General features: G+C 43.8%; 3 protein-coding genes across 9 annotated transcripts in view; 1 reads left to right on the plus strand and 2 right to left on the minus strand.

The window, feature by feature from the left end:
• Positions 1-13,785: 13,785 nt before the first annotated feature.
• On the minus strand, positions 13,786-51,672 carry LOC124014040 (neuroepithelial cell-transforming gene 1 protein-like). Of its 3 annotated transcripts, XM_046328703.1 has the most exons (11): positions 51,386-51,443; positions 34,092-34,146; positions 33,629-33,695; positions 29,267-29,329; positions 17,362-17,646; positions 16,526-16,588; positions 16,131-16,304; positions 15,677-15,934; positions 15,395-15,565; positions 14,833-15,019; positions 13,786-14,741 (listed from the first exon to the last, which is right to left on the minus strand). In XM_046328703.1, the coding sequence occupies exons 1-11, from the start codon at positions 51,426-51,428 to the stop codon at positions 14,302-14,304; spliced, it is 1,806 nt and encodes a 601-aa protein (XP_046184659.1). In that variant the 5' UTR covers positions 51,429-51,443; the 3' UTR covers positions 13,786-14,301. The 3 variants fall into 3 exon arrangements, with proteins under 3 accessions (XP_046184659.1, XP_046184661.1, XP_046184662.1); XM_046328705.1 differs by lacking the exon at positions 34,092-34,146 and having other exon boundaries at positions 51,386-51,672; XM_046328706.1 differs by lacking the exons at positions 29,267-29,329; positions 33,629-33,695; positions 34,092-34,146; positions 51,386-51,443 and adding an exon at positions 20,853-21,104.
• Positions 51,673-51,820: 148 nt separating this feature from the next.
• On the minus strand, positions 51,821-69,384 carry LOC124014041. Its single transcript, XM_046328707.1, has 7 exons — positions 68,372-69,384; positions 57,978-58,025; positions 55,198-55,286; positions 54,429-54,653; positions 54,193-54,296; positions 53,978-54,063; positions 51,821-52,429 (listed from the first exon to the last, which is right to left on the minus strand). Exons 3-7 carry the CDS (start codon positions 55,243-55,245, stop codon positions 52,245-52,247), a joined length of 648 nt encoding a protein of 215 aa, XP_046184663.1. The 5' UTR covers positions 55,246-55,286; positions 57,978-58,025; positions 68,372-69,384; the 3' UTR covers positions 51,821-52,244.
• A 46,854-nt stretch (positions 69,385-116,238) lies between these two features.
• LOC124013792 (muskelin) overlaps positions 116,239-144,179 on the plus strand; it is a 37,152-nt gene continuing 9,211 nt past the window's right edge. The window contains exons 1-12 of one of the 5 annotated variants that reach the window (XM_046328316.1): positions 116,239-116,349; positions 127,292-127,361; positions 128,996-129,138; positions 129,231-129,319; positions 129,492-129,601; positions 130,207-130,399; positions 130,796-130,930; positions 131,123-131,188; positions 134,463-134,575; positions 134,943-135,155; positions 135,532-135,753; positions 136,171-136,300. In XM_046328316.1, the coding sequence (XP_046184272.1) occupies positions 116,270-116,349; positions 127,292-127,361; positions 128,996-129,138; positions 129,231-129,319; positions 129,492-129,601; positions 130,207-130,399; positions 130,796-130,930; positions 131,123-131,188; positions 134,463-134,575; positions 134,943-135,155; positions 135,532-135,753; positions 136,171-136,300 (1,564 nt within the window). In that variant the 5' untranslated portion in view covers positions 116,239-116,269. The other 4 variants (XM_046328317.1, XM_046328318.1, XM_046328322.1 and 1 more) reach the window with 4 other exon arrangements.

Raw genomic sequence — 144,179 nt, forward strand, 5'->3', positions numbered from 1 at the left:
AATTACGAATGAAACGCCGATAGAAATTAGCGAAACCTAAATAGCGCTGCAACTCGACACGTGACCTTGGAACGGGCCAATCACTGACAGCTTGGACCTTAGCGGAATCCATCTGAATGCCTTCAGCGGAAATAACGGAACCGAGAAAAGTAACGGAGGAGACATGAAAAGAGCACTTCTCAGCCTTTACGTAGAGACAATTCTCTAAAAGGCGCTGTAGAACACGTCGAACGTGCTGAACATGAATCTCGAGTGACGGAGAAAAAAATCAGGATATCGTCAAGATAGACAAAAACAAAAATGTTCAGCATGTCTCTCAGAACATCATTAACTAATGCCTGAAAAACAGCTGGCGCATTGGCGAGACCGAACGGCAGAACCCGGTACTCAAAATGCCCTAACGGAGTGTTAAACGCCGTTTTCCACTCGTCCCCCTCTCTGATGCGCACGAGATGGTAAGCGTTACGAAGGTCCAACTTAGTAAAGCACCTGGCTCCCTGCAGAATCTCGAAGGCTGATGACATAAGGGGAAGCGGATAACGATTCTTAACCGTTATGTCATTCAGCCCTCGATAATCCACGCAGGGGCGCAGAGTACCGTCCTTCTTCTTAACAAAAAGAACCCCGCCCCGGCCGGAGAGGAAGAAGGCACTATGGTACCGGCGTCATGAGACACAGACAAATAATCCTCGAGAGCCTTACGTTCGGGAGCCGACAGAGAGTATAGTCTACCCCGAGGAGGAGTGGTCCCCGGAAGGAGATCAATACTACAATCATACGACCGGTGAGGAGGAAGGGAGTTGGCTCGGGACCGACTGAAGACCGTGCGCAGATCATGATATTCCTCCGGCACTCCTGTCAAATCGCCAGGTTCCTCCTGAGAAGTAGGGACAGAAGAAACGGGAGGGATGGCAGACATTAAACACTTCACATGACAAGAAACGTTCCAGGATAGGATAGAATTACTAGACCAATTAATAGAAGGATTATGACATACTAGCCAGGGATGACCCAAAACAACAGGTGTAAACGGTGAACGAAAAATCAAAAAAGAAATAGTCTCACTGTGGTTACCAGATACTGTGAGGGTTAAAGGTAGTGTCTCAAATCTGATACTGGGAAGATGACTACCATCTAAGGCGAACATGGGCGTAGGCTTCTCTAACTCTCTGAAAGGAATGTCATGTTTCCGAACCCATGCTTCGTCCATGAAACAACCCTCAGCCCCAGAGTCTATCAAGGCACTACATGTAGCACCCGAACCGGTCCAGCGTAGATGGACCGACAAAGTAGTGCAGGATTTTGATGGAGAGACTTGAGTAGTTGCGCTCACCTGTAGCCCTCCGCTTACAGATGAGCTCTGGCTTTTACTGGACATGAATTAACAAAATGTCCAGCAACTCCGCAATAGAGGCACAGGCGGTTGGTGATCCTCCGTTCCCTCTCCTTAGTCGAGATGCGAATCCCTCCCAGCTGCATGGGCTCAGTCTCTGAGCCAGAGGAGGGAGATGGTTGCGATGCGGAGCAGGGAAACACCGTTGATGCGAGCTCTCTTCCACGAGCCCGGTGACGAAGATCTACCCGTCGTTCTATGCGGATGGCGAGAGCAATCAAAGAGTCCACATCTGAAGGAACCTCCCGGGAGAGAATCTCATCCTTAACCACTGCGTGGAGTCCCTCCAGAAAACGAGCGAGCAGCGCCGGCTCGTTCCACTCACTAGAGGCAGCAAGAGTGCGAAACTCAATAGAATAATCCGTTATGGACCGTTCACCTTGGCATAAGGAAGCCAGGGCCCTAGAAGCCTCCCTACCAAAAACTGAACGGTCAAAAACCCGAATCATCTCCTCTTTAAAGTTCTGGAACTTGTTAGAGCAATCAGCCCTTGCCTCCCAGATAGCTGTGCCCCATTCTCGAGCCCGGCCAGTAAGGAGTGAAATGACGTAAGCAACCCGAGCTCTCTCACTAGAGTATGTGTTGGGTTGGAGAGAGAACACAATCTCACACTGCGTGAGAAAGGAGCGGCACTCAGTGGGCTGCCCGGAGTAGCAAGGTGGGTTATTAACCCTAGGTTCTGGAGGCTCGGCAGGCCAGGAAGTAACAGGTGGCACGAGACGTAGACTCTGGAACTGTCCAGAGAGGTCGGAAACCTGAGCGGCCAGGTTCTCCACGGCATGGCGAGCAGCAGACAATTCCTGCTCGTGTCTGCCGAGCATGGCTCCTTGGATCTCGACGGCAGTGTAACGAGCGTCTGAAGTCGCTGGGTCCATTCCTTGGTCGGTTCCTTCTGTCATGCAGGTGAAAGAGGACCCAAAAGCGACTTGGCGAAACAGAGTCTTTAATCCAGTAAAGTGAATACAATCAACAAAACACAACTTTCACTCGAAATGACGAGGACAAACTGGAGACTCGATCTTGAACAGCAGGTGAACAGCAGGTTGCCTCGGGAAGGCACTTGAACCAGACAGACTCAGACACCTGCTCACCACGCAGCATCTGAGGAAAACACGACACGACAGGGCGATACACAAACACAGCACGGTGAAATCTAGACAAGGAACCGACAGGGCAGAAACGAATAACAAGGAGAGAAATAGGGACTCTAATCAGGGAAAAGGATCGGGAACAGGTGTGGGAAGACTAAATGATTGATTAGGGGAATAGGAACAGCTGGGAGCAGGAACGGAACGATAGAGAGAAGAGAGAGCGGGAGAGTGAGAGAGGGAGGGGGAGAGAGAGGGATAGAAAGAGGGAAAGAACCTAATAAGACCAGCAGAGGGAAACGAATAGAATGAAGCACAGGGACAAGACAAGATAATAAATGACAAAACATGACATTATGCATCTTCCATTTAAACATTTTCTATTTATATATTTGAGAAATGAGTGAGAGTGATTACACAGAAGTATCATGCTTCAAAAACTAGGTTGGAAAGATAATGCTGAGCATCAGATTGATATGAACCAGAAAACGTTATAGCTGTCAAGGTGACAATTGGTTACATATTAAGTGTCGTGTCTTTGGCTATGCCCGGATTAAGTGAGATGACATGCTATTCTATAAAATCATTTCTCCATAATTAATATTACCTGATTGAGCTCATCATGTAAATGTAATTAACTAGAGAGTCGGAAAGAATGTTTATAGAGCTGTTATCTTCCGAATAAACTCTTAAAGACCTAGTAATATTTTACATCAATAGCAGTCAATATTAATCGTCATCCTAATTCAGTCTCATCTGAAAGTTGTAAATTCTTAGTTATCTGCACGAACCCTGGCTAACAAGTTGAATCAGCAATACAAAATTGGGTTTAATTATTTATTTACTAAATACCTAACTAATCACACAGAATTACACATACACATAATTAAATCATAACTTGATTACAAATTACGTCATAAAGGAAAACGTCCCTAGCGGGCGGAACAGATACGTATGGTAGCTTGTTACACAAAAGAAAAGAGGTTGGGTTTGAGTGAAAGAGCGGGAAGACTGAGGAACAAAGGGCGAAGCTGTGCTATCGTAAATACAGTATCTTATGCATTCTAAATTACCGCCCATTTGGAAAAGGAAAGTGCAATAAATATTTACTCCTAGCTGCGCTTCGGTAGGTTGGTGGTAGATGGGAGGCCGTGTTGCCCAACCGAGTCCTTGAAGAAGAATGAATTGAAGAATGTCTCTGGTTGTCAATTGCATATGTTGTAGTAATGTAATTTGTTGATAGATGGGATACTCTGTCTGTTCCTTCCTAACCCTCGTTTGCATCTGCTGTTGCTAACTCAACGGCTAGGAGGTATCACTTCTGTAGTGAATAAGAGTTCGAAGTTCATACCATTCGCAACCAAAGCTCACGCTGATGTTGGCTTCGTTCTGTAATTATTATATGAACATTATTATTATTATTAATATTATTATTATTATATGAACATTCTGACATAGGACCGTCGTCCTCACGTCCTCGGAACAGGAGGTTATATTGTTGTCAAGAGCTTATATAGGAAGGGAGAGGAGGGCATGTTGAACATTTTTATAGCCCATGTCCCTTCACAGGGGCTGGCCACTGATTGAGCATAGCCCTAACTTATGAATACCCAAATCTCACATTTTAGAAGCTAGAATTACATTTCATCCCATCACGAATAATTTAATATTCAAACATTTAAATTGAACAACAATTCCATGTGAATCCGATAACTCTGATGTGTATACTTTCCACTGTAGAGTTTATGTCATCTTATCATTGATGAGAATGTCTCAGATGACAACCGAACTGACATCATATTCATTAAGTACCACTGCATATGTTCCATTGGTCGGATTACCAGAAAATAGTTCATTTCCCCCCACATACTGATGTTCCCAGAATATCTATGTTCACCAAGGGTTTTGCAAATGTAACATCAGTAGGGTAGAGAGAGGAAAAAGGGGGAAAGAGGTATTTATGACTGTCATAAACCTACCCCCAGGCCAACGTCATGACATAAGTTAGCTGAATAGGACACATGACTCAGTCACAATTAAGGTTATCCCATTGTCAATAGAGATTTATCCACCCATTCTGCTAAACTAGTGACCTTCTGCACTTGAAAGCATGATTAAGGACTTCTAAATGTCAGTGGTGTTGAATTGTATTAATTAATTTTTTATTTAACCTTCATTTAACTAGGCAAGTCAGTTAAGAACAAATGGTTATTTACAATGACGGCCTACTTGGTATTTGGTGGTATTCTGCACTGTATCTTTTGGAGCTTAGGACATTAAGGATTTATAACTGCCATTAGAGCAAGACAAAGTTGAAGTTAAATTTCAAACTGAAACAGGTTCATCTTATTTTGAGTCAATTTTGAGCTGTATTTCATGGTGAATTCACTCACCTGAGGCGACTGTCTATGGCGGAAATCACTGAGGCTGTTTGTCTTAGAGGAAAATGCATTTAGCTGACAGGTCCTTTTGACACGGTGTTACGGTGTCTGAACGTGCCTGTTAATTCTACACTCTGATGCCCTGGTATGTCAGGGTGTGGACGGAGGACTGTCTTTGTGACAGAAACATGAAGGCTGGCTTTCAAATGGGGCGTCTGTGTACCCATGTGACCCGGAGTCCATAGAAGTTGCCTTAAGCACTGGTCTCAAGTCATATGTTATATTTAGCTCCAAATGAGTTCAGTTTGAGATGTAATTTGGGAAAACTGATCCTAGGTCTGTGCAAAGTGGGTAATTTCTACCTTGAGAGTCTGACCCACTGACATAACAAAGAGTTTAGCAGTTTCCCTCTGTTCTGACTCGCGGGCACTATAAGGGAGGCAATGCTGTTGAGGGCTTTTCATCAAACATAACATCTATCACATGATAATCCTTGTTCTGTAATACGTATGTACTTGTGTGTAGGGGAGGCTGACCTTTTGGGTGTTCATGGGCCTCACTTACTACAATTCAGAACCAATTTGATTTCAAAGGACTCTTTGATGGTGTGTGCATATGTTTTACATTTTTCACTGGGGGTGGTGAGAATTGACTTGGGGAGCTTGTCCAAAGCATTGGAGTGTGTGGTTGCACTCGGAAAATACAAAAGAGTTGGGTCAAAGTGCTAGCCCGGGGGTAGTGCACTGATATGGGAGTGGGAGTGTGTATAGAGGAGAGTGTGTTATCGCCTTTCCCCATTGTGGTCTTTGTCAAGTTGGTTTGGTTCCGAAATTGAGTAACAGTGTCACTTCCATGGCACTGTTAAGGTAATATGTAACTTAGTCACTTAGTCACACAAACGTTGCTGCTTCCCTACTTGGTCTGAATCATATCCCTGTGTCTCTTTGTCACCCCAGGGGTAATAGAGAAGTAGGCTGTCTATCCGGAAGAGTTGGGATGAGTGCTGCATGGTGGGGGGTTTAGGATGAGTGTTACCGGATGGAGGGGTGATCAGTTACTGCAACGAGCCACAGCTGTCTGTCTCAATCAACTCCTCCAAGCTCTTTCAACTACATGTCCCCATGAGCTGCTGAGAGGAATATTTTTTTAGGCTGGACAAGCGTTTTCATATGTGTTTGTTTGTGCATTATTCAGGGTTCACATATCAACATTTAGTAGAGATTATATGGTATCATGCAATAGGGGATTTTTGCCATGGTTTGCGGAGGCGTACTTTGATAGATTGTTAGGGCACTGGGTAGCTTCAACTACGTGGCCTAAAGAGACAACTTCCTGCCATGCTGGATACAAGCCAGCTCTGTTGAATGCCCCCTGACCCAATGACATTAACAACTGATGCCACTATGTTATCACAATCACTGTCTGATATGGTCTCTGCATATCTCTCCATATCAATATCTTTCTCCGTATGAATATCTACAGGTCGAACAGTATCCAGAGCAATGCTTTGACACTGTAGCCTCATGTAGAATAATATGGTGTAACTGTCTGCTTCAAAGACCCTGCATTGAATTGCATACATCCACACCTCAAAAGTACACACTTGAGACAAAGCCCTGTTAGACAACCGCAGTTGTTACTGTTCATGGGGAGCTTGGCAGTTTTATCGACCACTTTAAGCCAAACGTTCCCTTGTTTGTTTAGAAACACCTTAAGCACAAAAGACAACAGCGAACGCCTGGGGGTTTTCTCCCGAGTGACTCCCCTCCTCCCTTCCGCTCCAAAGACGAAGTAAGACTGTGTATAATAGTGTTGCACAACGATGGATGTTACCCAGTTCTCCTTATTGGGGGTCAAAGGGAAACACAAGAAAGGAAACATGAGTTGAACACAGTGATGAGGGAGTTGTAATACTTTCAGAGGGCTTGGAGCCTAACAACCCCTCAAGCAGTGAGCTGACACTGGTTCATGTTAAGTCTCAGTCAGAGTTGAACACAGTGATGAGGGAGTTGTAATACTTTCAGAGGGCTTGGAGCCTAACAACCCCACAAGCAGTGAGCTGACACTGGTTCATGTTAAGTCTCAGTCAGAGTTGAACACAGTGATGAGGGAGTTGTAATACTTTCAGAGGGCTTGGAGCCTAACAACCCCACAAGCAGTGAGCTGACACTGGTTCATGTTAAGTCTCAGTCAGAGTTGAACACAGTGATGAGGGAGTTGTAATACTTTCAGAGGGCTTGGAGCCTAACAACCCCTCAAGCAGTGAGCTGACACTGGTTCATGTTTAGTCTCAGTCAGAGTTGAACACAGTGATGAGGGAGTTGTAATACTTTCAGAGGGCTTGGAGCCTAACAACCCCTCAAGCAGTGAGCTGACACTGGTTCATGTTTAGTCTCAGTCAGAGTTGAACACAGTGATGAGGGAGTTGTAATACTTTCAGAGGGCTTGGAGCCTAACAACCCCTCAAACAGTGAGCTGACACTGGTTCATGTTTAGTCTCAGTCAGAGTTGTTAAATGACAATCACTGACAATCATTACTCATTTTGACTTTCTTTGTTGGAATCCAACCAAAAAAGCACAAAATATCCCTTTCCTCTAGCAGATAAAAACAATATAAGTAAATGTTTTAGTTTCTACTGACTACAAACGCTTGATAAGACCCTTCTTACATTACCTCACTGGCAAATAAAGTTAAGTGTCCATTCGTTGAATTGTGACAATTATGTTCTTGTGTATATAGGGCCTGGGTTAAAGTAAATATGCAACAGCAGGTTTGCTTTGTGGAGAGAATGAGCGAATGCTCTGAGAATTCTCCTATTACTGAAAAGTAGACATGAGGCCATTTCTCCATAAAAGCTGAACCCGAGCTCAGCCCTGCCAAGCAGCACAGAGACCATTTAAAATGCCTGTAAGTTAAACCAGTCTAACAAATGACTTTATGCTGCTGGACATGAATGTGTTTACAGTGATGTCGGCAATGAACTCTCTCTCTGTCTCTGTCTCTGTCTCTGTCTCTGTCTCTCTCTAGCTCTCTCTCTCTCTCTCTCTCTCTCTCTCTCTCTCTCTCTCTCTCTCTCTCTCTCTCTCTCTCTCTCTCTCTCTCTCTCTCTCTCTCTCTCTCTCTCTCTCTCTCTCTCTCTCTCTCTCTCTCTCTCTCTCTCTCTCTCTCTCTCTCTCTCTCTCTCTCTCTCTCTCTCTCCCATAGCCCATAGCCCATAGCCCATAGCCCATAGCCCATAGCCCATAGCCCACAGCCCATAGCCCACAACTTAACTCCATACTTATGTTGGCACTATATTACCAATCACATTATTGGACACACACATTATACACTGACTATACCAAACATTAGGAACACCTTCCTAACATTGAGTTGTACCTCCCCCTTTTGCTCTCAGAACAGCCTCAATTCGTTGGGTCATGGATTCTACAAGGTGTCGAAAGCGTTCCACAGTGTTGCTGGCCCATTCTGACTCCAATGCTTCCCACAGTTGTGTCAAGTTGGCTGGATGTCCTTTGGGTGGTGGACCATTCTTGATACACACGGGAAACTGTTGAGTGTGAAAAACCCAGCAGCTTTGCAGTTCTTGACACATTGTCTCAAGGCTTAAAAATCCTTCTTTAACCTGTCTCCTCCCGTTCGTCGTCACTAATTGAAGTGGATTTAAAAAGTAACATGAAGAAGGGATCATAGCTATCACCTGTTCAGTCTATGTCATTGAAAGCAGGTGTTCCTAAAATGTAGTATACTCAGTGTATATCTCCTCTTTCATAAAAAGCACTTGATTGATATCTAAATGTGTGAACAAAGGATTCCTATTTGACTTTGCCATGTCTTATTGCCCATCTAACATTCCCTCATCTCTCACCCCTTCTAATGCGACTAGCCCCGATGCCGATCCCTCTTTTTCCCCTGCCCCGCTACAAAGTTTCTCCCTGCAGACAGTCACTGAGTCTGAGGTGCTAGAGGAGCTCCTGAAACTTGACCACAAAAAACCATCTTGGTCAGATGGTTTAGATTATTTTTTCTAAGGTTGCAGCCCCCATCATCGCCAAGCCTATCTCCGACCTTTTTAACCTGTCTCTCCTTTCTGGGGAGGTTCCCATGGCTTGGAAGGCAGCCATGGTTCGTCCTTTATTTAAAGGGGGATATCAAGCTGATCCTAACTGTTATAGGCCTATTTCTATTTTGCCCTGTTTATCAAAAGTGTTGGAAAAACTTGTCAATAATCAACTGACTGGCTTGATGTCTATAGTATTCTCTCTGGTATGCAATCTCCGCTCAGACTATGGATATGTCACTGCAACCTTAAAAGTCCTAAATGATGTCTCCATTGCCCTTGATTCTAAGCAATGTTGTGCTGCTATTTTTATTGACTTGGCCTACGTGTTTGATACGGTAGACCATTCCGTTCTTGTGGGTCGGCTAAGGAGTATTTGTCTCTGAGGGTCTTTGGCATGGTTTGCTAACTACCTCTCTCAAAGTGTGCAGTGTATAAAGTCAGAACATCTGCTGACTCAGCCACTACCTGTCACCAAGGGAGTACCCCATGGCGCAATACTAGGCCCAGTGCACTTCTCAATTTACATCAACAACACTGTTCTTCTCTCAGCACATATCAAAGCTGCAGGCTAAAGTTAAATCTAGACTTGGTTTCCTCTATCTTAATCACTCCTCTTTCACCACTGCTGCCAAACTAACCCTGATTCAGATGGCCATCCTACCCATGCTAGATTATGGAGACGTAATTTATAGATCAGCAGGTGAGGGTGCTCTCGAGTGGCCAGATGTTCTTTACCATTCGGCCATCAGACTTGCCACCAATGGTCCTTATAGGACACATCACTGCACTCTAGATTCCTCTGTAAACTGGTATTCTCTGTATACCCGTCACAAGACCCACTGGTTGTTGCTTGTTTATAAAACCCCTGTAGGCCTATCTGAGATACCTACTGCAGCCCTCATCCTCCACATACAACACCCGTTCTGCCAGTCACATTCTGTTGAAGGTTCCCAAAGCACACACATCCCCGGGTCGCTCCTCTTTTCAGTTCGCTGCAGCTAGCGACTGGAACGAGCTGCAACAAACACTCAGACTGTACAGTTGTATCTCCATCTCTTCATTCAAAGACTCAATCATGGACACTCTTACTGAAAGTTGTGGCTGCTTCACATGATGTATTGTTGTCTCTACCTTCTTGCCTTTGTGCTGTGGTCTGTACCCAATAATGTTTGTACCATGTTTTGTTATGCTACCATGTTGTGCTGCTGCCATGTTTTGTTGCTACCATGTTGTTGTCATATGTTGCTGCCATGCTATGTTGTTGTTTTAGGTCTCTCTTTATGTAGTGTTATGGTGTCTCTCGTCGTGCTGTTTTTTTTTTTTTGCCTTTCATATACAGTGCCTTGCTAAAGTATTCGGCCCCCTTGAAATTTGCAACCTTTTGCCACATTTCAGGCTTCAAACATAAAGATATAAAACTGTATTTTTTTGTGAAGAATCAACAACAAGTGGGACACAATCATGAAGTGGAACGACATTTATTGGATATTTCAAACTTTTTAAAATAATAAAAAAATGAAAATTGGGCGTGCAAAATTATTCAGCCCCTTTACTTTCAGTGCAGCAAACTCTCTCCAGAGGCCTGGTTCCTCTCTAGGTTTCTTCCTAGGTTTTGGCCTTTCTAGGGAGTTTTTCCTAGCCACCGTGCTTCTACACCTGCATTGCTTGCTGTTTGGGGTTTTAGGCTGGGTTTCTGTACAGCACTTTGAGATATCAGCTGATGTACGAAGGGCGATATAAATTTGATTTGATTCCTAGAGCTGGCCGCCCAGCAAAACTGAGCAATTGGGGGAGAAGGGCATTAGTCAGGGAGGTGACCAAGAACCCGATGGTCACTTGACAGAGCTCCAGTGTTCCTCTTTGGAGATGGGAGAACCTTCCAGAAGGACAACCATCTCTGCAGCACTCCACCAATCAGGCCTTTATGGTAGAATGGCCAGACGGAAGACACACCTCAGTAAAAGGTACATGACAGCCCGCTTCGAGTTTTCCAAAAGGCACCTAAAAGACTCTCAGGTCATGAGAAACAAGATTATATGGTCTGATGACACCAATATTGAACTCTTTGTTCTGAATGCCAAGCTTCATGTCTGGAGGAAACCTGGCACTATCCATTTACATTTACATTTACATTTAAGTCATTTAGCAGACGCTCTTATCCAGAGCGACTTACAAATTGGTGCATTCACCTTATGACATCCAGTGGAACAGTCACTTTACAATAGTGCATCTAAATCTTAAAGGGGGGGGTGAGAGGGATTACTTATCCTATCCTAGGTATTCCTTAAAGAGGTGGGGTTTCAGGTGTCTCCGGAAGGTGGTGATTGACTCCGCTGTCCTGGCGTCGTGAGGGAGTTTGTTCCACCATTGGGGGGCCAGCGCAGCGAACAGTTTTGACTGGGCTGAGCGGGAGCTGTACTTCCTCAGTGGTAGGGAGGCGAGCAGGCCAGAGGTGGATGAACGCAGTGCCCTTGTTTGGGTGTAGGGCCTGATCAGAGCCTGGAGGTACTGAGGTGCCGTTCCCCTCACAGCTCCGTAGCCTGGAGGTACTACGGTGAAGCATGGTGGTGGCAGCATCATGCTGTTGGGATGTTCTTCAGCGGCAGGGACTGGGAGTAGTCAGGATTGAGGGAAAGATTAAGAGAGCAAAGTAGAGAGAGATCCCAGATGGAAACCTGCTCCAAAGCGCTCAGGACAACAACAATAAGCTCACAGCCAAGACAACGCAGGAGGACAAGATTTTGAATGTCCTCGAGTTTCCCAACAAGAGCCCGGACTTTAACCCGATCAAACATCTCTGGAGAGACCTGAAAATAGCTATGCAGCGACACTCCCCATCCAACCTGAAGAGCTTCGGAGAATCTGCAGAGAATGGGAGAAACTCCCCAAATACAGGTTGTGCCAAGCTTGTAGCATTATACCCAAGAAGACTCAAGACTGTAATCGCTACCAAAGGTGCTTCAACAAAGTACTGAGTAATGGGTCTGAAGACTTATGTAAATGTGCTAAGTTTTTTGATTTTTTAAAATAAATTTGTAAACATTTCTAAAAACCTGTTTTTGCTTTATGATTATGGGGTATTGTGCGTAGATTGATGAGGGGAAAAAACAATTCAACCCATTTTAGAATAAGGCTGTAACGTAACAAACGCATTGTATTGTTCTAAGATAAAGAGAGACGAGGGTTGGTTTGTTTGGGAAGAGGAATTCATCGTAACTCTTAAAGTGAAACATTTTTGCTTGTAGTTGCCCATGTGAGGGAATGTGGGTGAATGTTGAAAAAATATTTCCAAATTATAAGCTCTGCATTGTTTAGTGGGGTCATCACAGCTCCATGGAAAGTTAAGTCATTTGTCTGTTAAAACCAAGACTAAGAGATGCCATAATGGTGTAATCATTGTCGTCACGCCATTCACTATCTAAACAATTCAGAGAACTCGAAAACAGTTGCCAAAACAGCAACCGAAAGCCGATGACGATTGTGTTTATGTTTGACACGTACAGTTATTCAGTCCATTTTTTTGGAAGAAAACAGAAAGATAGTAACTCAGGAAGTCAGAACTCTTACACAGATCTTTATTATAGATTTTTGTGATGCTTTTACACCACATACATACAGGCCATGGCAGTCATATCACAGCCATTTACTAGCTCTTCACTTTTCAGTACAGTTCTTTACCATCCCCTTTTCAAACAGTCAAACCCTCTACTCATTTTCCTTCTACAAAACACTTTCACAACACCTTCATCCGTTTTCGCCCTCAAACATACATAGTCTTTCTTTACATTTTTCTCACTGGCTTTTTGACCAGTGCCTCTAACCTCCATTTTGGACAAGGCACCACATCCCAACTCACTCGGAGCTCCATCATTGCGTGGCTAGTGGCTACACACACCTTGAAAACAAAATCCCCAACTTCTCAGTTCAAACACGTTCAACATTTCCATCTTTTTTTCCCCACATCTCTTACATCTTCTTCTAACATACTCTTTTGCTCTTCTCAACCCATCTTTGTGGTTTCTTTCAGCTACACGGCATCTCCTCAGTAGGTCCCAACCCATCAGACAAGTATGTACATGCTCCTGCCACTACCGTGGCTGTGTAGTGGCCGTGTCAAAAACTAAAGCTCCATGCAAGATTGCTACATTGAGTGATAGATTTTCATTCAGAAGAGTCAGCTTTTTAAACCAACATGGCTCAGTTTAAATTGTTTTTACATTGTAGTAAAACAAAATCTCATTTGATATGGTTTTTTTCCCCCATTAAACTGCAATTTGATTCAAATGAATGCCATCAACTGCAGTAGATGCAAAAAGGTGTCCAGAACATTAAAATAATTATGTTATTAGGAATGTACAAAAATAAGACCCGTCCTCCAGTACACCAACGAATCAGACTTATCAAAAAGTATAGTTTTCAGTTTCGTATCTCATCTATTGTGGGAACTCTTCCCTTCTATCCACCTCACATCCCCAAAGTGTTCAATAACTTCAGCTAAAAGCTAGAAACAGTGCTGTTTAAAAACGTGTTTGTTTTGAATTTTACCCCCTTTTCTCCCCAATTTCGTGGTATCCTATTGTTTTTAGTAGCTACCATCTTGTTTCATTGCTACAACTCCCGTACGGGCTCGGGAGAGACGAAGGTTGAAAGTCATGCGTCCTCCGATACACAACCCAATCAAGCCGCACTGCTTCTTAACACAGCGCGCATCCAACCTGGAAGCCAGCCGCACCAATGTGTCGGAGGAAACACCGTGCACCTGGCAACCTTGGTTAGCGCGCACTGCGCCCGGCCTGCCACAGGAGTCGCTGGTGCGCGATGAAACAAGGACATCCCTACCGGCCAAGCCCTCCCTAACCTGGACGACACTAGGCCAATTGTGCGTCGCCCCACGGACCTCCCGGTCGAGGGCCTGTTACAACAGAGCCTGGGCGCGAACCCAGAGTCTCTGATGGCACAGCTGGCGCTGCAGTACAGCGCCCTTAAGCACTGCGCCATAAACAGTGCTGTTTTAAACAGAGCTACAAGTAAGTTCAGATTGAAAAAAAGGGAGTAAAACTTAAAAATAAAAAAAATCTAACAGTAAACAGGACAATCTGCACAACTTCTCTCTAATTACTGAAAGCCAAGCAGGCCTCTCCAGAATACTGAATGGTATGCACTTAGCCCCTTTGTGGACAAAACCAAACAGTGGAGGGATGGAAGAGTAAACTAAATAGCTGCCAATGGGGACAGTAACACAAAATACTGTTGTAATAATAAAACACACAGACACATAAATAAAAAGTCCCACAGGGAGGGAACACCCCCCCCCCCCCTCCTTATGTACAAACATATTGTCCGCTCGCCAAGGAGTCCATTTTCTCCCCTCTAACTACACCATGGTCTCCTTCCTCTTCCCTAAGGCACTGAGGGAGCGCTTGTCCTTTTTGGTTTTGTGTTTGGGCGACGGGGAGGATAGTGGTGATGAAGAGGAGGATGAGGAGCGGGAGGAGGGAGACGATGAGGTGGGACTGGGGGTCTCGTCCCCGCATAGCGAACTGGAGGCGGACGTTGCACCTGCGGGCGTCAAAGGGCAGTTCTCGTCGGCCTCCTCCGTGTGGATGATGGAGGAGATTTTGGAGGAGCGCCGCTTAGACTGGGCGTCGGCTGCCGGGGAGGAAGCGGGCGTGGTGACGTCGGCAGGGTGGTGGACGGAGATGGCGCTGCGCAGGCAGTTGAGCCACTGCTGCTTGTGGAAGATGTCGTTGACCTGCAGCGTGTGGGACTGGCCCCGAGACGGGTCATGGAAACGCACACGGAAGATGTTCTTGGCTGAGGAGATGAACAGAGAACAAGACGTTAAATTAACCATCACTTTCAGTTACAGGCTTTAACCTCCAGATAGACATGGAAGGGGTCTCACCTTTGTCTGAGTTACTGAATGCTCCTCTGAAGGAGCCACCCATTTTGACGTCTCCATCCTGCAGGTCCTCCAGCACCAGGTCCTGCACCGGGATTGGCTGCCGGTACACCTGGAAACAGTGGTGCTCGTTCCGCGTCACAGGCCGGGTCATCACCAACAGCTCTGTGAACAGGAACACATGCAGCTTCTGGAGGACAAAGGAAAGAAGATAAAAAGAAGAAGATTCAAATCAGATCATTTGCCAACGTTTTGTTTCATTTCAGGAATAGTTTCTCACATTCTCATGCCAACAGATTATTATTATTTTCCTGAGGATTTATCATTGGTAGAGATTCTCATGTGATTATGTAATTCATGTGTTATTCAGGTTCATTTTTAATGGAAAAAGGTCCAAGTTTTGGCCCCAACTGCCTTATCTGGGGGTGCAGAGCTCAAGTTTGTGCACGTGAGGGTTAGAAGGAGCCAGGGAAGAGTCATTGCTATAGGTGGATTGCAGTGCGAGTGTGCATATTTTAGCATTATAATGTGTGTGTGTGTGTATGCGTGTGTGTTCTAAACTCACTGTTCCGCTCTTGTTGCGTAGCTCGCCGTGACACAACAGACTCTTGCACTGGTCGATGCGCGGGTCTCTTTGCCTGTCGTCCAGATACTCCAGCTTGTCTATGTAGTACTGGCTCTCTGACTCACCCTTCTTCATGTTGATGTCAGACAACACATCCTGGATGATGGTGATCTGGAGAGACACACACGCACACTGTTATAGTCACAAACGGATAGGATACAATGACATATTTGATGTTTCAGAACGCTGTATTCATAAGTGTTTGTGGGCGTCTCCACTCACCGCTAGCTCCAGGTGGGGTGTGTCAGGGTGCTCGGGCGCCGTGTGTTTGAGGATCTCCTTGAGCAGGAGGGGATATTTGAACAGGCGGGAGCGGGGGATGTCAAGGAAGCTCCACAGGTCCAGCTTCCTGCTGAAGGGAGACTCCAGGCAGCGCTGCAGGAAGTCCTGCACCCTCCGGTCCTGTTTCTTCTGGTCCAACAGGGCCTTGGCCGCCACCTGGTTACTGCAGTAGTCTCGGTATGCATTCAGCCCTGGCAACTGGAGGGGAGAGAGATGTACCGTACCGTTAGCACTTTGGCCATTCTCTGCTAGATAAACATACAGATACGCCATGTCATAAAGGGGCATCTTTATGACATCTTCAACACGTTGGTTCCTGCTAGATAAATACTTATACAGGTAGAGGAAGATAGAGAGAGGGCAAAGTTGAGTGGGCACAGGCCCTGGTACGTACCCAGCTGACGACGATTTGTCCTATCTGTCCCACGGTGCCGTCGGGGCCGGTGGCTGTGGCCAGCTGGGCCAGCAGGTCCTCGTGGAGGGGGATGTAGGCATCCAGGTCCCCGAAGATATGGCTCAGCTCCTCCTCCGACATGATACTCAGCTTCAGCATGGGGTCGTGGTACGCCTGGAGGAGAGAGAAAATAGAGCCAAGCGGTCATTCAACGGCTAACGGTTTGTTTAGAAAGAGAGGGAGAGGCTAAGTATAGCTCTGGAGGAAAGGTTTCAGTGAGATAGAAATGGAATCCTTGCTTTTTATAGCTAAATGGGTAGAGGAGAGCTGCCAACTAGTCATATTTAATCTTTTTGCCTGGTATGTACTCTGAGGGTTTGAAATAAAGTACGAACCTTGCGTGCGAGCTGGAGGTCCTCAATCAAGTCCTGTTCTCCGCGAGTCAACTCAAATATGGCCTGAGGGGGAAGGAGATGAAAGACATATTTAAAACACCATGGAAAAGGATGTCACGCCAAATTAAAACACAGTACATATTAAACTGTATCAAACTAAAGAGGACACCACATTACTGAGTACATATTAAACTGTATCGAACTAAAGAGGACACCAAATTACTGAGTACATATTAAAGTAAGAGGACAAATCAATGCCAAATGAGTTGCCAAATTCTTGGGTCCCTTCTCTCTCAATTACTCTCTGTCTCTCTGTGTTGTTTATGGTTTGAGATTATTCTGACAGTTGGTTGAGAGGTCTGCCAGGCCAGGGGTACATTAGTGACGTCAGACACCAGCTCTGGAACAGACTGGTGACAGACTGGGCCCTGACCGCTTCTAACCCCACTTAGCTCACGCAGCACAAATACCGAGGGGTCTTTCAAAACAAACAAGAGTCTGAACTCTTGTATGAGAATCAAAAGAGAAAAACGGAGTGAAAGAGGGTGGGGGGGGGGGCAGGAAAGGCACCCAGCCCTCTGGCTTTAATAACTCTGTCCCAGGCTAGGTTGAATACCGTGGCGTCTGGCTATGTGACCTGGAGCGCACTCAGTCATCTGGAGCGCTTTAGCAGGGCCAGCAGAACTAGACATCAGGTATGTGGTTCAGTCTCTAACCTCACACTGTTCTAAGCTAATCAAACCATCTATTGTTGCAGCCGAGTTCCCATTCTTTCTCTATTGGGATTTGTGTGAAAAGAGATTTGAGAAGTCTATGGTGACGGTGTTGACTCTCACCTCCTGTCTCTTGATCTCCTTGGTGGAGAAGGTGCCCTTCTGGTGGACGTCTAAGGTCTCTGACCACAGCGTGCTGTTGCGTCTCTTGGGTGGCGTGGGCGCCGCCGCCTTACTGCATGGCTTCTGGGGCACGCCCGGCGTCTTGCCACCACTGCCATCGCCCCGGAAGGACATGGACTGGATGGTCTGGCCGAAGCGCCGGACGGCCCCATTCCTCACGGGGGAGATGAGGTTAGCCAGCGAGCTCACCCTGCCAAGAGGACGGACACGCTTGTTGCTGGGTTCCTGGAGAGAAGACAGAGAGGGGGGGAACACAGATTAGGCTTAAAATCCTAAACTTCCTTTATCATTTACCATAAACCCAACCATCTGAATTCCAACTCTTTTAGCAGAAGCATCACCAGGAAACAGCTAGAAGCTTCCCCATGACTGTTATCACATGGCCCTCATGCCAGCCATGAATCCCTATTGATGACACTACCTCCCACAAAGGACTTGGTCAGGAAACTGTTACTATGGAGGAGGGGTTTGGCGCTGGGGTCAGGCCATAGAGACAGCGGGCAGGAAGAAGCAGCAGCCCCAGCAGCTGTTGCCTCCATCATGTGAGGACTGAGGAGCCCAGGGCAGGCTGGGGGAGCACAAAGACCCTCTTTCAGACTGCAGCCCAGAGGCGCCGACCAGAGAAGGGGCCTGGAGGCATGCCAGGAATGCACCCCTGCTCTCAGCTGTCCAACACACTCACACTACACACACTTACTCTGTCACACACAACACAACTACTCAGCATTATGGCCTGACTACAGCAAACGGGCCGTGAGACTGGGACTGTTCAGTCACTCAAACATGGGAAGACAAAAGGCCTCATCGTTTAACTCCAGTCTCCCAGAGTTCAGGGAGGTATGGGACAGGACGGTACTGTGTTTGGACAGCTACAGTAAAACTGATGTGTGACTCTGGACGGAAGACCACCAGCGAGAGAGGAACTAACAGGCCTCGTCTTAAACAGGCACCAGAATACTGGAAGTCTAAGTCTTTTTTAGGAGTCTCAGGGGGGAGGTTGTGGGTGCGAGTCGGAACAGGCCCTGGAGCCCTCGTCGCGTGAGAGAAGCACCACACCTGTGCCAGGTAATCCAGCTTCAACCCCCTGTACTGAGCCCTGAGGCAGGGAGAGCGCAACACTCCCCTGCTAATGCACTGGCCTCCTGCCAACAGCAACACACATCACACTAGCAGATCTGAGGTAATGAATTCAGACAGAGAGACCTCTTCAAAAACAACCATAAATATCATGCAATTAGTCATGTTTTGTGAATGAAACAATCAGTCTTATGAAATCTAATGCTGCATGTCTATTGGTACCCCCAAGCTCTTAAACTCTCTGAGCCTTCTCCTGACTCAGGATGAATGGGGTTTTGCCTTGGCTCAGCGAAACAGAGAGCCATTCAGGCTCCTCCTGGCCCCAGAAGCAGACCACAGCTGCAGAACAGATCCACCCCAGAGTCTGGCGTGAAAGCCACAGTGGCTGCGGCCAGCTAGGGTCATGGTCCAAATGTGGTCGGGGTCTTTGACCAGGACCGCCAGACAGTCCAGGAACCTATCAAAACCACAGAGCCAATAAACCGAGAGGACCAACGCTGACCACATCCGAACCGCTCTGACGGTGGTCCAGAAATGGTGTGGTCAGAAAGGAATCCCAACCCTAAAACGCAGGCCTGCTTTAAACCTCTTTAGACTTTATTTTAATTGGCCTCATTACTAAGTGGAGAGAGGACCATAACGGCCACACTGTGTCCAACTAGTTCTGCTGTAAACCCCATTGGACAATGGAAACAGAGGGGGAATTTGCTTTGGAAATCATGGGGTCTTCCAATGTAAACTTTGGAAACGTGTGTTGCCCATTGTGCCTTTCCTGTCATTTGGGGAGCAGCCCTGGAATAACAAAGGCCACTAGTGCTGTTCTTTGTACGCCCACCCAGTGTTACTATCAGCTGGAGAGACAACCTGCAGACTGATAGAAACTAGTTCTGGTCCAGGCAGTTTGACTACAGGGAACTCCCTGGAATACTGTTCAGTCTCGCTCCCTTCAGGAAGCCAGATATATATGGGGTTTGTGCTGCTGGACTGTATCGTTCTGTACAGTCTTTGGAACACCCCCCCCCCCCCACAACACAGATTGAAGGACCATGGGTACTCACTCAAATCTTCCCTAATGCCCTAAATTGGCCTCCGGTGATATTTTAATAACCCCCCACACAATTCTCCTTCTACCTCATTATCTCCAACCAGAGAGCCAAGGGCTCATCAACTAAATGTATCCACTTTTTCAGCCCCCCCCCACCAAAAGCACCTTCCTGTGCCCCTGGCCTCCCTTTGATGTAACCCCACATGTTAATCCCTGCTGGCTTGGCTGTCCCTCCCTGCTCCTGCAGCTCGCTCACTGATTACAGCATAGCTGATAGCAGGGCTCTGAGGGAGTGGAACACCACTGTTTACCCTGGATTCCAACCAAAGAGCTCATCAAAGAGTAACTGTGGAGTGACTTAGGTTTAAAAATGGGTGTCACAATCATGAACATCTGTTGAGAAATGAGACTACTCACTTCATTGAAGAACTCAACTTCTCCTTTCTGATTTACCGACAATGTAGCCGCTGGCTTCCCCCTGAACCCCCTTCTGAAATCTAACCGCAAAAACCTTGAATGGGGGAAGGAAGGAGACTAGAGAAGTGAGTAAGAAAGGCTGCTGCTGACCAGTGGCTCTGTGTGAGTCAGAGAAGAAGAGGCACACCTGGGTTCTACCCCCCCTCTCTTTAATTGTGTGAGGAATGCTCCCAGCCTGCTGAGCCACTGCACTCACTGCCCCAGGGCTCTGAGAAAAGGAAGGGGAAATACCAACTGGCAAACTCAAAATGTGCAATAATGTTGGCATTAAGTTCCAACTTCAAACCACACACACATTCCAAGTTAGAATGTTATTGGTATGAAGAATTTGGTGAGAAGTCACAAACATGGTGCTGATCTCTGTATGGCTATTTGTCCCCTGCTGTTACAGTGCTGATGAGGTACTACTCAACCCCCAGGGATAGGATACATTACCTGTCTGGGCAGATAGATTCACACAAAAGCAAGCAAAGCTAAAGGGATGGATAGTTCTATGACCTCTGACAGTATCATGGAACAAATATCTCTAAAAGTTTGAATTGACCAGAGACTAAAACACACCACACACCTTACTAAGGTGCAGTGTTCAGGTGAGATACAAAGTATGTGACAAATATGCTTGTGACGAAGCTGTTGTTTACGAAGCATGGGACAAATTGTTTGATTTGATAGCAGAAAGAACAGGAACAAGGTGCCGATTCACTCAGATCTGATAAGAGATCAGTGGCTATCGCAGCAGAGAACAAGTTCCTATCCAACTGATATGATACCAAATGACAAAGCCAGCAGAAAGAACATTCTGGGAGAAGCAGTGATTGATCTAGTATCTCACCTCTGAGTCTTTGTTGGCTCGGTTCTGACAGTCTATAGCTTGTAGAGTCCGTTTGATAGGCACCAAGCTACCCAGTTCATCGTAAGCCACCATAGCGTTGAGTAAAAAAATCCAACAAGGTTTCTGCTATATCCAGTTAGTCTTCATTATTCCATATGAAAATAGTTAATTCTTCAAAATATCTCTGGAAGAGTAGAACAAATTCACTCTACTGCTCTCTCATTCTAAACTTTGGTCTGAGGTGGAGTTAGGGAGGGGGCAGTTTAAATACTCCTTGGTAAAGGGAGGAGCAAGCTATCCGAACCCCTCCCACCATTTAGAGGGGTTAGGGAGGGGGCAGTTTAAATACTCCTTGGTAAAGGGAGGAGCAAGCTATCCGAACCCCTCCCACCATTTAGAGGGGTTAGGGAGGGGGCAGTTTAAATACTCCTTGGTAAAGGGAGGAGCAAGCTATCCAAACCCCTCCCACCATTTAGAGGGGTTACTGTTGGAGGAATCAGACTCTTCTTGAAGGGCTATACAGGCGAAGAAGCCCGTTTGTGTGTGAATCACCAACAAAAACACACAAACACACACACACACACACACACACACACACACACACACACACACACACACACACACACACACACACACACACACACACACACACACACACACACACACACACACACACACACACACACACACACACACACACACACACAGAGAGAATTCCATATAGTGAGGTTTGTTGTTAAAGTGAATGGAAAAGTTATGCATCATGTGCATACAGTATAACAGAACAATGATCTCTAAAAGTTCAGGTTTGAACAAGGCAGTCATCTGCCAGAGACTAAACACACACACACCCTGCTAAGGTACAGTGTCCAGTGGAGATAGCAGAGAGAATCGGGACAGCTGCTGATTCACTCACAGAGCTGATGAGAGAGATCTGTGGCTATCGCATCAGAGAACAAGTTACAGCCCAAAAATATGGGCAAATAATCTAATTGCAATTTTTGAACCCAATATTACAATTGCGATTTTACTTCCGATTTAAATCCAAACAGTAAGAATCATAGAAATAAAATGAGTATTCCAATTCTATGGTTGGTGTTGTTTGGCACGACAACGAATGAAAAAGCCAGGTACAGTAGACGTTGTTGTGAAAGGGAAGGAACCCAAAGTGTTGGTCAGAGTTTCCCTGGAGACTCTAATTACATTTGAATGTTAAATTCATGGCATAAAATAAATAAAAATGCAGCATCTTACAATGTCTACAATTTCGATTTCAAATTAGATTAATTGAGCAGCCCTAACTAAGAGGAAACTTGCTTCATGTGTTTAAATGAGTTTTAAAACCAAAACAAGAGAAATGCCTTCTGCATTTCTACTTCAGATAATTAAGTCACTTTCTTGAAAACAGCAGTTGTACATTTCCACCTATAGAATCTAGTTCAAACAGAACCTATAACTACAGTGAACCATCAGGTCATAAATATCACATCTCATTGAGTGAGGAAATATGGAGCACTTCTTTGTCCCCCTGGCTTTCTGGTGTGACAGGTGTAAAGTGCAGCAGTGTTTGTCGTCTGCTTTAGCTAACGGCAGAGAGCTGTTACCAGGCCCTGATCAGCAGGGGATGTGGAAGATCAATTAGAATATCAATAAGAGGGACGCACTCATTCACCTCATTATATCACAGACACACACAGTCTGCACTAGACACTGTGTATTGAGGGGAGAAGTGTAGTGAGTGGGGGTGGATTTAAATGAAGGGTGTTTAGTTCGTTTAGTTCGTTATTACCCAGAATGCTAGTAGATACTACAGACTTCCAGTCATTGCGCTAATCAACTTCCAAACAAATGGTATCCACAAGTTCATCAGACTCCGGGGAAGTAGATAAAGGGCTTCATTGACAAAATCCTAAAGTATCCCTTTAACAGGGGGCAATTACATCTGCACCCAGTTTAACAGTAGAAAGAAGTGAGAAAGTAAACTCAGGTCATTCTGAAACAGAGTTTTAAAGTAAAAGACAAGCGTGCTTCCCTTTTCCTGCCAGACACATTCATGATCCATTTGAATAAAAGTGAACTGAGACGTGATTAGAGACGTGAAAACACCTGTGGCAAGCCATTAAACCTGACATGTTGCTACATAGCCATATAACTGCTGTGCAAATGGACTGCAGAATCCAAGGTGTTGACTGTGTGATGGACTGGATAATGTGCTGAGGTGCTATGTGGTAGAAGGGATGTAAAACCTTGCTAGTTATTTAGCCAGTCTGTGTGTGTGTGTGTGTGTGTGTGTGTGTGTGTGTGTGTGTGTGTGTGTGTGTGTGTGTGTGTGTGTGTGTGTGTGTGTGTGTGTGTGTGTGTGTGTGTGTGTGTGTGTGTGTGTGTGTGTGTGTGTGTGTGTGTGTGTGTGTGGCAAACAAATTAAACCAATGTGAAGGCTCGAATTCAGCCTCCTGTATCAATACTGAGGTGTGAAACAGGACATATGCAACTAAGCATGTGTGAGAGTGAGAAAGTGTGAGTGTGTGTGAGCGTGTTTGGTAACAGAAGTGAGAGAGCCCAGATGGGTTATTGTTGCTAAACTACATGAGGACTGGCACCATGGTTGGGAATGTGTTCATCAGGACTGTTCACTCTCAGGTAAAACCGATCGTGTTATACCGACCAAGTGGTCTCTGACAGTCTGGCATACATGACTCCACAAGCAGAGTCCACTCCACAAACTAACCCAACTAGCGGCTAGGATTCACACCTCCGGGCAAGGAATCAAATGGTAAATAACAGACCACGGGGGAAAATCTCACTACATGTTGATTTGGCTGATGACTGGATTACTTGTGAAAAAGGGAGAGCAGTTTGCCAGAAGGGAGGATGGTGTGAATGATTATTCAGATAAGACTGAATAATAACATTTACTAAATGTCTGTTTGCTGGAAAATGAACCAGGATACAGACAACCTGGAGGAGATGGACTATAAAACACACCACTGCCCCAGTGTACATTTTCAGTGCAGAAAGTCATGATTGATTGTATGCGAATGTCTGTGTATACAGGAAAAAAAAAAAATTCATGCAATCATCCAGACACAGGGAAGACAACGCGGTGCATTTCAGTGTTTGTCACTCCGTGTGGGGATACGGGAGGCTGAGCCACCCCTCTGTCTGGGCCATCACCCGTGGGTGGGCCGTGAACGCAACAAACAACTAAAACCAAACGCCCAGTCAGCTCTAATAAAAGGTCTGACAAACAAATGTGTATTCACACACACTTACTTAATACTACCCTCTCACACACACTTTACTATCACCCCCCCCACACACACACACACACTCCCCCTCTCCCCACTTTACTATCATCCCCCCCCACACACACACACACACACTTACTTAATACTACCCTCTCACACACACTTTACTATCATCCCCCCCCACACACACACACTTACTTAATACTACCCTCTCACACACACTTTACTATCATCCCCCCCCCACACACACACTTACTTAATACTACCCTCTCACACACACTTTACTATCATCCCCACACACACACAAACACTTACTTAATACTACCCTCTCACACACACTTTACTATCATCCCCACACACACACACACACCGAGGCAGGCAGGAGTGAGTCACCCCAGCTATAGCGTTAGCCTCTATTCTTCTGCGGTACCTCCCTGCCAGGAACAGAGCCCTGGGGCTTACAGTTCGGACTGAACTGAACATGCCCTCCACATCAGCAGTACAGGAAAAGGCTAGTGTTTATTAGAGTTCTGGGGAAAGCATACCAGCCAACACTTTCCAAGGGGACTAATTCACTCAACAAGTGGTGGAACCATTGCCCCCTGGTGGTGGGAGTTTAGTGCAGGAGTTTAGGTACAATAGATGGAATGAATCTGATATTAGTGGATTATTCTTCCCTATATACATGTGAGAGTCCTTATTTGAGCAGGCAGGCAGAGAATAGGCCTACGGGTGTTCATATACTATCGTGAATCACGGCGTTAGTGTGATCATATCAAGCCCAGGCACTACCAGATTGTTTTACTTTCACTTGGCCCACTCAAACTAAAACAGTTTCGTTTCTGATACACCAACTCCTGTATTGCCCCATTTCTTACAATTTTGAATTTGCCTCCTTTGTTCTCTCCATTCTTCCCCACCTCTACCCGTTTCCCAATTTCCTGTGGTCTTCATTCCTCTCTCTGTCCCTCATTCCTCTGCCTTACCGCCAACCAACCAATAACAACTAAAGTAGTCCGTCTCTTCAGCAGCTATTGGAGGGGCGATGAGGACAGGGCTTCTTATCCAGCAGTGCCCCACTAAAACCATCACAGAGCAGCCATTAAACACAATACAAGCGATAGACTTCACACCAGACAAACATCCCCTGCTACTCAATAGTTTACTTAAGTGAGTTTTACTCAGTGCACACAACGCAGGCATCTCTGGTTGCTACCAAACAGTGTGGTGGTAACCGAGAACCACAGGTTTGTCATGACACTGATCAATGGCACATTCATAGAGAGCACGCACACACGCACACACACGAAATAAAAGGGGCGGTCAAAGAAGCTTGGAAAGTTACAACTTGTGGCTTCAGGTTTTCCAAGGAACCCTGATTCCAGCCTGGACCGGCAATACACAATACAAGTGTGCAGCATTTACAGCAAACACCTTCTAGTCAGGTACTCAACCCCCCCGAACGGTTTTTATTGTGGCAACATTTCGGTTCTCTGGGCGAGCGTTCAGTTGGCAGGTCAAACCTGGAGGGGTGAGGAGGGGGGGCAGAGAACTATAGAACAATAGAAGGGGGGTGAAGCTGGATTTGGGGACATGTGCAGGGGATGGGAGCAGATCTGGTGCAACAGGTTTGAGAATAGGCCGACTGCAAATCTAAAGGTAACCGCCCCGTCCGTGCATAGATCCTTTTCCCCAGAGCTGAACAGCTGAAACATGTTCGTGAGGGGGGGGGGGGGGGCAACTATTGGATCTCAATCAGTTTCATGAGGAGAAACATTTAGCTCTTCTGGAGTTATAAAGAGTTGTCCTGAAGTAGCCTACTGTGTGGTTTAGAATTATGGACAGCGGGCAGATTTTCCAGCAGATGGGTTAGCAAACTGTAGCATGCCTGTGTTTAGTTTCAGTCAAAGCACATATTTAGCCCATTGGAGCACGTTGTTAAGGTCTGGCCACATGAGAGAAAAAGGCAACAAGTCGCACAATCATCCTGAAATCTCAAGAAATGAGGTGGTGTTTTTTTGTCTTACAGTAAATCTATAATACACTATTATACTAAGTTATTTTAGAATCATGATGTGATCTTGTATGCAGTAGACTGTTCACCTAGCAGCCGAATGAGTGCATTTGACAGTTTTGTAATTTAGCAGACTCTCTTATCCAGAGTGATTTACTGCAGCAGTTAGGGTTAAGTGCCTTGCTCAAGGACACAACGGCAGATTTTTCTAATCAGATTAATAGTAGTACCCTGTTCAATTTGTCCCAAACCTCTATGACTGGCCACGTTTCTAGTAAATACATACTTTTGATGATAGAGGAGTGGTTCAGTGAGTCATTACTCTCTTCATCCTTGCCAAACTAGGACTTCTATGAAATATCACTTGGCAAGTTCATTGTAATTAGTCCGTTCTTCCCCAGTGTAGCATAATCTTGTTTTGATCGTGTTTAGTGTGAGTCAGTGAGTGGTTTGACCTCAGTCATACACTACAAGAGCCTTCAACCTTTGCTTAAAAAAAAAAAATACAAAAAAATCACTGCACTGCAAATGTTTCTCCAAATGTGTTTTGGACACCCTGGGTTTCTCCTACTGGAGCAGCTGCATCTGGGGTTGCACTGCTGTGGTCTCTCATTCTGAACGGTTAAGAGTTAGCGATAGGGTTAAAACAACTCAACAGTTCAGTGTAGAGAATCATTGTACCATTTAAACCGCTGTGAAATAGATTTTTAATAACCCGAAAATATGGTATTTTCAGCTGTTTGACGCTGGTGTACAAAGCCGAAAGTAAAAGACACACACATTAAACTCTAGAATGGGAAGCATAGAAATAGAGCACATAAAAACACTACGTCTTAAACCTGATTTCAATGAGAATGACAGATCTAGAACTAACAAGGTTAAGGTTTGGGATAAGGTTAAAACAAACAAATGTAAAATGACTGTCTAGCACTGGGATTCAACACACGGCTTGTGGCTTACGCCCATCCACCATCTCCATCCAAAATGCCCTAGCAAGGTTCTGAAGGCATCTCCCGACGTCCTCGGGACATGGATGGAGGTCCAATTTCCAAGTGAATCTGGCTGCTAGATCTCAGTACACAGCATGGCTGTCCTGTACTGAAGCATGGATGTACCTTGTGTTATAATAACTCTGATCGTGAAGTGGCCATTCTGACAGTCTTAACAACTCACCAATAACACAGTGGAAAAATAATACTTTTATACCATTGAATGACAGACATGATATCGTCTGTATCCACACTTCCATTCCACGATAGTCCATCCCGTCATAATACCACGAGGAGACTGAAATCAGCACAACCGAAATCAGTTCAACCACAAAAGTGTTGGAACCTCAGGCAAGGATCATAGAATGAATGAAGCAACAGAGACAAGGCATGGCATAATCTGCACCATGGGGGCACTCTGTTCACAACGTTGACATCAGCAAACCACTCGCCCACACACAACGCCAAATATGTGGTCTGCGGTTGTGAGGCCGGTTGGACTTACTGCCAAATTCTCTAAAATGACATTGGGAGTCGGCGTATGGTACATTCAATTCTCTGGCAACAGCTCTGGTGGACATTCCTGCGGTCAGCATGCCAATTACATGCTCCCTCAAAACTTGAGCCATCTTTGGCATTGTGTCGTGACACAACACTGCACATTTGTCCCCAGCACAAGGTGCACCTGTGTAACATCATGCTGTTTAATCAGCTTCTTGATGTGGCTGGAATGTTCACTAACAGGGATGTAAACATATTTGAGTGTAAAATTTGAAAGAAATGCGCTTTGTGCATATGGAACATTTCTGGGATCTTTTATTTCAGCTCATGAAACATGGGACATGTTCAGTTCAGATAGCTGACAGCTAATCTAATTTAGCAGTCTCAAAAAATATTAGCGGACATGAGCTAATTGACTGACTATCAGTGACTGACATAAGAGCAACTGCTGATGCACAACCACATTTTGAAACCGCACCTTGTTTATTCTATTATCTTAACTCTAGAAAGTAAGTCGAGACCCTGACAGGGTTCCCTGGTATAGACCAATACATAGACCAGCCTATAAACCACCTCAAAATGTCAAACATACGATGCTACAGGACAATAACAAGTATCTGTATAGAGTCTACCAGTGAGATGGCTCAAATCTGATTGAGCATAATGATGTGGGGTTGTTTAGAAACTGTGATGGTGCAAATCTTTTTAATGCACTACTATCAACAGTCTCATCAGGCCACCCTCAGCTTTCAAGTCATCTCTGACCCAAACATTTTACTGAAGTAATTAGAAGCGATAAAAAAAACACAAGATTAGGCTCTGCTGGGTAGGAACGGACTAATGTCCTCCATTTTGTCATCAAAAGCAAAAAAGTGTTCACTGGAAATGTGGCCTGTCATATTGGTTTGTGAGAAATTGAACAGGGTACGATTAATCGTCTGATTACTTTGTCTGTCCAAACATTGGTTATTCAATAATTGCGGCTCTCCTTTTCTTTACCAAGTGTTCTACTCTGCTAGTCAGCACCTCGCCTAAACAAGTGTGTTTTTCCTTCGCCTCCAGATCGAGTGTGATAATGAAACCATTACTAAGAAAATCATCCTACGTTGGAATACTGGTGACAGGCCTAGGGTGTGTCAGAAACACCAATAGACAATAGACCCACATTACAAGGATGTTTACCAACCAACGAGTTCTGATCGTCAATTGACTAAAAACAAGAATCATAGTAACTACAGTAGATTGGGTGATAAAAGTCCCCGAGCATGAGTTGATGAGTGTTGTGGTGGTTGCTGTAAACAAACACGGTCCTTATCTGGATGGTTTTCAGTGATATGCTCAAGTATCACAAACAGGATGGGGCTAGACTTTGGATAGCCTATAGACCTAGCTTCTTCAGACCTCAGCCAAAGATATACAGAGGTCAGGAAACTGTCCTCCATGTTGCCACCAAATGATCCATTGCAATGACATTTTACATCTAGATTGCAATTTCCCGTACATTCATGAATGTCAACAACTCTCGGAGACAACAACAGTTTACAGAACTGTCTGCGTCACCTTGACAAACTGATCTAGGATCAGTAATGCGGGTTCAGGGTATCTATATTGTGAACTCAATATAGGGTTCAGTGTTATGGGACGGTTCATTGTGTGTTTTACCTTGAAGTCAAAGCTGCACAGGCTGACTGCATCAGAGTCATCCTTCTCTCTGATCTTCCGCTTCTGGGGACAGATGGAAATGAGATATTAGATTATTATTATTATTATTATCAAATTTAGACAGATACATTTACCACAGACACTCTTAGGCAGATACCCAAATAGCTACACACAGACACTCATGAGTGGAACTCCCAATCACAGCCGGATGTGATACAGCCTGGATTCGAACCAGGGACTGTAGTGATGCCTCTTGCACTGAGATGCAGTGCCTTAGACCGCTGCGCAACTCGAGAGCCCAAGTCTCTCCAATTCACACAAAACGACTACATCTCGTCTGGACTCCAGCTGCTCTCTGATGTCAGAAATAGTTCAACAAGAATAGACAACCACCCCATTTCCCCATTACCCTGTCCCATCCTGGTCTCATTGGTTTGAGAATAGCCCCAGTGAAGAGAAGAACTGCCCCATTGCTAAGCCCTATTGCCCCAGGGACAATGTTCACCCCTGGAGGTTCCATTGGGAACAGGAAAGGGTTAATGAAGCACAAGAGCACTTGAACACCTGGGGAAAAGACCAGCTGGCAGGTGAGATGAGGTCTGGCCCGGAGTTTGTGTGTATGTGACTAGGGTTGTAAAGGCTGGAGGAGCGCTGGCGTCGCCTGACTGCCGGAGCTCTTAGGGTGCTGTCATTAGGGCACATTAACCACGGAGGGAGTAGAGGGCCATCACAGGGCATTTAGGAAGCCAAGAAGTGACCACCAGTGTGTGCAGGGTGACAGACCGGACAGGGTAGGACTGTATGTTGAGGTGGTTGTTATGAATAGTTGGTTTTGAAGGGGGTAAATGGCCATTTCTTCCTCAAACCTGTTAGCTTTCCTACAGAAAAGAGAATACATTGTGTAATATAAACAGAACACCTTGTGCAATATCTGATCACACAAGGTGAGAAAATGTGAATTTGCATGGTTCGCAAATTACAAGGGGACACAAGGGGCCTACATATGCAATGCTCCAGATGAGAGAACGAGGCTAGATGATTAGCTAGCCCACTAAGGGGAGTGAACAGTGCTTTGGCGAAGACAGAGTTGTGCAACACTACAGCTCCTAATCAAGGGATTCTCATTGAGTGCTACAGCTGTTGAATACAGTAGTTTCCACACAGTCGTTTAAAAAAAAAGGTAGTCTAATTGAGGCAGTTAGGACCTTTCCTGAAGCTATTGAGGGAAGTGGGATAATGGATCAATCAATTCAACTCTTGTTTATAGTAGAGCTGACGGTAAAAAGGAGAGGCTGAAACTGGAAATCTGATCAAAAGGCTACAGTGTAGCCATTCATCAACTAGCTATAAAAAAAGGCTCATTAGCCAATTAGACTAGTGTCTTTAATCAGCTGGTGACTGAATGACTAATCATTAAGCTGATCCCCATTCGAAAGGAATTCAAGTGATTGATCAGAGAAAACTCCTTTTAATGTTTCATCGGAGGGCTTAACTGCATAGTGCTAGGCTAGCTTTTAAAATAACGATGGGTTTTGGGTCAGTTTTTTGATTAAATCATCAAAAGGGTGTGCCAGGTTAGATGGAAAGTTTACACTGGACTAGAGGCATAATGTAGAAGTTCCTCAGCTCATTTTTTAAAAACTAGGCAAGTCAGTTAAGAACAAATTCTTATTTTCAATGACAGCCTAGGAACAGTGGGTTAACTGCCTTGTTCAGGGGCAGAAAGACAGATATTTACCTTGTCACCTCGGGGATTCGATCTTGCAACCTTTCGGTTACTAGTCAAACACTAACCATTAGGCTGCCTGCCGCCCCAACCTAGAACCTAATGCCGATGCAATGGAAGTCTGTGCTAGAGGGGTCTTCTCTTCAGAGCCTCCCCCAGGCAACGGGGCTTGTTTGAGGGCAGTTAGTTGAGTCTATGTTGACTGCGGTTGCCCATGCAAATGATACAGTTTTACATTACCATGACGTCACGGGCTAGGCTAAACTGAACTTTTAAACAAACCCAGTGTAGGCCTGAGGAAAAGAATGGGCATTAACGTCACGTGGGATTAGCTGTAAAGAACTAGGTGATATTTGTTAAGCATGTTCTGCTTGACACAGTGAGAGAAGGAGAGAGTGGTAGAGGGAAGATGGAGAGAGGTGTAGAAAGGGCAGAGTGGGGGTTGGGACGGAGGCAACAGTGGAGTTCTTTATTCACACACACACACACACACACACACACACACACACACACACACACACACACACACACACACACACACACACACACACACACACACACACACACACACACACACACACACACACACACACACACACACACACACACACACACACACACACACACACACTTATTGTGCTGGCCTGTTTGTGTGCGTCATGTGATAATGGCACCATAAAACCATGACCTGGTCAGCTGCCAGAATATACAACCTGGCAGGCTCTATGTAATTACCAGCGCAAAGCTATGAGGTAGGTAGGCCTAGAAAAAGGTGGGGCAGTGGAGTCGACACTGTTAAGGAATGCCACGGACTCTCAAGAGATACTAGAATAGAGACTATGATAATCCATGATCATACTTAGTGCCCCACCTCAGTCTTTTGGTATGTGCTGGGTAGGTGAATGTTGATGTCATTGAATTAGGGTGCTTGCACTTACACACAGGGACACACATATAGGCACCTCAAAATACAAATCTCAATTCCTAGGCACACACACCTGTTTGAAGTGGGAACATTTGCATGGAAAGCGATGCGGACTGACATTCTGGCTGTCTGAACACGTCGCTGGGAGAGACAAAAAAGCTGCCATCCTTCCTATTAATTACCTGCCTACATTCATACAACAGCAGTTGGGTTTGATCTGCAGGTTTTTTTGTTGCAGAGATGGAAACCTAAATCACATTCTCAACATTACAGAGCTGCCCTGAGGCCTTGCTAATGTAGTCTGAGATAATATGAAAAACACTACAGTCCCCCACCCCCCCACCTAAACTGTACTATGCCCACCCCAGTCTCCAGAAAGTCCCCTACCTACCCCCATCAAAGCACAGGATCCTCCTGACCTTATTCAAGCTTCAAAGTAGAGATAAGAGGGGATGGGAGACAAAGGAGAAGAAAGGAGACCACAGTTTGTCTGTCTATACTCTCTCTTTGGGTAGATTTATAAAGGGGAGATAATAGTGGAGTCATTGGGGGGGGGGGGGGGCTAGGTAACAAGCGCCGTATGCTTGTAGTGGTTGAGCTAAGCGTGCCAGTTAAAGAACATTTGTGGAATCAAAGGCAACGTTTGGCACGAGATGAAGAGCGTCTGTCCTCCTCTCCTCTATCCCTCCTGCTTTTCATCTCCTCTCCCCCGACTCAGTTGAACGATGGATAGGGTTTCAGCTGGGGTTCACTCATAAACCCTGGAATAGTCCAGGCCTCGTCGTTCAGTTCCTGTCTCTAATCTCAACTCTGTTTCCAATCAGCGATCGTATTTAGGTCTAGGTTTTACTGTAAACAGCAGGCCGGCCAATCTAAGAGGAACAATAGCTATGTTGATTCCATTATGTTGAAGGGGAAATAGAAACAGGAAGATTTTTCTGGTTTGTTCACTGTTGGATCACTGGGTAGTGTGGGGAGTCTGTCCTGTGCCTGGCATCAGCTGTGAGGGTGTCATGCAATTAAAACGCTCCTGAATGGAGGATCAGATGGACCTGCAGAGGGCTTACGTCACCTCTCACACAGAGGTGATTGCGAGTTGCCTAAACAAACTGTACTGGCATACATGCATAGTTATCATCAGTTTAGAGGGTTTCTGATGCTGCATAAGCGATTCAAGGTTTAGTTCGAATGCCTTTATTTTTGCCGATCAAGGTTATCATGAACTATGCAGATTCCAGATGAGTAATAGTGCCACCATCCTCCACTATGGAGTAATGGACTATGTTCTGAATAACGATACACAGGTGATGCCGGATGCATCCAAGATGCAGTCCAAACCTCCCCTCAAAAACTTAAGACCAAAGTGGATCAGTCATCTGTCATTATAGTTTACTAATAAATGACTTTTTCCTAAACTTAAGTGCAGAGTCAGTATCTGTGGTCCAAGTCAGAGGAACTTTACAGCTTTGAGAATGAACAGGTCCATTTGCTTCCGTGCCTGTTTAAAAACACCAAGGCCAGATTGAAGCCAAAACAGACAGAGTTATAACAGGGACAGGCACTCTCTGTCCGCACAAACAGGCCGGATAGCCATAATCGTCCCAAACAATGCCAGGACAAAATGGGGAGGATAGTGGAATGAGCAGAGGTACCGGTCCTGTGAGGGAACAGGGAGACACAAAAACAAGAGCTGGATGGAGGCTGTACTCACCAGACTGAAGTCCCATTGAGGTCCAGGGGTGAGGAAGGTGAAGGAGCTCCCTCTTCTCAGTCCAGGCCTAAAAGACGAAGATGGAGAAAAAAAAGGGCAGGAAATTATTGCTTGTTCAACAAGTACAACATGAATAACACCATACCCTACACGCAAATTCAAAAAGGTGACACTACTAAGACAGTTACATCTCAGGGCACGAGATGACGTAGCACACCACCACAACGCCAGCAGGTAACAACCACACAATACCACAATGTCCAATGCTGCATGCAAGAACGCAAGCTCACCCCTGCCTTGTGAACGCTCAATCATGGTAGTGCAGGAAGTGCCTCAGAAACACAATTACTCAGTCATTCAGTGCCTTCCACAAAGACCCATTCAGACAGAGAGAGCCATGCTCAGGTGCCACCGTATACGTCTGTGGCACACGGTGTATGGGAGTATCGGCTCTGGTACATACCACAGCCTGCTGTAGCCATAGCGATGTCCCCTTCGCTGCATCCTCAGACGGCCAGCTAGGATAGACACGCAGCAGAGTAGACCCAGTCAGAGAACTGTCCTTCACCCCTCACTTTCTGTGCAGCACCCACAGGGTTACCAGGTCTCCAAGATGTCCTCACAATACTCTTCTCTCTCGCTATCTATAGGACAAACAGCCTACCCCTCTCACATGTGTAGGAGGACCCTACCCACCCCTTTCCTAATTGGGGGAAGGAAGCAACTGTTGCCTCCTGTTGGAAGTTTGTTTGCTGAGAGTCTAAGCGGGGGGTGCTTTTTTAGGAAACACAGATGAGGCCGGCCCACTACTCCATACTGGTCACCACCAACCTCATGTAACACCTCAAATACAATACTCGCCCTTATCAGGTTCTCAATGATTAAACATCAGGTTATATTTGATCATTGACGATAACCTGACGAGGGCGAGAACTGACCGTTCAGTCTTCAGGAAACAGCAAAAGGGGAGCAGCCCACTAGCCACATCAACAGGACAGCAGTGGAGAAGGTGGAACGTTAAGTTCCTCGGTGTACATATCACCGACAAACTGAAAATGGTCCACGCACAAAGACAGACAGTGTGAAGAATGCGCAACAGCGCCTCTTCAACTTCAGGAGGTTGAAATAAAAGGTGTCTCACTAACTTTCACAGGTGCACAATTGAGAGCATCCTGTCGGGCTGTATCACCGCCTGCTACGACAACTGCACCGCCCACAACCGCAGGGCTCTCCGGAGGGTGGTGCGGTCTGTACAACGCATCACCGGGGGCAAACTACCTGCCCCCCAGGACACCTACAGCACCCGATGTCACAGGAAGACAAAAACAAAAGATTGTCAAGGACAATAACCACCCGAGCCACTGCCTACCATCCAGAAGGAGAGGTCGCTACAGGTGCATCAAAGCTGGGACAGAGAGATAGAAGCTGTTTTTCAATCTAAAGGCCATCAGATTGCTAAACAGCCACCACTAGCACAGAGGAGGTGGCTGCCTACCTACAGACTTGAAATCATTGGCCACTTTAATAAATGGAACACAAGTCACTTTAAGAATGTTTACATATTATCTCATATGTATATACTGTATCCTTCACTATCTATTCTTTACCATCTAATGCATCTTAGACTCCTGTCACTGCTCATCCATTATATTATACTTATATATTCTCCTCCCATTCCAGTACTAGATTGCGTGTATTAGGCTTTGTTGTGGAATTGTTAGATATGACCTGTTCAATACCGCTGTACTGTTGGATCTAGAAGCACAAGCGTTACGCTACACTCGCAATAACATCTGCTAACCATTTCTACTATGGCCCTGTCACACGCTGATACCGACCCACATGAGCGATGGAGCCAAATGTGACGGCTTTCAAAAAGACCCGTTTCCACATGGTTTGGGTTTGAGTGCATGTCAAGGTGTCACCTCGTTATCTTCTGAAACCGTCAACAATATGTTCCAATATAAACCAGATCATGTCTGAAAACAGATTAGCGATAATGGTGTTCATATATTGAGAGACCTCAAAAAGGAAATCAACCTCTACAATCCTGACATTCTTTCCTCGATTCCTCTGAACCACTTGTCTCTAGCATGTGTTCCTGTTGTACTGCTGTTACTGGGCCAAGTCGTTCCAGTGATTCCGTTGGCCTTCCTGCCTCGTTGCTACAGGTGGCATTGTGCAGTGACACAGCACTTGTCTATAGTGAAGGGCAGACTGCACTGACCACAGCTGTAGTGTCACTCCACCGCTTCCTATGTGGTCTGCACTCAGAATCAGTACGGCTAGTAGTGGAGGCCTAGAGGACAGTGGAGGAATTCCCTAAGTGTGAGTGAGTGAGAAAAAGAGAGAGCGAGAGAAAGAGAGTGAGAGAAAGAGTGCGAAGAACATAGGGAGTTCAGACAAGTCAAACAGGAAGAAAAACATAGGACTAAAAAAGGTGGAAAGTAGAGTGTAGGGAATAAGGGCAAGGAAAAAGAGAGGGATGGCAGAGCAAAGTCAACAAGAACAAAAAAATGAAGGGAAGCTTTGACTATGTACAGACTCAGTGAGCATAGCTTTGACTATGTACAGACTCAGTGAGCATAGCTTTGACTATGTACAGACTCAGTGAGCATAGCTTTGACTGTGTACAGACTCAGTGAGCATACAGACAGACTCAGTGAGCATAGCTTTGACTATGTACAGACTCAGTGAGCATAGCTTTGACTATGTACAGACTCAGTGAGCATAGCTTTGACTATGACTACAGACTCAGTGAGCATAGCTTTGACTATGTACAGACTCAGTGAGCATAGCTTTGACTATGTACAGACTCAGTGAGCATAGCTTTGACTGACTCAGTGAGCATAGCAGTACAGACTCAGTGAGCATAGCTTTGACTATGTACAGACTCAGTGAGCATAGCTTTGACTATGTACAGACTCAGTGAGCATAGCTTTGACTATGTACAGACTCAGTGAGCATAGCTTTGACTATGTACAGACTCAGTGAGCATAGCTTTGACTATGTACAGACTCAGTGAGCATAGCTTTGACTATGTACAGACTCAGTGAGCATAGCTTTGACTATGTACAGACTCAGTGAGCATAGCTTTGACTATGTACAGACTCAGTGAGCATAGCTTTGACTATGTACAGACTCAGTGAGCATAGCTTTGACTATGTACAGACTCAGTGAGCATAGCTTTGACTATGTACAGACTCAGTGAGCATAGCTTTGACTATGTACAGACTCAGTGAGCATAGCTTTGACTATGTACAGACTCAGTGAGCATAGCTTTGACTATGTACAGACTCAGTGAGCATAGCTTTGACTATGTACAGACTCAGTGAGCATAGCTTTGACTATGTACAGACTCAGTGAGCATAGCTTTGACTATGTACAGACTCAGTGAGCATAGCTTTGACTATGTACAGACTCAGTGAGCATAGCTTTGACTATGTACAGACTCAGTGAGCATAGCATTTTGACTATGTACAGACTCAGTGAGCATAGCTTTGACTATGTACAGACTCAGTGAGCATAGCTTTGACTATGTACAGACTCAGTGAGCATAGCTTTGACTATGTACAGACTCAGTGAGCATAGCTTTGACTATGTACAGACTCAGTGAGCATAGCTTTGACTATGTACAGACTCAGTGAGTACAGACTAGTGAGCATTTGACTATGTACAGACTCAGTGAGCATAGCTTTGACTATGTACAGACTCAGTGAGCATAGCTTTGACTATGTACAGACTCAGTGAGCATAGCTTTGACTATGTACAGACTCAGTGAGCATAGCTTTGACTATGTACAGACTCAGTGAGCATAGCTTTGACTATGTACAGACTCAGTGAGCATAGCTTTGACTATGTACAGACTCAGTGAGCATAGCTATGTACAGACTCAGTGACTATGTACAGACTCAGTGAGCATAGCTTTGACTATGTACAGACTCAGTGAGCATAGCTTTGACTATGTACAGACTCAGTGAGCATAGCTTTGACTATGTACAGACTCAGTGAGCATAGCTTTGACTATGTACAGACTCAGTGAGCATAGCTTTGACTATGTACAGACTCAGTGAGCATAGCTTTGACTATGTACAGACTCAGTGAGCATAGCTTTGACTATGTACAGACTCAGTGAGCATAGCTTTGCTATTGAGAAATAGCTGCCTACGGCAGCCTATCAAGAGAAGACACTGCCCAAAAAACGAGGTGGAAACTGAGCTGCACTTCCTAACCTCCTGCCCAGTGTATGACCATATTAGAGACACATATTTCCCTCAATTTACACAGATCCTCAAAAGAATGTGAAAACAAACCCGATTTTGATAAACTCCCATCTCTACTGGGTGAAATATCACAGGTGTGCATCACAGCAGCAAGATGTGTGACCTGTTGCCACAGGCAAGCAGTGAATACAAACACCATAGTAAATACAACCCATACTTATGTTTAAGTATATAGCCATAATATGACATTTGAAATGTCTTTATTCCTTCGGAACTTTTGAGCGTATTGTTCATTATGTGTTCACTTTACTTGTGTTCATTATCTATTTCACTTGCTCTGGCAATGTAAACACATGTTTACCATGTGAGCGACAGACCTACGGCAAGCAGCGCTGCTCCTGCATGAGTCAAGCAGTAAAAAAACAGTCACTTTCTACAGAGCCACAGCCTGAACTGGATGATCGGTCCGACTCAATATTCAACGGAACCCACCATAACGTGGGGAAAAGGAGGGAGAGTTTAGTTACTGGATCTGCTGCGGCCTGGAGGTGAGGAGGATGGTTATGACGACTGTCAAGGAGAACGCCTTCGGGTGTGTGTGTTAATGTGTACATTAATCCAAATGTCATTCAATCTGACAATGCGGCAGGATGTGAAACAGATCTGAAGAGACACCAGTAATAACTAATAGGTCTAGCAACAGGATGCTATGAGAACGTCTCTGCTCAGCGAGACATTCCTGTCCAATAGACATCCCAGTGACATCTGGCAGCCAACGAGCTCATAAAGTGAGACGATGCTTTATGTTACTCTATGTTCTGGGAACCGGTGTGTTCCGTCGACACCAGGAACCCCGAGGTGTGTGAGGAGAGGTATGAAGCGATGCTGAGACAACCTGGGTGGTTCACTGGTGTCTGCCTGGTGGTGGTGTCTGAGGAACGCAACCGGGCTACACAGGAACACCAGCCAATCACAGTGGTTCCCTCAGGAGAAGCCAGGGGATGGCCAGAGCAGGGCTATTTCTCAGACAGTGGTCAAAACATGCAGGGAATGGAGGCCTGAGCCCAACAACACACATATCACCACCAGTCTCTCATTCTCCCTCCGTCTCATCATTCTAAACAAACACAGTAAAAAGGTACATTATGTAATAATGCAGAATAGAATGCCTGTAGAACTCCTTAATAATAATACATTATAATAACACCTGGGAGACTGGGAAAGGTGTTTCCTAAAATGATTTAGGTCTAATCATGTGATGTTTTTGAAGTCTTTTCCTCTTTGATGCACACTTTGTACAGTAAATGACATCAAAGATGGATCATCCTCGAGTGATTAGGCCAGCGTTGCTTTTACTCACATTTCTGACCCACACACCAGATAACAGTCACACCTGAGCTTAGACTAAATCGATTATTTCAGATGCTGTAATGTTGATGGGATGTAATGTTGTTTAGATGGTAAATTAAAATAAATGTTTTATTTTATTTATTTAACTAGGCAAGTCAGTTAAGAACAAATGATTATTTACAATGACTGCCTACACCGGCCAAACCTGGACGATGCTGAGCCAATTATGCGCCGCCCTACGGGACTCCCAATCACGGCCGGTAGTGATACAGCCTGGATTTGATCCAGGGTGTCTGTAGTGACACCTCAAGAACTGAGATGCAGTGCCTTAGACCGCTGGGCCACTCGGGAGCCTGGGTCATTCAAATGAAAAAACATCCCAATGACAAAACAAATGATTATTTTAGACATGATTTCCTTTCATCTCACCTTACCCGTGTGGACCGGATGTTTACAGATGCTGACCTGCTTTAAAAACAGAGATTGCTAGGCTATGCTAGACTTCTCTATCATAAAAACCCCTCTGACTGTACATGCCTGAAGGTAATTTACTCTGAAATCTTTACCTGGGGCAAGAGACAGTTTTTCCCAGGTGAAGTAAACTCATGATAAATACTGGAAGAGTGGAGGCCGGGGGAGCGGGAGGTGGGGTGGTACATAAACTAACCTGGCAAACAAAGGCCGGGCCTACTATGATGCCTTTCCACTGACTCACAGCACATACAGCTCTCACACACTGGCACAGTGAAAGTGGCCTTTGCCCCCAAGCTGACTGCTAAGACCAAGTGAATACGAAGTGACATCAATCACGTATGCATAAAAAGGCCCCACACACCAGCACAATGGCTGGTATCAGCTTTCTAAACAGCTCATCATGGGTTGGAAATGTGACATTGGATACATTACATTGACACACCTGAATGCTATTGTTAAAGGATCTAAAAACTATAGATGGTTTTACAATCTAGGTTTGTAGGACATTATAGTGTTAGTTGTTTATTTTTCTAGAACATTACTGACCATTCTGCTCCCACGACACCTGTCCATTGTAAAAAAGGACAAAGGTCGGTCCCTGGTGCTTGTGATTGGACGTCACGGGCAGGGGTATGATTCTTAAGCAGAGGTAGACCCGTTACACACTTCTGTGGGTCAATAACACCTGAATAGGCTGGAAGCAAGTAACAGTCAGAAAATGTTGACATAATTGAGGCTGAAGGACAGTGAATAACGATTGAGACAGGAGCACGCAGCTCAATAGTCACAAAAGGTAACATTCAATCACACACCTATTACCTAGTAGTCCAAAGTCCACTGAGCAACACTCTCCTTGTTTTCCTGCAGGGTTGGCTATTAGGGTCATATTTATATAGTCACAGTTTTCCCAACATTGTGCAGGGGGCTTTTGGCACAAAGCATGGAAAGCCTACCAGTGTGCCACTTGCCAACATAAACATTCTCAGTACTGATCACCCCAAAATAAAAATGGATTTTTGGCTCCATCAGTCTGCTGTCTGACTGAAAAGATAAAAGTCTGATTTAAAAGCCTGGGGAAATGCACAAAGACTATTTTTGTCATAACGCGTATACGCAAACAGGAAAGGTTAAAAAAGTATAAACAAATCAAGTATTTTCTTCCTTACAAGATGTGGAACAGTAGAGGTTGGACTCGGAAGGGAACACTAATCTTTATGAGACAAAAGTGCAAAGTTCCTTCATGAGACATCATCTGCTGTTCTGTAGGCCAGAGAGATATGCAGAACTCTGTAAAAAAAATCTGTGTACAACGTTAAACACCAAATAATGCATGCAGAGCAGAATTAGGCCGATACCCACTAAAGATCAAAATCCAGAAAAGAGACGTTCAATTCGACAACCACCTAAATGGAAATAGATTCCCAAACCTTCCATAACAAAGCCATCACCTACAGAGAGATGAACCTAGAGAAGAGTCCCCTAAGCAAGCTGGTCCAGGGGCTCTGTTCACAAACACAAACAGACCCCACAAAGCAACACCGTTAGACCCAACCAAATCACGAGAAAACAAAGCAATAATTATTTGACACATTGGAAACTACTAACAAAAAAAAACAGAGCAAACTAGATGCTATTTGGCCTTAAAACAGAGAGTACACAGTGGCAGAATACCTGACCACTGTGACGGACCCTAAATTAAGGAAAGCTTAGACAGACTCAGTGCGTAGCATTGCTATGTACAGACTCAAGAGAGCGTAGCCTTGCTATTGAGGCCGCCGTAGGCAGACCTGGCTCTCAAGAGAAGACAGGCTGTGTGCACACTGCCCACAAAATGTGGAAACTGAGCTGCACTTCCTAACCTCTTGTCAAATGTATGACCATATTAGAGACACACATTTCCCTCAAATTACACAGGCCCACAGAAAATTTGAAAACAAATCCAATTTTGATAAACTCCCATATCTATTGGGTGAAATACCACAGTGTGCCATCACAGCAAGAATGTTTGTGACCTGTTGCCACAAGAAAAGGGCAACCAGTGAAGAACAAACACCATTGTAAATACCACTCAGATCTATGTTTATTATTTTCCCTTCTGTACTTGAACTATTTGCCCATCATTACAACAGTGTATACAGCCATACTATGACATTTGAAATGTCTCTATTCCTTTGGAACTTTTGAGAGCATTGTTTACGTTTTTTTTATCTATTTCACTTGTTTTGGCAATGTCAGCATACGTTTCCCTTGCCGATAAAGCCCTTTGAATTTAATTGATGGGAAAAGTCTAAAACGGGATACCTGGGACGTCCCAACTGACCAAGACAGGCTTTTACCCCCAGACCATCAGGCTGCTCAACAGCCACTAGGCAGCTAGCTACCTGCTACCCCTGTCCCCTGTCGGGATCGAGCTGGAATATCCCTTTATGGATATTCTACCCCCAGTGGACATGTATCATTGCTACAGTGTAAATATGTAAAGTATATAGTATTCTTTTTTATATTACAGTTTCATTCACTCTTACCCCGCCCCCACAGTTGTACATGTGTATATATTATCATCATCTTTATTTTGTCTCACTCTCTTCTTTTTATAGATTTTTTATTTGACCTGCACTGTTGGAGCACAGCACATTAGATTTTCACTGTAGCCTGCAATTACATCTGCGTCCCTATACATGTGACTAATAAACTCCATGTACAGTGCCTTGCGAAAGTATTCGGAACCCCTTGAACTTTGCGACCTTTTGCCACTTATCAAGGTTCAAACATAAAGATATAAAACTGTATTTTTTTGTGAAGAATCAACAACAAGCGGGACATAATCATGAAGTGGAACGACATTTATTGGATATTTAAAACTTTTTTAACAAATCAAAAACTGAAAAATTGGGCGTGCAAAATTATTTAGCCCCTTTACTTTCAGTGCAGCAAACTCTCTCCAGAAGTTCAGTGAGGATCTCTGAATGATCCAATGTTGACCTAAATGACTAATGATGATAAATACAATCCACCTGTGTGTAATCAAGTCTCCGTATAAATGCACCTGCACTGTGTCTCAGAGGTCCGTTAAATGCGCAGAGAGCATCATAAAGAACAAGGAACACACCAGGCAGGTCCGAGATACTGTTGTGAAGAAGTTTAAAGCCGGATTTGGATACAAAAAGATTTCCCAAGCTTTAAACATCCCAAGGAGCACTGTGCAAGCGATAATATTGAAATGGGAGGAGTATCAGACCACTGCAAATCTACCAAGACCTGGCCGTCCCTCTAAACTTTCAGCTCATACAAGGAGAAGACTGATCAGAGATGCAGCCAAGAGGCCCATGATCACTCTGGATGAACTGCAGAGATCTACAGCTGAGGTGGGAGACTCTGTCCATAGGACAACAATCAGTCATATATTGCACAAATCTGGCCTTTATGGAAGTGGCAAGAAGAAAGCCATTTCTTAAAGATATCCATAAAAAGTGTAGTTTAAAGTTTGCCACAAGCCACCTGGGAGACACACCAAACATGTGGAAAAAGGTGCTCTGATCAGATGAAACCAAAATTGAACTTTTTGGCAACAATGCAAAATGTTACGTTTGGCGTAAAAGCAACACAGCTCATCACCCTGAACACACCATCCCCACTGTCAAACATGGTGGTGGCAGCATCATGGTTTGGGCCTGCTTTTCTTCAGCAGGGACAGGGAAGATGGTTCAAATTGATGGGAAGATGGATGGAGCCAAATACAGGACCATTCTGGAAGAAAACCTGATGGAGTCTGCAAAAGACCTGAGACTGGGACGTAGATTTGTCTTCCAACAAGACAATGATCCAAAACATAAAGCAAAATCTACAATGGAATGGTTCAAAACTAAACATATCCAGGTGTTAGAATGGCCAAGTCAAAGTCCAGACCTGAATCCAATCGAGAATCTGTGGAAAGAACTGAAAACTGCTGTTCACAAATGCTCTCCATCCAACCTCACAGAGTTCGAGCTGTTTTGCAAGGAGGAATGGGAAAAAATTTCAATCTCTCGATGTGCAAAACTGATAGAGACATACCCCAAGCGACTTACAGCTGTAATCGCAACAAAAGGTGGCGCTACAAAGTATTAACTTAAGGGGGCTGAATAATTTTGCACGCCCAATTTTTCAGTTATTGATTTGTTAAAAAAGTTTGAAATATCCAATAAATGTCGTTCCACTTCATGATTGTGTCCCGCTTGTTGTTGATTCTTCACAAAAAAATACAGTTTTATATCTTTATGTTTGAAGCCTGAAATGTGGCAAAAGGTTGCAAAGTTCAAGGGGGCCGAATACTTTCGCAAGGCACTGTATCTATCTATCCTCCATCAAACGCCCACACCAACTGTTATTCATGGTTCCTTTGATGAATTTGTTGGTATTTACTGCCACCTTGTGGTCAACTAGGGTGTATTACAGTATTGCAGCAAACTGTCGGTGGTACACAATTACTTTACTAGCAGTACTAGTTATCTGTAGCCGACTGTTTGTGTAAAAGTTCACAATGGCATGTGCTGACGCAAATGGATGACCAGGTCCTGACGGGAACATGCAAAAGTAACCAGCTAAAACATTTTTCCAAGGACTTGGACTATGCAACCAGCACTCCATTCTAGCTGCAATATAAGTGTGTTTGCTTGTTAACAGGCTTTAAGTGTAGCCAAAATAACTAGCAAGATAGCGATTTAGCTAATAATATATTCTTTAAAATGATCTAGCTAACTATGACATAGCTAACAAACTTTAGAGAACATTCACTTAAAAGTCTCATTAAGTCATTAGCAAAACGTTTCCATAGGAATGTTCCAATGTCAAACAGAACTTACCCAGAATGCGGTTACCATGTTCTCTGAATGTTCAATATTGATGTTCACGACAAGTTTCATTGGAACATTGCAAAAATATTCCAGTATCCAGTTCTGAGGGTTAGGAGATATTACATCAACGTTACACAGAAAATGGTTACTAGAAAATAAGATAAATATAATATCAAACGACCACATCACTAGAAATTCAGTCTTTAGAGCTGAAAGGTCAGATGTTGTTGCACGACGACTTAAAAGGTGCAATATGCAGAAACCCCTCTGCCATTTCGTGGTTGCTAAAATTGTAGTTTGCCTAATTTCAGTTTGTGACAAAACAAGCAATATATATTAGTGAAATACAGTATATTTTCAATAACCAAACAGATTGTATTTTCAGCTGTTTGAAGCTGGTGTACAAGACCTAAATTAGAAACGGAGAGCATAGAAATAACACACAACAACATATCTACCAGACGGGGAGCATAGAAATAACACACAACAACATATCTACCAGACGGGGAGCATAGAAATAACACACAACAACATATCTACCAGACGGGGAGCATAGAAATAACACACAACAACATATCTACCAGACGGAGAGCATAGAAATAACACACAACAACATATCTACCAGACGGGGAGCATAGAAATAACACACAACAACATATCTACCAGACGGGGAGCATAGAAATAACACACAACAACATATCTACCAGACGGGAGCATAGAAATAACACACAACAACATATCTACCAGACGGGGAGCATAGAAATAACACACAACAACATATCTACCAGACGGGGAGCATAGAAATAACACACAACAACATATCTACCAGACGGGGAGCATAGAAATAACACACAACAACATATCTACCAGACGGGGAGCATAGAAATAACACACAACAACATATCTACCAGACGGGGGCATAGAAATAACAACAACAACATATCTACAGACACATAGAAATAACAACAACATATCTACCAGACGGGGAGCATAGAAATAACACACAACAACATATCTACCAGACGGGAGCATAGAAATAACACACAACAACATATCTACCAGACGGAGATAGAAATAACACACAACAACATATCTACCAGAAAGAAATAACACACAACAACATATCTACCAGACGGGGAGCATAGAAATAACACACAACAACATATCTACCAGACGGGGAGCATAGAAATAACACACAACAACATATCTACCAGACGGGGAGCATAGAAATAACACACAACAACACATCTACCAGACGGGGAGCATAGAAATAACACACAACAACATATCTACCAGACGGGGGGCATAGAAATAACACACAACAACATATCTACCAGACGGGGAGCATAGAAATAACACACAACAACATATCTACCAGACGGGGAGCATAGAAATAACACACAACAACATATCTACCAGACGGAGAGCATAGAAATAACACACAACAACATATCTACCAGACGGGGAGCATAGAAATAACACACAACAACATATCTACCAGACGGGAGCATAGAAATAACACACAACAACATATCTACCAGGAGCATAGAAATAACACACAACAACATATCTACCAGACGGGGAGCATAGAAATAACACACAACAACATATCTACCAGACGGGGGGCATAGAAATAACACACAACAACATATCTACCAGACGGGGGGCATAGAAATAACACACAACAACATATCTACCGCATTCAATGAGTGACAGATCTATAAATCAAAAGTTTATTTGTCACGTGTGCTGAATACAACAGGTGTAGAGACCTTACAATGAAATGTATACTTACAGGCTCTAACCAACAGTGCAAAATAGGTGAACAATTGGTAAGTAGAGAAATAAAAACAACAGTAAAAAGACAGTGAAAAACAGCAGCGAGGCTCTAACAGAGGAGGCTATACACAGGCACCGGTTAGTCAGGCTGATTGAGGTAGTATCTACATGTAGATATGGTTTAAGTGACTATGCATATATGATAAACAGAGAGTATCAGTAGTGTAAAAGAGGGGTTGGCGGGTAATGGGACAATGCAGATAGCCTGGTTAGCCAATGTGCGGGAGCACTGGTTGGTCGGCTCAATTGAGGTAGTATGTACATGAATGTATAGTTAAAGTGACTATGCATATGTAATAAACAGAGAGTAGCAGCAGCGAAAACAGGGGTTGGGGGGGGGGGGCACACAATGCAGATAGTCCAGGTAACCATTTGATTACCTGTTGAGAAGCCTTTTTGTCCTAGACTTGGCACTCCGGTACCACTTGCCATGCGGTAGTAGAGAGAACAGTCTATGACTGGGGTCTTCTTTGACCATTTTTAGGGCCTTCCTCTATAACTCACATTTCTATGTGAATTTGGTCAAGTCGCCCAATAAAAGCTGAGTGAGTCATAGTTTTAGTCAAAGTATGATACATTTGTGCATGAAGTGACAAATCCAAACTGCACACTTCCTGCACATCCATGTGAATGTGTGGTCTGTCATACAAATGATTTTCAGTCTAAGTTTCCTTTCAGGGCTGGGTTTTATATGACTTACCACCAGTGGCGACCTGTCATTCAGGGCAGGTGGGGAAGAGCCTGTTTTGCATGTTATTTTTGGCATTAATAAGTGACACATATCAGTTCGCAAACAATGTATAAAAAAATGTTTTTAAAATGTCATTGAGTTAATGAAGCTGCATACAAACTTGGTCTCTTTTTTCTTTCTTGAGTAAAGCAGCTCCAAAATGTAGGCGTTTCAGCCCAGCTCAGTGCTTTCTGTAGGGGTTGGTAATGTTCTCCAGTTACGCCGTGATTGACTCAGTGTTCTGTCACTCATGAGGACAATCTACATGGAGAGCTTGAACATTCAAGTCCCTTGGGTGCTGCAATAGTTACATTAGAAGTGCCCATCCAAGAAGGCTCAAGGTCATTGGTCACAGATATAATTATGTCAAATCAAATTATATCTACAGTAGCTTTAATTGGACTGATGTCAACATCTTACTTTCAAAATCCTCATCATCATGAATCAAGTCGACAATCTACTGGCAAATCCTTTCCAATCCTTGTCATATGAAGAGAAATTATAAAGAGAAATTGCAGATAAAATGTAACGTGGCTCATCGGCCATAAACATTACACAACAAGTTGGAAATCTCAAATTCAACAATGAGTGGTTTGGAAGGAATCAGTGGCTAACTTCAAGCGTTGCAAAGCAATCACTGGCCTATTATTTATTATGTGGAGTGGATGTGCAATCCGAGTTTAGGTTTAATTTTTTTTTTACCACAGCTTAAAATGATAAACATTCAACATTGGCCATGCTATCAATCCAGCATTACTTCTGCCGCTTGCAGAACAACTGGAAACTCGGAACAGGGAAATCAAAGTTTGTCACGTGTGCCGAATACAACAGGTGTAGACCTGAAGACCACTAACATCATGACTCAACTTTCTTTTTCCCCACCTAGAGTTTCCAGTTATCTTGAAAGTACCATAAAACCAGAAGAATGCCAGACTTTGATGACAAAGTTAGCCCAAGAAGGACCGCCGTGCCACCTTCCTGTTCCAAGTGAGCAGAGCACAAGGTGAGTCCAAAAATGAATTGTATACTGCTGCATAAATGATGTAATATGTCAGGGAGATATGTAATCATTAAATATTCTAAGAGCTTTCATTGTCTGCATATATTCCCTCTTTATTTATACTGCAGGTCTGACTGGGTGTACAGGGAGAACACTAAGATCAGCCTATGTTCTTAATTCTGTCACCGTACACTCAGGCTCCAGAGTGGCTCAGCGGTCAAGGCACTGCATCTCAGTACAAGAGGAGTCACTACAGTCCCTGGTTCGACTCCAGGCTGTATTACATCCGGCCGTGATTGGGAGTCCCATAGGGTGGCACACATTTGGCACAGCGTCATCCCGAGTTTGACCGGGGTAGGCTGTCATTGTAAATAATAATTTGTTCTTAACTGATTTAGCTAGTTAAATAAAAAAACACTTCAAAAGTGCTGAACAAATAGTTATATTGACTATGTCCATTCTAGCTCATTAATGTCTGAATCGAAATTACAGATGGACATCTTATCCCCATTGGTTTGAGCAAGTCAGTCATATTAGCTATGGATTTAGTTAAAGGCAGTAAATGAGGCTGAACTATTTCACTGCCAGACAACTCTCCGCTGATATCCAGGTGTAACAGGGATAAGGTGTTGGGACTGCTGTTGGGACTCTACTGTTGGGACAGCTTTATGTAGGCCCTATCAGTTTGTGGGCTCCGTTTGTCACCGTTATAGTCCAATTAATGTATTGTTTAGTGTTGTGATGTGGCTTTGCTGGCATGAAAAACATTTTTTTTTGTAGAGGTTGCCCCACCAAGATTTACCTGCTAAAATCACTACTGGTTACCACCCACCAGCACGGCATTGCTTATTAAATCAGAAAGAGCTACAAAGTTACTCCTCTTCATGATAGATGAGCCAAAACAGCCTTGTGTGCACTTGGCCGTCTGAACCATGGAGCAAATTTAAAATAGAGGGTGCAAACATATGTTATTGCACCTCCACTTAAAATTTTAAAAAAGGAAAATGTTGATAATTTGTCAATTGTCACTTTTTTTTGATAGTGTGTGTGTAATATATATAGATATACACATACATACACACATATACAGTTGAAGTCAGAAGTTTACATACACCTTAACCTGTGTTTCAATGTATTTGGCTTTCACAATTCCTTACATTTAATCCTAGTAAAAATTCCCTGTTTTAGGTCAGTTAGGAACAACACTTTATTTTAAGAATGTGAAATGTCAGAATAATAGAGAGAATGATTGATTTAATCTTTTATTTATTTCATCACATTCCCCGAGGGTTAGAAGTCAACATACACTCAATTAGTATTTGGTAGCATTGTCTTTAAATTGTTTAACTTGGGTCAAACATTTTGGGTAGCCTTCCACAAGCTTCCCACAATAAGTTGGGTACATTTTGGCCCATTCCTCCTGACAGAGCTGGTGTAACTGAGTCAGGATTGTTGGCCTTCTTGCTCGCACACACTTTTTCAGTTCTGCCCACAATTTTTCTATAGGATTGAGGTCAGGGCTTTGTAATGGCCACTCCAATAACATGACTTTGTTGTCCTTAAGCCATTTTGCCACAACTTTGGAAGTATGCTTGGGGACATTGTCCATTTGGAACACCAAGTTGCAACCAAGCTTTAACTTCCTGATAGGCGTCGAGATGTTGCATGAATATATCCACATAATTTTCCTGTCTCATGATGCCATCTATGTTGTGAAGTGCACCAGTCCCTCCTGCAGCAAAGCACCCCCACAACACGATGCTGCCACCCCCGTGCTTCACGGTTGGGATGGTGTTCTTCAGCTTGCAAACATAACGATGGTCATTATGGCCAAACAGTTCTATTTTTGTTTCATCAGACCAGAGGACATTTCCCAAAAAGTACAATCTTTGTCCCCATGTGCAGTTGCAAACTGTAATCTGGCTTTTTTTTATGGCGGTTTTGTAGCAGTGGCTTCTTCCTTGCTGAGCGGCCTTTCAGGTTATGTCGACGTAGGACTCATTTTACTGTGGATATTGATACTTTTGTACCTGTTTCCTCCAGCATCTTCACAAGGTCCTTTGCTGTTGTTCTGGGATTGATTTGCACCTCTCGCACCAAAGTACATTCATCTCTAGGAGACAGAACACGCCTCCTTCCTGAGAGATATGACGGCTGCGTGGTCCCATGGTGTTTATACTTGCGTACTATTGTTTGTACAGATGAACGTGGTACTTTCAGGCATTTGGAAATTGTTCCCAAGGATGAACCAGACTTGTGGAGGTCTACATTTTTTTTGTCTGAGTCTTGGCTGATTTCTTTTGTCTTTTCCCATGATGTCAAGCAGAGAAGCACTGATTTTGAAGCTAGGCCTTCAAATAAATCTACAGGTACACCTCCAATTGACTAAAATTATGGCAATTAGCCTATCAGAAGCTTCTAAAGACATGACATCATTTTCTGAAATTTTCCAAGCTGTTTAAAAGGCACAGTCAACTTAGTGTATGTAAACTTCTGACCCACTGGAATTGTGATACAATGAATTCTAAATGAAATGATGTCTATAAACAATTGTTGAAAAATTACTTGTGTCATGCACAAAGTAGATGTCCTAACCAACTTGCCAAAACTATAGTTTAACAAGGAATTTGTGGAGTGGTTTAAAAATGAGTTTTAATGACTCCAACCTAAGTGAATGCAAACTTCCGACTTCAACACACACACACACACACTGTGTAATATATATATATATATATATATGTGTGTGTGTATGTATATACACACACGACAATTTTATAAAATGGTATAATTGCGTGTTATGACAGGATTTCGCAAAACAGCTCGCCCCTTTGCTCCAAAATGAACGGTTTATTGGAAAATGACAAAACTTGAGTTATTAACACTAAATGGCGAAGTCAAAGATAGGCCAGTGGTTTCCATCTGTGGTGAAGTTTATTTAAGGGGGAGGTATAGACACGTTTCAATAAGGGAATCAAACACCAAAACAAATGCATATTGGTTCTCAGGAGGTTTTTGCAAACATACGTAGAATGTTTCTGTAACTAACTGAAACTGGACACTTAAACATCAGAGGAACATTGCAGGTAACATGAAAACGTCCCCTCTCCCTAGATTTGTTAGCTGGAATGTGTAACAATGACTACGTGCTCGAACTATAACGTCAGCCAGCCACATGCGAGCCATTAAAAACAAGGTTTCAACTGACGTTACAGAACATTATCTAAGTAATGTTAACACCATTGATATAGTTTACACATTTCTATTCGTTTCATAGCGTGCATTCAATAGTTCAGGCAGCGTTAGTCTCACCTTGATTTGGTATTGTTATTGCTCTCGCCGGACGTCTCATCATCGACGGAGAACTTCCTCTTCTTGTTTGCCTTTCTCTTCGGTCTGTCATTCTGTTTCTCTGGTATCGAACTTTGGACCTGTCCTTCATTGGTTTCCTCCATTTGAAATGCAGAACCAGAAATCAATGTTGAAGGTGAGAATAATAGCTAACTATTTATTTAAAAATTATAAGAACAGTAGACAGATGTTTGAAATTCTTTGAATATGGCGGATATCTGAACAATGACCAATAAGGAAAGACCTGAGGTTTTAGTTGCTAGGATATATGGTAAAATGGGCGGGTCATACTGTAAACAGACGACTCTGGGCGGGGCCAGCCCGTCGAATAACAATTGGGAATGCTGTAGTACAATGAACTCGCTTCTATTATCTGCACAAAACAACAACCCTTTGACACAATTTTCCTGTTATGTTAAGCATTCAAAATGTAAGAGTACTTTGGGTTGTCAGGGAAAATGTTTGGAGTAAAAATATATTTTTTAGGAATGTAGTGACGTAAAAGTAAAAGTTTAATATAAATATTTAAGTAAAGTACAGATTCCCCAAAAACTTCTTAAATAGTGCTTTAAAGTACACACAAACACACACACACACACACACACACACACACACACACACACACACACACACACACACACACACACACACACACACACACACACACACACACACACACACACACACACACACACACACACACACAGGCTTGATATGTCCAAAAAATAATTTAAACCATAAAGTATTTATTGCTGAATTTCAACACATAGTTGGCAAACAGCTATTGCGTGCATGCATTGAAAGGTCCAGGCATCAGGAGTCATGGCGGCAGTTCACAGCTGTTGGTCACGTTCCAGTAGGCAGTCTGTCCGTAGCGGAACGCCCCCTGTCCTGGTGCTGTTACTGTGACTGCAGTCTCCAGCAGGGCCGAGAGAGTGAGGGGCTCACACAGTTCACTGCACTGATCTTTGACCTCAGTGCTCTGGGTCAGATCTAGGGAAGTACCTAGATACAGACACACACACACACACACACACACAAAATATTTACATCGTGATCATCGTAATCATCATCACCAAAATCAATGTCTTGTGCGTGTCATGAAATACCTTCTTTTAAATTTTATTTTTATGATTTAATGAACCCCCCAAATGCACCAACAACCAAGAGAATGAACTAAAGAGAAAAAAAGGAAAAGACAGGAGAAAACAGCAAACAGCAAACAGCAAAATAATGCAAAATAAATAAATAATAATAATACATTTAAAACAAAGGACATCAAGGACAACTGAAATCAGAACAGCAATGCCAACTGTATATGTTTGTGTGCATGTCTGGCACTATTACATGTATGTGTGTGTTCTTGTATGTGTTTATTTGAATGAGAGTGTGTGTATATGCATGTGTACAAACACCTGCACGGCATCAGCCTCAAGCAAACTGGCATTAGTTGTAAAAACACTGCCACTTAGTGTCATTCAAATGTACTTTTATTAGGTTATATTTTGATTTTCTTTCCCTTTGTCTTTTGACCATCATTCTCTCTCTCACACAGCAACTCCACTCCCACTTGTCTCTAATTCCACATACCAACCCTCAGCTTCCCTCCGCCCATCCCATCTATCTCTGCTGGCCACCCACTTCGTGTTTCTACGCAACACATATCTTTCAACTATGCTATGATGTTTAACTTACAATTTCAATCGAATATCTAATCGAATAGAATCTACAGATTGCGTGTTGAAGATAAATACCTTTACTAAGAGTATTAGTATATTAGTAATTGACTGACCCGGTCTCTACAGATCTCCTAACAGTACTATTTCTAGGGTCAATTTTAGATCAATGCTATGCATTTCCAGCCATTCCTGAACCTGAGATCAGAAACAGGCTACCTGAGGGCAACACCAAAATAAATGGTCTATTGGTTCTGTATCCTCACAATAAAATCTGCAGAGCTTCGATGATTTTAGGCCACAAATATTCAACATTTGGTTGGTGGCAAGAATTCTATATAATAATTTGAGTTGAAAAGCACAACATCTTGAATCTTCATTGTTTTATATATCAACTCATACACCCTGTACCATGGAATCGGTACATCAAAAATCTTGCAAAATTTTGCAATCTGTATGGCACAGTTGTCAACATCCTGGTCCACAAATGAAACTGGTATACTTTCCTATTTATGCATTTTTATTCTTCCGCCAAGTTTGATCCTTTATTTTGGGCAGACAGACCAGTTCCCTACCTCCTCCCGCTGCCACCTGCCTCCTCCAGTTTTGGGGTAATGCTGTAATCAATTGGTTTTACTCTTGGATTGAGCAGATCTTCCCGTACAATTCTGATAACTCCATGAAGGACATAACTCTACCATTACAATTTACAATATCATTTAAGAACAAAATACCCTTTTCAAACATCTTTCCCATAAATACAGGTATTTTATCAACCAGCACATTTCAGTTCAGCCATATTTTTTGTAATATTTGTTCTATCTTTTCAGGGGGATGAAATTGAAATTGTAGCCAGCTCTGCAATGCAAGGAAATACCTTCTTTCCAGTTGTCCCTGTCTGAAAACGTTGACCTATCCTCAGAGAACTGCACACAGAGACTCGTTTGCACCCATGATGGAGCTCTGTGGGACCACAAAGTGCTGCCATTCATCAGCATCCCTAACTATACATAGTAATGGAGAGCAATATGATGTTTCAAATGATTTGTGACAACAACTCAAGACCACTCAACTCTTTCCCAGCACACCCACCTGCTGCTCCGCTTGCTGACATCTCTTCCCATCCCAGATGGCAATTTAAGAGGATGTTTCAGAGGAGGAAAACCACTCTGACGACCCCGAATGGCTTCAAGCCTCTGAGGGAACAGCCAATTGATACATTTAAGAGCATTCAATATTCAAGATTTCCACATTACTCTTGGTTTATGATCAGTCAGGCTTGGGGGTTTTGCTCAACATCACATGATTTTTTTTTAATGACTTCTGACCTTGGCGGGGGCGGGGGGGTTGCCTGCCAGGTATTTGGTGGGGCTGTCACCCTCCTTCAGGTTATGGAGGTCAGGCAGGGGGTTGTTGGCTATGAGTAAGGCTGTCCTGTCCAGGTTGGCCTCCGAGGCCTTGAACATGAGCGCCACTCGATTCTTATGGCGGCTAGACTTCCCTTGCCCCTGAACCTCCAGCAGCTTCTGACACTCCATCCTGTCATTAAACGCCTGAGAGAGGGAGAGAGAGAGAGACCGAGAGAGAGAGAGAAAGAAAGAGAGTGGAAATCTAATCTAAGCAAGTATCTAGAAATCTACTTGTTGGTTTTTCATTCATGACTGTTTTTATAGACAACAGAGTTTGCATTGGTTGAATGTCTTATAAAGATGACACAGGTCAGGGTTGGTAACGGTGTGTGGCATTGTGACAGTATGTGTTCTGTGTGTAGTATCAGGGAAACCTTGATCACTGAGGGCCCGCCAATGGCTGTCTCCATTATAGCCAGTTTGGACTCAGACTCCTCCCTAAGAATGTTCCAGATCTCTTTGGAATCAAGGACTGTTACAGACATATTGAAAATATGTCAAACGTCATCGACTTCAACACACAATACTGCTCATTAGTACTGTAGTCTGCCTACTGTAGTCTGCCTACTGTATCAAGGATAGCAGCAATGTAGCAAAACCCAGATACAGATAAAAATGTAATGGTTGGTATTGTGATTCAGAGCATGAACTCGGTCATATATTTGCATTGTTAGAAGGACTCTCTCACCTTTTGCTTTCTGATAGATCTCACGGGCCTTTGGAGCAATAATCTCATCCTTATTCACTGGCTGGAGGAAAGCCTTATTCCCTAAAGCCCTGTAAATCAATGCATGGACAATCTCACTACAGCCAATTCATATTGCAAATAATAAGCATTATAATAACAAAATAAAATCATTTATCAAATAAAACCGTACTTTTTAGCCTGCATGGAGAATTCAAAAACAAGTTGCGACAATGAGAATACTGACATTGTGATTCAGAGGCTTAAGTGAAAGCAGCTCCATCATATTTAGAATGCAACAGTGCATTCTACAGGTCTTTGGTGATGTCATAGTGTACTGTAGAACTGTAATGTAGAACTTTGCATTGTTGCTGAAACACCCCCAAAGTTGTATGTTGTGACATCGAATCAGTAATATGCTATGTTGAAGATACCCAGGTTAGGAGGATTTCTAATATCCCATAAAGCTTTGCGTAAATGTGGAAGATTTCTAAACAAACAGACCAGCGATGCTACTTATCAACTAGAATAAACATGAATCTGTTTAATTTCAAAAGCTCACGCACATGAGTCCTTACCTATTTTGTCTTCAACCTAGCCAATACGGGCTTCACAGGAGGCTGGTGAGGGGAGGATGGCTCATAATACCACAGGTTTGATGTGTTTCATACCATTCCAGCAATTACAATGAGCCTGTCCTCCCCAATTAGGGTACCACCAGCCGCCTGTGAAAAGCTCACCTATGGGTTATGAAATAGGTAACACACTGGGAGCATTGGTGTCTGTTTGCATTTGACTCCTATAAGACCATCAAGGTGAAAGGAAAAGTGTACTTACTGCAGTGCACTAGGCCTAGGGCAACGGGAAAGGTGCAAGGACAACTAGGCCCCATTAAAACCCCATTGATTTGAGGGAAATAGCTTATTACGGAATAATGGCAGGTTTTAAAAGAATGATACGAGTTGTAATTACATAGTATCTCAGCTAATAATCATGTCCACAGAATGACCTCTGGTCAAATCTGTTCCTCTGTAGCATTTGAATGTGGAGGCACTTATTTTTCTTCCTTCGCCCCCTCCTCTTCCTCTCCCAGTTCAACTGCCTTCTCTGGGATGGTCTCCAAGTTCCACTCCATGATCATGTTTCTACTACAATGCTAACCACCATCAACGCCATCGCCCACACCTTTACCTACACCTAACAACACACTAAATGAATAGATACCGGTTGTGCACAACATGTCTTGTCAGACCCGGAGAGTGACATGGTAACACAGGCGACAGAGACGCCGAGCAGAGATAAGATAAACTTCCACAACTTGAAAATCTTATTGAGAACATCATGGAACTCATTCGTCCCACATTACAGAACAGGAACTTTCCCGGTTTAATTAAGATTCTGCCCTCAGTTGACTTCTGTGGTTCTGTGCGGTGTCTGGTACAAGTCCTGCAATAAAATGCCTTTCCTGTTTCCATTATCATGTTATAAAGTACGTGCTGGATTGTGTTGTGTGCTTCTAGGTATAACAGTGATTCAATCTGTTATGAGTGAGGGTATTGTGGAATGACTTGTTTTGATCCCTTGAGCTCTGATAACTTTTATACATAGCAGAGCGGGGTTATATAGGGTTACATGCAGGTGTATAAACCACGGACACAAATATAATAACATACACACAGGAAAACGTAAGATATCAATTCAGTTTAATTGAACATTTATTCAATAAACACTTTAAAAACTGTCCCACTGGAAATGAGCTCCCGTCCAACTCATTTCGATTCCAGGATCTGTAGAGCAGACCCTGTGACACGTACAATATGAACATTCATCCAATTCATTTCCTGTCTGCTTGACTGTAGAGTTGACATGTAGACATGGTGAAGACATTGAGGCATTGATCCCCAGTCATTATAACCGATTTCAAATGGTGCTAGAAGGCTGTAAAGGGCTCTAAACACCAGAGGAAATCAGTCATCCTTTAAAGGGGAGAGAGAGAGAGAGGATTGGCTCCAGTAGACTGATTGACACTACCAGAGGCCCAGTGCTGTTCTCCTGTCCCCAAGAACACTGATTTCAAATGGTGCTAGACACTGGGAACATTAATCTAAACCACCATGTGAAACCAGCCTCTGGGGGAAGACTTTCCCTGCCGGACAATAGGGATGCAGTGGACGCGCAGCAGTAGCAAATGATTTTGGAGGATACTTTGCTTTTTTCTCTTTGGCCGTAATGACAAGTAGAAACTCTGTGTAGCAGTTGTGACATGGATGACAAGTAGACAGACAGTCCACTCATGTGGCTCAGCATTTTTATGACTAACCTTAACCAAAACACCAACACAATAAGTATCAGTATAAAGACATCTGTCAGTACAGAAAGTGATCGTGACAGTGCTTTGCTTTTGCCGGAAGTCATTCTGACAAATGTCGTTGCCATGGTAGCCCAGCTATGAGGACAGCTGACGGGTGACATCCTCCTCCACACTTCAGACACTACCCCTCTTAACAGAAGCGCTGTGAAGAACTGCAGTAACCTCATACAAACAATAGCACATCTTTAGATGCTATTCTCTTCACATCAACATAAAGAAAACATAACACATTACAATATTAGACAGTATAGGACAATGAAACAATTTTGTATGCACAATTCATGACAACAATCATTATCTATCAACACCTGTAAGAAATACGTAACAACTATTTGTTATCTAACCAGTCTACTAGTCTTCTATTCTGGAACTCATCCAGCAAACAGGAGCACAATGTTACTCATCTACCCACCTGACTGTTGTTCTCAAAGCTCAGCAACCGCTCTGCCAACCAAGGGTCCTGCGAAAACACATAGAAACACCACATGACCACAGAGTGTGTGAGAGTGAGTGTGTGTGTGTGTGTGTCTGTGTGTGTTTGGGCAAACACTCCACATCCATGAGTAACCAAACAAACTACTCTCACAGCCACTAAACACTAGTCGTGTTATCCTACCTGTTTTACAGTGCTTGCCTCATAGCCTTCCAATAGCTTCCTTATTGTGTCCTGCTTACTGTACCTGTCCTGCAGGTATCTATGAACACGGTAGGGCACAGGCTGCTGTCCATGTGACAGGGTGACACCACTCTGCACCTCCCCAAACCCTATTTCTATTTACAATGGGGCTAGTGTTGACGATGACATCATGACCACACACACACACACACACACACACACACACACACACACACACACACACACACACACACACACACACACACACACACACACACACACACACACACACACACACACACACACACACACACACACACACACACACACACACACGTGTTTCACGTAGGGCGTGGCAGGCAGCACACACACCTGTGTATCCCACCTGATCTTCATCATATCACATTCAGGTGGAGGAATGTACAGTGAGTGAACAGATCGCAGCAGGGGTGTTCAGTGTCGGAGAAAACGACTGGGACACAAAGAGCTCTGTGCTGTGTGGTTATGAGAACCGGGTCAAAACACTTAAGTAACCATGGCGTCGCCATGACAACACAGCTTAATAGCAGTCGGTCCAGTCAATCACAGGTGTCTGAATGCTGGGTGTTGGATGACCTATAATGGCCATATAGCATAGTGTATGTCAGAGCATGTTGTAAAGAAAGAAAACAGTTGGATGGAACAGTATCATCACCACGTGACACGTTTCTACAATCCTGCCTTTGGACACCAGGGGGCAGCATAACATCTCATAAACCACACAATATGTAGTCACCCACCAGCACCAGTCCATGGCTTGGTAGGGAAGAGGAAAGAGAGAAGCCAACCTCACACCTAACAACAATAACACCCTGTGGGATGAATGAATAAGTAAGAGACGCGTTTCATCTCTACCGCTCTCCTTCTCTCTCACCCCCCCCCCCCCCCTCCCCCCATGTGAAAGGAGCCCTTGTGGAGCGTTGGCCGTTGCGCTCTCCCAGGAAGTGACATGCAGAGACAGAGACTCCCACACACCGGCCCGGCAGGCCCTAGCTGCCGCGGGTGACGGTGATGTCACTCAGGGTTTCAAAAAGATCAAGAAAGAGAGAGAGTGACGGTGGTGTGTTTATATAACAGCCTGGATGGTGGTGGAGGGGGGTGGTGGGGTCATTTTCCTGAAAATGATATGAGATTCCTTTTTCAGGGAGAGGCCGGCCTATTCCTATGCTGGGTAGACTAGCATCTTTCTTTTGTCCAAACTTGTATGGGCACATCTGCCTTACGGAGCACCTATTTCATGAGATTAGACTTAATCTTATACACATCCAAAAAAGTGACAGAAGCTTATTCATTTGTTAGTTTCAGAAAAGCGTGGAACGGTGTGTGCTGCGAGTCGTCAAACACACATAAACGCCTCACACAAGAGGAGGAGACAGACGGAGCTCTGTGGACGTGGGGTGACTGTGAGAGGGTAGACTATGGTCAAGGTGCTTAAGAGGAGGATGAATGATGGAAGGAGATGGGGGATGATGGAGGGTTGACACTGATGGACAGGATGTTCTCATCATTACACAGGAAGAATTACTCACTGCTGGTATGATAATCAGACGACAAGGTTACCCCTCCTGCCGGATATGGCATTAGTTACCTACGGTGTGTGTGTGTGTGTGTGTGTGTGTGTGTGTGTGTGTGTGTGTGTGTGTGTGTGTGTGTGTGTGTGTGTGTGTGTGTGTGTGTGTGTGTGTGTGTGTGTGTGTGTGTGTGTGTGTGTGTGTGTGTGTGTGTGTGTGTGTGTGTGTGTGGATACGTGTGGGAGGGTAAAGGGACTATGAGTCATCAGTCAGAGAATCTTTCCCACCTTCATGACAACACATCTAATATAATGCAAATCAGTCATTTGATAAATGTGAGAAACACTGTTCTGATGGGACTCACTATAGCGGAATAGAGAGGACACACTGCTGAGGTGTTAAAACAGTGAGTCATCCAGAGCTTTATGAGGCCTGATGACTGACTCCTCTCTACGTTCTCCTGTCTTCAACAGGCAGCACGTCAAACTCCTCTATCCCCCTGGGACTACATCATCACTGACCTGAGTGTATCCTTCATTCCTGTAAAGATAGCATCTGAGCCATTATATTTACATAACTGTTCCAGGAACTGTGTAGCGGAATGCAGTGCTGAAGAGGCTCAAAGGAGTGACTGGCATTTCAGTGATTAATAGCTTCTGACTACTGATTAATACTGTAACGACCCAGGGTCAATACCTTCCCTCCTAGTCTTTTCAGAGCCCCTGGAAACTCTCGCTTAAGTCCCTTAATTGGATTCCTGATCAAGAAAGTCAATGGCAAGTCAATGGGAGAAGCTAAAGGAGGAGGTTGCACATTGAAACAGATCTTTCATGATAGAGTAGACAGTCAACATGCACAGGTGTCCATGATGTGAATATTGAATATATAATGTACGTAGGATGTTCCAAAACAAGAGTGCCAACTGAGTAATGATAATGAAGGAGACTGCAGCCCAGTCAAAGCCCCTGTGCTGTACAGTATGTGAACCGTGACAGATAACGCCACACGTTCAGTACAGATGTGGTGATAAGGCATTGAACTGGATGATGGGGCCATTCTCTGAGGGCCATTCCTGGAGTTAACCAATAAAGACCCTCCATTACTGGATAAGTGTCTCTGTCAATATCTCTTTCCAGATGATGCTGTTAAGCCTAGCATGTATCGCTGGGCTCATGTGTGTGTTAATGTACATTAGCGCGTGAGCGCTAGCTGCGCTATGGGTTCATGCATGGGCCATGCAGAGTAATAGGCTGTACTGATGGCAGGTATTAGCCCACTGTGTGGAGCTATGCTAATGGGAGATCAGTCTGATGGAGGGAGAACAGAACATCCATCATGGTTGTGGAGTAAGTGTTTTTTTTTTTATCAAATACTATCTAACAAGCATCTATGCAGTAAGCGAGGAATACAGTACAGTGCCACACACACACACACACACACACACACACACACACACACACACACACACACACACACACACACACACACACACGAAAATGAGCCCACGTCCTAAGACATGATTTAAGAGTTCCTGGCTTTTCAGAACACAAACAAGGCAGGCTGACGTTTCTCCATAACCCTCCAAAGTATTTTTCCACTGTCAGAGAAAAAAAGGACAATAACAAGTGTGTCTCCTCGCTTTCTAGAGAATCTTAAACATCTGGCTTTGTTTGGATCCAGTTCCGGGAACGGGACGAACTTTGGTCCACTTTCTGTGCCACTTTAAGCCGGGAGGACAGGTCTTTCACGGAAACAGATAAACAATCTTAACAGCCTAATTGGAGGAGGGTTAAAAAAATAGCCCTTATTTGTCTGCGGATGAGACTGAAAGGCTCTGGAAATGTGCGAGAGGGAAAAACAGAGGCTCTCTTCACCTCCGGCTCAGGAGCAGGCTGCCAGGAAGCCAGGGGGGGGGGGGGGGTACAGGCAGAGTTAGCCCAAGCCAGGCAGAGGGGGTGTGTTGTGGGGGTTCTGGGTGACCCTCAGAGGGGCTGGATGACGGCAGGGTGAGTCACTAAACCCGGATGAAGGTGGTAGCAGAGATTATGAGGCAGTCAGGGCTGCTGTGATCAGCCTCCTGTTTATCTCCACACCTCCCAACTGACAGTGTGTGTGTTTGTGTGTGTGTATTGCAAGAGAAGGGAAAGGGGGAACCTTCCCCCTCCTTGGAATTAAGACAAAACTCACACATTTTGATAAAGTGGTTCACGTTTACAGTAAACAAATTGTGCTATCGTAATTTGATCACTGTGTTGTCGCAGAGAATTTTGCAGTGCAACAGGAAATGCAAATTGTAGTGTATTCAAGGTTTTAAAAGGCTTGTTAAATTTGTAATTTCCACTTTAAATTGTCAGACTTAATAAAACATTTTTTTTAAATGAATCAACCCCTCCAAAAATGTCCATTAATTACAATTTACATAATAATTCACATTTCCTGTTGCTGCAGGATTATTTTTCATTACATTCTTAGTCTCTGACAAACATCTACCGCAGCAAACTGAGGACTGCTATTTTCTTACTAAAGCGCTAAAATCCATTTGAGATGGGACACATTTGCTTTTAATTTTGACACAGTTCTCTACAGCCCACAAACACTGAGTCACAACAACACTCAAATGTCAGGAAACAGAATGTCTGTCAACATGGTGGCAAATAACAAAAACTCCACACACACACAGACATACATACAGACACACACAGTCCAAAAAAAATGACCGCAGGCGCACTCCCTGTTGGCCCATCGCCAAGGCAACTTCCCAAAAAGAGAGCTCCTTTTTACCGTAAACTCAATTTCCAGGAAACCCCAGCCAGCTTCAACAGCAGCCACGCTATGATTGTACAACATTGTTTATCAAGAGAGAAATATTCAAGTTCAGACATCTGATAGTACTGTGTAGGCGTGTGTTTGAGTGAGTGCGGAATGGTTGATGATTAGGCAAGAACTTTATGTCACGGTCTCCAGAGAAGAATATATAATTTCTCTATCATTGGAAATGCAGATGGAATATGAGCCAACTATTTCTGACCTCCCCCCTCCCTCCCCACCTCCTCTCTCTCAGGTGAATGCCAGCACCATAGCGGTTCTCCTCAAAGGCGCCCAGTGTTTGCTTGCTGGCTCACGGCCAGTCCAAAGCCCTCTGAGTCTGAGCACTTCTCTCTTCCACCTCTAGAATCAACGCCAGTACATCTGAAGAGCATTCCTCGGGCTCCTCTTCTTCCCTATAAATCATTCCTCAGGCTCCTCTTCTTCCCTACAAATCGTTCCTCAGGCATCTCTCCCACGCTACAAATCAACGACTACAGGAAGGTTTTGATCTCTGCCTGCCTCAATATCTAAAGGTTCAATCACTCTGTGTCGCAGTGCCACAAGAGAGAGAGAGAGAGAGAGAGAGAGAGAGAGAGAGAGAGCGAGAGCGAGAGCGAGAGAGAGAGCGAGAGAGCTAGAGAGAGAGAGAGAGAGAGAGAGAGAGAGAGAGAGAGAGAGAGAGCTAGAGAGAGAGAGAGAGAGAGAGCTAGAGAGAGCGAGAGAGAGAGAGAGAGAGCTAGAGAGAGCTAGAGAGAGAGAGAGAGAGAAACGCTCGTCTTCTTCTTCCGACGAGGAGTAAGAGTTATCGGACCAACTTGCAGCGTAGTAAGTGTTCATAGCTTTTAATATGTAAAACTGAACACTACAAAATACAAAATAACAAAGTGAAAGAACAAACTTATTATTATTATTATTAACAAACGAAAATCGAAACAAACGAAACAGTCCCGTGTGGCACAAACACTAACACAGAAAATAAATCACCCACAACTCAAGAGTGAAAGACAGGCTACCTAAGTATGGTTCTCAATCAGGGACAACGATTGACAGCTGCCTCTGATTGAGAACCATACCAGGCCAAACACATAAATACCAAATAATAGAAAAACTAACATAGACAACCCACCAAACTCACGCCCTGGCCATACTAAAACAAAGACATAACAAAAGAACTAAGGTCAGAACGTGACAGAGAGAGAGAGAGAGAGAGAGAGAGAGAGAGAGAGAGAGAGAGAGAGAGAGAGAGAGAGAGAGAGAGAGAGAGAGAGAGAGAGAGAGAGAGAGAGAGAGAGAGAGAGAGAGAGAGAGAGAGAGAGAGAGCCATAGGTGACACTAGCCATAAGTGTAAGAATATCCACATCCCAGAATGTTATTTTGCCAGCGTATATGTACGTGGCTCCCAGCATATGATAAGCTTTGTCACAATATCATCTTTATCTGATTATTCAGTTTTTAGTGCACTATAAGTACTATATAGGGCCCCTCCTCTAACGGCCATTAGAGTACACAGGTAGTGTGACGCAGGTAATCTCAGCAAAAAAACATCCTCTCACTGTCAACTGCATTTATTGCAATTTATTGCCCTGGCCACATCTGCAGTTCTCATGCCTCCTTGCAGCATGCCTAAGGCATGTTCACGCAGATGAGCAGGGACCCTGGGCATCTTTCTTTTGGTGTTTTTCAGTCAGTAGAAAGGTCTCTTTAGTGTCCTAAGTTTTCATAACTGTGACCTTAATTGCCTACCGTCCGTAAGCTGTTAGTGTCTTAACGACCGTTCCACAGGTGAATGTTCATTAATTGTTTATGGTTCATTGAACGAGCACAGGAAACAGTGTTTAAACCCTTTACAATGAAGATCTGTGATCTATTTGGATTTTTACGAATTATCTTTGAAAGACAGGGTCCTGAGTTTAGTTAAACTTTGCTGAGTTTAGTACATGAAGCACAGGTACACGGCAGCACAACCTGGTGGTGTCATAAATGTACACACATGCTTTTCCGGGACTATAGTCATTTATCCCCGCTGTTTACCTTGTCAGAAACATTTGTTCCTGGGAATAACTATCACATTGCTTGTATTGATCACCACCTCTTGTGTTTACAGTGTGCTGTCTGATCAGAGAGGGAATAAGGAAAGAGGAAGCCTACTCTAAGACATGCAAACCCCCTCTTGGCAGCGAGCCAGAAGGAGAGGAGACACTCCATCATGCTCAGTGTCATGTAGAACATCACGCCGGCTTCCTCATATCATAGAAGGACATAGATTCTCTAAGTATACAATAACGTATGTCATCAGCTGTGATGACGTCATCCGACTACCATAGAAGAGTGTGTCACCACTTTGAGGAGGATAACAGTTTGGAAATATTACAGCCCATATCTATTTCCAGACTTGAGGGTATGTTCTGGAACAAAAGGCCAGAAGCACTGAGCTCCAGTCTCCCTCACAGGAATTGTCCTCAACATTCTGCAGTTGCTAAGTGACCCCTGACCCTGTTGTTGCCAAGGGAACAATGATGCTAATAGGAGCTCTGACAGCGTGATAGCTACGGAGGGGTGTGTGTGTGGGTCGGGTGTGTCTATGGAACAGGCTGGCCTGGTTTCCCGCAACACTCAGGGCCTGATGTGTAGACACCCTTGGGGCCAGCCAAACAGTGATCTCTCTCTCTCTCTCTCTCTCTCTCTCTCTCTCTCTCTCTCTCTCTCTCTCTCTCTCTCTCTCTCTCTCTCTCTCTCTCTCTCTCTCTCTCTCTCTCTCTCTCTCTCTCTCTCTCTCTCTCTCTCTCTCTCTCTCTCTCTCTCTCTCTCTCTCTCTCTCTCTCTCTCTCTCTCTCTCTCTCTCTCTCTCTCTCTCTCTCTCTCTCTCTCTCTCTCTCTCTCTCTCTCTCTCTCTCTCTCTCTCTCTCTCTCTCTCTCTCTCTCTCTCTCTCTCTCTCTCTCTCTCTCTCTCTCTCTCTCTCTCTCTCTCTCTCTCTCTCTCTCTCTCTCTCTCTCTCTCTCTCTCTCTCTCTCTCAGGGCTGCAGTGTGTGTTCCTGGGCGCAGCGTGATGCCAAACACTCCACTACAGGAAGCTGGAGAGGAGCCCAGCCAAGCCAGGAGGACTGGGAATACCAGGAGAAATGGGAATAGCCACAGGCTTGGGCACACCACAGGGCTTTTGACAAGAACAGTAGAGACACTAACCAAACAGCGAAGAGGAAGTTTAAACATCCACATATTATCCACAGATTATTGTCAATCCCACCTTTCAGTCCCCAAGTGTTAGCTATTCCTTAAAGAGCATAATCCCTCAAAGTACTGTGGGCGATTGTTGGTCAAGTGGGGCAATTCCAATGTAGCCCCAATTTAGTCTGTCTGTGATAACAAAATGATAGGCCTGTTTCCATGGTGATGTAGGAACAGTGGAGGGTTCCACTCGAGTGACCACGTCTCATATCTTTGTACACACTTGGCATTGTGGGAAACACACACACACACACACAACACACACTACCAATGCAAACACAAAACACACCCACACAAACATCTCTTAAATCAACTCATGTACACATTACACATACGTAAACAACCATGCCATTGACCCTGACTTGTCTACCAACCCTGAAGTGGAGACCCAAGCTGACCTGACTTAATTTGGGCCACTCCAGAGGGTCACAAAGACAACTCCAGCCCCCTCAGCCCCCATACATCCAGAGCCATGAGAACAGGAGCTGCATTTTCAATTAGAGAGACATGCTCTATGGCCATGATTACACCCCACAAACACAATGCTAAGTCTGACCAGCAGAGATAAGAGTGTGTGTGTATGTGTATATGTATATGTATATGTATATGTATGTGTATATGTATATGTATGTGTATATGTATGTGTATATGTATGTGTATATGTATATGTATATGTATATGTATGTGTATATGTATATGTATATGTATATGTATATGTATGTGTATATGTATATGTATATGTATGTGTATATGTATGTGTATGTGTATATGTATATGTATATGTATGTGTATATGTATATGTATATGTATATGTATGTGTATATGTATATGTATATGTATGTGTATATGTATATGTATATGTATATGTATATGTATATGTATGTGTATATGTATATGTATATGTATATGTATGTGTATATGTATGTGTATATGTATATGTATATGTATATGTATATGTATATGTATGTGTATATGTATATGTATATGTATATGTATATGTATGTGTATATGTATATGTATATGTATATGTATATGTATGTGTATATGTATATGTATATGTATGTGTATATGTATATGTATATGTATGTGTATATGTATATGTATGTGTATATGTATATGTATGTGTATATGTATGTGTATATGTATATGTATATGTATGTGTATATGTATGTGTATATGTATGTGTATATGTATATGTATATGTATATGTATATGTATATGTATATGTATATGTATGTGTATATATATATGTATATGTATGTGTATATATATATGTATATGTATGTGTATATGTATATGTATGTGTATATATATATGTATATGTATGTGTATATGTATATGTATATGTATGTGTATATGTATATGTATATGTATATGTATATGTATATGTATGTGTATATGTATATGTATATGTATGTGTATATGTATATGTATATGTATATGTATATGTATATATATATATATATGCATATATATATATATGTGTGTGTGTGTGTTGTGTCACCTGAGAGACTAGCAGGCTTTAAGCTCCCCTGGCCTCCCTCGTGCAGTGAATCAGCCATACTGACAGAATGAGGCCTTTGTATTACAGCAGACAGACACACACACAGTAGGACAATCCAGGTGTGTTCCTCTATCATCTGAAGGACAGGGAGAAGGAAGTAGCCCCTACCTGAATTAGTCCAATATAAATCCCAAACTTTGCCATGCCCTTACCTTGTATGTAACAGTGTTGCTTGTGAAGATAAAGGTTTACGAGTGTGTGGGCGTTGCGGCGGGTGTTAGGTCAAGGTACAGTGGTGCGTGCCACACCCACCCCTCCCAGCCATTCACACGCTGATTTCAATAATATACGGAGGCGTGGGGAGGAGCCTCGCAAAAACTCAAAACAAGCTGAGTCAACAGCTAGGTGTAGGTGTAGGTGTAGGTGTGTGTGTGTGTGTGTGTGTGTGTGTGTGTGTGTGTGTGTGTGTGTGTGTGTGTGTGTGTGTGTGTGTGTGTGTGTGTGTGTGTGTGTGTGTGTGTGTGTGTGTGTGTGTGTGTGTGTGTGTGTGTGTGTGTGTGTGTGTGTGTGAGTTTGGTCTCAGAAACCAGAATGTCTTGTCCATTCCAATGTCCCTTGGAGTCCCTTTCTAATTGATATGGGCTCCTAACTGAGTTGACCCATTCACAACCGTACAGTAGGTAGGTTAACTCCCTCTGTCGCCTCTCGTATTCCACAGCAATCAGAGGAGGAGATATAATGAAGATATAATACCTCTGTCATTAGCAGCAAATAGACAGACTACATCATAGTTCCTTACTAATGACTAAGCACAGAGCTGCACCATATCATCACTAACCTAGCCAAAGGGTAACCTAAAGCCAAGCTCTGGCAGTATGTGAACAATGAGTTCTGAGAATAAGCGGCAGCATTTGAGTAATCACACGATTGAATAATCACACAGTCAACTTATTAAGATCAAGATCTGAATCTCCTCTGAATCTGTTCTGACTTGCAGTAATATGTTCCAATATGACTCCAAGTCCTTGAAAACGAAAACACACTAACAAACTCCTGTTATATATTATAAACACAGAAAATGAAAATAGAAAAAGTAACCTACTGTTGCTGTGAGACTGTCAGCCACCTGCTCTCTTCACATCCTGTGTCCATTCTGAGAAAGAGGGATAGACAGAGAGAGAGAGAAGGAGAGGGAAAAAGAGCGAGGGAAAGAGACAGAAGGAGAGAGTAGAAATAGAGAGATAATGGGAGAGAAAGGGGAGAGAGACTGAGTGAGAGAGAACAGACAAAGAGAGAGAGAAAGAGAGAGAGAGAAAAACAGAGTAAGTTCCAGTGAGCTCCAGAGGGGGGGGGGGGGTCCCTGCCTGTCTCTCTTCCCCGGCGGAGTCCCTCTAAGTCCCTGAGGCTGTGCTGGAGCTCTCCACTCAGCTGGTAAGTGTGTCTGTGGCGAGAGAGTGCAAGAGAGAGAGAGAGAGAGCGTGTGTGAAAGAGAAAGCGTGCACACTGCTCAGTCATACAGATCACGACCGGTCAAGTCATTCCTGCTCAGTGAGTCAACAGGCAGTGAGCCTCTCTCTCTCTTTCTTCCTCTCCCCCTCTTCCACTTATCCTCTTTTCTCTCCAATTCCTTCTTTCTCTACCACTCTCCAAAACACTCTCTAAGATTCTCCCTTTACTCCTCTCTCTATATAGATTGGTTGACTTCCTCAGTTGCAGTTCTTCTAACACACATTAGTCAGTACTGTTTCTGAGTGAAAACATCCTCTGACTGCCATTTGTAATGGTTAGTGTGACTGTTGTGTTGGGATTGTGGTTGTGGTTATGATGGGCTGCCATTGTGTTGGAAAGCTGGGAGGGTAGAAGGGGGCAATGGAACCCTCAGTCTACAATCAAAAACATCTTATTGAAAGGATTTAACAGATTAAACTAAATGTTTTGGCTGGCCTTCAAAGGTTGTAATCATGGTGAGAGAGGGAGATATCGAGAGAGAGACTAGATGTTAAACACCATTTCACTGGAATGGAAACACATGGAGGCACTACGTTTACATTAGAGGTCGACCAATTAATCGGAATGGCCGATTAATTAGGGCCGATTTCAAGTTTTTTTGGACGCCGATTTGGCCGATTTATTTTACACCTTTATTTAACGAGGAAAGTCAGTTAAGAACACATTCTTATTGTCAATGATGGCCTAGGAACAATGGGTTAACTGCCTTGCTCAGGGGCAGAACGACAGATTTTTACCTTGTCAGCTCGGGGGATTCAATCTTGCAACCTTACGGTTACTAGTCCAACAATCTAACCACCTGCCTCTCGTGGAGACTGCCTGTTACGCGAATGCAGTAAGAAGCCAAGGTAAGTTGCTAGCTAGCATTAAACTTATCTTATAAAAAACAATCAATCAATCAATCATAATCACTAGTTAACTACACATGGTTGAGGATATTACTTATTAGTTTATCTAGCGTGTCCTGCGTTGCATATAATCGATGCGATGTGCATTCGCAAAAAAGAACTGTTGTTGCTCCAACGTGTCTCCAACCATAAACATCAATGCCTTTCTTAAAATCAATACACAGAAGTAAATATTTTTAAACCTGCATATTTAGCTAAAATAAATCCAGGTATTAGGCAATATTAACCAGGTGAAATTGTGTCACTACTCTTGCGTTCATTGCACGCAGAGTCAGGGTATATGCAACAGTTTGGGCCGCCTGGCTCATTGCGAACTAATTTGCCAGAATCTTATGTAATTATGACATAACATTGAAGGTTGTGCAATGTAACAGGAATATTTAGACTTAGCAATGCCACCCGTTAGACGAAATACGGAACGGTTCCGTATTTCACTGATGGAATAAACGTTTTGTTTTCGAGATGATCGTTTCCGGATTCGACCATATTAATGACGTAAGGCTCGTATTTCTGTGTGTAATTATGTTATAATTAAGTCTATGATTTGATAGAGCAGTCTGTCTGAGCGATGGTAGGCCCCAGCAGGCTCGTAAGCATTCATTCAAACAGCACTTTCGTGCGTTTTACCAGCAGCTCTTCGCTGTGCTTCAAGCATTGAGCTGTTTATGATTTCGAGCCTATCAACTCCCGGGATTAGGCTGGTGTAACCGATTTGAAATGGCTAACTAGTTAGTGGGGTGCGCGCTAATAGCGTTTCAAACGTCGCTCTGAGACTTGGAGTAGTTGTTCCCCTTACTCTGCATGGGTAACGCTGCTTCGAGGGTGGCTGTTGTCGATGTGTTCCTGGTTCGAGCCCAGGTAGGAGCAAGGAGAGGGACGGAAGCTATACGGTTACACTGGCAATAATAAAGTGCCTATAAGGACATCCAATAGTCAAAGGTATATGAAATACAAATCGTATGGAGTGAAATAGTCCTATAATTCCTATAATAACTACAACCTAAAACTTCTATCTGGGAATATTGAAGACTCATGTTGAAAGGAACCACCTTTCATATGTTCTCAAGTTCTGAGCAAGGAACTGAAACGTTAGCTTTCTTACATAGCACATAGCACTTTTACTTTCTTCTCCAACACTTTGTTTTTGCATTATTTAAACCAAATTTAACATGTTTCATGATTTATTTGAGGCTAAATTGATTTTATTGATATATTATATTAAGTTAAAATAAGTGTTCATTCAGTATTGTTGTAATTGTCATTATTACAAATGCATTTTAAAAATTGGCCGATTAATCGGTTTCTGCTTTTTTTGGGGGTCCTCCAATAATCGGTATCGGTGTTGAAAAATCATCGGTCGACCTCTAGTCTACACGCACACACAGAAACACACCAGTGGAATGCTAGGAAGTTGCCTGTGGTCCTTTCTCGTGGAGTATGCATGGTGTGTGGCCTGCGGTGTGTGCGTGTGTTGAGGGGTACCTCTGTTTCCCAGCAAAATAAATTAACCCTCACTGGTGGATTCCTCATTCCTGACTCACTTCACACACTGTGCCGGAACACCAGTCACACACACACACACACACACACACACACACACACACACACACACACACACACACACACACACACACACACACACACACACACACACACACACACACACACACACACACACACACACACACACACACACACACACACACACACACACACACACAGTCTTGTACAACTAACCTTGTGGGGACACAAAATTCAGTCCCATTTACAATCCTATTTTCCCTTACTCTAACCATTACCCTAACCCCAACCTTACCCCTAAACCTAACCCTAACCCTAAATCCAACCCTAACCCCAAAAAGACCCTAAAACGAATTCTAACCCTAACACTAATTCTAACCTTAACCCTAAACCCCCTAGAAATAGCATTTGAACTTTACTATTCTTGTGGAGACTTCTGGTCCCCAAAGTATAGTTAAACATGTCCACATCCATGAACACGTAAGTGTCTGCATTTATGGTTCCATGACTGGACTATGAGTCACTGAGGTTTTCACTCTTGATGTTCTTCATCAGGTGCCAGCAGCCAGCACTGTCTGTGTGTGTGTTTCAGTGTGTGTGTGTGTGTATGTGCCACCACAACCCCATAACAGCCCCTGTCTTCCAGTCCATAACCCTTCACCTAGTTCTGCACCTCATCCCAAGTCACCCGATACTCTGACCCTGTCCCTCTCACTTCCCACAACCCCCAGCAGCTATCTGCCTAATACCACCTCCTTCCTCCACCTGCTTCAATCTATCCCTCCCTCCATTTAATCATTCCCTCCATTCATCTGTCAAAAACAGCATCATCATACAGCACATCCTAGAACTAATAGTTGGGTATGTATGTGAGGCAGAGTCGTAGTGAAAGAAGTGATGTGGTGTGTATGGCCAGTCCAAAACACACACACACACACACACACACACACACACACACACACACACACACACACACACACACACACACACACACACACACACACACACACACACACACACACACACACACACACACACACACACACACACACACACACACACACACACCAGAGCGCCCAAGACTGACTTAGAAATTGGACATCTGTCCATCTCCTAACGACGCTGGGAAATGCCTTCAAAATTGTCCACTAGGGGCAAGAGTGAGCGCTATTACCATCAAGTTGGCTTGGGTTTTGGTAGAGCGTTGCAAATGGCGTTGGTTAATGACTGTAATCCCATGACTCGGGAAATCGAGGTCAAGTAGGCTCAGTAGCGGTGAGTGGGTAAAATCACTTGGGAAGCCAAGCCAGAAGAAAATGTCATATTACAACGTGTTGTTCTAATATAGTTGTTTGCTCTATAACATGTTAGTTCATATGCCTTGCCACAGTGATATATAGGCCTAAGGCCGATACAATAAGAAGACACAGTGGCAGAATAAATTCAACCACACTTTTGTTTCATCAAAAGTGGGGTTGACAAAACTGGAGAGCAACATCTGTCCGGTGAAGTCCAAAAACTATATTGTATGTATAACAAACAGTTACATGATCAACAGCATGGTCAAGCAAGTTAATGTTTCTGACAGTTTTAGGACTACTAAACAACTATTGATTTAGAACCACAGAGAGTTACTGCAAGTCGCAAAGAAAACAGGAGCTGCCTCCACTATTCCAGCACCATTTCAACTTCAACATTTAAACATCATCAAATCACTTCTGCTTAATCTAATACAGTGACAACTAAAATACCAAAACCAATTCAGTCCAATCAACAGAAGCTAAAAATTATGTGGCTGTCAATGGTACTGATTTGTGTGCGTGTGCGTGTGCGTGTGCGTGTGCGTGTGCGTGTGTGTGTGTGTGTGTGTGTGTGTGTGTGTGTGTGTGTGTGTGTGTGTGTGTGTGTGTGTGTGTGTGTGTGTAAGTAGAACCAAATATTCACTCACGCTATTGTGGGGAAATACCAATGGCATCCTCCTTTCTTTCATGTTGCCAAAACAGTCTATGACTCTATCAGACAATACACACTTTTAGTTTTTGTTGTCCTAAACTACTTAAAATGCTTGCTCAATAACCAACTTCCTTTCATGGGCAACATTCCTTTCATGGGCAACATTAGCTAGTTAATATTAGCCTTCTACATCTAGCTACATTAGCTTGAACTTCCACCCTCTCAGGCCAGGGGCACAACAATGTATGCATTTGTGGTTGGATCAGAATCGCAGTTCTAATCATTGGTGAGAATGGAGAATTAAGGCCAAATCCCTATCTCCATCCATGGCTAATTTAGGAAAGGGACAATTTTATCTAGCTAGCCACTGGAGGACAACAACAACGAGATGCAACAAATTAAGATGTTTCTGTCAATGACGTTTGGCTTTTCATGTGATGTGATTGGTGTGAAGCCAACTCCAACCTGGCTTCCCTTGACACCTTTTTTTGGTGCGCCAGGACCATTCACAGTTGAGCTTGCTCAGTTTAGCTCAATGTTGATTGGCTACTATTTATATATTTTTATTAAGAGAGGCCAAATGCTCGCTGGCATCCCTTGCATTCAATGTATGGGCGGCAAACAATATCTTACTCTTTTTGACCAGACAGCTTCCGATAGATACACAGAGGGACAGAGGGGCGCTGTTTTGCTCGCTTGGATGCTTCACCGGTGAGATGCATAAAGCCTCCTCCGAATTGAAAGAAAATTATGAAACACAGAAACGAAATATTTAATTTTCTTGTTTTTCCTCTTGGTACACTTTTTGGGAAAGCCTGGCTTCACTTGGCATCCATGAAAACATGCCAAGGAGTAGACTTGAATTTTGCTAGGGAGTTGCGGACAGGGGTGGTGAATGGGTGTAATTCAATGACTAATATCCCAAACCTTAACCCTTAACTTTGACATTTGAGGTTTGAAGCAACTTCGAAATGTTATGTTTGGAGAAACAGAATGATAGGAATCTAGATTTTTAAAACCACTTAGAAAGTTGACGTTTGGAGCAACATGAGATCTTTGACGATCTTGAGACATTTGGAGCAACACACACACACACACACACACACACACACACACACACACACACACACACACACACACACACACACACACACACACACACACACACACACACACACACACACACACACACACACACACACACACACACGTCACCAGTGACCAAAAACAACCTCCGTCAACACCCACCCCGTTAACATAAAGACATCAACTTTGACCCCGAATACATATCTGGTACAGATCCCAATCAACCACACCCCTAAGCACATACACACACATAAACACACACCTTTATGCAAACACATCAGTTACTGTACATTACATACACAAAATGTACACAACAATTCAACATTCATCACCATACCACAACACTGTGGACAGGATCAAGAGGAAAACTTCTGCCTTCATGATATACAGTACATCTCCAATATTACCTTTGACGGCATAGACGTTATCTGATCTCCTTCTAGATATTCCACTCAAGGCAGTAGAGGAAGAGGGAAGACAGAGGGAGAGGGAAGACAGGGGGAGAGGGAAGACAGAGAGAAAAAAAACAGAAAGAGACAAACAGAAAGAGACAAACAGAGAGAGAAAGAAAGATAGAAAGAGAGTTCTTTATATAAGGTTTGTGTTATAAGGACATCATCTCTTTATTGCCTGTCCTTGCTGATAAATCTTCAACAAGCCTCTCACTCCCAGCAAAGAGGCGGGGAGAGATTTTACATAAACATCACTTAACAGTAAACACACACAAACACTCTCTCTCAGAGGCTGGACTGGGTGAGAGGGGCTAAACACTCCGGGTTTCGTAATGCCAGCCACAGCAAATCTCACACATTGTTAGCAGCACACACATTGTGATGAGTCACAGACAGCCTCGTTAGAGCTGCTGGGTCCAACAACCCAATGAGTACCTTTCCATGCTCACTCCCTCCACTCCCCCCCTCATGTGAAGGAAATTAACCCCTATGGACAGCTTCCACACTCATGTGTGGCAGTGATACGCAAATACACACACATGCACAGAGACAGGCACGCACACAAACACCCACCCACGCACACACACAGAGCCACATCCTGAGTCCATCACTACCAGGAGATCCTGGATCAATAACAAAGCAGAGGACAGGCATTTATCCTGTATACATTGATCTCAAATGGGGGGGGGGGGTATTACTGGAAACGGAGGCAGTAACAGCCATACTGCCATCTCCATCCTCTATCCCAGCCCTACCACACACAGCCATACTACCATCTCCATCCTCTATCCCAGCCCTACCACACACAGCCATACTACCATCTCCATCCTCTAACCCAGCCCTACCACACACAGCCATACTGCCATCTCCATCCTCTAACCCAGCCCTACCACACACAGCCATACTACCATCTCCATCCTCTAACCCAGCCCTACCACACACAGCCATACTACCATCTCCATCCTCTATCCCAGCCCTACCACACACAGCCATACTACCATCTCCATCCTCTATCCCAGCCCTACCACACACAGCCATACTACCATCTCCATCCTCTAACCCAGCCCTACCACACACAGCCATACTACCATCTCCATCCTCTATCCCAGCCCTACCACACACAGCCATACTTCCATCTCCATCCTCTAACCCAGCCCTACCACACACAGCCATACTACCATCTCCATCCTCTATCCCAGCCCTACCACACACAGCCATACTCCCATCTCCATCCTCTAACCCAGCCCTACCACACACAGCCATACTCCCATCTCCAAGCAAATGCCTAATGCCCAGACCAAAACATCCCTTCCCTACATGAAGACACTGTAACAGCAGTGCCGTTCCATCCGGGCAGTCACCATCACCTCCTCCCTGGGACGAATGTAACTGCTGTGCCATAATCATCCAGCATGATGTGCTGATCGACTCATCAAAACTCGTATTAATGCCAAATGACCATTATAAATGCCAAATGGCCATTATACTCCACTTAATGACAAGGAGGTGTGTGTGTGTGTGTGTGTGTGTGTGTGTGTGTGTGTGTGTGTGTGTGTGTGTGTGTGTGTGTGTGTGTGTGTGTGTGTGTGTGTGTGTGTGTGTGTGTGTGTGTGTGTGTGTGTGTGTGTGTGTGTGTGTGTGTGTGTGTGTGTGTGAGAGAGAAAGAGAGATAGAAAGACAGAGAAAGATAGTGTGTTATATTAGTATGAGCGATAGATAGTGTCACCAGTCAATCCCTGACACATCCCCCTGATAATCCACCTGTCAATCCCTGACACATTCCACTGATAATCCACCAGCACCAGTCATTTACAGGAATTTACAGGAAGTAAACAAATCACGTCTGAGCTGGCAAAAAAATACAAAACAGTTCAGCACACACTGCTCTCTAGTGGACAAACAATACACCTGCAAGCAAAAATAGTTCTACCTGCCTCTTCACAAGACATCGTAATAAACTAATGGATTGCTATTGGAAGTCTGTCAAATGTCCGTTTAATAAGACAAATGAATGCTCAGATGCTATAATGATGGCAATTTTATATAATTATCTGACAACACATCAGAGGAGCTGACCAGATGTCTCAGCTCAGTCTCTTGGTTCTCCACTACCACACCCAGGGGACACATCACCCATCTGTGGCTGACTGAGGGTGAGGGGAGCTCGGCCATGGATGGACAGAGAGGCCCCTAGACTGGTACAGACCCCAGAAGCCTGATGCAGTGGTGCCACTGTTCTCATTACCATTGGCATTGCAGGCAGAATAACCCTCTGTTGGGCCAGGACCACAGCCAGGAGATTGACACTTCCTCCAGCCAATAGGCCACTCAATCAATCACTCCGCAAAGTAAACCAAAAAACTTTGGCAAGTGACTGTTCCTGTAATGTTAGTAATGTTTCAACAGTGTTGTATTAATTCTTCGACTGTGTTGTTTTCCATTCGAGCTCAGCCGTTATCACATTGGTCTTGTTTAATCTAAGAGTGCTTCTTTGCTGCATCCAGCATCCTGAACATTGTGTTCCTGAGTAGGGCTTTACAGCAGCCCTGTGCCCTGCCAAAGAATGTCATTTTTGGCACTAGCCGGAGAACTGCCATCCCCAGGTCTCTCTCTCTCTCTGTACTCACCTCTCTGTATCTCTTCAGCATGCTGCTGAGGAGAATAATAAAGTAGTCTCTCTCTCTCTCTCTCTCTTTTATTTTCTACATTGTAAGATAATAGTAAAGACATCAAAACTATGAAATAACACTTACGGAATCATGTAGTAACCAAAAAAGTGTTAAACAAATCTAAATATATTTTATATTTGAGATTCTTCAAAGTAGCCACCCTTTGCCTTGATGACAGCTTGGCATTCTCTCAACCAGCTTCATAAGGAAAACTTTTCCAACCGTCTTGAAGGGGTTCCCACATATGCTGAGCACTTTTGACTGGTACTGTACATCTCGCTGATTTTTCTATGCATCGTCTAGACAGGACGGCAGCCTCAGGTAAGACACAGGGAGGGGGTGTTAATCTTTGATAACAACACCTGGTGCGCAATCTCTAATGTTAAGGATTGTCTCAAATTTGTGTTTGCCTGAGTTAGAATACCTTATTATAAGCTGCAGACCATACTATTTACAAAGAAAGTTTTCAAATCCTATTATGCCGGCTCTGACGCTCGACCGATGTGGCATAGCTTGCAAACTATCATAGATTACAAAGGGAAACCCAGCCGTGAGCTACCCAGCAATGTAAGGCAACCAGACGGGCTAAATGCCTTCTATGCTTGCTTCAAGGCAAGCAACACTGAGCAACACATGAGAGCAACAGCTGTTCCGGACCACTGTGTGATTTTGCTCTCCGTAGCCGATGTGAGTAAGACCTTTTAAACAGGTTAACATCACAAGGTGAGCCCTCATCCACCTGGACAACAGGAATACCTATGTAAGAATGCTGTTCATTGACTACAGCTCAGCATTTAACAACATAGTCTCCTCCAAGCTCCGGACCCTGGGACGGAACACCTCCTTCTGCAATTGGATCCTGGACTTCCTGATGGGTCTTCCCCTGGCGGTGAGGGTAGGCAACAACACACCTGCCTCACTGACCATCAACACGGGGACCCCACATGGTTGTCTGCTTAGTCCCCTTCTGTACTCCCTGTTCACCCACAGAGTGGCCGCGCATGATTCAGACAGCATCATCACAATGGCAACACGACGGTGGCAGGACTGATCACCGACGACGATGAGGCAACCTATAGGGAGGAGGTAAAAGACCTGGCAGTGTGGTTTCCAGGACAACAACCTCTCCCTCAATATCAGCAAGACAGAGGAGCTGATCGTGGACTACAGGAAACGGAGGGGCGAGCACTCCCCGATCCACATTGATGGGGCTGTAGCGGAGTCTGTCTTCGGTTGCCTCAGTAACTACCTTGTTCCAAACTGTCTCTGGAAGCAATGTCAACACAATAACTGTTTGTCAGGAGCTTCATGAAATGGATTTCATGGCCAAGCAGCCGCACACAAACCTAAGATCACCATGCGCAATGCCAAGTGTCGGCTGGAGTGGTGTAAACCTAAACCCAACATCAGTGCCTGACCTCACTAATGCTCATGACTGAATGGAAGCAAGTCCCCACAGCAAAGTTCCACAGCAATGTTCCAGCATCTAGTGGAAAGCCTTCCCAGAACAGTGGAGGCAGTTATATCAGCAAAGGGAGGACCCACTCCTTATTAATGCCCATGATTTTGGAATGAGATGATCGACGAGCAGGTGTCCACATACTTTTTTGTCATGTAGTGCACCTCAATGACTTCATACCCCTGCACAATGACTCAGTACTGGTACTCCCTGTATATAGCCATGTTATTTTTTACTCTTTATTGTTATACCCCGTATCTTTATGCCTCAGGTCACTGTTTCTATTTTCATTTGATCTGTATCTTTAACTCTGCATTGTTGGAAAAGGACTCGTAAGTAAGTAAGATTTTTATTTTCTCTGACCTTCCTTGACAGGGCGAAAGCATCTCAAACGAAGACTGAAGTACTCCCAACCCACATGCATCTAGATTTCGAATCATGTTCAACAGCGTTTTCCATTTCCCACCAATTTCTCTTTTATACCCCCACGCATACTCAACTTAAAATGTCATTGCCATCTCATACTTAAGTTAAAATGTCATTGCCATCTCATACTTAAGTTAAAATGTCATTGCCATCTCATACTTAAGTTAAAATGTCATTGCCATCTCATACTTAAGTTAAAATGTCATTGCCCTCTCCTGAGGGGAAATATAGTTCTTACATGGTTTAAAAGAGGGATTTTCAAGTGTGTGAAGTGTAAATGGTGATAATGTCTGTTTGACAACCGTGTCCCTTTTTGCTCTCTTTGTGAAAATGAGATGTCACAGTCATTCCTGCCCACAGCTCTGAAAGGCCCGGTTACAGTGACAATGTCAGTGTGATTTCCACAGAGTGAGAGAACACACATATTATTCAAATTGACTCTCTTGTATTTGTATTACCATAGCCTTGGGAACTGTGGTGTGTGTGTGCGTGCTTGAGAAAAGAGCACTGGCCTATAGCCTTAAAAACAAGCACGTTGCTACTTTCAGGTGAAGTCCCCACAGGTGGTTTGAATCACTGGTTGGAATGAAGCCAGGCAGCCCTACCCCTTTCGGTGACTGACACATCATCCAACCAATCGGTGGCAACTCATTTCAGAAACCAGCCTTTCGCGACTGAGTCATTTCACAACTGCCCTATCGTAGTAGAGTAATCTGGGTAGTTCCTTCTTCACCACAGATTAGTGTACCTTGCTGTCCCGTAGTGACTGTGAGGTCTATAATATAGAGAAACTAGACACCGTGAAGAAAGATCCAAAAATATCTTACGGTTTGACCAATTTGACTTCAGGTTCGGACGTTTTTCCATGTTTCTTCAAATGTAAAATGTCTAAATTGCTCCAAATGTAAAATTTGGACATGTTTTGGACACCCTGGGTTGCTCCTTCTACAAAAACAATGGTTAAACGGTAAAAATGTGAATATATTGCCTAATTTCAGTTTATGTGACAAAACAAGCAATTTAGCATAAACTGTAATTAGACGAACTATTCGGATTTTAGAAACCAGGAAATGGTGGAGCGATTTCTGCATATTGCACCTTTAACCGTATAGTGTAGAGAATCATTGTACCATCTAAACCGCTGAACTGAAATATATTTTCAAAAACCACAAATATTGTATTTTCATCTGTTTGAAGTTGGTGTACAAAACCAAAAGTAAAAGAAACAAAAACAAAACTTAAGAACGGGAAGCATAGAAATAGGGCACATATGACAGATCTACTACTTCATAGATTTGCTTTCAATGAGAATGACAGATCTAGAACTAACAAGGTTAAGGTTTGGGATAAGGTTAAAACAAACAAATGTAAAATGACTGTCTAGCACTGGGATTCAACACACGGCTTGTGGCTTACGCCCATCCACCATCTCCATCCAAAATGCCCTATCAAGGTTCTGAAGGCATCTGCCGACATCCTCGGGACATAGATGGAGGTCCAATTTCCAAGTGAATCTGGCTGCTAGATCTCAGTACACAGCATGGCTGTCCTGTACTGAAGCATGGATGTACCTTGTGTTACAATAACTCTGATCGCGAAGTGGTCATTCTCCTTGTGTTGAAATTCCACTATAGTCCATCCCATCATAATACCTTGAGGAGACTGAAATCAGTTCAACCATGAAAAATTTGGAAGATCAGGCAAGGTTCATGGAATGAATGAAGCAAAAACAGGGGCTTATGACATTTCTAATGCAATTTACAGATATAAATGGTGGCAAAACAACACCCCGGATCATCCCTGACCTCTGAACCATCTCCTCTCTCTGTCACACAAACACAACTACACTGGGAAGAGGTCAGAACAACAACAGCTCCAGCCAGAACAACATCCACCAAGCACCAGCCAGAACAACAACAACAGCCAGAACAACAACAGCACCAGCCAGAACAACAGCACCAGCCAGAACAACAACAACAGCACCAGCCAAGTCACTTTGGTCAAAAAAACTGCCTGAAGCAGTCTAAAAAAAACATAAGATAATAGCATCCAAAAGATGAGTTTGTACTCACCTCCTTGTAGCTCTTCAGCATGCTGTCGAGGAGATGAGCAGGCAAACAGTGGGGTGGTCCTTTGAACTGCAACATTTTGGTAACTGCATGATTCATCTAATAACACACAGCCAATGTAGAGTTCAGGGCAGGCACACGCACCCACGGACACAGCCCCTGCTCACTCCCACACAGACCTGTTCATTCTGTCTTGATATCTAAGTCCATCCAAAGAGTGAGAAACCATCTCTGTCAACAGACTGTCAACAGTCTCAAGCAGTAAGAATCCTATGAATTTGTAACTCATGTTAGGGCAGTGTCTCTGTGGCCTGTCAATCATGTTACCCAACATGTTGTGCTTTGTAGAGGGATCGAGGATGATGCAATCTAACATCACATCCGAACAACAACAACAACAACAAAGCAAGAAAATGAGTGAGTGATAGAGGTCAAGCCATGAGTGTGTGAAATCAGAAACTCATTTAAGAACCTTCTAGAACTCCTCGGTCCCCTTCACACCATCGGATCACTGACCAGTCCAATGTTCATTCTTTAAGTGGAGTGTGAGACCGACCTGAAGCTCATGGGGATACATGGCCCAATCAAATTAATTTGATAAGAAGGTGGGTTGTGGGCTGGAGCACGGGCTGGGAAACAGTGCTGTCCCCTGTACGTCTAATAGTGTGAGAGTATGTATGAGTGGCTGAGTGTGCCTGCCCTGCAATAAACCTCTCAACACTGGAGGTTAACATACTGTACTTAATCTGCCCTGCTGGCATTGTCTCATCTCAACTCATTTTCTCTCCTCTCCTCCCTACCTCACCTTTTCATTTCCTACTCATTTCTCCTTCCCTTTCTTGATCTCTCAATCTGTGCTCTGCTATGATTCTGTCATGCAGGTGAAAGAGGACCCAAAAGCGACTTAACAGAAACAGAGTTTATTCAAGTCCAAACAGGGAATAACAGAAATCCTCTAGTCTGTAGAGGGGAATAACAGGAGAAGCGGCCACAGATTGCAGGTCGCTTCGGGTAGGCGCAGGCCGTAGCTGACAGAGATACCTGCTCACACGCAGCATCTGATGAAGGCAAAAACACGACAGGACAGGGCGATACACAATCACAGCACGGTGAATTCTAAACAAGGAACCGACAGGACAGGAACGGAACACAAAGGAATAAATAGGGACTCCAATCAGGGGAAAGGATCGGGAACAGGTGTGGGAAGACTAAATGATGATTAGGGGAATAGGAACAGCTGGGAGCAGGAACGGAACGATAGAGAGAAGAGAGAGCGAGAGAGTGAGAGAGGGAGGGGGAGAGAGAGGGATAGAAAGAGGGAAAGAACCTAATAAGACCAGCAGAGGGAAACGAATAGAATGGGGAGCACAGGGACAAGACATGATAATAAATGACAAACATGACAGTACCCCCCCACTCACCGAGCGCCTCCTGGCGCACTCGAGGAGGAATCCTGGCGGCAACGGAGGAAATCATCGATGAGTGAACGGTCCAGCACGTCCCGAGACGGAACCCAACTCCTCTCCTCCGGACCGTAACCCTCCCAATCCACTAAGTATTGGTGACCCCGTCCCCGAGAACGCATGTCCATGATCTTATGTACCTTGTAAATAGGTGCGCTCTCGACAAGGACGGGAGGGGGAGGGAAGACGAACGGGGTGCGAAGAAAGGGCTTAACACAGGAGACATGGAAGACAGGATGGACGCGACGAAGATGTCGCGGAAGAAGCAGTCGCACAGCGACAGGATTGACGACCTGGGAGACACGGAACGGACCAATGAACCGCGGAGTCAACTTACGAGAAGCTGTCGTAAGAGGAAGGTTGCGAGTGGAAAGCCACACTCTCTGGCCGCAACAATACCTTGGACTCTTAATCCTGCGTTTATTGGCGGCTCTCACCGTCTGTGCCCTGTAACGGCAAAGTGCAGACCTCACCCTCCTCCAGGTGCGCTCACAACGTTGGACAAACGCTTGAGCGGAGGGAACGCTGGACTCGGCAAGCTGGGATGAGAACAGAGGAGGCTGGTAACCCAGACTACTCTGAAACGGAGATAACCCGGTAGCAGACGAAGGAAGCGAATTGTGAGCGTATTCTGCCCAGGGGAGCTGTTCTGCCCAAGACGCAGGGTTTCTGAAAGAAAGGCTGCGTAGTATGCGACCAATCGTCTGATTGGCCCTCTCTGCTTGACCGTTAGACTGGGGATGAAACCCGGAAGAGAGACTGACGGACGCACCAATCAAACGACAGAACTCCCTCCAAAACTGTGACGTGAATTGCGGGCCTCTGTCTGAAACGGCGTCTAACGGGAGGCCATGAATTCTGAATACATTCTCAATAATGATTTGTGCCGTCTCCTTAGCGGAAGGAAGTTTAGCGAGGGGAATGAAATGTGCCGCCTTAGAGAACCTATCGACAACCGTAAGAATCACAGTCTTCCCCGCAGACAAAGGCAGACCGGTAATGAAGTCTAAGGCGATGTGAGACCATGGTCGAGAAGGAATGGGGAGCGGTCTGAGACGACCGGCAGGAGGAGAGTTACCCGACTTAGTCTGCGCGCAGTCCGAACAAGCAGCCACGAAACGGCGCGTGTCACGCTCCTGAGTCGGCCACCAAAAGCGCTGGCGAATAGACGCAAGAGTGCCTCGAACACCGGGATGACCAGCTAACTTGGCAGAGTGAGCCCACTGAAGAACAGCCAGACGAGTGGAAACAGGAACGAAAAGGAGGTTACTAGGACAAGCGCGCGGCGACGCAGTGTGCGTGAGTGCTTGCTTAACCTGTCTTTCAATTCCCCAGACTGTTAACCCGACAACACGCCCATAAGGAAGAATCCCCTCGGGATCAGTAGAAGCCACAGAAGAACTAAACAGACGGGATAAGGCATCAGGCTTGGTGTTCTTGCTACCCGGACGGTAAGAAATCACAAACTCGAAACGAGCGAAAAACAACGCCCAACGAGCTTGACGGGCATTAAGTCGTTTGGCAGAACGGATGTACTCAAGGTTCTTATGGTCTGTCCAAACGACAAAAGGAACGGTCGCCCCCTCCAACCACTGTCGCCATTCGCCTAGGGCTAAGCGGATGGCGAGCAGTTCACGGTTACCCACATCATAGTTGCGCTCCGATGGCGACAGGCGATGAGAAAAATAAGCGCAAGGATGAACCTTATCGTCAGACTGGAAGCGCTGGGATAGAATGGCTCCCACGCCTGCCTCTGAAGCGTCAACCTCGACAATGAATTGTCTAGTGACGTCAGGAGTAACGAGGATAGGAGCGGACGTAAAACGTTCTTTTAGAAGATCAAAAGCTCCCTGGGCGGAACCGGACCACTTAAAACACGTCTTGACAGAAGTAAGAGCTGTGAGAGGGGCAGCAACTTGACCGAAATTACGAATGAAACGCCGATAGAAATTAGCGAAACCTAAAAAGCGCTGCAACTCGACACGTGACCTTGGAACGGGCCAATCACTGACAGCTTGGACCTTAGCGGAATCCATCTGAATGCCTTCAGCGGAAATAACGGAACCGAGAAAAGTAACGGAGGAGACATGAAAAGAGCACTTCTCAGCCTTTACGTAGAGACAATTCTCTAAAAGGCGCTGTAGAACACGTCGAACGTGCTGAACATGAATCTCGAGTGACGGAGAAAAAATCAGGATATCGTCAAGATAGACAAAAACAAAGATGTTCAGCATGTCTCTCAGAACATCATTAACTAATGCCTGAAAAACAGCTGGCGCATTGGCGAGACCGAACGGCAGAACCCGGTACTCAAAATGCCCTAACGGAGTGTTAAACGCCGTTTTCCACTCGTCCCCCTCTCTGATGCGCACGAGATGGTAAGCGTTACGAAGGTCCAACTTAGTAAAGCACCTGGCTCCCTGCAGAATCTCGAAGGCTGATGACATAAGGGGAAGCGGATAACGATTCTTAACCGTTATGTCATTCAGCCCTCGATAATCCACGCAGGGGCGCAGAGTACCGTCCTTCTTCTTAACAAAAAAGAACCCCGCCCCGGCCGGAGAGGAAGAAGGCACTATGGTACCGGCGTCAAGAGACACAGACAAATAATCCTCGAGAGCCTTACGTTCGGGAGCCGACAAAGAGTATAGTCTACCTCGAGGAGGAGTGGTCCCCGGAAGGAGATCAATACTACAATCATACGACCGGTGAGGAGGAAGGGAGTTGGCTCGGGACCGACTGAAGACCGTGCGCAGATCATGATATTCCTCCGGCACTCCTGTCAAATCGCCAGGTTCCTCCTGAGAAGTAGGGACAGAAGAAACGGGAGGGATGGCAGACATTAAACACTTCACATGACAAGAAACGTTCCAGGATAGGATAGAATTACTAGACCAATTAATAGAAGGATTATGACATACTAGCCAGGGATGACCCAAAACAACAGGTGTAAACGGTGAACGGAAAATCAAAAAAGAAATAGTCTCACTGTGGTTACCAGATACTGTGAGGGTTAAAGGTAGTGTCTCAAATCTGATACTGGGAAGATGACTACCATCTAAGGCGAACATGGGCGTAGGCTTCTCTAACTCTCTGAAAGGAATGTCATGTTTCCGAACCCATGCTTCGTCCATGAAACAACCCTCAGCCCCAGAGTCTATCAAGGCACTACATGTAGCACCCGAACCGGTCCAACGTAGATGGACCGACAAAGTAGTACAGGATTTTGATGGAGAGACTTGAGTAGTTGCGCTCACCTGTAGCCCTCCGCTTACAGATGAGCTCTGGCTTTTACTGGACATGAATTAACAAAATGTCCAGCAACTCCGCAATAGAGGCACAGGCGGTTGGTGATCCTCCGTTCCCTCTCCTTAGTCGAGATGCGAATCCCTCCCAGCTGCATGGGCTCAGTCTCAAAGCCAGAGGAGGGAGATGGTTGCGATGCGGAGCAGGGAAACACCGTTGATGCGAGCTCTCTTCCACGAGCCCGGTGACGAAGATCTACCCGTCGTTCTATGCGGATGGCGAGAGCAATCAAAGAGTCCACATCTGAAGGAACCTCCCGGGAGAGAATCTCATCCTTAACCACTGCGTGGAGTCCCTCCAGAAAACGAGCGAGCAGCGCCGGCTCGTTCCACTCACTAGAGGCAGCAAGAGTGCGAAACTCAATAGAATAATCCGTTATGGACCGTTCACCTTGGCATAAGGAAGCCAGGGCCCTAGAAGCCTCCCCACCAAAAACTGAACGGTCAAAAACCCGAATCATCTCCTCTTTAAAGTTCTGGAACTTGTTAGAGCAATCAGCCCTTGCCTCCCAGATAGCTGTGCCCCATTCTCGAGCCCGGCCAGTAAGGAGTGAAATGACGTAAGCAACCCGAGCTCTCTCTCTAGAGTATGTGTTGGGTTGGAGAGAGAACACAATCTCACACTGTGTGAGAAAGGAGCGGCACTCAGTGGGCTGCCCGGAGTAGCAAGGTGGGTTATTAACCCTAGGTTCTGGAGGCTCGGCAGGCCAGGAAGTAACAGGTGGCACGAGACGTAGACTCTGGAACTGTCCAGAGAGGTCGGAAACCTGAGCGGCCAGGTTCTCCACGGCATGGCGAGCAGCAGACAATTCCTGCTCGTGTCTGCCGAGCATGGCTCCTTGGATCTCGACGGCAGTGTAACGAGCGTCTGAAGTCGCTGGGTCCATTCCTTGGTCGGTTCCTTCTGTCATGCAGGTGAAAGAGGACCCAAAAGCGACTTAACAGAAACAGAGTTTATTCAAGTCCAAACAGGGAATAACAGAAATCCTCTAGTCTGTAGAGGGGAATAACAGGAGAAGCGGCCACAGATTGCAGGTCGCTTCGGGTAGGCGCAGGCCGTAGCTGACAGAGACACCTGCTCACACGCAGCATCTGATGAAGGCAAAAACACGACAGGACAGGGCGATACACAATCACAGCACGGTGAATTCTAAACAAGGAACCGACAGGACAGGAACGGAACACAAAGGAATAAATAGGGACTCCAATCAGGGGAAAGGATCGGGAACAGGTGTGGGAAGACTAAATGATGATTAGGGGAATAGGAACAGCTGGGAGCAGGAACGGAACGATAGAGAGAAGAGAGAGCGAGAGAGTGAGAGAGGGAGGGGGAGAGAGAGGGATAGAAAGAGGGAAAGAACCTAATAAGACCAGCAGAGGGAAACGAATAGAATGGGGAGCACAGGGACAAGACATGATAATAAATGACAAACATGACAGATTCATTGATCCAGATCTAGCTACAGGCACAACATACAGACCATGCTATGCTACCGACCCCTACAACACGCCATACATACAAAGTATGAAGATAGAGCATTTCATCATCCCTACAGACATGCTTCATGCTAGAGCAAGACCTTGGTGAAGGGCTTTCTATACTGCAGTGTGCAGTAGGAGTCTGTCCTATAGCCTTATTAGTATGTGAAATGGTAAGAGCTGCTATACTGCAGTGCAGAAGTGAAGGTAACCATACAGTAGCCCTACGATTCAACACCAGCACTGGCCCACACTTGTGACCTCCTCAAAGAGCAAATCCTCATTGTTGAACTGACCCTGCTAGGGTGGGGTCACACAACCGTCAAGAGGGTTTGGCGAGTTTCGTTTGGGAGGAAATGAAACATTCACTTAAAAGGGAGGCAACAGGAAACAGTATGACATCATCAGGAGATAATGCTGATAATAAATGGTTTATATTCCAAGAATTTCCTGAGAAATGCCTTCATCTAACAACTATGTACACTACCAGTCAAAGTTTAAGAACACCTACTCATTCAAGTTATTTTATTTTTACTATTATTTTTACTATTTCCTACATTGTAGAATAATAGTGATAGTGATGACATCATATTGCGGGAGTGACATCAAAACTATGAGATAACACATATGGAATCATGCCGTAACCAAAAACATATGAAACAAATCTAAATATAGTTCATATTTAAGATTCTTCAAACAGCTTTGCACATTCTTGGCATTCTCTCAACCAGCTTCAACTGGAATGCTTTTCCAACAGTCTTGAAGGAGTTCCCAAATATGCTGAGCACTTGTTGGCTGCTTTTCCTTCACTCTGCGGTCTGACTCATCCCAAACCATTTCAATTTGGTTGAGGTCGGGTATTGTGGAGGCCAGGTCATCTGATGCAACACTCCATCACTCTCCTTCTTGGTAAAACAGCCCCAACACTTTTTTGGTTACTACATGATTCCATATGTGTTATTCCATAGTTTTGACGTCTTCACTATTATTATACAATGTATAAAATAGTACAAATAAAGAGCAACTCTTGAATGAGTAGGTGTTCTAAAACATTTGACAGTGTATAAAATGTCAGACGTTTTTTATAACACACAATACTAAGACATCAGCAATGACCAATGAGGGAGGTTTGTTTGAAACTAATAGTGCTGATCTCTGATTCAAATCTCAACAGTTGATGACGTGTTTTGATCTGAAAGAACAGCCAAATAAGGCTGTCACAGTTCCACTCTACTGAATGCTTTTGGTTGGCACACTAACTTCACCCTGTCAAAGACAGCAGGTACTTTTCCTATTGAATGAATAAACTGTCATTGACTGTGCTGGTGTGGTTTGATGGTTAGTTACCAACTGTGAGATGAGAGTATCATATGAGAAATGTTTGGTTTCTGATTGAGTGGACCCATAAGAGACACACGGAGACTAGGCCACAGCCTAAGGAGGCTTAGTGATCCGATATCTTGTGATTAACTGCAAAATGTGCGTAACTGTGTGTGTATTATATGATGAAATGACCTGACTTCTGACAATACAGTGCCCTTGCCTCTGAAGTAACCTAATTAGTTTTTTATCTGATCGGGACTTGAGAAGGAGGATGGGGGAAGATACCTAGTCACTTGCATAACTGAATGCATTCAACCCAACCCCTCTGAATCAGAGTTGTGCGGGGCGCTGCCTTAAATCGACGGTAACGAAGCCCGGAGGGCAGTGGTTGTTGGGACTTAACTGCCTTGCTCAAGGGCAGAACAGCAGATTTTCCCACCTTGCCAACTTGGGGTATCGAACCAGCGACTCTTCAGTTACTGGCCTAACACTCTTAACCGCTAGGCTCCCGGCCACTCTCTGCCTCTCCCATTCTGGTGATGTCAGACCGCCACACTTGTTTCCAGGAATGAACACAACATATCACCAAGGTGACAGGCTTTTCCCGCTAAGAGGCACATGAGCCATTAACAATTCACTACATGACCAAAAGTATATGGACACCTGCTCGTCGAACATCTCATTCCAAAATTATGGGCATTAATATAGAGTTTGTCCCCCCTTTGCTGATATAACGGCCTCCACTCTTCTGGGAAGGCTTTTCACTAGATGTTGTAACATTGCTGCCGGGACGTGCTTCTATTCAGCCACAAGAGCATTAGTGGGGTCCGGCATTGATGTTGGGTGATTAGGCCTGGCTCGCAGTTGGCGTTTCAATTCATCCCAAAGGTGTTTGATGGGATTGATGTCAGGGCTCTCTGCAGGCTTCTTCCGTAGCGATCTCGACAAATTTCTTTATGGACCTCGCTCAAATTTGATTTGATTTGATTTTGTCATGCTGAAAGAGGAAAGGGCCTTCCCCAAACTGTTGCCACAAAGTTGGAAGCACAGTATCGTCTAGAATGTGGTTGTAATGCTGTAGCGTTAGGATTTACCTTCAATGGAACTAAGGGGCCTAGTCCGAACCATGAAAAACAGCCCCAGACCATTATTCCTCCTTCACCAAACTTTACAGTTGGCACTATGCATTGGGGCAGGTATCGTTCTCCTGGCATCCGTCAAACACAGATTCGTCCATCGGACACTCCAGCCGACTCTTGGCATTGTGCATGGTGATCTTAAGCTTGTGTGCAGTTGCTCAGCCATGGAAACCCATTTTACGAAGCTCCCGACGAACAGTTATTGTGCTGACTTTGCTTCCTGAGGCAGTTTGGAACTCGGTAGTGAGTGTTGCAACCGAGGGCAGACAATTTTTACACGCTACGCGCTTCAGCACTTGGCGGTCCCGTTCTGTGAGCTTTTGTGGCCTCCCACTTCGCGGCTGAGCTGTTGTTGCTCCTAGACATTTCCACTTCACAATAACAACAGTTACAGTTGACCGGGGCAGCTCCAGAAGGGCAGAAACTTGACGAACTGACTTGTTGGAAAGGTGGATGCCATGTTGAAAGTCACTGAGCTCTTCAGTATGGCCATTCTACTGCCAATGTGTATCTATGGTGATTGCATGGCGGTGTGCTCGATTTTATTCACCTGTCAGGTGTGGATGAAGTAGAGGAATCCACTAATTTGAAGGGGTGTCCACATACTTTTGTATATATGGTTTATAGCACAAACCAACACACGGAAAACAGGAGCACCTCACGCACACACACGCGCACACGCGCACACGCGCACACGCACACACGCACACACGCACACACGCACACACGCACACACGCACACACGCACACACGCACACACGCACACACGCACACACGCACACACGCACACAATCATTCAAAAGGCCTTGTATAACCACAGTGAACATAGTCACCCCTGTCCATTCATACCAGTCACTACAGTACTCCAGCTATGATTCAGTATGTCATAGTGTCTCTATCAGTAATTAGAATTGTATTATGTACTGGCTGGTTGTTGTGTGGAGAAAATCCCCGTTCCTATGAGACAACATAAGCCTCTCTTCCAGGAAATGGAATGGACGACTGGCTCTCAGCGCAATTGGTCATTCTGAAACAGAGACTACCTGACAAACAGACAAACAGGAAACTGACCACAGAGAGAGAAAGAGGCAGAGAAAGGAGATAAAGAGACGTTCCTCCTCTCTCTGTCTAAGAGGCAGAGCGAAAGGGGGGAGAGAGGAGGAAGGTCTCTTTAAGAGGCAGAGCGAAAGGGGGGAGAGAGGAGGAACGTCTCTTTAAGAGGCAGAGCGAAAGGGGGGAGAGAGGAGGGATAGAGAATAAAAAGGGCTATTGATGACACATGCTGTAAAATAACAAGCTTGAGCAATGATCTTGCATAGTGGTGAGTGGGGGCGGAGGAGGAGGGGGGGTGTATTGGTGAATAAGATGAGGTTACCTTTACTCCCTTTGACAATAACAGAACTCGTCTGAAGACCTTCTACACACTAACACCACCGAACACTAGAGACAGGAAACACGGCTACCGAAATAGTCAACATGTCAGCCTCTCTGTGTCTGTCACGCTGGTTCCTTTCTGGACAAAACTCTCATGTTGTCATTGAAAAGGTCCCCACCTGGTCTTCGCAAAGTAGAAGGAATCTGTTGCGGTGTACGACTGTGTACAAACATAGTGTTTAGGTAAAACAGATCCCTAATGGTTATATCAAACACAGCAGCAGACGGGTACAGCGCGGTCTGTTCCGACCCAAGCTGCTCTTCGCCAGGCAGGCGGTACACATCTCCTTTTAGTTATCACCGTTGTTGTGACGTCTGCTCTACTGCTTACACCCCTGAGATGTAGCATCATCCCCACCCATTTGAGGTTGCGACCACCTCAAACACTGACAACTATGAATCATTTAAAGGTTTAAAATGATCACAAGCCACAAACAGATGCAAATACCAGCCTCCCACTTTTTCCATTCCCTCTCTCCTTATCTCCCTATCTCTCTCTCTCGCTCTCTCTCGCTCTCTCCAGAGTTTCTCTGTTCGAAAACTTTCCATTACTTTATCATAGCCAAGGACTAAACTGTGAACACATTGGGAACACAGTGGAAGCAAATGGTTTGTTTTGCCATAGTAAGTTCCAGAAAATGGTCGACACTAACAAATGGGTATGAATGGTTCCGCTGGCTTAGGAGGTCACAGTGCAGTCCAAAGTGTCAGCCCACTGCACTGCTACTATTTTGTGACCTGGTTTCACATCCAGTGCTTAAACATCCCCACTGTACAATGGGTCAAGGACACAATAATAGGCCATAAAGACGAGGTCAAGGTATACAAAGTTGGGATCAAGCCAGTAAAATGGAGAAAACGGCCATCATTTTGGAATCCCTCTCTTTTAAAGCCTCCCCTCTTCACTCTGTTTGCCAAGCCTGGCTCCTTATCTCTCTCTTTTCTGTGCATCTCTCTTTCCCTCCCTGTTGTCGGTTCTCTCACTCAATCACGTTCTCAGTCTCCCCCTCAGGGAGATCCTCTATTGGTTTAGCTAACTCCTCCGCCCTCCGTTCTCTCCCCGCCTCTTTTGAACAAGGTCAAAGGTAATCGGGGAGAAGATGGGAGGGGAGGAGAGGAAATGTGGAAACAAATGTGCTTGCATGGAATGAGGCACTCTTCCGCTCGCGCTTCATCAGACAAATTACATTTATAAATGTGTAGATTGATCAAAAATGTAATAATGGCTAGTTGTGCAAGACATTTTTCAGATAAGAGGAGCATATTGTTTTTAAATGTTTTTAAATGTGTAATTGCTTTTTTTCTTCTAGAAAACAACAGCTGATTCAAAGGGGATGTGGCAAATTATAGAACAGTTCCACACTTCCTGCCACAAGGACATTCTTGAGCATTTTCTGGTAATCAGCGAGAGAAGCAGCCTCCTTCATTCGCCTACTAATGATTTGACACCCCCCAGTTATCGGTTTCCGGTTCACAGAGGTAAGAGGACAGAGGAGTCAAGAAGAGGACAGTCTTTTGCCCAAATGATCATCTCCCTCAGTCTCGCTCTCTCTTCCTCTTCGTCTTGTTTGACTGTATTAGTTTAGGCATGTTTGCTGTTGCTCTGAGGACAGAGAGAGAGAGAGGGAAAGAAATAGTGACTGAGGAGAAAAAAACACCATAAAGAGAGTTTATTACAAAAGGACTCATGCATGCTTTACCAGCAACTGACCTCCATGCAGTTGCTATGGAAACACATTGTGTAAAGTTCCATCCCTCACTGTTAGAATGGATGACCTGTGGCTCTTAGCCAATCACAGGCTTCAGTCAGAAGACCATCGGCGTTGATGCAGCTGAAGACGGAGTCTTAGAACCAATCAGAGAGTGAAAACTGAAGCAGTCAGCCAATGACGCACGCGATACCCAACACAAATATGGGTTCCTCAGTAAATCACGTGTATCATTGTCAGTTTATGACCAATGGATTTTCAAATCTATACTGTTCCACATAAACGGGAGTCTGTGGGAGTCTGCAACCCCCTCTACACACACACTACATTAATACACACTTGTACATGTGTGAAATAGGACAAACATGAGCACCCACACACAGACGCAGCGTCATAATGACTAAGGCTCTTCAGCTAATAAGTTACTCTACTCTGATGGTATAAGGAAGTGACTGCATTTCGAACCTACTGTGACTGTGTCACACCAAGAAGGTTACAATATGGCAACTTTCCCCAACTCCATCCCCAACCTAAAATGTAGCACTATGAGCAGAAAAAAACACAACATTGTCCCTGGATCAGTTTTGAAACCCAACACCAGGTAACAGAGTGGGAAGGGGAAAAGCTTATTTACATATCATCCACCGAAATGCCTCCCCAGTGCTGAGTCTGGGCTGTATTTGTAGAGCAGGGTTGGTGGTGTACCATAGCAACAGGCCTAGTCACAGTGAGAGCAGCAGCACAGCACAGGTCGTAAAGACAAGAGAGCTGGAACCTTTATTACAGTACATTGTCTCATTGTTGCATTACATATGCTGTTGTTCTATCACGTGTGCAATGATGTCAGGGGGGGGGGGGGGGGACAGGGTTGGATGTTTACAGTAACTTCTTTGTTATTGTAATATTACAAATGGACGTGACATTTTCACCATTAAGGATACCATCTTTAAACACTAGTCCGGAAACTATTTGAATGATCTCAAACTCAACTACGTAGTTAAAATACAGAAAAAACCTTGAGATTAAATCAAATATTACGTGATTGTGTCCAGTCAGAGAGGACGAACAGAAGCGAGAGACTCCTCTCCCATCAAAATCTGTCTACGTGAGAATACAGTGATAAGCAGACCAAGTAGGGATTTTTTTGTATGGAGGGCTATGAGAGAGTGTTGGATTTGGTCAATAAAATAGTATACTGCTAATTTGCTAGGTGAGGCTTATTTAATCGAATTTTCTGATGGTAAGGTTGTTCTGAATGTATTGATATACACAGCGTGTACAAAACATTAGGAACACCTTCCTAATATTGAGTTGTAAACCTTTTTGCACTCAGAACAGTCACAATTCGTCGGGGCATGGACTCTACAAGGTGTCAAAGGCGTTCCACAGGGATTCTGGCTCATGTTGACTCCAATGCTTCCCACAGTTGTGTCAAGTTGGCTGGATGTCCATTGGGTGGTGGACCATTCTTGATACACACAGGAAACCCAGCAGCGTTGCAGTTCTTGACACACTCAAATCGGTGCGCCTGGCACCAACTACCATACCCCGTACAAAGGTACTTAAATCTTTTGTCTTGCCCATTCACCCTGTGAATGGCACACACACACAATCAATGTCTCTATTGTCTCAAGGCTTAAAAATACTTCTTTAACTTGTCTCCTTCCCTTCATCTACATTTATTTGAGGTGACATCAGTAAAGGATCATAGTTTTCACATGGATTCACCTGGCCAGTCTGTCATTGAAAGAGCAGGTGTCCCTGATGTTTTGTACACTCAGTGTTAGTGGACACGTGGCATCTCGGCAACTCTGAGAAAAAAATATTTTACATCGGAGTTGTGTCTGTTGTTCACAAGAGTATCTGCCCTAACAATGTGCTAATCTAGTGCTAGAATGTTCCCACCTGATCTCTTATATAGATTATCTCTGGTCCAGTTCTTATCTGAAGTCACAGGAAATGAGGTCATCACTTCACTCTAGTCTGGTGGTGAAACAGTGTCTGCTGCTCCCTGCTCTAATTCTCAGCTATCCCTCACCACCCTGACACTCACCCATCAACAAGTCACACCACTACTGTAAGGAAGATAGCACCATCCCTCTCTTGTGTGAGGATCTAACATCCAGAGAGAAAGAGAGAGAGCGAGCGAGCGAGCAAGAGAGAGAGAACAGAATGTTGATGTATTACTTGCATTCTCTCTCTTAAATAAGAAATGAGCTAAATTAGGCAGAGCTCACTCCAGTGCCGTGTGGGACTTGGTCTTGACATGCTCTTAATTGAAATGAACAGCAGCTATGCTCCTTTGGTGAGGCCTGACTAATGCCATCAGAGTGGACCTGAGGGCAGCACTCTCCACGCGTGTGTGTGTTTTGTTTTATTGTCCTTGTGGGGACCAGAAGTCCTCACAAGGACATTATTCCCCATAAGGATAGTAAAACGAGGAACATTTGGATAAATTGTGGGGACTGGCGAAAAAACATTTTGCCAGTCCCCACAAGGAAAAATCATATTTTAGGCGTAGGGTTTAGGTTTAAGTTTGGGGTTACAATTTGGGTTAGGCGTTGAGTTAAGGTTAGGGGTTAAGTTTAGGTTTAGAGGTTAGGGAAAATATGATTTTAAATGGAAATCAACCATTTGGTCCCCACAAGGATAGTAAAACAAACATGTGTTCATGTGTGTAACAGAGAGGATACTTCGATGCAATGTACCACTCCCACAGACGCACTTTACACTGATTTCAACGCAGGATCCCACACGGGGGGGCAAGGAGAAACATTCATCACCATTTATCATCTCAGCAAGACAATGGACACACACACAAAAAAAACAGTAGAGTTCCAGGTAACTCTGCACGTGTATAGAGTACCACAGTATGATTCAAAATACCCATAAAACCTAGCAGTCAAACAGGGAAATGGTTCCAATCATTTTTTCATCATTCATTTTTCCCCATAGGTAATTTTATAAACATTTAAAATAAGGGCTGCGTTTCGTGTATGCTTACTCTGGCGTGACGTTTTGATAACCGTGTAAATGCCCACCCTACCCCTCCTCTCCACACACACATATTCCCACAAAGCTCACATACATATATACACTAAGTTGACCAACATCTGCTGCAGCACCACCAGACATAATGAACAAATCTGAATCGCACTAATGAAATCACACACAATGGCATACAGTGTTTCCCCTAGGATTTTGTATGCAGCGGTGGCATGGTTAGTGTGGGGGGTCCCTCCTCTTTGCCTTAGAGACAAAATATTGCTTTTTTAAAGTAACTTCCCAGTGTTTCCAGATTTCTATGAAATATGACCTATAATTACTTACATTAAGAGTGAAATAATTCCCATTTTTTGGAATGAAAACTAAGTTAAAAAGCAGCTTTTCTGTGTTGGAATGGTGTGGGCATATCCCAACAACAGAATGGTGTGGACTATACCGGTCATAAAAAATATTAATGCAAGTAGAATGCTGATTGGCTAGCTCATCCTCCTCTATACCGCTAATTACCAGGACCCCAGTGTCCGGTCTGGAGTTTGAAGTCACGAGCTCCGCTGGTCAGCAACTGCGTACAACCTAAAGGTGCCAAAAGCCCTGGTTTGCCCTAGAAAGCCTATGTAATTATGATCGTCAGAACGGCCCAACATTTTTTTAGACAGCTGTTTTGGGCTCTAATATGTGTTTATTCGATCACCATGATGAGTTACTTAAAAGTTTGCTACAAACCGAGATAAGTAATTAAATAATGATCATGCTGAAGACTACAGGACCACGTGCTGACACAGACCAATCACGGATGGGCAGGCTACAAGAAGGCTCGCATCCTCATACACACTCTTTGCACTTGGTATTCACACCGATGTCACATCGAACAGCATTGGGTTGACTGTCTCAAGCAGGATGAAAACGACGACATCAACTGTGATACTTTGCTAGTTACGGACACTTTCACCATGATCCTTAGTGATGCTTTGGTGCCGTTCAGCCCCATTCAGCAATATGGCACGCTTCAAATTAAAATACTACCAGCTTCACGCGCCATCGGGAGTTTTCCATAGGAATATGTGGATGATGTCAGCGCTGTCACTAGCTACTGGTTTTAATGTTAAGGGGTATTACAGCATACTCTGAAGAAATAGCTAACTTTAAAAAAAAGTTTGATGTGAGGTTTTTGAAGTAATTTTTCTCAAATGCATGCTTTGGCCACAAAACAAGTATAGGACTAGTCAACAACATTTTTGTATGAGTTAACAGAATATTAACTTTTAAAAGTGGGGTTTTCACTTTACATTTACTTTCAAACCTAGTTTCCTGCAATTCTATACATTTTCTCATGGGGCTGAGAGAGAAAAATTGCAGTTTTAAAGCTGATTTCCTGTAATTCTACACATTTTGCAATAGCATAAGAACATCACATAAGCCATCTGAGAGACTCAAACTTTAGCAAAATCAATGGGGACCCCATGCCATGACATTTTTGGAATTTTAGATTCTCCCTGACTGTCTATTGTTTTTTTATATACAGTTGAAGTCAGAAGTTTACATACACTTAGGTTGGAGTCATTAAAATTGTTTTTTCAACAACTCCACAAATTTCTTGTTACAAACTATAGTTTTGGAAAGTCGGTTAGGACATCTACTGTAAGTCGCTCTGGATAAGAGCGTCTGCTAAATGACTTAAATGTAATGTAATGTAAATCTCCCTAATTAGCTGCTAATGTGGCTATCATAAAGAACTACAGATGCCATCATGATCTGGACGAGACTTCCGAATCGAGGCAAAGTTAAGAATCTCTGGATTAACTATCTAATGTTAGATAAATGCAGTAATGACTAAATTGGCTACATTTCTTTAAATGGACAATTCTGTGAACTGTTTTGTGCAAGTTTTAAATTGACACAATACCTGTTAGAAAAGGTGTAAGCTAGGGATGACGTGCAGGAGCTTGCAGGGATTTGTAGTCTTTCTTGATGTCTACTTTGATGCTGATTATCATTTTTGAATCTGAGAGTAAATAGAGGTGAATATATTGATAAGTCATCTTGTCCGAGAGAGATTTACATGTTATCAAAAAGTCACACCACGATAAGCCTGCACGAAACACAGCCCTTATTTTAAGTGTTTCTAACATCCTCTATGAGAAAGATGAATGGTGGAAAAACAATTGGAACCTGTTTGACCACTAGGTTTTATGGGTATTATGACACCTCCACTGTGGGGCTCTATGGTGAGTGTCTGTGAAGTGCTCCTTTGAACACACACAGGGCAGTAGGAGGGTGAAACCTGAAGAAAGTGAGGATCTGTAGCACTAACCTCTTGAACTCACTATGTAAAACCATGTTTTGTACATGTTATGAACCACAGCGCCGGTATTTCGGAGCAAACTAGATTAACAGACAGTGCATCCGTGCTGAGGTGGTAGGGACACCTAGTGGAGATAAAGTGTACAGCAGCCAAATTGACTATTAGAGTACGCATGAACACATTCAGTAAACACCATGGATGACGCAGTAACACATATACATTTGGGGAATGATTTGAGTCAACATTACTGATAAATAGTACAAGAAAGATGGCCTTGGCTCATAAGTATGATCAGGGCAACAATGTGTGTTGTGTTTTATTCTTCCGCTCAGTAGTATGACACCACTATTACTGCCAGTGTCAAGCATGATTCATTTTGATGACATAACTATACGCATTCAACAACCAGACATCCCTTTGGGAAAGTGTTAAAGACAAGAGGGGGAAGTGAGAGAGAGAGATAGAGATAGAGATAGATAGATAGAGAGAGAGAGAGAGAGAGAGAGAGAGAGAGAGAGAGAGAGAGAGAGAGAGAGGACAGAGTGTGTCAGTTTGTGTTTAAGAGTGTGTAATACTCACATCTATTGGATGATGCACGCGCACGACATTGAGAGTGATGAGACTGATAAGTCTGGAACAGAGTGCCCGAGGCCTGTTGTAGCCTCAGATCCCCTGCCTCCCTGTCCCCAGCTCAGCTCCAGCTCAGTGGCGGCCAGTGGGGCATGACAACAAGGGCATGACAACGACAGGAACAAAGTCACAAATAACTTCCTCCTCAACCCACACAGATACAGACACAGTGTAAACATAGCATGTGACCTGACTTTGCGCGTGACATTAACATGTCACATGACTTTGTGTGTGACATGACATGTGACATGTTTTTGTCCACACATACTGTTATACATTGGTAATATAATGTTTATTGCATATACACGCGTCTATGTACATGTGTGTGTGTGTGTGCGTCTATGTACGTGTGTGTGTGTGTGTGTGTGTGTGTGTGTGTGTGTGTGTGTGTGTGTGTGTGTGTGTGTGTGTGTGTGTGTGTGTGTGTGTGTGTGTGTGTGTGTGTGTGTGTGTGTGTGTGTGTGTGTCGTTGAGCTGCTCTGACTCTGTGTGTTTTCCAGCCAGCTACCTACGTGTCTGGCGCTGGTTGCCGTGGAGTCAAAGCAAAGGCCTTGAGCTAAAGAAAGGTCTGGAAGCAGCACAGTCAGCGCCATAGAGATACAACCTATAGAATGTATTCAGTTCTTCATTCCACATAAAACATATAGAAAATGTACAGTAGCAGTCAATCGTTTGGACACACCGACTAATTCAAGGGTTTTTCTATATTCTAACTATTTTCTACATTGTAGAATAATAGTGAATACATCAAAACAATGAAAAAACACATGGAATCATGTCGTAACCAAAAAACAGTGAAACAAATCAAAATATACATTTAGATTTTAGATTCTTCAAAGTTTGCCTTGATGACACGTTTGCACATTCTCGTCATTCTCTTAACCAGCTTCACCATTGTCCTGTTGAAAAACAAATGACAGTCCTACTAAATGCTCCCGAGTGTTGCAGCGGTCTAAGGCACGGCATCTCAGTGCTGGAGGTGTCACTACAGACCCTGGTTCAATCCCGGGCTGTATCACAACTGGCCATGATCGTGAGTCCCATAGGGTGGCGCACAATTGGCCCAGCATCGTCCAGGTTGGGGAGAGTTTGGCCGTCATTGTAAAATAAGAATTTGTTCTTAACTGACTTGCCTAATTAAATAAAGGTTAAATAAAATGTTGAATAAAAAAATGTAAAACCGCAAACCAGATGGGATGGCGTATCGCTGCAGAATGCTGTGGTAGCCATGCTGGTTAAGTGTGCCTTGAATTCTAAATAAATCACCGCCAGTGTCACCAGCAAAACACCCCTACACCATCACACCTCCTCCTCCATGCCTCATGGTGGGAACCATACAAGCAGAGATTATCCTTTCACCTATGCGTCTCACAGAGACACAGCCGTTGGAACCAAAAATCTACAATTTGGACTCCTCTGACCAAAGGACCGTTTTCCACCAGTCTAATGTCCATTGCTCGTGATTCCTGGCCCAAGTCTCTTCTTATTTTTGGTGTCCTTATATGTGTCTTTTACTTGAACTCTGTGAAGCATTTATTTGGGCTGCAATTTCTGAGGCTGGTAACTCTCATGAACTTCTCCTCTGCAGCAGAGGTAACTCTTGGTCTTCCTTTCCTGTGGCGGTCCTCACAAGAGAAAATTTCTCCATAGCGCTTGATGGTTTTTGCGACTGCACTTGAAGAAACTTTAAAAGTTCTTGAAATGTTCCGGATTGACTGACCTTCACTGTCGTTTCTCTTTGCTTATCTGAGCTGTTCTTGCCATAATATGGACTTGGTCTTTTATCAAATAGGGCTATCTTCTGTATATCCCCCCTACCTTGTCACAACACAACTGATTGGCTTTAAGAAGGCAAGAAATTCCACAAATTAACGTTTAACAAGGCACACCTGTTAATTGAAATACATTCCAGGTGACTTTCTCATGAAGCTGGTTGAGAGAATGCCAAGAGTGTGCAAAGCTGTCATCAAGGCAAAGGGTGGCTACTTTGAAGAATCTAGAATATAAAATAAATTTTGATTTGTTTAACACTTTTTTTGGTTACTACATGATTCCATGTGTTATTTCATAGTTTTAATGTCTTCACTATTATTGTACAAAGTAGAAAATAGTACAAATAAAGAAAAACACTGGAATGAGTAGGTGTGTCCAAAATTTTTAACTGGTACTATATACGCATAAAAGTTATTCTTAACCACACATTTTATATTTATATTATATATAATTCCATAGACTTGATGCACCACAAAATGGACAGACTCAGTGGAACTTTTGGGTGAAAACCTTGCTTGGGTAGAAGCAGAGGAAAGTCTTAAATGGTAAGTGTTCCACGTCCATTTTCATCAATCTAGGCCAGTCACTCTTCAATCTAGGCCAGTCACTCATCAATCTAGGCCAGTCACTCATCAATCTAGGCCAGTCACTCATCAATCTAGGCCAGTCACTCTTCAATCTAGGCCAGTCACTCTTCAATCTAGGCCAGTCACTCATCAATCTAGGCCAGTCACTCTTCAATCTAGGCCAGTCACTCTTCAATCTAGGCCAGTCACTCATCAATCTAGGCCAGTCACTCATCAATCTAGGCCAGTCACTCTTCAATCTAGGCCATCTAGGCCAGTCAATCTTTAAACTAGGCCAGTCACTCATAAATCTAGGCCAGTCACTCTTCAATCTAGGCCAGTCACTCTTCAATCTAGGCCAGTCACTCTTCAATCTAGGCCAGTCACTCTTCAATCTAGGCCAGTCACTCTTCAATCTAGGCCAGTCACTCTTCAATCTAGGCCAGTCACTCTTCAATCTAGGCCAGTCACTCTTCAATCTAGGCCAGTCACTCTTCAATCTAGGCCAGTCACTCTTCAATCTAGGCCAGTCACTCTTCAATCTAGGCCAGTCACTCTTCAATCTAGGCCAGTCACTCATCAATCTAGGCCAGTCACTCATCAATCTAGGCCAGTCACTCATCAATCTAGGCCAGTCACGCCTGGAAATGGGTGTGACGAATGTAATGATCATGGATCTGAGGACCTGTCTGAGTGAGTGAGTGACCCACTGTCACCATCATTTAGTCCAGAACAAGAGTTTAATACATCTTCCTGGGAATCCTAATCCTCAGTGTACCAGTTTCTATCCCCGTGTAACCCTGTTTCCATCTCATACTGGGAACTAAAGTCCTCTACAGTCATCACATTTCATGTAGTCCCTGGGAGACGACACAGCTCCATGGAGATAGAAAGAGAGAGTGAGAGCGAGCGAGAGAGAGAATCAGAGAGAGAGAGAGAATCAGAGAGAGAGAGAGAGACCGAGACCGAGACAGAGACAGAGACAGAGAGAGGCCTCCTCCAGTCATACAAAGACAGGTGACAGGCTGGGGGCAAATCTCCCAGCAGCAGCAGTAGCACTCAGAGACGGGTGTTCACAGAACAGGGAATAAATCCAAATGTTGTCTGTTGACAGCAGGAGCCCCAAAATGGGCTTCCATAGATCTGTTGCTTTATTTGTTTGCGCTCTGTCTCTTTCCTGTTCTCTCTCTCTCACTCAGTAGTAGTGAGTAGTAGTACTAGTGGTGTGACTTGTTGATTGGTGAGAGAATGTCAGGGTAGTGAGGGATAGCTGAGAATTTGAGCAGGGACTCAGGGAACAGCAGATGCTGTTTCACCACCAGACTAGAGTGAATGACCTCATTTCCTGTGACTTCAGATAAGAACTGGACCAGAGATAATCTATATAATGTCGAAAATTGTCTTGTCTCTGCCCTAACAACGGGAGTCGTTGTCAGAAAGGCAGAAAGGTGAGATCAGGTGGGAACATTCTAGCACTAGACTAGCACATTGTTTGGGCAGATACTCATGTGAACAACAGACACAACTCCGATATCCACTATTTGAGTGTACAAAACATCAGGAACACCAGCTCTTTCCAGGTGAAAGCTATGATCCCTTACTGATGTCACTTCAAATCAGTGTAGATGAAGGAGAGGAGACGGGTTAAAGAAGTATTTTTAAGCCTTGAGACAATTGGATTGTGTATATGTGCCATTCAGAGGGTGAATGGGCAAGACAAAATATTTAAGGGCCTTTGAACGGGGTCTGATAGTAGGTGCCACTGCAACGCTGCTGGGTTTTTCACGCTCAACAGTTTCCTGTGTGTATCAAGAATGGTCCACCACCCATTTACATTACATTTAAGTCATTTAGCAGACACTCTTATCCAGAGCGACTTACAAATTGACAGGAAGCACTGGAGTCAACATGGGCCAGAATCCCTGTGGAACGCTTTCGACACCTTCTAGAGTCCATGCCCCGACGAATTGTGGGGCAAAAGGGGGTGAAACTCCTTTTGGTCTGCCTATCGCTGTATTCTCATGTAGACAGAATTGGATGGGAATGGAGCCTCTTGCTTCGCCTCTTCCTCTCTGAATGGACACAATCCCTTAACATTTGATTTCTTCTCAGGGTTTTTTCTGTATTTTAACTAGGTGAGTTAGAGAGATAATCAACTAGTGTTTAAAGCTGGAATCCTTTCACCATGATGCTTCCCAGCTCTGCTTTGACAACAAAATAAATACGATAACAACGGCTGTGGGGCGGACCGTGGCACCGTTTCCCCTACTGTGGATTTCCTCTTTAAGGAAACAATAGTACTTCCACTTCATGTAGTGGTTATTGAGATCCAAGGGTCATGTGATCATGATGGGGGGTCATCAAAAAGACATCTGAATTTTCCTTTTCTTTTTTTAAATCAAATACCAAAGTTTGACTGTCGATATTTGTCTTTCACGGGATATTGGAAGCTCTGACGTAGCTAGTCACTGCCCTGCTTTACCTAAAGCACTCTGTCTTTCTCCATATATAGCCAACCCCATTAGGTCTAATGTACAGTAAATGATGAACTCTCTCTTCCACTCTGTGGCAACACATACACTAGAGAATGGCTAACGCTGCAGCAGCGTTCATGTGACAGTCGCTGTGCCTGTGGCCTACTTAGCTAGCCGTAGCATTCTGCACTTCCCCTCTAACTCTCACTCTGGGTTGAATGAGGCTCCGTGCTTTATTTCGCTCTCTCTTTTGACGACTGCTCTACTTCCTCATGGCAGGCCAGGGTCCGGGATGGGTTCCGGAATGAGAACGTCTTGTTCTCCCTGGCTGGACAGAATGAAAGCAAATGGCAGCTGCCAAGTACAGCTCATGTGACTGCTGTGTGAAAATGCATCCTGCTTCCTACCCAACCCACCCCTCTGCCAGTCAGCTTCACAGCCAACCCTCTCACTCATTCGCTCGCTCTTTCTTTCACCTCTCTTTATTCATCTCTCGGTCTCTTTCTCCCTCTCCCTCTCATCCAAATTCCAGTATGCTTAATTGGTGGGCCCACACATTTAGACAGCCTTGCCAGGGTTATTTTATCATTTTCACATAACATTTACCCACTGACAAAGACCTGAATGCAACTGCAGTTATTGTCAGAATGATAAATAACTGATATGCAAATTTAAAAAAGGTTGAAAACCTTTGTTACATAAGGGAGATTCTTTCAGGCAATTTGCAGACATCTAATTTTTCATTAAATAAAGGTGTGGGCAGGAGTTTTCCCCTCGTTTGCCCTAATGAGGCTTCATTTCATACCCTCCCCAGGCCACCCCTGTGCCAACTCTGCCAGCCCAGACACACTGACACTGCATACCCATCCACCAGACTGCTCGGCTCTGGAATCAACCTGATCTAGACTAGAGCCAGCTGCTCACCTCAGGGCTAAAACCCTTCCATTCCAGAACAGTCTAGATTAGTGTTCAAGAGAGACTTAGAACTGTGTTTGAGCTGTTGTAGCTCTGGCAACAGTAGAGTTTGCTGAGAACAGGAACAGGGAGGGCTCTGGATACACAAATGCCATGCCACGTTACGGTTAACATCTTGTTATCAAACACAGACACACACTCCAACAGGCGCACACTCCAACAGGCGCACACTCCAACAGGCGCACACTCCAACAGGCTCACACTCCAACAGGCGCACACTCCAACAGGCGCACACTCCAACAGACGCACACTCCAACAGACGCACACTCCAACAGACGCACACTCCAACAGACGCACACTCCAACAGACGCACACTCCAACAGACGCACACTCCAACAGACGCACACTCCAACAGACGCACACTCCAACAGACGCACACTCCAACAGACGCACACTCCAACAGACGCACACTCCAACAGACGCACACTCCAACAGACGCACACTCCAACAGACGCACACTCCAACAGACGCACACTCCAACAGACGCACACTCCAACAGGTTAAAAACCAGCTGTCTCCCACTCAGAGGCACACAGATACATAGAGACAAATGTATAACTAGAAACACACACCAACACTCTGAGTACAACACACCTGCCTGAGGAAATGCAATAATTCAACAACATCCCACACACAGTGAAACCACCAACCTCAGTGATCTCTGTACTCAAATCAGCCTGCAATCCAAGTGTTTTCTGTTTTCAAGTAACATTTGCTGAGCTACTGTTGACTCACCAGTCGTGATGGCTTATGGAGTTAGGGAGGGGAAAGAGGACAGGAATTAAATTGCAGTCTGCTGCAAATTACACAGACACAGGCGCTGTCTGCATGCTTCAACTTTAAATACAGCCGTGGCTAAAAGACAAACACAACAACATATCATTAAATTAAATGGTATGTTTGTTGTTATGGACAAGAACAGACCCATTTGGCCTGTAACAGGGAGACTGTCAACACTGGACTTAATACATGGCCTGTGACGCAGACTGCGATGTCAGTTTCAGCATGGACTTACACCAGACACACACACACACACACACACACACACACACACACACACACACACACACACACACACACACACACACACACACACACACACACACACACACACACACACACACACACACACACACACACACACACACACACACACACACACACACACACACACACACACACACACACACACACACTTCAGTACTTGAGTGACACTCTAGCCATTTTAAACATGTCACTAATCTCGCTGCTTCCTCTGTAGTGAAGTGCAGCGCATAGTTTAGCTAAGTCGGCGGCAGGGTAGCCTAGTGGTTAGAGCATTGGACTAGTAACCGAAAGGTTGCAAGTTCATATCCCCGAGCTGACAAGGTACAAATCTGTTGTTCTGCCCTTGAACAGGCAGTTAACCACTTATCCCTAGGCTGTCAATGAAATTAAGAATTTGTTCTTAACTGACTTGCCTAGTTAAAATTAAAATTAAAAAGTCATGCACCCTCCAGAGGAAACAACTGCTTATATCCCTGAACCTCTCCTTTGAAATGGGATGTTAGAAATATCCCCACTAATAACAACTATAATAACATGAGTTATGTTGACATACTCAATCTCACTCAATGCTTTGGAATGTCAACCCTGCTCAAACTCAAACATGCTTCATTCACATTTCTTCTGCTTGTTGTTGACAACTGCTTATTTGGATTATTCTAATGGATCCCCATTGGCTGTTGTCATAGTAGCAAATATTATTCCTGGGGTCCATATACAACATGAAACATGACATATACAGAATATTAATAGACAAGAACAGCTCAAGAACAGAACTACATACATTTTAAACATCCCACATAGCCTACATATCAGTATATCAGTAGAGGCTGCTGATCGGAGGACGGCTCATAATAATGGCTGGAACAGTACAGTACAGTAAAGTACAGACACATAAAATATCTAGGTCAAATAGGGGAGAGGCGTGTGGTGAGGTGTTGCTTTATCTGTTTTTTTAAACCAGGTTTGCTGTTCATTTGAGCAATCTGAGATGGAAGGGAGTTTCAAGCAATCATGGCTCTTTATAATGCTGTACATTTTCTTAAATTTGATCTGGATTTGGGAACTGTGAAAAGACCCCTGGTGGCAAGTCTGGTACGGTAAGTGTGTGTGTGTGTCAGTTCTGTGTGTATGTCGACTATGCAAACAATTTTGAAGTTTTAACACTTTGTTTTTTTTTTAAACAGGAAGTGATGCATTCAGTCTCTACTTTTAGCCAAGAGAGACTGGCATGCATAGTATTGATATTAGCCCTCTGATTTCAGTGAAGAGCAAGACGTGCTGCTCTGTTCTGGGTCAGATGCAGTTTTTCTAGGTCCTTCTTTGCCGCAACTGACCATATGACTGTGCAATAATCAAGATAAGATAAAACTAGAGCCTGCAGGACTTGCTTTGTGGAGTGTAGTGTCAAAAAGCAGAGCATCTTTTTATCAATTAAAGACCTCTCCCCATCTTCACAACAAGTGAACCAATACGTTTTAACCATGACAGTTTACTATCCAAGGTGACACCAAGAAATTTAGTATCTTCAACTTGCTCAATTGTCACGTTCTGACCTTAGTTCCTTTTTTATGTCTTTGTGTTAGTTTGGTCAGGGCGTGAGTTGGGGTGGGAAGTCTATGTTCTTTTTTCTATGTTGTATTTCTGTGTTTGGCCTGGTATGGTTCTCAATCAGAGGCAGCTGTCGACCGTTGTCTCTGATTGAGAATCATACTTAGGTAGCCTGTTTTCCTCATTTTGGTTGTGAGTGATTATTTTCCCTGTCAGTGTTTGCTCCATACGGGACTGTATCGGTTTCCATTTATTCTATTGTTCTTTTGTTTTCTGTGTTCAGTTATATTTCATTCAAATTATATTATGGACACTTACCACGCTGCGCATTGGTCCGATCCTTCCTACTCCTCCTCAGAAGAGGAGGACGAAAACTGTTACAGAATCACCCACCAAAGAAGGACCAAGCAGCATGGTAACCAGGAGCAGAGGGTTCTGGACTCCTGGACTTGGGAGGAGATACTGGACGGCAAGGGACCCTGGGCACAGGCTGGGGGAATATCGCCACCCCAAGGAAGAACTGGCGGCAGCGAAAGCTGAGCGGCGGCGATATGAGGAGGTAGCACGGCAGTGCGACAGGCACGAGAGGCAGCCCCAAAATACTTATGGGGGGGGGGGGGGGGGGGCAGAGTCAGGTTGAAGACCTGAACCCACTCCTCGTGCTTAGCGTAAGCAGCGTTGTACTGGTCAAGCAACGTGTTGTGCGGTGGTGCGCATGGTGTCGCCAGTGCGCGCTCATGGCCCAGAGCGCTATAGGCCAGCCCCCCGCAAGTGCCATGCGAGAGTGGGCATCCAGCCAGGGTGTGTTGTGCCGGCTCAGCGTGTCTGGTCTCCAGTACGCCGTTTCGGCCCAGGGTATCCTGCGCCAGCTCTGCGTGCTGTGTCTCCGGGGGCGCTGGGAGGGTGCAGTGCGTCCTATGCCTGCGCTCCACCCGTGCCGGGCAAATGTAGGCATTGAGCCTAAGGGAGAGGTGCAAGTAGTATGCACCAGATCTCCAGTGCCCACCCACAGCTCGGTTCAACCTATGCCTGCACTCTGGATGGTCCGGGCTAAAGTGGTCATCCAGCCTGGAGGAGTGGTGCCAAGGCTGCGCACCAGAGCTCCAGTGCTCCCCCACAGCCCAGTCCATCCAGTGCCTCCTCCACGCACCAGGCCTCCTGTAGGTCTCCCCAGCCTGGTGGGTCCTGTGGCAGCCCCACGCACCAGGCTGTCTCTCCGTCTCCTCCCTCCAGGTTCTCTCTCCAGGCCAGAGCCGCCCATCAGTCCAGAGCTGCCGGAGCTGCCGGAGCCGCCCGTCAGTCAGGAGCTGCCAGAGCCGCCCGTCAGTCAGGAGCTGCCGGAGCCGACTTTCACTCCGGCGCTGCCGGAGTCTCCTGCCTGTCCGGCACTGCCAGAGCCTCCCGCCTGTCCGGCGCTGCTGGAGTCTCCCGTCTGTTCGGGGCCTGCTGTTAGTGTTCCCAGTACGAGGTCGGCGGCGAGGGTCACCACTCCAAAGGCACCACTTAAGTGGGCCAAGACTATGGTGGAGTGGGATCCACATCCCGCGCCAGAGCCGCCACCGCCACCGCGGACAGACGCTCCCCTATAGGTTCAGGTTTTGCTGCCGGAGTCCGCACCTTTGGGGGGGGGGGTACTATTACGTTCTGACCTTATTTCCTTTTTTAAGTCTTTGTGTTAGTTTGGTCAGGGTGTGAATTGGGGTGGGCAGTCTGTTCTTTTTTCTATGTTGTATTTCTGTGTTTGGCCTGGTATGGTTCTCAATCAGAGGCAGCTGTCGTTCGTTGTCTCTGATTGAGAATCATACTTAGGTAGCCTGTTTTCCCCATTTTGGTTGTGGGTGATTATTTTCCTTGTCAGTGTTTGCTCCATACGGGACTGTGTCGGTTTCCATTTATTCTCTTATTCTTTTGTTTTCTGTGTTCAGTTATATTTCATTAAAATTATATTATGGACACTTACCATGCTGCGCATTGGTCCGATCCTTCCTACTCCTCCTCAGAAGAGGAGGACCCAAAACCGTCAGATCAATAGCTAGATTATGAATTATCAAATTGAGCAGAGGTCTAGAATTTAGGCTAATTTGACACTTTGTTGACAATGATATGAGGAACAAAAACAAAATCCCTCAGAATTAATTAAATGCTGGTCCAACACAAGATTAAAGGAAACATTAATTAAAAGAGGAAAATACATCAACATTTCTCTAGAATAACAAACCTGTAATACCACAGAAATGGAAACCTACACCAAAACACACACTGTCACGATCGTCGTATGGAATGGACCAAGGTGCAGCGTTGTGAGTGTACATTTGACTTTATTTGCAAATGTCGCCAACAAAAACTAACATGAAGCTCCGTAAGTCTTTACATGCACAAACGAAGACAACTACCCACAACTACCAAAAGGAAAAATGGCTGCCTAAGTATGATTCCCAATCAGAGACAACGATAGACAGCTGTCCCTGATTGAGAACCATACCCGGCCAAAACATAGAAACAAACAACATAGAATGCCCACCCCAAATCACACCCTGACCTAACCAAAGAGAAATAAAATGGCTCTCTAAGGTCAGGGCGTGACACACACAAACAGACATGCACACAGACACGCACACACCCCAAGGTGTTACACGAAAAAGGGCTCGATTCCTGTGAAATTTACCACGTCCTTCAATGGTTCCTCTTTTTATGTAAAGTGATTCAGGCTGGCAATGACTCAATCAACAGATAAAGTCATAAATGGACAATGGACCGCAGTAGGTACAGCCTTAAGCCTGTATAGAGTTGTGAGCAAAAATGGTAAACTGTAGTGGAAAAAGGCATGTAACTATGTGTAAATTGTCTTAAGGTGAATGCACCAATTTGTAAGTCGCTCTGGATAAGAGCGTCTGCTAAATGACTTAAATGTAAATGTACATTACTATCTTACTAGTTTTGCTGACAGGACATGAGAGCATCTTCATAGCTGTGTTCATAGCCACGGGAAGTAGTTTGAGGGTGCTGTGCTATTTTTATTTTATTTTTTAATTCTTCTTCTATTTTTAATTCTGAATTTTTAGGAGGGCGCTGCAGCACCCTCAGCACCCCTACTTCCTGCAGCTATGGCTGTGTTTCCTAATAGTGCTGGGTTAAAGAGTCCCATCTCTAGGAAAGCATATTTTCTTATACTGTCCAGAGGGATGTCAGCCTGCTCTGCTGTGACAGGAGGAGAGTTCATGCCACCTGTGTTTCGGTTCTTAAGCTAGATTTTGTGGATAAATGGAATGGATAGAGATTTAGACTGGACTGATATGCTCTTTTCTTATACACACTCAAAAACAATGATAAAATGTAGTTGGCCTGGGCAATGTTACAATCTATCAATTGGCCATTGGTCTGTCTAGGTCTTGTCACATATGTGCAAAGGGGATGGAGATACGCGTTCCTGCACTCTGTGCTCGTTCCAAAGGCGGTCAGTTGCAAGTTTTTTGTTGTGTATTCAAGAGAACTGGGAACTCGGAAAACAATAATGTCAAATTATGGTGTCAGTGATATTCGGTTAAAGACCTGGAGAATAAACCCTCCTCCTCACAGTTGCCCATGTCCCTTAAAGTTGATGATGTGGTTGTTACTGACAAGAAGCACATGGCTGAGTTCTTTAATCACCACATCATTAAGTCAGGGTGTCATGCAGGTGAAAGAGGACCCAAAAGCGACTTGGCGAAAACAGAGTCTTTAATCCAGTAAAGAAAATACAAACAAAAAACACAACTTTCACTCGAAATGACGAGGACAAACTGGAGACTCGATCTTGAACAGCAGGTGAACAGCAGGTTGCCTCGGGAAGGCACTTGAACCAGACAGACTCAGACACCTGCTCACCACGCAGCATCTGAGGAAAACACGACACGACAGGGCGATACACAAACACAGCACGGTGAATTCTAGACAAGGAACCGACAGGACAGGAACGGAACACAAAGGAAGAAATAGGGACTCTAATCAGGGGAAAGGATCGGGAACAGGTGTGGGAAGACTAAATGATTGATTAGGGGAATAGGAACAGCTGGGAGCAGGAACGGAACGATAGAGAGAAGAGAGAGCGAGAGAGTGAGAGAGGGAGGGGGAGAGAGAGGGATAGAAAGAGGGAAAGAACCTAATAAGACCAGCAGAGGGAAACGAATAGAATGGGAAGCACAGGGACAAGACAAGATAATAAATGACAAAACATGACACAGGGTTCCTGTTTGACTCAGCCATGCTTCCTTGCCCGTCCAACATTTCCTCATCTCCCACCCCTTCTAATGCGACTATCCCCAATGTTTCTCCCTCTTTTCCCCCTGCCCAAAAGTTTCTCCCTGCAGGAAGTCACTGAATCCGTGGTGCTAAAGGACCTCCTGAAACTTGACCCCAAAAAAACATCTGGGTCAGATGGTTTAGACCATTTCTTCATTAAAGGTTGCTGCCCCCATCATCGCCAAGCCTATCTCCGACCTTTATAACATGTCTCTCCTTTCTGGGGAGGATCCCGTTGCTTGGAAGGCAGTCCTTTATTTAAAGGGAGAGATCATGCTGATCCCAACTGTTATTGGCCTTTTCCAATTTTGCCCTGTTTATCAAAAGTGTTGGAAAAACGTGTCAATAATCAACTGACTGGCTTTCTTGATGTCTATGGTATTCTCTCTGGTATGCAATCTGGTTTCTGCACAGGATAGGGATGTGTCACTGCAACCTTAAACGTCCTCAATGTCTCTATTGCCGTTGATTCTAAGCAATGTTGTGCTGCTATTTTTATTGACTTGGTCAAAGCTTTTGATACAGTAGACCATTCCATTCTTGTGGGACGGCTAAGGAGTATTGGTGTCTCTGAGGAGTCTTTGGCCTGGTTTGCTAACTACCTCTCTCAAAGAGTGCAGTGTATAAAGCCAGAAAATCTGCTGTCTCAGCAACTGCCTGTCACCAAGCGAGTACCCCAAGGCTCAATCCTAGGCCCACGCTCTTCTCAATTTACATGAATAACATAGCTCAGGCAGTAGGAAGCTCTCTCATCCATTTATATGCAGGTGATATACAGTTTTATAGCTGGCCCCTCCCCGGATTTTGTTTTAAATGCTCTACAACAAAGCTTTCTTAGTGCCCAACAAGCTTCCTCTACCCTTAACCTTGTTCTGAACACCTCCAAAACAAAGGTCATGTGGTTTGGTAAGAAGAATGCCCCTCTCCCCACAGGTGTGATTACTACCTCTGAGGGTTTAGAGCTTGAGGTAGTCACCTCATACAAGTACTTGGGAGTATGGCTACACTATCCTTCTCTCAGCACATATAACAGCTGCAGGCTAAAATGTAATCTAGAGATATATATATATATATATACGCGGAAGTGCCTTTTGCCTTTTGGTAGGCCATCATTGCAAATAAGAATTTGTTCTTAACTTACATGCCTAGTTAAATAAAGGTTCAATAAAATAAAATAAAAAATATTCAGGTTTGTAAATCCGAGGTCAAGAAATATGTCCGAGATTCTGACTTGGAATTCTAAATTGGATGAACTTTCAAAACTATTTTCCCTTCCAGAGATAGTTTTTTTTTTCGAGTTCACAGTTATCATGAACACACTGAAGTCGGAGATTTTCGAGGTCCTACCTGTTTTGAACGCCTGACACTACTCCGACATACTGTACAAGGCAGTGACGTCGAATGTTATTGCCACATTTCCTTAACATCCCGTCCCTGTCCGACAGAGGGACTGTAGAACATGTTGATAAAGGATTTGGCCCCACCTGTAGGCTAACAGGGAGGGGGGGGTATAGGCTGTATCAAAGGCGTACGGTCCTACAGCTACGCAGTTTCCGATTTGACAGTGGAAAGTTCTCCATGCATCGGACATATAAAGGCTACTCCAATCACAATGCTATAGCCCAGTATGTGGTTAATTATAGAACTTTACAATTATTTCACAGAGAAACTTTAACCAGGTTATGAATGATTTTGCTACTCAATATTTTACATCACAACAGGCTATAATTCATAAAGATGAGTAGTTATGTTCTGTTTATGTTGCGTAATGATGACGATTGGAGATCTGAACATCACAAGTTATGGAAGTGCGTCCTCATAAAAATGCCGCCCTCTCGAAGCTCCAAATAACCTGTCTCGACAACGCAAAATCAGACTATAGTGGCGACTTCAATTTTAGTTTAAACAAAACATTTTATTGCTCGTATTTTCTAGCCTTGGACCAGACAACGGTCTGTGTGTTGTTGTGGTGCCATCCTTCGAGATATGGGTGAGATGGACGACCCATAGGCATTATTTTCTAAACAACACACATTCAATAGGCTATCAAATATGTGTATAAAGCAAAGACCCTGTTGTCGAGCTTACTTAAACTTCAATATGCGCAACACAAACTGGAATGCGGACATTGGCAAAGCTATAGAGAGCAAAAATCTGGATTTTTTATTTATTTTTGAAATCTGCTCAGCCACAAAAGCAGGGGCGAATTTTCGTATCACGCACGTACAGAAAACACAGAACACAATGCGATTCCTCCGCTGTATCAACACGAGAAAGCCAAAATAACACGCGGAAAGCACCTGCGGTAACGCGCAGGAATGACAGCTGAGAAGAGCATAGAGAAACAGTGCCTCTACCCAGCTGCGTATCATGGGACATTATATAAATAAGTTCACTCACGTGAGATGAGCACCGATTCCGCTCCCAGGTCGATGGATGGAATAAACACAAAAAGTGCTTAATAGCTGCAGGTACAATCGCGAATCGACAGACATGTCCCGTCCGATGGGGACGTATTCTGGACCGCCCCTGTCCCCGACTTGGTCCCCAGTTGCTCCGAGGCAATTGCGATGGTGCTATTGCAGATGAGTGCGTTTTTTTTATCAGCTCAGGGTACACTCGGTCTCTGTTTTCCTGCTATTTCATTATATCATGTCCATCATGTGACATGGCCAAGCCTTTCAATGGAAACTTAAAGGGACCTCCCACGTGATCCAGTCCATGCGCAGTCACTATTTGGCAGGGGGAAGTCCACTGCGCTCGGTAAACAGCAATGAGCAATTAATCGCATAATAAAGACTACAGCGTCCAAGTTCTGGCCCATATAATATAAGCTAGCCTACATAATTGTATAAGTCTCCAAAAGATTCAAATAGTGAGTTATTTCCCGCACATATGAGCTCATGTGTAGGGTATAACATCAACATGACCATGACTCAGGAATGAGATGAGCAGGTGCATTTATTGCTATTATAGGACCAATGCAGTGTCGAGTGAGCTCGTGGTCGACAGGCCTATAGGTTAATATATGTTTTATCATGATAAACATGTAGCCTATAATTTTACCAAATTTAGAATACTTAACTGAGTAAGTGAAAATTAAATAGAATAGTTTACAAAAGGAGTCATAATTTAATGTAGCATATACTTCTCAATGTCACTCAATAATTCCTTGTCCGCTGTGCTTTGGACAAAAAAAGTCACTCATAAAAAGTTCCCCTCCACCCCATTTATGGTAAATTAATTAAGAGGTTCATGTGCCAAGTGCTGCTCGTGCACTTAGAAGAAATGACATTGTCTTGCATTTCTTACATCAAGAAGCTTCCTGGTAATCCACTTGGAAATGATTCACCGGTGCATTTGACACGGAGATTGGATGATCAAAGCCTGGTTGACGCTCGGAAAGTCATGGCTTTTATTGTTTTCAGTAATTGATGTACAATTATATGAGGCTTTATTTATAATACGATTATTGTTGTTGCAATAATATAATAGCCTAATAGTAAACCACTAAATAGTTTACTGTTCTGCATACACAGTTATCCAGATGTTATAGCGTGTGCAGCAAAATGCTTGTCTTACTAGCTCATAACAGTGCAGAAAAATGTCAAACAACCACACAAATAATCAGAAACTAGAAATCAAGATCGAATCAGTGCAGTAATTGCCCCATAGGTTGGACAGTCACGGAGAGAGAAAGAGAGGTGTGTGTGTGTGTGTGTGTGTGAGGGGGAGGGGGCAGTTATTATCTCATGCTGACTGGAAAGGGTTATGAGGATTCATGTGCCCTGTGACTTTCAGGCTGGAACTGAGATCATCAGGGAAGATGACATAAACATGAAGCAGTGACTCTATTATCCTGTGATATCCTCATCATCGGGAGTTTGGTGGGAAACACAATGGGAACTAAAAGATATGGGCTTATGTTAAAAATGAATAAGGAAAACCAAACACAGGAGGAAACATCAGTCCTGCTTGTGTAAGGTAATACCGGTTACATATCTTTGAGAGATACAGTATTTCAAACATATTCTAAATTCTATTGATGCTGTTCAGTGTCTCAACGTGCAACAAATATGAGACAAGCCTATACTGAATAGTTTCTAAAAGTTTCTAAACTATATTATATCTGCAGGTAAAATAGGTGTCTGGAAAAACCTATTGCGATGAACACACACACACACACACACACACACCCACACACACACACACACACACACACACACACACACACACACACACACACACACACACACACACACACACACACGAACACTAAGCCAAATGGAGGCAGTCTGGTTGAAATAACTTGGTCCAAGTGTTCCCTGCACATTTCCAGGGTCACTAATCATTATCATGTCCTCATAAATATTTGGAACAGTTTTGTCTATTTTTGAACTTGACCGATGTAACCAAAAGCATTAATCGAATTAAAGTGTATTGTCTCTTTAAGAATTGTCACTCGAGCCTTTGCTGCTTGTCATTTTCTGCAACAAGATGGCGGTCGTTCCAGAGAACAGGGTCCTCTCCTTCAGTGTTTTTAAATGGAGCTCTTATTCCTCCACATATTTACCAGAGTGAGTAATACACACATACGTTGACCACATGTATGTATTTGTTTTCGTGGCTGCAGGTCTCATTAACTGCCACAGTGCATCGAATCGTCTCTCCACGGCCTAGCTTGACTGCGAGCTAACTACTCCACCGTTAGGCAACGGGGATAACGTTAGCTGTTTAGATTTACTTGAGTAAACAAAATGCACGCATAGCCAGCTAAATTGATTATTTTTGTGTACTGTGTGACGTTTTGTCGTGCACTGTAAAGCCGATATTGTTAACTATCTAACAGCTATACTAACGAGTTGGCAAAAAAAGCTAGCTAGTTAAGTTAGCGAACTCGCAAACTAGACGAGCATGCCACCACCACTAAGTTAGTAGCCAAAACCACTCATTACTTTTTATATTAGCTAGTTAGCTAAATAGTTAACTAAAAATACAAGATAGCTACTTTTTTCACCTACACGTTTTGTAGGCAAGTTTAGTCTTGACTGTTCTGTACCCGTTCGTGCAAAGGGAGAACTAGCTAACGTTAGTATGTCTCTATGGCATTGCTTGGGTAACCTTACACCATAGGAAATGTCTGTACAGTCAGCTATTTATGGAACTTATTATCCCGCTCTTTTAACGCGTGCAATTGCATTTTTCAGCACGAATTAGCTTGGAACAGGCTGAAAATGTGTCTTGGGCTGCGTTTACACAGGCAGCCCAATTCTAAAAAATAAATAAAAAATCCACTAATGGGTATTTTGTCCTTACCCATAAATATTTTTCAAAGCTGATCTGATTGGTCAAAAGACCCATTAGTGAAGAAAAGAAGAAGATTTCGTCTGCCTTTGTAATTGCAGCCTTGAAGACAGTAGTACCACTGCCTCTGTCACAATACCATTCCATGTTTGATGATGATGTGAGAGGTCATCATCAGTAGGCCTAATTTGCTCAGGCCAATGCCGGAACAAATTAGGAATGCCATTCAGGTCACAGTCCATTTAGTTTTCAGATGTAAGAAACACAAGCTAATAGTGTAATCACAAAATGATAGTAGATTTATATTAAGAAGCAAAGTGACAACTGCATCGTTGTCATCAACATTGTTGTATATGCTGCATGGACCATGCAGACTGAACGCAAGTGTCTCGTGGTTAAGGGACAGCAAATGTTGGTCTGTGTGGAAAGTGGATGGAGAGTGACAGTGGTGAAAGATGACTCAAGTAGCGAAGTAAACTATAAAAATGGACGTTACACACTGCGTATCACATTTAACAAACAAAAACATTCAAATACCGTTATAGAAGGTGAAGTAAAAACCAAAACCGGTCCGTGCATCAATACCGGTATACCGCCCAGCCCTAGCAATGGATAATGCAGATTGCATTCATCATTTCACATGTTAGATAATTTTTAATTATAAATCTTACCAGTACTAGTTTCGCAAAACAGTGGTTTGAGGCACACGTGTGTTTTGTTTTTAATAAAGAAGCACAACAGCAAAATAGGAGCTTTGCATGGTGAGTCACTCCTGCAGCGCAACTTAAATGTGGTGATCAAGTTACACTTGTATGAAATTCACTACTAATGTTTTCCAGCTATATATCTTATAACTATTAACCTGTTCTGCTAGCGGAACCCCTCGCCAACAGCCAATGAAATTGCAGGGTGCCATATACAAATCAACAGAAATAAAAATTCTCAAACATACAAGCACCATTTTATAGCTAAAATTCTCGTTAATCCAGCCACAGTGTCTGATTTCAAAAATGATTTTACAGCGAAAGCTCCACAAACGATTGTTAGGTCACCACCAACTCACAGAAAAACCCAGCCATTTTTCCAGCCAAAGAGAGGCGTCACAAAAAGCACAAATAGAGATATAATTAATCACTAACCTTTTGATGATCTTCATCAGATGACACTCATAGGACTTCATGTTACACAATGCATGTATGTTTTGTTCGGTAAAGTTCATATTTATATCCCAAAATCTTATTTTACATTGGCGTGTTACGTTCAGTTGTTCCAAAACATGCCGTGATATTGCAGAGAGCCACATGAATTCACAGAAATACTCATTATAAATGTCGAAGAAAATACCATTTTTAGACATGGAAATATAGATACACTTCTCCTTAACCTCTTGCGCCGAGCCATCCCGGATCCGGTATCGTGACTACAGCCTCAAGCTCATTACCATAACGCAATGTTAACGATTTCTAAAAATCGCAAATGAAATGAAATAAATATGCCTGCTCTCAAGCTTAGCCTTTTCTTAACAACACTGTCATCTCAGATTTTCAAAATATGCTTTTGAACCATAGAAAATCAATCATTTATGTAAGAGTGTTGATGGCTAGCTTAGCATTTAGCGTAGCATTTAGCACGCAACATATTCACAAAAACCAGCAAAGGAATCAAATAAAATAATTTACCTTTGAAGAACTTCAGATGTTTCAATGAGGAGATTCTCAGTTACATAGCAGATGTCCAGTTTTTCCTGAAAGATTCTTTGTGTAGGACAAATCGCTCCGTTTTGTTACTACGCATTTGGCTACCGAAACTAACCGAAAATTCAGTCACCTAAACGTCAAACTTTTTTCCGAATTAACTCCATAATATCGACCGAAACATGGCAAACGTTGTTTCAATCCTCAAGGTGTTTTGTCAAATATCTCTTCATTGATATGCCGTTCATGGAAGCATGGTTTTTCTCAGAATCCAATGGAAAAATACCAGCAGCTGAGTTTTGCGCACCAATTTCCACGCAGGACACCGTGCGGACACTTGGCAAATGTAGTCTATTATGGTCAATCTTCCAATGATATGCCTGCAAATACATCACAATGCTCCAGACACCTTGGGGAAACGATAGAAAGGGTAGGCTCATTCCTGTCGCATTCACAGCCATATAAGGAGATAATGAAAAACGTAGCCTCAGAAATCCTGTTCATTTCCTGGTTGCAGAAACATCTTGGTTTTGCTTGAAGCTTTTGTTCTAGGGCACTCACAGTGAAAATCTTTGCAGTTCTGGAAATGTCAGAGTTTTCTTTCCAAAGCTATCAATTCCATGCATAGTCGAGCATCTTTTCGTGACAAAATATTGCGCTTAAAACGGGCACGTCTTTTTATCCAAAAATGAAATACTGCCCCTAGAGTCTGAAGAGGTTAATGCAACTGCTGTGTCAGATTTTTTAAAATAAACATTACAGAAAAAGCATAATCTGAGAACGGCGCTCAGGGCCAAACCAGAAACCAGAAAGAAGAAATATCCGCCATGTTGGGTAGTCAACATTATTCATAAATAGCATTAGAAACAGTCACTTACCTTTGAAGATCTTCATCAGAATGCACTCCCAGGAATCGGAGTTCCACAATTAATGCTTGTTTTGTTCGATAATGTCAATCATTTATGTCCATTTATGTCCAATAGCTTCTTTTGTTAGGGCGTTTGGTAAACAAATCCAAATGCGCGATCTGGTCCATTCGGACGAAATGTTCAAAATGTTCAGAAAGTTATATTACAGGTCGAAGAAACTTGTCAAACTAAGTGTAGAATCAATCTTTAGGATGTTTTTATCATAAAAGTTCAATAATGTTCCAACCGGAGAATTCCATTGTCTGTTGAAAAGCAATGGAACGACAGCTACCTCTCAAGTGAAAGCGCGTGACTGAGAACGAGGCTGTAGGCAGACCACTGACTCAAAGAACTCCCATCCGGTCCCTCATCACATGAGAAGCCTGAAACAAAGTTCCAAAGACAGTTGACATCTAGTGGGAGCCTTAGGAAGTGCAACATAACCAATATCCCACTGTGTATTCAATCGGGGTGAGTTCAAAAACTACAAACCTCAGATTTCCCACTTCCTGTTTGGATTTTTTCTCAGGTTTTTTGCCTGCCATATGAGTTCTGTTATACTCAGACATCATTCAAACAGTTTTAGAAACTTCAGAGTGTTTTCTATCCAATACTAATAATAATATGCATATATTAGCATCTGGGACTGAGTAGGAGGCATTTCACTCTGGGCACGCTATTCATCCAAAAGTGAAAATGCTGCCCCCTATCCCAAAGAAGTTTTAAGTGAACTATTTAAGATATACCAAATAAATTCTCTTCAGCTGGGTTTTGCTACATAACTTGTGAATATTGCTAAATAGCTCATGTTAACTAAGATTGCAAGATCAAGCTTCTTGGTAGCAGCAGCAGAGAAACCCCTGCTGCCTAATATTTGTTTTGCGCATGCTGCAAACTGCGTTTTAAGATGCTTGCATAACTTTGAGCTGAGTTGTCTGTCCAAGTAGTAAATATTTGCATGTGCTCGTTAACATTTACCTAGCATCCGCTATGAGAACTTTGTACTTACCAGATTGCTAACAAGTACTTTCTTTGGGGCGTTTTTTATGTTTGAAAAAATTAAATCATAACTTGTGTGCACTACTGTAATACAGTCTATCACGGAATGGCACAGTCATGGTATGTAAATCTGGATACCGCTGAACCCTGATCATTGGTCTCTGTACTACATAGAAATGCATAGTTCTACACAAATGTAGAAATATGCAATATCATCCTTTGCATATATAGGTATTATTTGACACACTGGCTATTATTCTAATGAGCTCCGCTCCCAAACACGACCAAATTTGGTTGGTCCGGACTGAACCAAATCTGATCTAATCATGGACGTCTATGTTTCACAAGTTTAGGCATCAAATTACAGTACAGTAGAGTTTAGTACAGTAGTGTCATATAGTACAGTACATTATACCTTACTCTAGTGTGCTCTACGTTACTCAACCTTTTGTTGTCCACTGTTTTCACCCTCTTGCTTTGACAACCAAATGACAGAAAAATAAAACAAATGAGCTGAACATAAGGGGGGACAGTAGGTGACTAACTGTAGTTTGTGACTACTCTGACTTAGTAACAGTATTACGAGTTTTAATCCGTTAATAATTCATAAACTGAAATGTATATCAGGAAAAACACCAACTAACCTAATTGGTAGGTCTACCTTTACTTGTTACTTCTGTGAACCACAGACCACATGTTTTATACATGAGCGTATCATAAGGTGAATGCACCAATTTGTAAGTCGCTCTGGATAAGAGCGTCTGCTAAATGACTTAAATGTAAATGTAAATGTATCGGTGCAGTATTTTACTTTGGGGGGGTAAGTCAATCAAATTAAATACAATTTATTTAAAAAGGCCTTTCTACATCAGCAGATGTCACAAAGTGTTTTTATAGAAACCCAGCCTAAAAACCCAAAAGGCCAGCTATGAAGTTGGTTTGGAAAACTCCCTAGAAGGCAGAAACCTAGGAAGAAACCTAGGGAGGATCCGGGCTCTGAGGGGCAGTCAGTCCTCACCTGGCTGTGCCAGTTGGAGATTATAAGAGTATGTGGCCATTCAGGCCAGCTCAAGATGCAAGTGCCTTGGTTAAGGCCACAATGGCAAGAGATGCTATATCAGTGGCGGTTTTAGCATGTAAATCTGGGGGGGGGGACGAGGGACACATGCCAGCAAAGACGCAACACTGAACAATACTGAACAATACATTAATTTTAACGGTGACAGTGACCCACAAACTGTTAGGACCTACATAAAGCAGTTCCAACAGCAGTCCCAACACCTTACCACTGCTACATCTGGCTATCAGTGGAGGCTTGTCTGGCAGCGAAACAGTTCATTCAGCCTCATTTACTGCCCTTAAAAAAAAAACAGCTCATATGGCTGACTTGCTTAAACAAATGTGTTTTCTACTGACAACTGACATGTCCCCTTATGCCATAGTTTGCACGACAAGCGGATAAGAGGCAATCCGTAATTTCTGTTAAGACATTAATGAGCGAGCTAGGACAGACGTAATCAAATCAAATTTTATTTGTCACATACACATGGTTAGCAGATGTTAATATAATAATAATAATAATAGATGTTAATGCGAGTGTAGCGAAATGCTTGTGCTTCTAGTTCCGACAATGCAGTAATAACCAACAAGTAATCTAACTAACAATTCCAAAACTACTGTCTTATACACAGTGTAAGGGGATAAAGAATATGTACATCAAGATATATGAAAAAGTGATGGTACAGAGCAGCATAGGCAAGATACAGTAGATGGTATCGAGTAAAGTATATACATATGAGATGAGTATGTAAACAAAGTGGCATAGTTAAAGTGGCTAGTGATACATGTATTACATAAGGATGCAGTCGATGATATAGAGTACAGTATATACGTATGCATATGAGATGAATAATGTAGGGTAAGTAACATTATATAAGGTAGCATTGTTTAAAGTGTCTAGGGAAATGATGTAAATATATCACATCAATTCCCATTATTAAAGTGGCTGGAGTTGAGTCAGTGTCAGTGTGTTGGCAGCAGCCACTCAATGTTAGTGGTGGCTGTTTAACAGGCTGATGGCCTTGAGATAGAAGCTGTTTTTCAGTCTCTCGGTCCCAGCTTTGATGCACCTGTACTGACCTCGCCTTCTGGATGATAGCGGGGTGAACAGGCAGTGGCTCGGGTGGTTGTTGTCCTTGATGATCTTTATGTCCTTCCTGTGACATCGGGTGGTGTAGGTGTCCTGGAGGGCAGGTAGCTTGCCCCAGGTGATGCGCCGTGCAGACCTCACCACCCTCTGGAGAGCCCTACGGTCGAGGGCGGAGCAGCCGCCGCACCAGGCGGTGATACAGCCCGCCAGGATGCTCTCGATTGTGCATCTGTAGAAGTTTGTGAGTGCTTTTGGTGACAAGCCGAACATAGTCAATATAACTATTTGCTCAGCACTTTGCTCAGCATTTGCTCAGACAGAATTCAGTATTCTCTCTGTATACCAAGTCACCTGTAGGATAAATAAAGGGGGCATATAAGCAGACAATGAAAGCTCTTACAATATATGATGACATTTCTGTGAAACATGCTATAGGCTACATGTGCACCACCAAGTCAGAACAGTAGGCTAAGTTATGAGGTGGAAATGGACCAAATTATTAGGGTGAGGCACATGGGCTGCTAACACAACATACACTTAGTATTACTTTCTTATCCACAGTATACATATCTTCCTGGCATATTACATAATTTATGTAGCAGCATACAATACATTTTTGGACTCATCTTGTTGTGCCTTGCTCACTTGAACAGGAAGGTGGCTTGGCGGTCCTTTTGGGCAAATTTTGTCATTGAGTCTGGCATTCTCTGGATATTTGGTGCTTTCAAGACAACTGGGAACTCTGGGGGGAGTTGTGAATCATGAAGACGTCAGTGATCTTCAAGTCGTCGCTCTAGAAAGAGGCCCGAGTTCCGAATTTCACAATTCCGAGTTGGATGAAAGTTCAAAACGTTTCTTCCCTGTCGTCGCTCGTTTTTCCAGTTGTCTTGAACTCACTGAAGTCAGATTTTGCAGTTCTGGGTTAACAGTTGTTTTGGGCGCAGCATAAATCATGTTTCATTAACAGCATGGCCAATGTTGAATGTTTATCATTTTAAACTAGGTAAAGAGACCCTTAATCTTGGACTTGGGACCCACTGCCACACCACTGAATAGCAGGATATTGATTGCTTTGCAAGGCTTGCAGTTAGTAGAGGTCGACCGATTAATCGCAATGGCCGGTTTTCATAACATTTACATTTACATTTAAGTCATTTAGCAGACGCTCTTATCCAGAGCGACTTACAAATTGGTGCATTCACCTTATGACATCCAGTGGAACAACCACTTTACAATAGTGCATCTAAATATTTTAAGGGGGGAGGGGGTGAGAAGGATTACTTTATCCTATCCTAGGTATTCCTTAAAGAGGTGGGGTTTCAGGTGTCTCCGGAAGGTGGTGATTGACTCCGCTGTCCTGGCGTCGTGAGGGAGTTTGTTCCACCATTGGGGAGCCAGAGCAGCGAACAGTTTTGACTGGGCTGAGCGGGAACTGTACTTCCTCAGTGGTAGGGAGGCGAGCAGGCCAGAGGTGGATGAACGCAGTGCCCTTATTTGGGTGTAGGGCCTGATCAGAGCCTGGAGGTACTGAGGTGCCGTTCCCCTCACAGCTCCGTAGGCAAGCACCATGGTCTTGTAATTGTAATGTAACAATCTGAAATCGTTATTTTTGGACACGGATTTGGCCGATAAAAAAATGTTTTTTGTGTGTGTTTTTTTAACACCTTTATTTAACTAGGCAAGTCAGTTAAGAACACATTCTTATTTTCAATGACAGCCTAGGAACGGTGGGTTAACTGCTTCGTTCAGGGGCAGAACCGACAGATTTTCACCTTGTCCGCTCGGGGATCCAACCTTGCAACCTTACAGTTAACTAGTCCAACGCTATAACCACCTGCCTCTCGTTGCACTCCACAAGTAGACTGCCTGTTACGCGAATGCAGTAAGCCAAGTTGCTAGCTAGCATTAAACTTATCTTATAAACAATCAATCAATCATAATCACTAGTTAACTACATATGGTTGATGATATTACTAGTTTATTCAGCGTGTCCTGCGTTGCATATAATCTGACTGAGCGGTGGTAGGCAGCAGCAGGCTTGTAAGCATTCATTCAAACAGCACTTTCGTGTGTTTTGCCAGCAGCTCTTCGTTGTGCGTCAAGCATTGCACTGTTTATGACTTCAAGCCTATCAACTCCCGAGATGAGGCTGGTGTAACCGAAGTGAAATGGTTAGCGGGGTGCGCACTAATAGTGTTTCAAACGTCACTCGTTCTGAGACTTGGAGTGGTTGTTCCCCTTGCTCTGCATGGGTAACGCTGCTTTGAGGGTGGCTGTTGTCGTTGTGTTCTTGGTTCCAGCCCAGGGAGGAGCGAGGAGAGGGACGGAAGCTATACTGTTACACTGGCAATACTAAAGTGCCGATAAGAACATCCAATAGTCAAAGGTTAATGAAATACAAATGGTATAGAGGGAAATAGTCCTATAATAACTACAACCTAAAACTTCTTACCTGGGAATATTGAAGACTCATGTTAAAAGGAAATACCATATGTTCTCATGTTCTGAGCAAGGAACTGAAACGTTAGCTTTCTTACAATGGCATATATTGCACTTTTACTTTCTTCTCCAACACTTTGTTTTTGCATTATTTAAAACAAATTGAACATGTTTCATTATTTATTTGAGGCTAAATTGATTTTAGTGATGTATTATATTAAGTTAAAATAAGTGTTCATTCATTATTGTTGTAATTGTCATTATTACAAATAACATTTTAAAAAACAGCCCAATTAACCGGTATCGGCTTTTTTGGTCCTCCAATAATCGGTATCGGCGTTGAAAAATCATAATCGGTCGACCTCTAGCAGTTAGCCACTGATTCCTTCTAAACCATTCATGGTTGAATTTGAGATTTCCAACTTTTTGTGTGATGTTTATGTCCAATAGCCGAGGAGCACCGATACGTTTTACCTTTAATTTCACTTCATTATTTATCTTCATATGACAAGGATTAAAAAGGATTGCCACTTCAAATGTAACTCCATGGCAGCACCCAGGGGGCTTGAATTTTCTAGCTCTACTCTTAGACTTGGCGGTGACGTAGTGTCCCCATGAGTGACAGAACACTGAGCCAATCACGGTGCAACACTGCATATTTTCTGCTGGCTTGCCCCGGTGCAACACTGCATATTTTCTGCTGGCTTGCCCCACCACCACAGAAAGCACTGAACTAGGATGAACACCTGCATTTTGGAGCTGCCTTAAGTATGCGGTTTTATTAACTTATTTTTCTACATTGTTTGCAAACTGATATGTGACACAATAACATGCAAAAAATGTGGGGCTCAAAGCAGGCTCTGCACCACGTGCCCCGAATGACAGGTTGCCAGTTTACTGTATAATACATGGGAGGAGAGAGCAGCATCCTTCCATTGTCAATACCAGTGACAGTGAATGTTATTTTGCAAAGTGTGTGGGGGGGGGGATTTGGGGTCTTGAGCTTTCAGACAAGTTTAACATTTATTTTTTATTTTTTTAATGTCAAGCCCAGGAGAGAAATTAGAAGCTATCTTAAAGATATGTGGGTTTTTGGTAACAGAATTACAAGGCACAAGGCAATGTTTCTTAAGCTTAATTTCTCCTAAACTAAATGTGTGTTGATATAAGTTCTTAACTTCAATAATATTATTGTGTTTTGATGTATTTCTAATACCTTTTTAAAGACATGTTCCGGTACCTTGGCAACTACTTAAACCTCCTGCTTTGGGCTAGATGTGTCAATGTTTAGTTCATACATGCAGAATCACTGTCTCACTTCAATTAGCCACGAAATTCCTAGTTCGAAAGGAACTGTTTTTCTGGAAGCTGTGCTGCGCTATTTTCCCCCAAGTGGATCTGCCCCCTAGCAATTCGTGTTCAACCAATGAGCTTTAGCCCCTCACCATATGAGACAGCAAGCAAGATACACAACAGTACAAGATACCCGCACGGCAGAGCGAGTGAGAGAGCAGTGACATGTTGCACATACATGTGACGTAGTATGCAATTTTCAGGGACCACTTTTGCCTATATGAAAGTACCAGAGAGTCCATCTAAGATCCATTTTCCTTCTGTTTGACCAGAAATCAAAGCCAGTACTTATGCCTTATGCCTTCTGTAGCTCAGTTGGTAGAGCATGGCGCTTGTAACGCCAGGGTAGTGGGTTCGATTCCCGGGACCACCCATACGTAGAATGTATGCACACATGACTGTAAGTCGCTTTGGATAAAAGCGTCTGCTAAATGGCATATATTATTATTATTATATTTTAAGATGGAAAATGTATCTATGCTTTCATTTCCCCAAAATATACACGCTTAGCTTTTTTTGACTCCCAATTTGATACGCTGCTATGAACTCCCTGCACATGTGGTGCTCATGGGTCCTGTTGACATGGATATTACCCTATTCCTTTGCTCACAACAAATGGTTGTATGTTGGCTGAAACATGTCCTTTCTCCCATCTTTCCCTTTCTGTGTGTAGAAACATTTTGGTGGACAAACCCAATGACCAGTCCTCCAGGTGGTCGTCTGAGAGCAACTATCCTCCACAGGTAACGTCTGCTGTGCCCCGCCCACATAGACACCTGTCTCATACTTAGGCCTACCTGTCACTCACACACCTTCCATGCCTTGTGCATTACCTGTCTTGGGATGGGGCTCTTCTGTAGAGGGTCTGTGCCCAGTTGCATACAACATCCGTGTTCTCAATTCACTGGTGGCTGCAAAATAGACGGGTTGGTTGTCTAGCAACAAAAGCATTCAACTATGGGGCAAAACAGACTGCGTTGGCTTAGATTGACGACATGTAAACTATATTTAGTCTCCAGAATTTATTGAAAACATAAATACATTTGCACAATGTGCACATGTTGCCTCTCAAATACATTTGTTACACTTGTTGGATAGCTAGCTAGTGAATTTGAGCCTTTTTAGCATTGACATGAAATCAGGCAAAACACCTCAAAACAAGACGTGGTATAGTTCAAGAAAAAGATTAAACTAGTTGAAACGAGTCACTTACGATTCCCCACATAGCAGTTTCTTGTCATTGTTGGTAGCTATCTGGCCATCCAGTCATAAAATCCACAGACTTCTGCCCCATTGAAGTGTCAGCTGACAATGCACGCATCTTCAGTATGCATCTTGCATTTGCACTTTTGGGAATAGGATGTTGCCCAGCGTAGCGTGTTTGACTGTGTTGTGGTTACGGGCAGAGGAAATTAAAAGTTTGTTTTTGCTGAAAGAGGAAACTAAGCATGTCTGTCTTAACTACCTAAGCTAGACATTGAAGTGTGGTAGAGGCAAAACTCCACTCTATCTGTTTAAGTCAAATATTTTTCACACAATAAAGATGTTGAACTCTCATCAACCCCTTTTATCCTTTCAAAGAGATGGAGGTTGTGGAGAGGTAAAGCCATGACAATAATTATACTGAACAAATGATAAAGCTATACCCCATTGCAAAGCTTATTTTCTTTATTCAATAAATGAAGATGGAGTCTTTTCATTTAAATATTTTATAATGGTTTCTGTGGCAACAAGAAACGACAAATCATTGAGATACGGGTCTTTTCATTATCAAGTGTGCCATGTTTTTAGGTGACGGGACAGGACTGTTTTGGAAAAGAAAGATCGATATACCCAAGCCTAGGAGTAATCCCTCTGTGTTAAATGTACCCTAGGCGATAACCTAATGAGATGCAATATGTCTGCCTTTATTATTGATGAAAACTGTTGAAGATGGAACCGTATCAGAGGACCCATTAGTAAGCCCAGCAGATGCACTCCGGTAGTGGATGGTTATTGCTCACTCACACAGCCATTTAAACCCACAGGATTTGTAGAAACATGGGTCTCCAGGGATTGTGGGTTGCCTGGTTTCCAGGAAAGCAGATTTAATCGATGTTCCATCTGTGCTGCTCTATCCCCTCTGTCTCTCCCAGAGCGCTCAGGCCAGTGTCCTGTCCTGTCGGTAGCAGATATGCCCAGGCTAGTTACCACTCCAATGACCTGTGAACAGCAGCTCTCCTCTGCGGTCTGTGCCATCTGCAGTGTTGTGAGACATGTTCGGAGAGCAGTAGAATGAAAACTGCAGTGTCATGTGTTGATCATATAGATCGGACACTGCGTTATGAGTTATTGTGAGAGACCGCTGATCAGATTCTCCCCTCTATTTTCCCTCCAGTACTTAATGTTGAAAATGGAAAGGCCAGCGATCGTTCAAAGCATCACCTTTGGGAAGTATGAGAAGACTCACGTGTGCAACCTGAAGAAGTTCAAAGTGTTTGGTGGGATGAGCGAAGAGAACATGACGGAACTCCTGTCCAGGTAATGGGCGAGGGCAGAGGGACCGTGAAGTGTTATTCTTTATTGTATAAATAACCTACCTTCCTGTCTGTACCATATTTATTCCTCTGCAGTGGCCTGAAGAATGACTACAACAAGGAGACCTTCACCTTGAAACACAAGATCGACGAACAGATGTTTCCCTGCAGATTTGTTAAAATAGGTGAGTTTGGAAATGGAATGGGGCCCAAGGCTTGGGCCTACGTGTTGTACAGACTCTGTCCAGCTTAAATGATTAGAGTGAAGGGATGCTACATGGCTGGAGATGGAAATAAGTCAAACTGGTGAAATAGTTGATGACTTAAATTATAGACCGTTCTCTTTGTCTCTCTCAGTGCCTCTGATGTCTTGGGGGCCCAGTTTTAACTTCAGTATCTGGTACATTGAGCTGCATGGCATAGAGGAACCTGATGTAGTGCAGCCCTGCCTTAACTGGTACAGCAAGGTGAGCCTGCCTCTGAGACGCTCACATACACAGTTGGTTAAGGGAGAGTGTGTTACTTAAGCAATAAGGCCAGAGAGGGTGTGGTATTTGCAGAGTGTCTGGATACAGCCCTTAGCCATGGTATATTGGCCATATACTACAAACTCCAGAGATGCCTTATTGATATTATAAACTGGTTACCAACGTAATTCGAGCAGTAACAATAATATTTTCTCATACCTATGGTATACGGTCTGATATACCATGGCTGTCAGCCAATCCGCATTCAGGACTCGAACCACCCAGTTTATAATTAAGCAATGAGGTGCGGTATAGGCTGTTCTTAGGTACGATGCAACTCGGATTGCCTGGACACAGCCCTTAGCCATGGTATATTGGCCATATACCACAAACCCCTGAGGTGCCTTAATGCTGTTATAAACTTGTTACCAACATATTTAGAACAGTAAAACATGTTTTTTTTGTCATACCCGTGGTATACGGTCTGATATACCACAATATGAAGTATACCATTTGTGATGTAAAACATTGAACAAAGATGGAGCCAATATTACAGTGAGTTTGTTCCCTCCCACCCCCTTGGCCCCTCCCCTGTATTCCTCTAGTACCGGGAACAGGAAGCGATCCGCCTGTGCTTGAAGCACTTCCGGCAGCATAACTACACAGAGGCCTTTGAGTCGCTGCAGAAGAAGACACGCATCGCGTTGGAACACCAAATGCTGACACACCTCCACGACCGCCTGGTACTCCGGGGAGACTTTGATGCCTGTGAGGAGCTCATCGACAAAGCCGTCAAAGGTCCTGACACCCACACCTCCTCAAAGACCGATGGGGGCTGGACCTACTGCCCTGTACACATCAACTTCAATACAACTACATGACCTCAATCATCATGCTAACTACAGACCTCTACCATTCCATGACTGCGATCTTGAAACCTAGCTCGGCTTATATTTAGCTCATAAATTCAGTGGATAACATAGTGATTCATTATTTACACTATAGACCCATATAACCCATGTATCTATACATTACCTTTTCATTTTATCAGATTGATTTGAAACCACAGGGTGTGGCAATGTCATCCTGACATACTTTCTTTTTAAGGTTGAAAAGGTAACAAAACTATTCATTTCTATCTCCTGGCTAAAATAATCTGGACAATCTTCCCGTGTTTGACCTTTTCCTCTGTAGACGGTTTATTTAACCAGTACATCAGCCAGCAAGAGTACAAGCCAAGATGGAGTCAGATCATCCCCAAGAGTAACAAAGGTACAACCGCCCAAGAGCCAAGCCCAGATGACATGAACAGTGAGACAAACTACTCAAGTAGGAAATGTGTTCTCATTAACAAAATGCTATGGTATGCTGTACACTACCGGTCTATAGCGATTAATCAATTTTTTCCCCCGCCCCCCCTTTCTCTTCTGCTCTATTTTCCTTCAACACTCCATCCCTCACCTACATCTTATTCCCTCCTTTCCCTCAACCCTTTTCTCCTGCTCCCATCGCTCTCTCCAGGTAATGAGGATGACAACAGACCAGGGATGAGGGGAGGTCATCAGATGGTCATCGATGTTCAGACAGGTGAGGCATGCTGGCTAAAACCACACCTAGACAACACCCCCTATAATGTCGCCGATTACTTCAACTGGAATTCTTCCTCTTCCAAATGTGTTTTACAAACTGGCCTTAAAGGCCCCCACCAGAGGGCGATGTCATTCTGGTCCTTCAGCAGAAATTGACGTTTAGGTTCCACCTCTGCAGAATGACGCAGGCTGCTAATATATATTCAAGAATTGGGGGTGGGAATGCCGTGGGTGCTTTCCACATGGAGTGGACAAATAACAACAATTGGGGAACCAACAGCTGTCAGTGTGGCTAGCTAGCATGCTAACCTTATCCGGCTAACTAATGTTATCTGTTGCTACACTGCATTCAAAAGATTAGGCAGCTAGGCTATGGCTGGTTCTGGAGTTGGATTTGTCATAAGAATGTAGGGAAAACTTTGCCACAGGTGGATAGGGTAAAGCAGTGTCTTTGCAATCTATTGTATCTTCAAAGGTTTGTCATTGTTCATAAATTGTGGCGGGGAATCTGCCATAGAAATGGAAAGAATAAGATGACGCTCTGGTAATATGGATAGCCTAACTATCGGGTGCAACTTTCACTTTCCCCTCCAGTTTTATCATTAGAATGTGATACAAAACGAGGCAACGGTGTGCTTTAGGACCATGCGGATGCCTCCGAGCGGTCGAGTAGGCTGTTTGGAGTGTTTATCCAACTGGTTAAGACCAAAGTTGCGTTCCTGCCAACTATTGAAGGGTGTGGACTAGACCCATTTTTCTACATTGTAATGGACACGGGGAAACCTTTGGTAGGCTCTTACCATAGTTCTCACAGCTAGTGGAGGTGAAATGATAGGCTGCAATGCCTGCGTGCCGCAAATGATATGTAACACCCTGAGCGCATCGAACACAAAACACTAATACTTGATGTAACAACAGCACAAGCTAGATAAACAAGTTTGTGGGCACTTGATTTCTAGCAGCACCAATCAAAGCAGTGGAGTGTGTTCAAAACCATTCATCTTGCAGGGAGCGTGATTCCAAAATGCAATCATATCACACGCAATTCTAAATAAGTGCAAGTTGACAATTTATCCAATGAATGGATAGTGCGCCATGGCTCAGCCTACACTTGACTGCCTATGGTTAAAAGCTGTAGCCAGAGAAGGAAGAGGACGCGAGACACCCCACTCACTGTTTTTCTTTCTTTCTGGTTCAATAAAAGTCAATGAAGTAAGTAGACCAGACCCAGCTGCTGTTGCATTGGTGTCTGTGGGAGACTCAACCCATTAACCAGACCGGAACTGACAATGTTTTAAAATGTAATTGTAGCCAAATATTCTCTATATATTGCTCAGCTTAGTTAAGACTTGCAAACTTTGCAGGTGTTTCTGATTAATAAACAATGCAATGCTGGTGGGTGGTACCATTTGATGTAAAACCCAGCCCTGAAATGAAACGTGTGCACGTCATTTCATAGGAAAGGACACAGCATTGGCACGAAGTGGGCAGTTTGGAGTTGTCACTTCAAGCCCAAATATATTCTACTTTGATTAAAACAATGACTTATTGACTTTGTTGTCCAACGTCATTGGTAAGCTCTTGCGATCGTCTTTCAACTCTAAAAAAGTGGATTTCTACTGCTGTGGGCGTATAAGACATATTATTGCCTTTTTAAAGCTGTTTTGTAGAAGACACAGTGGTTATTTTAGTGCTTTAATGTTTTGGTGGCTTACTTGCCTGTAGGGGTTTGTAAAGACAAAGGCTTGTAATTGTGCACGTGTGTATACAGGCTGTGAGAAGCCTTGCATCTCACTGGTCTGTCTCTCAGGCTCCCAGACACTGAGTACTGTGTTTTTGGCCAATCCAGATGACCTAGAGTAACCCCCCCCCCCCCCAACCTACAAAAACCTCCACACAGTCTGCACGCCATGCAAACATTACCCCTGTGTGCTGCTCTGCTGATTTGCCATGGTTACGGCCCATTGAAACTGTGCACCGCTGTGTTAATTATGCACTCAAGCTACTCAATTCAGGGGTTCTTCAGGACTTCTGGAATGGAATGTAACTATCTGTTTACTACAGTTGAAGTGATGATTTCCTCCCAAAATTCTCATGATTGCACTCAGTATGGCAGTATGTAGTCTAAGTGTTTCTTGAATAGCCTTTTTCTACTCCTTAACCCTTTACACTCATGGTAGCAATTGAAAGGGGAAATCATCGGACCAAAGGTGAGAACACAGCAGTCAAGCGTTAGATTAAGACGTCTAACTGGTGTATGGAAGTGGCCACACAGCTCTCCGAAGTGTGCACAGTTACTAAATCATTTCAATTCACTTTTATGGCTCAAGGAAAGAGTTTTCAACTATTAGGTGTGTTTTTTTAGCTCTCCTAGCTGTACCGTTGAAGAATTGAAGCAAGCATGGCCCTCCATCCCCATCACACAATTGTTGTTTTCACAATCCAGAATTGGTCCATTTATAAATTGCATTCTTTCAGATTGGCACAATTTTGAAAGCTTATTCTCTTGCCAACATGACTAGCTAAGTTATAAAACACTATCTTCGTGTTAGGCTTTCATACGGCACTTTTCAGAGAAAGGATAGTCATTTTGGTGTGCATAGAATGGATTATTGAGTACATTCAGGTGCGTGTTCTGCTGCTAATTTTCTTCAGAATGTAACAAACGGGCTCCTTCTGATTAAAAATGACCCAGGGTATGATGCCATGTCATCCTTGTAACTGTACATCAAATATAGCGATCATAAACGTTGATAATGTAAAGGACTTGAATTTCGTCATATGGAAAAGCAAAGCGCACATTGGGACTTGTGGGTGTGTGGTTTGCTTGTATGACATCAAAGCAGTATTTATAATCAACGTCTCATCTTTCAAAACAAATCAAGTCCTCTTGATCTACAATATTCCCCTCTCTGATTAAACATGTGCAAAAGTAGCTCAATTAGCGAGAGGGGCGGGTGTATCTTCTTGTTGCGCTTAACTGCTGTTTACAACGCCGGTTAGTTGAAATCCATGCAGCTCTGCAGTGGAGACCCTGAGTTCTGACGTCTTGTACAGCATGTTACTGTATAGCCACTGCATTCCAATACTGCTTATCAGTGACCAAATCTGCCATTTTCAAACAGTATACAGGTTTGAGTGTGAAGGGATAGTTTCAGGACCATTTTTCTTTGCAGTAGTCTTCTTGGTGTTTCAGTATAGGCACCAGAGTAGTTCAGTCATGTTGAATGCATCCCAGGTGTTGACCAGCGTTGGCTCCCTGTTTCCTACAGAGACGGTGTATCTTTTTGGGGGCTGGGACGGCACACAGGACCTGGCTGACTTCTGGGCCTACAGTGTTCAGGAGAACCAGTGGGTCTGCATTTCCAGAGACACAGAGAAGGAGGTGAGAGAACAAGATGTATGAAAGACAGAAGGATGGTGGAAAAGAGGAGTTATGGTGACACAGAACAACACTGTTAAATGGTCCATACTGATTGTCACAGCTGCTTTAATGTGCAGAACAATAAATTGTTTATAGAAATGATCATGATGGTCAAGGTGTAGGTAATGTCTATCTATCGGATGATTATAATGAAGATAATAGTTGAATGTTTCACTATAGGAAAATATAACAAATTAGGACCTGGATATCAACCAGTAAATGGTAGCAACGAAGTCACCACATGGGAGCAGGGGGCCGAGTCGTCTCATTCTCCTGTTTTATAGATAGTTGGTGTGATGGCTTACTACCCCCCCTTGTCCTCTCCCAGAGTGGTCCCAGTGCGCGGTCCTGTCACAAGATGTGCATCGACAGCCAGCGGCGGCAGATCTACACACTCGGCCGCTACCTAGACTCCAGCGTCAGGAACAGCAAGTCTCTGAAGAGTGACTTCTACCGCTACGATGTCGACGCCAACACCTGGACACTGCTCAGCGAGGACACGTCAGCTGACGGCGGGCCCAAGCTCGTCTTTGACCACCAGGTTACCCCATTATCTCGCCCCTCACACAGCTGTATCACACACAAGTCCAAACTGGACCAAACTGGCTAGGAGTGAATTTAAACACTTTGGGCCTCATTAAAAATAGGTTACAGAGTTTTTGTTGGTTAAATAATTGGTCTACTTAGCCATCTGGAGGTGAGACCAGAGCACTGATGATGAAGGCTTAGCCGGCTATAGTCTTGACATATTTTCCTCCTGTCCCACTTTTTAAGCTAAAAATTGATCTGTAAATGCCAAGGATTTTTTTTTTTCCACTGCTCTAAGCCCAACACTGAAATCCAAATGTTGAATCTCATGACTCTCTCTTCGTACCCAATCTTTCTCTCCCTTTCTCTCATCCTTCCTCTCCTTATAGATGTGTATGGACTCGGAGAAGCACATGATATATACGTTTGGTGGTCGGATTCTGATGTGTAACGGCAGTGTGGAGGACAGCAGGACATCCGAGCCCCAGTTCAGTGGGCTATATGCCTTCCACTGCCAGGCCGGAACCTGGAGCCTGCTCAGAGAAGACTCCTGCAACGCTGGGCCTGAGGATGTACAGTCACGCATCGGACACTGCATGCTCTTCCACACTGTGAGTTATGGGAGTAGTACCATGACTGGTGTTGATGTTAGGGTAATGTTGCCTGGATGTTGCTGGACTGTGCTCATACACTCAAACATATCAACACACAATGTGGCAACATTGCAGTGACATTCTTTATAGAATTCAGCACAAACACCAGAATGATTTATTGACCGAAACAAATCAATACCCACACAATCATGACTGAAGCATTCAGAATTCACCGCTTTCTGTTTTGTGTTTTTAGAGAAAGCAAAAGACATAACAGAACAAATATGCACCAATTTTACTCTCAGGATGTTTATGAAGCCAAGGAAAATTGTTCAGACTATTATCTTGTTCCACAGAAGAATGTAAACCATTCAGTGTTGGCATGAACTAGATTTTGCTCTTCTCTCTCTCTCATCCCCCCCTTCCTTTCTCCAGAGGAATCGTTGTCTGTATGTGTTCGGAGGTCAGAGGTCAAAGACGTACCTGAATGACTTCTTCAGCTATGACGTGGACGGGGACCATGTGGAGATCATCTCAGACGGAACCAAGAAGGACTCTGGCATGGGTAAGACTGTCTGCTTAGTAAAGTACAACCGGCACCTTAATGGTTTAGTGCCAACATTTTGTTCCAAATGGATCTGGTCAGATGTCATATTGGCAGGTCTAATGCCAAGGGTGTTGCAAGGCTAAACTTATTTAGGTTTTCATGTAGAAGTCCCCTTTACTGCTTTCAGCACGATGCACTTGCACCCTGGGTTCCGACCATTCTGCAGGGCAACAGAGAATCCAGTAACGTGGCCGTAGTGCGTTTCTTTACAAAGTTGGCATTCATAATTGCTTGCTGTGATTAGAAAGTGAGCAGTTGATGTCATCAGCTTCTGAGAATAGCATTTTTGTCATGTGCAAGTGGGGTTCTTAGAAATTCCCACCCCCGTATTATTGTGGTATTTAGCAAAACCACAGGAACATTTAATTAGATTGCGCTCTCACACCACACACACACACTGTTTCAATCTCTCACAATTCACTTTCTCTTTAGGTTTTATTCTCACTCTCTCACAGAACCACACTCTTTCATCCTCTACTTTTTCTATTACACACACACAGGGTTGCAAAGCTACTGGTATTTCACCAAAGTTACTGGAACCTTCAGTAATTTTGATAATTAACAGAAAAGATAACAAACTCAGCAAAAAAAGAAACGTCCCTTTTTCAGGATGGATCTTTTACTTTTTTGGTTACTACATGATTCCATATGTGATATTTCATAGTTTTGATGTCTTCACTATTATTCTACAATGTAGAAAATTGTATTTTTAAAAAGAAAGAAAGAAAAACCTTTGAGTAGGTTTGTCCAATCTTTTGACTGATACTGTCTGTCTGTCTAATAAATAAATATATATTCAAACATAAATTACCAAAGTTATCATATCAGCTCAGCAAAAAAGGAAACGTCCTCTCACTGTCAACTGCGTTTATTTTCAGCAAACTTGTGTAAATATTTGGATGAACATAACGAGATTCAACAACTGAGACATAAACTGAACAAGTTCCACAGACATGTGACTAACAGAAATGGAATAATGTGTCCCTGAACAAAGGGGGGGTCAAAATCAAAAGTAACAGTCAGTATCTGGTGTGGCCACCAGCTGCATTAAGTACTGCAGTGCATCTCGTCCTCATGGACTGCACCAGAGTTGCCAGTTCTTGCTGTGAGTCTTACCCCACTCTTCTACCAATTGACCTTAATTGCCTACCATCTGTAAACTGTTAGTGTCTTAATGACCATTCCACAGGTGTATGTTCATTAATTGTTTATGGTTCATTGAAGAAGCATGGGAAACAGTGTTTAAACCCTTTACAATTAAGATCTGTGAAGTTATTTGGATTTTTAAAAATAATCTTTGAAAGACAGGGTCCTGAAAAAGGGACGTTTCTTTTTTTGCTGAGTTTAGTCAAGACGTTGACATGGTTATGTAACTTTAAAAAATTGCAATAATGATTGTGTTCTTCAAACTTTTCTTTCGTCAAAGAATCCTCCATTTGCAGCAATTACAGCCTTATAGACCTTTGGCGTTCTGGTTGTCAGTTTGTTGAGGTAATCTGAAGAGATTTCACCCCTTGCTTCGTGAAGCACCTCCCATAAATTGGGATTGGCTTGATGGGCACTTCTTACTTACCATACAGTCAAGCTGCTCCCACAACAGCTCAATAGAGCTCACCAGATCTTCAGTTTCTTGGCAATTTCTCGCATGGAATAGCTTTCATTTCTCAGAACAAGAATAGACTGATGAGTTTCAGAAGACAGTTCTTTGTTTCTGGCCATTTTGAGCCTGTAATCGAACCCAGAAATGCTGATGCTCCAGATACTCAACTAGTCTAAAGAAGGCGCCTGACATTGTTGCATGACTTATGGCCCCTAATGAAGCCAGTTTGGTCTTCTTTCACAATTAGTGGCAGTGAGTCCTCTAATCTTGTGGCTAGAATTTTAGAAAGCAATTTTCTATCCACATTCAGAAGGGAAATTGGTCTGTACGAGGAACAAGACTCTGGACATTTTCCCTTTTTGAGAATAAGTGAAATGTTGGCTTTTCTCAGCATTTGAGGGAGTTGGTCGTTTGAAAATGAGTGGTTAAACATATTACGCAATGGCTCAAGGATCAGGCCATGGAACTCTTTATAGAACTCACTACAAAACCCGTCTGGTCCTGGGGCCTTACCATTTTGCAGATTCTTAATTGCGAACATTATCTCTTCCTTGGTAATAGGGGCATTAAGGAGGGACCTCTGCTCTTCGGAGTTAGTAGGGAGCTCAATCTTCCAAAAGAAGTTCTCCATTAATTTGGGTGCATCCTTTGGCAGTTCTGAGGCATAAAGGTTTGTATAAAATTTCTTAAATTAGTCACTTATCAATTTATTTTAATATAAATGATTACCATCAGAATCAGTAATAGTAGCAATTGACTGAGAGTCAGCCCTCTTTTTAGCTAGGTATGCCAAGTACTTTCCTGGCTTATCGCCATGTTCATATAGCTTTTGCCTGACAAATCTCATTTTCTTTTCAGCGTCCTGTGTTAGGAGAGAGTCTAACGATATTTCCATTAATAGCGCAGGAGTGGGCGTTTTAACTTATTCGAGATAGGGGGCGCTCTTTTAATTTTTGGATGAAAAACGTTCCCGTTTTAAACAAGATATTTTGTCACAAAGATGCTCGACTATGCATGTAATTGACAGCTTCGGAAAGAAAAAACTCTGACGTTTCCAAAACTGCAAAGATATTATCTGTGAGTGCCCCAGAACTAATGCTACAGGCGAAACCAAGATGAAGTTTCATACAGGAAATGCCCCAGATTCTGAAGGCGCTGTGTTCCAATGTCTCCTTATATGGCTGTGAATGCGCCAGGAATGAGCCAGCCCTTTGTGTCATTTCTCCAAGATGTCTGCAGCATTGTGAGGTATTTGTAGGCATATCATTGGAAGATTGACCATAAGAGACTACATTTACCAGGTGTCCGCCCGGTGTCCTGTGTCAAAATTATTGCGTCATCTTTAGGTCCATGCGCCGTTTGCCATGTTTCTGTCGATATTATGGAGTTAATTTGGAAAAAAAGTTCGCGTTTTAATGACTTAATTTTCTTTTTTTTTTCTTACCCAAACATTTTTATTTTTATTATTATTTTTATTTTTTCACCTTTATTTAACCAGGTAGGCTAGTTGAGAACAGGTTCTCATTTGCAACTGCGACCTGGCCAAGATAAAGCATAGCAGTGTGAACAGACAACACAGAGTTACACATGGGGTAAACAATTAACAAGTCATTAACACAGAGAAAAAAGGGGAGTCTATATACAATGTGTGCAAAAGGCATGAGGAGGTAGGCAAATAATTACAATATTGCAGATTAACACTGGAGTGATAAATGATCATGTACAGGTAGAGATATTGATGTGCAAAAGAGCAGAAAAGTAAATAAATAAAAACTGTGGGGATGAGGTAGGTGAAAATGGGTGTGCTATTTACCAATAGATTATGTACAGCTGCAGCGATCGGTTAGCTGCTCAGCTAGCTGATGTTTGAAGTTGGTGAGGGAGATAAAAGTCTCCAACTTCAGCGATTTTTGCAATTCGTTCCAGTCACAGGCAGCAGAGTACTGGAACGAAAGGCGGCCGAATGAGGTGTTGGCTTTAGGGATGATCAATGAGATACACCTGCTGGAGCGCGTGCTACGGATGGGTGTTGCCATCGTGACCAGTGAGCTGAGATAAGGCGGAGCTTTGCCTAGCATGGCCTTGTAGATGACCTGAAGCCAGTGGGTCTGGCGACGAATATGTAGCGAGGGCCAGCCGACTAGAGCATACAAGTCGCAGTGGTGGGTAGTATAAGGTGCTTTAGTGACAAAACGGATGGCACTGTGATAAACTGCATCCAGTTTGCTGAGTAAAGTGTTGGAAGCAATTTTGTAGATGACGTCGCCGAAGTCGAGGATCGGTAGGATAGTCAGTTTTACTAGGGTAAGCTTGGCAGCGTGAGTGAAGGAGGCTTTGTTGCGGAATAGAAAGCCGATTCTTGATTTGATTTTCGATTGGAGATGTTTGATATGGGTCTGGAAGGAGAGTTTGCAGTCTAGCCAGACACCTAGGTACTTATAGGTGTCCACATATTCAAGGTCGGAACCATCCAGTGTGGTGATGCTAGTCGGGCATGCGGGTGCAGGCAGCGATCGGTTGAAAAGCATGCATTTGGTTTTACTAGCGTTTAAGAGCAGTTGGAGGCCACGGAAGGAGTGTTGTATGGCATTGAAGCTCGATTGGAGGTTAGATAGCACAGTGTCTAATGACGGGCCGAAAGTGTATACAATGGTGTCGTCTGCGTAGAGGTGGATCAGGGAATCGCCCGCAGCAAGAGCAACATCATTGATATATACAGAGAAAAGAGTCGGCCCGAGAATTGAACCCTGTGGCACCCCCATAGAGACTTCCAGAGGACCGGACAACATGCCCTCCGATTTGACACACTGAACTCTGTCTGCAAAGTAGTTGGTGAACCAGGCAAGGCAGTCATCCGAAAAACCGAGGCTACTGAGTCTGCCGATAAGAATATGGTGATTGACAGAGTCGAAAGCCTTGGCAAGGTCGATGAAGACGGCTGCACAGTACTCTTTTATCGATGGCGGTTATGATGTCGTTTAGTACCTTGAGTGTGGCTGAGGTGCACCCATGACTGGCTCGGAAACCAGATTGCATAGCGGAGAAGGTACGGTGGGATTCGAGATGGTCAGTGACCTGTTTGTTGACTTTGCTTTCGAAGACCTTAGATAGGCAGGGCAGGATGGATATAGGTCTGTAACAGTTTGGGTCCAGGGTGTCTCCCCCTTTGAAGAGGGGGATGACTGCGGCAGCTTTCCAATCCTTGGGGATCTCAGACGATATGAAAGAGGGGTTGAACAGGCTGGTAATAGGAATTGCGACAATGACGGCGGATAGTTTCAGAAATAGAGGGTCCAGATTGTCAAGCCCAGCTGATTTATACGGGTCCAGGTTTTGCAGCTCTTTCAGAACATCTGCTATCTGGATTTGGGTGAAGGAGAACCTGGAGAGGCTTGGGCGAGGAGCTGCGGGGGGGCCGGAGCTGTTGGCCGAGGTAGGAGTATCCAGGCGGAAGGCATGGCCAGCCGTTGAGAAATGCTTGTTGAAGTTTTCGATAATCATGGATTTGTCGGTGGTGACAGTGTTCCCTAGCCTCAGTGCAGTGGGCAGCTGGGAGGAGGTGCTCTTATTTTCCATGGACTTCACAGTGTCCCAGAACTTTTTGGAGTTGGAGCTACAGGATGCAAACTTCTGCCTGAAGAAGCTGGCCTTAGCTTTCCTGACTGACTGCGTGTATTGGTTCCTGACTTCCCTGAACAGTTGCATATCGCGGGGACTGTTCGATGCTATTGCAGTCCGCCACAGGATGTTTTTGTGCTGGTCGAGGGCAGTCAGGTCTGGAGTGAACCAAGGGCTGTATCTGTTCTTAGTTCTGCATTTTTTGAACGGAGCATGCTTATCTAAAATGGTGAGGAAGTTACTCTTAAAGAATGACCAGGCATCCTCAACTGACGGGATGAGGTCAATGTCCTTCCAGGATACCCGGGCCAGGTCGATTAGAAAGGCCTGCTCACAGAAGTGTTTTAGGGAGCGATTTGTCTACACAAATAATCTTTTTGTAAAAACTGAACATTTGCTATCTGAGTCTCCTCATTGAAAACATCTGAAGTTCTTCAAAGGTAAATGATTTTATTTGAATGCTTTTCTGGTTTTTGTGAAAATGTTGCATGCTGAATGTTAGGCATAATCCTATGCTAGGCTATCAATACTGTTACACAACTGCTTGTTTTGCTATGGTTGAGAAGCATATTTTTGAAAATCTGAGATGACAGTGTTGTTATTAACAAAAGGCTAAGCTTGAGAGCAAATAGATTTATTTAATTTCATTTGCGATTTTCATGAATAGTTAACGTTGCGTTATGCTAATGAGCTTGCGGATAGATTTACACAATCCTGGATACAGGTTTTTTTCGTAGCTAAACGTGATGCAGAAAACGGAGCGATTTGTCCTAAACAAATCATCTTTCAGGAAAAGCTGAACATTTGCTATCTGAGAGTCTCCTCATTGAAAACATCCAAAGTTCTTCAAAGGTAAATTATTTTATTTGAATGCTTTTCTGGTTTTTGTGAAAATGTTGCCTGCTGAATGCTAATGCTAAATGCTACGCTAGCTATCAATACTGTTACACAAATGCTTGTTTTGCAATGGTTGAAGCATATTTTGAAAATCTGAGATGACAGTGTTGTTAACAAAAGGCTAAGCTTGAGAGCTAGCATATTCATTTCATTTGCGATTTTCATGAATAGTTAATGTTGCGTTATGGTAATGAGCTTGAGGCTGTAGTCACGATCCTGGATCCGGGATGGCTCGACGCAAGAAGTTAATGTAGTCCTTCTCTTTAGTTCCTAATTCACCCTCTAACATTTTTTGCTTTTTCCGTCTCTTAGTAGCTGTGTATGACATAATCAGACCCCTGGCATTCGCTTTACAGGTCTCCCAAAAGAGCGAGGGTTTATCTGTTGATTGAGAGTTAACTTCTTGCGTCGAGCCAACCCGGATCCGGGATCATGACTGCAGCCTCAAGGCCATTACCATAACGCAACGTTAACTATTCATGAAAATCGCAAATGAAATTAAATCAATATGCTAGCTCTCAAGCATAGCCTTTTGTTAACAACACTGTCAAAGCAGATTTTCAAAAATATGCTTCTCAACCATAGCAAACTAGCATTTAGCGTTAGCATTAGCAGGCAACATTTTCGCAAAAACCAGCAAAAACATTCAATAAATAATTTACCTTTGAAGAACTCAGTTAGATAGCAAATGTTCAGTTTTCCTGAAAGATTATTTGTGCAGGAGAAATCGGTCCGTTTTCTGCGTCATGTTTGGCTACCAAAAATAAACGAAAATTCAGTTATAAAAACGACGAACTTTTTCCAAAATAACTCCATAATATTGACTGAAACATGGCAAACGTTGTTTAGAATCAATCCTCAAGGTGTTTTTCTACATTTCTCTTCAATGATGTATCGTTCCTGGAAGTGTGCTTCTCCCTCTGTATCCCATGGTAAAATGATTGCCACTGAGAATTGCGCACCAATTTAGACAAAGGACACCGGGCGGACACCTGGCAAATGTAGTCTCTTATGGCCAATCTTCCAATGATATGCCTACAAATACGTCACAATGCTGCAGACATCTTGGACTAACGGCAGAGAGCATAAGCTCGTTCACAGCACATTCACAGCCATATAAGGAGACGATAGTAAAACAGAGCTTCAAAAATTCAGCTCATTTCCTGTTTGAGGTTTCATCTTGGTTTCGCCTGTAGCATCAGTTCTGGGACACTCACAGATAATATCTTTGCAGTTTTGAAAACGTCAGTGTTTTCTTTCCAAAGCTGCCAATTATATGCATAGTCGAGCATCTTTTCGTGACAAAATATTGCGCTTAAAACGGGCACATTTTTTTATCCAATAATAACATAGCGCCCCCATAGGTTGAAGAGGTTAATAGAGAAAAATGCTTTAAACTCTGTAATAAAATATGATGTGAATGTATGGTCTTTAAGAATGGTTGTGTTCACCCTCCAATGTCTTGACCGATTGAATGCCCCATTGAGTTTTATGTCCAGGATCACCTCAGAATTTTCCGGGAGTCCCACAACACGAATATTGCATCTGCGTCCTCGATTATCCAAGTCATCAATGTGCTCTGCCATTTCGCGCACCTGTTTCTCAAGTGCTTTTATCTTAGCGTCCATAGATGTAGTTGAAGTTTCCACTGCAGCAATTCTTCCTTCCGCCTCAACAACACGTTTCACAACCCTCTGTATTTCAGCTGAATGGCCTGCTATT

Source organism: Oncorhynchus gorbuscha, linkage group LG25 (assembly GCF_021184085.1).
Source record: "Oncorhynchus gorbuscha isolate QuinsamMale2020 ecotype Even-year linkage group LG25, OgorEven_v1.0, whole genome shotgun sequence".
In the NCBI taxonomy this organism is placed as follows: Eukaryota; Metazoa; Chordata; class Actinopteri; order Salmoniformes; family Salmonidae; genus Oncorhynchus; species Oncorhynchus gorbuscha.

Excerpts from the sequence above, each read along its gene's own strand:
- LOC124014040 (XM_046328705.1), bottom strand. The coding sequence starts at position 51,528 with ATGGAGGAAACCAATGAAGGACAGGTCCAAAGTTCGATACCAGAGAAA. Across the intron at positions 29,330-33,628 it reads CTCAATGGGACTTCAGTCTG|AAGCGGAAGATCAGAGAGAA; the intron begins GTGAGTACAGCC and ends ATCTGTCCCCAG. Across the intron at positions 16,305-16,525 it reads ACCTCCAGCTCGCACGCAAG|GCGTACCACGACCCCATGCT; the intron begins GTTCGTACTTTA and ends TCTCTCCTCCAG.
- LOC124014041 (XM_046328707.1), bottom strand. The coding sequence starts at position 55,245 with ATGAGATTATTGCTCCAAAGGCCCGTGAGATCTATCAGAAAGCAAAAG. Across the intron at positions 54,654-55,197 it reads GATCTATCAGAAAGCAAAAG|GCGTTTAATGACAGGATGGA; the intron begins GTGAGAGAGTCC and ends TCCCTCTCTCAG. Across the intron at positions 54,297-54,428 it reads ACCCCCCCGCCCCCGCCAAG|AGGCTTGAAGCCATTCGGGG; the intron begins GTCAGAAGTCAT and ends CTGTTCCCTCAG.